This window comes from Gavia stellata, chromosome 5, assembly GCF_030936135.1.
Source record: "Gavia stellata isolate bGavSte3 chromosome 5, bGavSte3.hap2, whole genome shotgun sequence".
In the NCBI taxonomy this organism is placed as follows: domain Eukaryota; kingdom Metazoa; phylum Chordata; class Aves; order Gaviiformes; family Gaviidae; genus Gavia; species Gavia stellata.
In genome coordinates, this window is record NC_082598.1 from 59,704,985 (window position 1) to 59,807,157 (window position 102,173).

Below are 102,173 nucleotides of genomic sequence, written 5' to 3' on the forward strand. Positions count from 1 at the left end.
AAAAAAAAAATCAAAACTCTCTTCTCAGAGGGTCGTCAAGAAGAAGGGTCATAAATTAAGAAAGATCAGAGCGATTGAAGTAAGCAAAATTAAGGTTCTGTTTTGCAAACCTACTAATCCTAATAGGGTTAGAGGCAAATACTGATCATGCAAGCAGGCTGTGCAGAAAATCAGGCTTTTATCAAGGATGATAAATTAACCTAACCTAATAATAGAATGAAATAAAAAAGGGAAAATTTAGACTTGATAGCCAGTGGGGGAGCCTTTTGTCAGACTTTTCTATACTGTGAAATAATATCCAAGGGAAATGGCAGAATTCACTTGAGACATAAAAAAAAAAAAAAATTAGACTGGCGAATGCATTAGAAAAGGTACTGCAGAAAACCACCCTCCAATGCCCGGGAGTGCTCCAGGTGACCTTTTGTAATAGAACTTCTCCATTACCGGTTCGTTTCTCTCTTTCTGAGCCTGTATATATGAGCCCATGTATATTTTGCTTTGGCCCTTAAATGAGATTGCATGATATAGATCAACTATTGGAGAATAGGGATTGCTAATGGGGGCTGATCTTCAATGCCTTTTGTCATTATACACGGAAGAAAAAGGAACCAAATTAATTGTTTCATTCCATTTTTATTCAGTATACTCTAATATATTTTCATGTTTTGAATTCCAATTCCTCCCAGTTCACTTTGTATCCAGTGTTGGAAAAGCCATTTCTTTTATTTCTTAATATGCTTGAGGGATCTAAGGAAATGACAGAATTTAACAGCTTTACTTCAAAAATCCATGTAAGAGCTCCAATGACCGCCATAAGCTGCATGGTCATACTGGACAAATTGTCTGGGAGTTTAGAGAATTTACTTATATTAACATCTGAAATATAAAGTAGATAAAACCCATCAGAGGGTTTGCAATATTCCATTCATCAGTAAATCCATTATACTGTACAAAACCATATTGACCTCTTTCCAGTTATGACAAAAGTTTCCATTACCAGAGGTTTAAAGAACCTCTGGTTTTTTCCAAGCCTTTTAATATTTAGATGAACTCTGGAGTTGGGAAAGATTTGGGATTAAACTGTGCACTCAGCAATCTGAGTGAATCTCATACTGAAGTCAGTTACATCTGTTAGATGCATATAAAGCGAAAAAAAAGGTCGTCTTTTTTTTTTTCTGCAGTCCTTAACTACATACTTATTAGAGGAAGTTAGCTGAGTTGCCACTGATGGGAAACGGCAGGTAGGAAGCAGGTGAGAACTCAGCACGTCCGTTGTATCTTATCCCTGTCCTTTCTGCGTCCCCACAAGGGTAAGTTTTGCGTTGACAATAACCCCAAAGGCCCAACTTGGTCTGGAGAAGATGCAGGCACGCAGTCGTGTTTCTGTTGAATCGGCTAGTATAGGAGGCCCGATTTTAGGCTGGTGTTGGTGACAGCTTTCTGCACGCGCAGTACCTGCTTTGGCGTAAGACCTCTATACACAGTGCTAACCAACCAAAAATTGTTGACCTGTTTGAAGCAGCACGCTGTCTCTGTTTTACATGGCTTTGACCTTTTCAGTCCAGAATTAAATGGCCTAAAACTGCTTTTAGTGTATCATCAAACCACAGCCTGCACTCTGGCAGGCTTCGGCTTTGTGCCCTCAGGCCGGTAGCTGGGATGGGAAAGTCCTGCCTGTGGGCAGGAGCAGCTGACGTCCCTGGAGACAGGGCTCCATGCCCCAGCCATGGCAGCAGCCTAAGGAGGCACTAATGAATGCGAGGGACATGGGAAAAAAAAAAAAAAGTACAGGATGAAAGGGATACATTCCCTTGGGCAACAAAACCAATACAAGCACTCTGTATGACTTGGCCACATTTGAAACCCGTGGCAGCATGCCTCCCCTCGGCTGCCTTTGATGCCACCACTGAAATACTGCCCTTACTATCCAACTCGGCGCCTGGGCTCAGGTCTTTGAACCTCCAAAAGAATACTTTTGAGAAGTATTGCTGCGTCATCTGTTACTCTTTCCCCAGCACCTACTATTGGCCGCGGTTAGAGAGCAGATACCCATCTTGAGGCAGTTTTAGACTCGCTCAGTCCAGCTGTTTCTATGTTTTGCGATCTCGAGAGGGTTTCAGAAAGGCTCAGGCTGTCCTAGCTCTGAGCAAAGCTGCAGCATTCAGTCTTCCTCCTACTGCAAGCACCTGTTTGTCCAGAAAACCCTTTAATTACAGATTTTTATCATGAGATTCTGACTCTCCTTAGTGACCCCCAAATGACAGAGTCGTGTAAGAAGACCTCTCTTTCTCCCTTGGGAGATATTTTGTCTGTACATGCATCAGGAATTGACCACAAGTTGCCCTGTGCAAAACAAAGAATTCTTTTGCAGAAATCTGCCCTTTAACTTGCACCTCTGCAATTTCTTTTGGCACGTGGCTTTTTTGCCTATGACGAAGTCACGCTGGGATTTATCCTGGCCTTTTCTGAAATTATTGATACTGGGAGAAGGCAATATGGGCAGGTCAGCCATGTCCAGAGGGCTTGGAGTGTGGGAAATTTCACTCAGGCAGTGATCTTGAAAGTTGACACATTGCGGGGATGTCTTTTGGCGAGATAAATCCTTCAACTCATTCTTGCCATTAAATCCTTATGAAGCTACTACTGTCTCAGTGAAACAAAGGGGAAACACCCGTCACTCAGAGCAGTTTTGCAGCAGCTCAGCTACATTCACAGGCCCAGGCGCCAGCGCTCAGAGCACACGAAGCCTAGGAGAGTTGATTCTAAGACGAGCTGGAGGTTGTGATGTGATTGTGGCATTGCCTGTTGCTCAGGGTGTGAAGAGGCAGGCAAAGGCGGATGGCTGCAGTAGGGAGGAGCGTGGCTTTTTTTGAAATACGATTAGCTTTGCTTCGCTGCGGAAGCTATGGAAGAATCTTCCTCTATGAGGAGATTAATGTCAAACCAGTAGGACTGCAGATAGGTGAGGAGGAAAGCACAGCACCAAGCCAGCCAGCACACGTTATAGTACTCCTGGCACAATGGTTGCTGGTCCCCGAGAGGCAGCAGGGATCAGAGGCTGTGCTGTAAAGAGCAACAGTGACCTCAGCATCAACTTTGTCTAAGAAAAAGTCTAATACACGTTTTTGTGATCCACGAACCAGCAAAGGTTTATGGATTTAAGCGTAATAAAAATCTCACTGAAAAGGACACCTAATCAATGCTTTATTTAAGACCTTTTTTCCAGAGAGAGTTTACCGAATGTCAGCACTACGTGTGGCACTTCATTTCTTCACAAATCACCCGAAGAGCAGAGAGCCCCAGGGATGTTTTACAGAGCTGCTGCTGAGCAGTCGCATTGCGCGCAGAAATACATCCCCACGGCCCTCGGTGGTGAAATCCATAGAATTTTGCCTGGTGTCCAGTATCTCCCCATACCAGTAGGACTGGAATGGGTTTAGGTTTGCTACCACTACTGCTGTTCGTTGCCCAACAATAGCGACAGGAAAAGCACAAAGCAGGTAGAATTCCCTCTAAACAACAGTGGGACCCATGCCCAACCAGCAGAAAGCCATATAAAATTCATATGAATGTCCGATTTCTGTAGAATCCTACTGTCACACAACCTGTTAGCGCCTCTGATAATTGCCTGTGGAAACAAAAGCGAGCCGAGCCTTGCAGAAGCAGACTTGCCGCAATTAACGCATCAACTGGCTTCTGGATGAGGAGAAAAGACGCACGCAGGTGCTGCTCCCCTGTCCCACCACAGCTTGGGAATGCCAGGCACCAAAATCCAGCCACGCATTCAGGCCCGCTCCTCGCCGTGCTGTACCGGGGTGGCCAGCACCGGTAAGGTCCGCGGGGCTGGCCGAGGAGAGGTCCTTCTCCGCGGGGGTACGGCGGAGCTCCAGGACGAGGAGCGGGAGCCAGGCGCACCCCTGTGCGTGGCACGTCCTCGTTGACGCTTCAGTCACGTCCCCCCTGAGCTTTGCTGGACGCTAAGCCTTATCTTCTGGGTTTGCTGTTGCGTTTCCTCCTTCCAGGTGTGCATCAGCTGGTTTTAAAGATGAGAGGAGCGGATTCGGACAGTTTCGGAAGAGCGAGGCCGGTGTTTTCTCTTTCTCTGGGGAAGAACAGCGAATATCACATCTCACGCTGCCAAGAGGCTGCCAGGCAGGCGTTCCTCCCCAGAGACACACCAACAGGGAGCGGTGCTAAAAGTAACCCTTTATTAACACCCGGCGTTTCCTGGTCTTAAAAGCTTGGGCAAGCGGGTCGTTGGGTTTTTTTTTTTTTGCTTTAATCAGCAGCAAGCAGCTCTCCGGCCGCAGGCCCTCGGCGGCTCCCGCCTGAGGCGGGACCCAGCAGCAAGCGGCTCCCTCCCGCCGGCCCCCACACCCCCGCCGCGGGGCCGCCTTCCCGCTCCCCGCCCTCCCGCCGCTCCCCGGACCCCGTGACGGTCCCGCCCCGCCAAGGCGGTAGCGGCGGATTCGGCGCGGAGGAGCCATGGGCTCGGCGGCTGAGCTACTACCGCAGCCACCGCCGCCGCTCGGGGAATGCGAGCGGGAAGCGGGGGCGGCGTCCGCCCGGCACCGGCGGCGCCCGGAGGAGCAGGTGGGTGTCAGCGGCTGAGGGGTGGGGAATGGCGGGCTGCTCCCTCAGGGCTGAGCCGGAGGGCCCGGAGGAGCCGGCGGGTGTCAGCGGCTGAGGGGTGGGGAATGGCGGGCTGCTCCCTCAGGGCTGAGCCGGAGGGCCCGGAGGAGCCGGCGGGTGTCAGCGGCTGAGGGGTGGGGAATGGCGGGCTGCTCCCTCAGGGCTGAGCCGGGGGGCCCGGAGGAGCGGGAGGGTGTCACCGGCTGAGGGGTGGGGAATGGCGGGCTGCTCCCTCAGGGCTGAGCCGGGGGGCCCGGAGGAGCGGGAGGGTGTCACCGGCTGAGGGGTGGGGAATGGCGGGTTGTTCCCTCAGGGCTGAGCCGGGGCGCCCCGGAGGAGCCGGCGGGTGTCAGCGGCTGAGGGGTGGGGAATGGCGGGCTGCTCCCTCAGGGCTGACCCGGGGCCGGGGCGGGACGCCGTGGCGGGGGGGGGGGGGGACGCCCACGGCGTCCCGCCCCGGCCCCGGGGCTGCCCCCGCCGTCACTCAAGAGAAAACCGTAAACGCCTTTTGATTCATCTCCCGCGGCGTTGCCGTTAGAGCCCGCCGATGGTGCGAGCCTCTCCCGGGTAGCGCTCCATTGCAGCGGGGCTTATGCAACCCAGCCGAGCTGCTGGGGCTGCCCGTGCGTGATGCTGGAGTGTCCCCGTGTACCACCCCCCCCGGCCCTCGTTCTTCCCTCCGAGACGCTTATTCCCCGTGGAAAAGGATGGGAGCGGATGTACAAGGCTGGTCCCTGCCCAGCATCCACGTGGTGAACGTCTGGCTGGAAAGAACTGGGGTGCCGTTGCTACTTAGGCGTGTTCCCTGCAATATTTTAAGCTTTCAGTGTCTTTATTACTTATGAAATTGACTGTATTGCAATGGGAGAAAAAAAGAAAATCGACTCCTTTTTTAACTGGGCTGCTTTCTTTAGGGTATGTATTTTTATGGCATGGTGGATGGAAGTGGGCTTTTTGCTTGGGAAAGGAAAGGAGCCGGCTACATTTCCCTATTGTTAATTAGAAAATGGCTTTCCACGCACTCTTTGTTTTGCAGGCAGCGTTGTCCCCATGCTTAGACAAAGGCAGTGTTCTTCATGCACCTTTATTGATATTTCATTTAAAGAAAAAAAGAGCACAACCTTTTCCATATTCAATACTTCTGTAATGATCCCTTCAGCGGCTGGGAGAAATGCAGTAGCACTGATAATTGCACAGGGGCAAACAGAGCTGCTGGAGTGCATCCCAAAGTAATTTCCAGGCAGTTTTGTCTTTTAAATTTGTTAATTATTTCTGTTGAAAAGTCTTAGAAGTTGGTTGTGACTGTGCTCAACCATAAGTGAGCCCTTTCACAGCTAGAATAGCTTCGTATTTGAAAGTGTCTGGTTGTACTTGCCTGACGTTACAGCTAGAAGCAGGTCACTTCTGAAAGATGCTGGTACCTGAGAATTCACTCAGTGACCGTTTACGTAAGTCAGTGCATCTTCCTTGTCCCTTTCTCTAAAAAAAAAAAAGGGACAGAGAAGGGCACGTACCTAAATGTAGGGTGCGGCTGGATGCTCTAAGAGGCACAGCAGTTCCCCTCTCTGTGTCCACAAGCCCATCTGCAAGGATATTGCAGGAGGAGAGTCTGGCTGCTGTCTTCCTTCCCTGGAAAGAGAGGTGAAAAAGGGGAGTCAGATCATCTCGGATGTTACTGCTCTCAAACCGGTTGTAACTCCTGGCTGAGGAGTGAGCTGCCAGCAGGTTACCACTGCTTCTCTCCTAGTGACAAGTGTGTTGGTGTGGTTTCAGGGGATGGTGCGGACTGAAGAACTGCTTTCCAGTCTTGCCTATGCGCATTTTAAAATGAAGTTGGTAAAGGTACCGCTTGAGTGGCCGCAGGGACGCTTGGCAGAGAAACTCTCTTCCCACTCTTCTCAGGCACAGGTAGCGATCGTGGCCCTTTCGGACAAGTTGGGGCATAACGTTAGGGTAGCAAGGCAGAAATTTTAAATAGGCCATGAGGGAGAAAGAGAATATCCTTCCTGTTGACTGCAGATGTTTCACTGTCATGTGGAGTGTTTTTTCTGCATATTGAGGTGCCAGCAGCTGGACAAACAATAAACTAGATTTGGAAATAAGGAGTAATGGTTGTCTTTTATTTAATATACATCTAGAATGTGAATATTGTATATAATAACAGTAAAAATAATCATAATTTGATAAATAAATACGAGTATTTTATTTTTACGTATAGGGAAGACTAAAGCTAGGTAAGGATTTAGCGGTACATACACTAGCTGCAAACTTTGACAAAAAGTCCCACATTCTCTTGTTCAGGAGTAGCCCGGACATGTAGCGTGATTTGGAAGGGCTCCTGGGTCACCAAGCCTAGTCACATGCTGTCACTTTTTTGCTTTCACGAGCGTGTCCAGATTTCTCTCAAAATAACCAGTTCCCCCTGCCCTTTCTGCTCTCATGGAGGGGCTCTTGCTGAACCCTGCCGTTCCAGCGGGCAGGAATCTTGTTTCCAGGCCAAGCCCTTACCTGGAGTCCCCCATGGAGGCCTAGCGTTGTTGCTGTGTTTGCTGAAGGTGTTTGCACTGTTAACGGAACTGCTGGTCCTCAGCCTGCGTTCTCCTGTGTCGTGTTCGATTCTGAAGGGTAAATATGCGTGCCACCTTAGTGTTACATGCGATGCAAAAGAAGTGGGTCAAAATCTGCTTTCACGGTGTAAATTCTTACTTCTCTCAGCTGGTGAAAAGTAAAGCCTGCGTGACAGCAAAGCCTTTGGCCTTTTTGAGAGCTTTTTTTAGGTGAGGATGTGGGGCTGGCAACCTGGGTGTGATGTGTTGTTTTTTTTTCCCCATTTCCTCCAAACTCAGTTTGTGTAAGATCATACCTAGTAACGTAATGCTAAAAGAATACCTTCCTGACAAGCAGGACCTAAACAATAATGTATACACCCTTTAATATTTTTTTGAAAGAGAGTACTTTGTAGGAAATAAATCTATTTATTTAATGCGAAACCCTCTGGCTTTGATTTTCTATTGAAGCTTATTATTATGTCAGCAAGGACATGCTTAATGAAATTACTGACATGTACGTTTTTAAAAGAATAGAAGGATATGTTACTAAATGTTGTATATAGCCTTTCGAATTCATTATTGCAATAGACTGTAGAATTACCTGCTTCAGTGATTAGATTTAAAAGCAGAACTGGATGATAATGTGATTAATATCCTTTGTAGGTTTGCATGCGAAGATGAGAATAATTACCCTTACTTTAGTCTTCAAAGCAGTGCAGAAGCTGGGTAGTTTCTTCCACCTCTGCTATATTGTGTTGCTGGTGTTCACAAGTGGTATGTGAAGGCACCGACAGATTCAGCTGCGCCTGAAGCCATGGGAGTAGGTTGCTGCTTCGCCCTGCGAGTTCACAATTTTTTCCTAACTGTTAATAAGTTATTAGTCAGACACACAAGTTGTCCTGTATTTTCAACATTGCTAGAGTTAAGGACCTCAAATCTCTTTCCCTAACCCACTTTCTAAAATAGGTTAGCCTTTGTCATATTACTACAGTCTAAATCTCATCAACACCTATAAATTAAAGCACGAAATAAGAATAGAAAAGTGGAATGCGTGCGAGTGTGTCGTAACAAAAGGCGAGGCAAAAGTCCTGCATTACAGTAGGGCATGAGGTGGTGTTAGCAAGAGGCACAACAGCCGGGCCATCCTTAGGGACTTCGAAGCCAAGCTGTGTTACAGCAGACAGAGTTCCTGAAAGCCGTGGCACTGTGGCTCTCTTCTGTACTGAAAGTTGTCTGTCTGGGCTGTGATGGGTTTCAGTATCTTGTAATCTAAGTTGAAGGCAATGGCAAAATTCCCAGTTGCTTCAGTGAGGCCAGGATCTCCACCTCATGCTGGTTTAGGGTACAGAGCATCCAAAGTGCTGTCCGACAGCTAAGCTCAAACCAACGCTTCTCCTAGAAAACGTCTAAATGCAGAGTTACTATGTGATACGTGTATTTGCAAGTAGGTAAATTAGCTTAGACAATCACCTTTTCATTAACCTGAGTTTGTAGCCCTTTGGGATGTTTTATTATTATTTTGAACAGGGTTTTATCTGTATAAGTGGAGTATTTGATCTTAATGATAGATGGGTTCAGATTTAGAGAAGCTGTCACAAAAGGTTTTTGGTGTTTCCCATTGAGAGTTATGTTGAAGAGGTATGGGAGTCTTAGCTAAGTTCAAGTCCTGAACCTTTTGAGTAAGTTTCCAGTATCACTAGTATTTCTCCAGCATGGAAAGAATGAGCTGAAACAAAACTCGAGGATAATACCAACGGCCTTGTGGTAGCCCTCTTGTAAATGTTTCATTGGATCGTAGCATGGATGTGTGTCGTGTTGCCTGGAACAGTATCACTTCAGTCATAAGTCAGTAGAGGCCAAGAATGTTTTAAAATAAACTTGTATGTGTGGAAACTATGGTGCCTAAGGCTAGAAACCTATTTCTAATTTATTCCATACTGAGATAATCTGAAAATTGTAGGTTTCTCCTGCATGCAGTTGTTGGAATTTGTTTCCAAACCGAAAATAGTAATAGCTGACAGGGAAGGCTTAATCCCAAATTTGTTCTGGCACTACAAATGATTTAACTCTGCTGCAGAGGTTCATAGCTACATAACAATACGTGATAATAACTTTCTAAAAAGCATTAGTGGGTTTTCTGAGGCTTGACAGCATTTGAAGTAGAACAAAAAAAAACCCGTCAGGCATACCTGTAGCACCTACAATAGATAGGATAGCATGCTCTGCCTTAATAATGTGAAGATCCTATTTTCTCAAAGAAAAAAGTATTCTGGAGATAGAAGCGAATACAAATTTCCTCTCCTTAAAAGGTGAAATTAACGGCTGTTGCTTTTCAGCAAGCCACTGCGTCAATACCACGCTGAACGTACGGTGGATTGCAAGCCTTTTGCTGTGTCAAGCTGACCGATTTAGTGGGGGACCAATTTAGTGGGGGAACCTTGAAAAACAAAATCCTATGGAAATTAAGTGTTGCAGGTGTAAGGAAAAGATGGGTTACAAATTGCTTTTGATCTAGTCTCTATGTAAAATTGCAGCGTGGATGGGATCGAGTTATAGGGACAGTAGCAGGAGCATAAGGGAGAGTGCAGCCTAAAATGGGGGGGGGGGGAGAAGCATAAGAGAGAGTGCAGACAGCAGCCTAAAATGGGGGGGGATAAGCAGCAGATCTTAATGTGGAGGGGAGGCAGGTTTCCTCTCCCTTGGACCCTCCCATGCTGGGTTCTTGTCTGGGACAGTTTCTCATCTGGGGTCATATTCCTGGGGAAATTTACTCCTGAAATTGTGGGACTCCAAGACGGTTTATCGAGGGATGCCTCTGTTGAAGCCTTCTCTGCTCTGCACAGGCACAAATTCAGTATCTGGAAAAGCCTTTTCATCTCCTTACCACAAAACTGCTCCTGGTATTTCGAAGTTTGTTCCAGCAACTGTTGAGCCTAAACTTGAGTTGCCGTAAAAGCTGACTAAAGGGAATACAGTGCCGTTGCTTTTCTTATGTTGTTGCTTGTTTCTATAGAAACATCTTGTTTCTATTTTATAAATGGTGTCTAGATTCTTGATGTGAAATGAATGTTAACCTAATCTTTGTTTTACAATTTTTTTAAAAGTATGTCACTTTTATTGGTAGCTGTTATAAAGTACTTCTGGTATTAAGAATTTTTCTAGCTTTCTTGCATTTGCTTCTTTTTTCCCCAAAGGAACAAGTTAAACTTAGTTTTTCTCTGTCTTGTTTTTCATCTGGAAGTGTGAGGTATGATTTTTCTTTCTCATTTCCTAATCCATTCATCTTTTCATATTTAAATAACAGATTAAAATTAGCCTGGAGAAATGAACCTGGTTTTTGTTTTGGTTTTTTTTCCTCCAGACAGTTGAAATTAATTTTGTTGTCTTAATAGTCTGTTGGCTGAGTATCAAGGTCTTTTTACTGCTTACATTGACAAGGTCAAATACTAATCATTAGTTTCATGCTAGCAAAGGATGCGAAGGGATACCATTCTCTTCCCGCTATAGTAGAAGAGGCAGAAAATCAGAAACGTTTCCAATAAAATTAGTTGCCCTTCTTGGGGAAATTTCCACTTTCTTTTAATTAGACCTAAGAAATCTTTGTAAGTATGAGAAAGCAGGGTGATATCCTGGTCACATACCAGCTGCTACTAGTAACGAAACTGCCTGGTTTGCGTATGCGGCGGAGCAGGAGGCAACAAGCCTGCGCCCGGCCGACCCGTGTGTGGCAGGGTTTCGTGCCGGTGCCCTGCGACGGGGCAAGGCTGTGGTTCGGAGGAAGGGGAGGCCACGACCTGGGAACTTGCCGTTCGCTGCAAATCTCCAAAACCTGCCCATGGCAACACACTGGGCGGTCAGATGTCTGAGTACTGGCAAGACTGGATAATTCGTTCCTCCAGGACTTAGCTTACTATCGAATATCTTTAGCTGGGTGTTGGCTGGTACATGTCCCCATCTGCACCCAACAGAAGTTGGTCTCTTATTTTGGGGGGCGGGGGGGGGAACTTGTGGTTTCTTCCCTCCTGGTCTCTCTCATCTGCTCACTTTCTTCTCATATTTTTCTGTAAGACTGAGCATGAAGTATTTTCAGTTTTAGTTTGCATCCTCTAAAAAGAGATGACTTTGTGAGGTGCTCTCTTCTGAGCATTAATGTTCCAGCTTTCAAAAATACGGGAGTATTTTTCAGTAAGTAAGCATGTTCCTAAAGTCACACCTCAGTGGCTTTTTTGACATTTAAGTGTCTGTGGGCTTCAGCTATCGGACACACCACCTGTTCCCTGGAGTAAAAATAACCTTGGCTGGAGTAAAATAGACAGTGAGCAGTTAAATACTGCAGTGGAAACTTTTTACTTGAAAATAAGAAAAATGTGCGGGTGGGTATGTAAACATGATATCCCTGTGTTTCTTTATGACGCTTTTTTTAACATATCATTTAGATATCGTTAAACACGTGTTTGCTGCTAAACTCAAAAGGGGTTTCTTTTCTATCTAATGTGGAAATAATTCCCATAAATATGCCATGTCTTTTTCTTTCTTTTGTGACGATAAATGGGACTGGTTGTGTTGTGAGGCATGTTACAAACAATTAGGAAATGCTGCGGCTTTTCTGCGTTGGAGATGAACTTTATGGATGCCTGTTTCCTACTCCCCTCTCTCTTTGCCGCCGTTGCCCAGCAGCATTTCTTTGTAAAATCACAAGCTTTTACTTGGAGAGCAGTTATTTTCCCAATCCATTGGACTTTTCTCCTCCATTGCTGGAGTTCACATTTGTGTCACAGCCTTTTGGGCAGTTGATGTGAGAAAAGGGAAGCGGATAGACTTGTGCTCGGCCTGGTGCTGTTGTCAAGTTGAGTGCGGGGTGGGAATTTTTCAAGTTGTCTCAGCAACGGACAACTGTTGGGGTATCTTCAATTCATTAATCATGGAAAATAGGAAGAGGAATGTTATTTGGTTTGTTTTGAAGAATCCCATACCTTCAGAGTAGTTGAATGGATTTTTTTTTTATCCTGAATCTGAAGCCCCATAGCACCTCTCCCATCACGCTTGCCTTGCAGCAGCGAGGTATGTGATGAAGCAGGGCTGTCTTTCTTCCAGGAGGCACTGCCTGCAGCTGCCAGAGCAGCTTGGATCGCTCCTTTTGGACCACTTTCTTCTTTCCAGGGATGAGCCCTGGGAGGCCCAAGTTGTTCTGGCGAGGGTGGCAATCCTGAGCATGTAGAGATTCACCTGCACACAGATGTTGCAGTAGTTTGTCGTGTGTGATCTGCACATGGCCGGCAAATCCACAACGTCCAGCAAGTGCGGGGTGCTCTGAGCGTGGGTGCCGGGCTCCATCGCTTGCTGAGGAAGGTGCTGCAGCAGTGCCCTAGGAGAAGCTTGAGGGACCTCCAGGCAGAGCTTGTTGGAGATGCTGTGTAAGGACTTCTAGTCTTTGTAGAAGGACATCATTGATACTGTGTAGAAGGACATCATTGATGCTGTCCTTCAGTGATCTGGCGTTGCTGATAGCAGAAAGAAGAAATGGTAAATCTGTGTTTCCATGCTCTCTTCAATTAGCCACAAGAAAGTAACTTCCCAAGCGTGTTGGGTAAGTTCGTGTCTCCTTCGGATGCATTTGTGTTGTGCATCCTCCAAGGGCTTGGCAAAGTTACTTGATGTGATCTGTAAATGGTCGGGGGCAGGAACTGTGTGCTTCCAGCAGTTTGAGGGGAGAAGACCTTGAACTGGCTACATTATACTTAGGAGGTGCAGGCAGGGATCAGCCTTAAACGGCTGCGAAAAGTTCAGTGCTAACTTCATCCTCCTCTCCTAGCGAGTAGCATGTGAATCATTGCAAAGATGGTTTCTTCCCTTGATGGGAAGGGGGTAAGCAAGAAAAAGTTCCTGCTGGCAGACTGGTGTGGAGTGGCCTCCCATCGTGACTTACCATGTGCTTTCCTGAATTTAGGCAGCAGTGAGTTTGAGTGAACGCGGTGGAAGTTTGCCATAAGCAAGGGTAGTTAGTGGTCAGAACACACATAATTTTGTGTGTTATGTTGATGATGAACATTACAGCCAGATGTTTGTTGGTTTCAGTAGGCTGAGTTGACAACCTTCTCTGTTGTTATAAAGCTAGTCCGGGAAAACATTCAATTACATGGGAGATTTTTTTTTCGGAAGCACTTCAGGGATGTAGGAGCACCAGCTGTGCTGGAAGTGGACAGAACTTGCGCTTAGTGTCTCTTCTGTGACCTCCTCGGAAACTTTCATTCTGAAAAAAGGTCCTTTTATGGCATCCTGCTTCTGAGAGGGCACGTCACGGCTCTCCTTAAAGCATCCAAGCCCCTAAGCCATTTGGCCATAACAGCTGGGTAAATTCGGTTACAAAATTTCTGTAGTAAAGTTTTTCAGAGTTTGGATCTTCAAGTTCTGCCTTTCTGCCAGTAAACAGTGGGAGACAGCAGACAACAGCTTTGCTGATGAAAATGTGCCATTTTGAATAGGAAGGGAAATTTTGTAACACCAAACATCTGAAAAGACAAGAGAAAACGGGGTTCTTGATGGGAACCTTCGGGTACTGCAGTAGGCTTGTGAAGAAAGTTTGTGCATACGTGCTGAGCAACGGGACAGATCAGACAATTCCCCTTCTGTCCCATATGATAGCTCTATTTTTAGTTTTAAGTAATATAAAGTCAAAAATAGAAACCAAATATGAAATGGAGTATGGAGTACTGCGTCCAGCTCCGGAGTCCTCAGTGCAGGAAAGACATGGACCTGTTGGAGTGGGTCCAGAGGAGGCCACAAAAGTGATCCGAGGGCTGGAACACCTCTCCTATGAGCACAGGCTGAGAGGGTTGGGGTTGTTCAGCCTGGAGAAGGCAAGGCTCTGGGGAGACCTTACTGTGGCTTTTCACTACTTAAAGGGGGCTTATAAGAAAGATGGAGCCAGACTTTTTAGCAGGGCCTGTAGTGATAGGACAAGGGGTCATGGTTTTAAACTAAAAGAGGGTAGATTCAGACTAGATATAAGGAAGAAATGTTTTACAATGAGGGTGGTGAAACACTGGCACAGGTTGCCCAGAGAGGTGGTAGATGCCCCATCCCTGGAAACGTTCAAGGTCGGGTTGGATGGGGCTCTGAGCAACCTGATCTAGTTGAAGATGTCCCTGCTCATTGCAGGGGGTGTTGGACTAGATGACCTTTACAGGTCCCTTCCAACCCAAACCATTCTATGATGCTATGAAATATTTTTAAATGAAAAAAAAAATTATTACACTGTATGAAAGCATTTAAGGAATATAAAATGAAAGGAAAATTGAGGCAATGAAGTCATACACCGTGGTTCTACATTTGTATAAAGGAATCTGCTAGTGTAATTTGCTTTAAGGGCATTGATGATCCCAGTGTGTCTACAATAAGATCACTTAGATTTAAAATTAATTTAAATTGCAGTAAGGAGTAATTCATTCCAGCAATTTGATAAGAAACGTTAGGTTGGGAAACAAATGCTCCCCTGGCCCCTCTGAATTTCTTCACTGCTCCTGTCTTTCAAAGAGTGAGGAAAGGCAAACAAACTACTGCAGATGAAGCAGACCTCTCTCGTGTTCCCTCCTGCATTGTGGCAGGTGAAGTCTGGGGGTGCCCCCCGCACAGCATGTGTTAGCAATGAGAAGAGCTGCTGCAAAGGCCTTGAAAGCACGCTTTCCCTCGGGCTAGTGCAGGTAAAGAAGCTCCCTCTGCTCCCTCTTGATACACAAAAAAATTCTTCTAAGTTGTGAGGCCAAGGCTGGGTTGTTGATTTTTAAAGCGAGCAACTTTGAAACAGAAACTTCTTTTGCTTTTAAATGAGGAAGCTCTGTTTTGTTGTGAGATGGGGGGGTTGCTCAGAATGGGTACATTTCTCTGTCCGTGTTTTTCTGTTCTGGTAGTGTCTGTCTAGCTTCAGGCTGATTCAGAAAAAGATTTAGTATGAAAATAGTCCTATGGAAATCAAGAGTCAGCTGGGAACTGTGTGCTTGCTGAAGACAGCCAGTTTCTAAAAACATTTAGAAAAGTACTTTGGGGGGAAAAAAAAAAAAGAAGTATTTGGTTCTGAGGGTATGGTTTGGGAGCTACTGGCACATACGCGGGACTCTATGCTGTTTTACTATCGCCCTGAACGTTAGTGAGAGAGCTCCTAGCTGCAATGTTAAAGCTCATTTAATATTTTTTAGCAATTTTGAGTATTGTAACATTACTGGTGTTTGCCCTAATGGTTCTATTTTAGCTACACCTCTATAGAAACGTATTTGTCCAGCATGTGAAATATTATGCAATAGTAAAGAAAAATATGCCATCTGTCTTTTAAGGCCGATCATCTGTTTTCAGCTTCACTTGGTTTTTTGCTGAGTTGCCTGAAGCAAGACATACTCAGCCTGAATTAACTGAAGCAGACTTTGAAATCTTGAGAATTCCCATGATTGTTCTCAAAGGTTTTGTAAGCTCTTGAAAATATTTGGAAAAATAACATGACACTTGTTTTGTCATTAAACACACACTTGTCAGTCTCCCTGCCTAGAAGCTTGCTTTGCGTAATCACTTTAGAGATTCATGAATCTGCTTTTGTTTGAGAAGGAGAGGGTGAGATAGTCTTGCTTAAAAAAAAAAAACAAACCACAACAAACCATAAATAAAAAAAGACCTGGACAGCCTAAGTAGGGTGGAATTTACTCTGTACCCTGCTTGAGAGGCTGTGTGCAACTGCTTGCTGTGAGCTTATCAAGGCAGAACGGGGCTGCTAGGGAAATCCCGTGTCTTACAGCTGCCTCATACCAGGAGAGACGTCAGCATGGACACATACAGTTCGTTGTGCTTAGCTGGCCCGGTGAGAGGGAGCTCGTGGAAACGTGCCCGCTGGCGGCCTCCTTGCGAGTGCCGCACTCTGCTTGCTCCATGCGAAGGCTTCCAGCACGTTGCTGAGTACCATTAATTACCCAGAGGCAAGGAATTAATTTGTTTGGTTTTTCCTCCTGGTTGCACTGGCCGCTGGGTCAAAACCTAAGCTACTTTGCTAGAAAATGTGGCGATTTCTCCTGCACGCATTAACTGTTTCTCTCAGAAGTGGTCTCTGCGCTCTGCTCCCCTCTGCCATCACCCCGTAGGCACGTGATCCCTGTGATCTCTGCGTGCAGGAAGCAAATAAATATATTTTCCCTTCCCAGCACACCCTTTCTCTTCTCCCTAATTGCTGCAATCGATATACCACTTAGGCTAATAGTTTTGTTTGTCTCCCTGTGCTCTTTGGGAATAGAGGGATGAGAGTTCCTGTAATAACTGTGTTCCCCGGGGTGGCAAGCACCCTGCCCTGCCGAGTCCGCAGGGGCTCACAAAAGGCTCTGCCTTTCTTCAGGGAGTCTCATCATGAAACACTGGAATTAAAGAGGAGTCAACATTTATTTGAATTAAATAAAGCACACTTAAAGCCAAAATGTTGAAAACTGGGGTTTCCATATCCAGTGAGGGGGAGAAAACGACCTGGGCCAGAGAAGCGGGCTGAAAACGGATGAGGCGGTGGCTGTCAGTACATAACCTCCAGTACTGCAGTTCTTCACGTTCAGGCTCTTCTGTAGAACTGCAGAAAAACTGAATACAATATTCATTACTGTTTATGCTTCCTGCACCCCTCCCTTTCTGGGATTCAGTACTGCAGCTTAAACCAAATTCTTCATGAATAAGCGAATAAAACAATACCCAAGCAGACACAGCTGAGGGACTGTGGCGGTTTTGCTGGGTTTTTTTTCAGTAGCAGCTGTGGTGCTTCACCCAACCTTCATTCAGTCAGAAGGTTCTGCACAGTGGCCTAAAGTCTGACCTAGAAAAAAAATAAACTAGCTTCCTTTGCTCTTTGCTGGACGTTTTCTTGTGGGAATGGGAATTCACTTTATTACTTGCTATCTAATGGAGAGCCTGGCACTGCTGTGGGAGGGAATTTTTGTTTCTCCACCGAGACGGTGCCGTGTAACCAGGGATGCAGAATAGCTTTCATCCTTCAAGACAGAACTAAAGGTACACGTTTGCTTTGGATCCAGGAGTAGACTAATTGCACATAGAGTTTGCAGGCAATTTGTTGGACCTATTGATCAGTTGACTGAAATATTGATGAGTAGCTGCTGCATGTGTTTTCATTGCTGCCTAATGGAAGGATTAGAAAACACATGTTCATCTTAAAAGCGCGTTCGCCCTGTTATACCCAAACACATGGCAATAAGGTTTTGTGCAAAGGATCTCTGGACGCTGGGAAAGGAGAGATGGAATTTCCAAGCTATAATCTAGTTACAGTTTATATGTTGAAACAGTCGCATGTTTTCTGCAGTGATTAAAAAGAGTGTGGCAAGCAGGGTGAGGGAGGTTATCCTCCCCCTCTACTCTGCCCTGGTGAGGCCACATCTGGAGTACTGTGTCCAGTTCTGGTCTCCCCGGTTCAAGAAGGACAGGGAGCTGCTGGAGAGGGTACAGCAAAGGGCTATGAAGGGGGTTAGGGGACTGGGACATCTTTCTTATGAGGAAAGGCTGAGAGACTTGGGTCTTTTTAGTCTGGAGAAGAGAAGACTGAGGGGGGATCTTATCAATGCTTATAAATACTGAAGGGGTGGGTGCCAGGAGGATGGGTCCAGTCTTTTTTCAGTGCTGCCCAGTGAGAGGATGAGAGGTAACAGGCACAAACTTGGTCACAGGAAGTTCCACCTAAATGTGAGGAGCAACTTCTTTCTTTTGAGGGTGGCAGAGCACTGGAACAGGCTGCCCAGAGAGGTTGTGGAGTCTCCTTCTCTGGAGATACTCAAAACTCACCTGGACACATTCCTGTGCAACCTGCTCTGGGTGACCCTGCTCTGGCGAGGGGGTTGGACTAGATGATCTCCAGAGGTCCTTCCAACCCCCATCATTCTGTGATATTTAAGCATGGCATCTTCATCTAAAGATGTGCTTCTGCCTTCCTATGCGTTTGCCCCATCATTTCTCTTTTTGGGAAAAGTGCAGAACTTGTTTCCCCTCCCCTTTGCTTCTTTGTACCACCGCTTTGCATCGGTGCAGTCCTTGGTTTTGTCTTCCTTTGCCTGACTTTCACAGCTCTCTGTGCCAACATAGGGATGGACGTTTGCCGCTTTCTTGGTCGAATCCAGTGCCCCTCTTTCAGTGGTGACAGTAGCCCTTCAGTTCCCTGTGCTTTGGTGCAAAATGCTTTATAGTTGGTGCTTACTAGTTTTGTATTGTTCTTGTGGTTCTGAAGATATTCTGGAAATAATTTATAACAAATCTACTTCAGTCAAATCCCCTCCCTGAAATTACAGGCATCTAATTCCGTTTTGGTTGCCCTGAAATCCACGTTGCACAGACAGGTAAGATGTACAACCTACAGGAGAGCTTTACCCCTCTAGAGTGGCGTCTGGAGGAGAGACAGGCTGTCACGTGTTTGTAGCGTCACTTCAGATGTCCCAAGTTTGGACAAGTGACTGTAACCCTAAACATTGTACCGAAGTCACAAGCTACATAACCTTTTCAATTTCTCGACTTAAGGAGTAGCTTTATTGCGTGTATATCGTATTTTTACACATTCAAAGAGAAACAGCTGAGAGTTGTTCAGAATCAAAGTAATTAGAACTGATTGTACAACCTATTTCCTAATTTTGTCTTCTGTCCGCAGGTCCAGCAAGAACAAAGAAACCACACCGCAGAACCTGTGATAGATGACTATAAAAAGATGGGGACTCTCTTTGGCGAACTAAACAAAAGCCTTATCAGAATAGGCTTCACAAGGATGTACTTTGGAGAACGGATAGTAGAACCTGTAATAATTATATTCTTCTGGGTTATGCTCTGGTTTCTTGGCCTACAAGCTCTTGGACTGGTTGCTGTTCTGTGCCTTGTCATTATTTATGTACAACAGTAAAATTTTATAGATGCTCTTTGGATTATGTATTTCAACACTGCCAGTATGTCAGTGGATTTATGTGTTTAAGTAAATGGGCAGCATATCAAAAGCTGCAATGCTTCAAATTGTATTTTGCTGAATTTCCAACATTTGGGGTGAGGGGGGGCTAAAATTATGCATTTTAAGCAAAGTCAGCAGTGCCCTACTACATCTTTGAAGGGCGAAAAAGGAGATGTTTGTAACATAATTATGTCCAGTGTACTGTTTTCTGCCTTCTTGGGGCCTTAGTCCAAGGATTGGCTTTTTGTCCCTCCTGCAATGTTCTTGCTTTGTATAGTGAAAATTTCCTGTCTGGTTTTAAGAGGGCACTCGATGCGAGTGTCTTATTTCACCGTTGTGGGGGCTCGTATGCTGTTTCTTCCCTCAATCTGCATAATTTGCTAGTTTTTTTTAGAAAAGCTGAATCTGCACGAGGGAGGTTTGCTAACTAACCTACAATGACAAACGATCGTAAGGTGAATACGACTTCCCAACACAAAAGTATCTTTGGTTAGTATAGTTTATAGTAAGCTTTCCCCCAGGAAACAAGCTATGCCAGCAAAATGCTTTTATACTAATATTAACGACTTCACACAAGGCTTCAGCTGTTGTTTAGGACGAATCGCAGTCCTATAATGGCTGAATGGTCTAATGTAGCTCTGCCTTGTTTTTGGAAATGTACTTGGCTCCTGCTGCTATTTTTCTTTCTTTTTTTCTTTTTTATATTTGCTCTTTCCCCCAGCCCTCCTTCTGAAGATAAATATTTAGATCATTCATGGACTTTGTAGGTAGTTACAGCTGCAGTGTTGGAGAATTGCCATTCCAGATGGCAATGCTAGAATATTGTCTGCTTCCTCTGGGTCCTGTGTGAAGTGTCTGAACAACCAGACAGATAACAGACCAGCTCTCTTTAACGCTTCCCTGATTTGCTGCTGTATGGACCCAACATCAGCTAGCAGCTTTGCGTACATAAGCAAATCAGACCTGTTTCCTCACGCAAGGCAAGAATGTAGTTGAAATCAGGTGGTCATTTTAATTAGTAGGCTTAACTGATTCATTTCCACGCTAGGCAACAAAAATGCCTATCTATAGGTGCATGTCATGGACAACACAAATTGGAGAATAGGACATATACGTTCAAGAGTAGGTGTGAAATTCACTCTGGCTCCCTAGGAGCCACACCAGGGGTGTATTGAGTATTTCCAAGTGAATGTGCTCATTTAAAGAGAAATGGTAAAATGAGACAGAATCTTTACTAAATAGGCTACCAATTTAATATTTGCTGTATGTCACTCTTAGTAAGAAACTTAATTGCAAAATTGACTTCATCTGTGGTAGAGTGAAATTATACCTTTACTTAAAGAAATGTAATAGAAAATGTGAAATTTACAGAAAAACCTTTTGCAGTGACTTTTTTCCTAAACGTTTTTATACTAGCAGAGATCAGCGATAGACTGGTGGAAAATGCTGTCTTATTCAGAGACTTCTGAAGTTAAGGGGAGCTTCTCTATGGTCCCCATCCTGCAACTGGATTCTCAAGGCTGATTTTATGCCTACATGGATCACGTTGGTTGCTGGCCTCCATTTCCAGGACCCTTGGCCCCAGTCCTTACAGACATTAGTGAAATAATTGTTATTTAGGGCATCAAACGTGAAGGCCCAGCTCCTTTAAAGCCTTTATGTGCCTAAATGCCATCGGCAGATGTGTCTCTGTGCTTTTCTAATGAATGCGTAGTTACCTTCTGAGGAGCCGGGTCTCCTCTCCAGACCTTTGGATGACTGTGACTGTGGATCCGAGAGGCTCTGCTGGTGGTACTGCAGGGGAGCGGGACTGAGGCCCAGCTGTGTGTTTAGATGGCAACCTGTGCTGACTGGCATCTAGTTAAATAGTTACGCTGATGGCAGGGAAACGTTTGACAACAGGAGGTGTTCCTGGATACAGGGGTTTGTTATTCACAACTGGAAGTCCCAAAGCAAACAGCAAGTACAGGCTGAACTCAGAGGCGGGAGCTCTGTACTCACAAGTGCCTAGGGGTAAACTTTGGGTTTGTTTCAAGTCCCTTAGAAAGCAGAACATCTGTTTACACCTTTGCATATTTGTATAGATACAATGGTGGGTTTATGTGTATTCTTCTCCCGTATAAGGGCTGTACTACAAAAGCATCTAGTCATTAACAAAAAAAATCCTTCCTTTCTTCCCACAGTCAAGTTACTGTTCAGAGGATCTTATCCAATTCCTTTCATCCTGTAGGAAAAAGTGTTTCTATGATATCCTTGTTGCAGTAGTACTCTTGTGTAAAGACACTGTGCTGTGAGATGGCATGTAGTATTTCCTGGAGTGGTGATTTGGATCTGTACATAAGGAATGGAGAACAGTGAACCAAGGGTGTGACTGACAAGTTCAGTAAGGAAACTGTTCATATGCATGTACCCTTTTCTTATGTGCATAACTACGACTGTTTCACTCATGAAGTCGTTTCAGTTGTTCTTTTGACATTTGTATACGTGTACTCTAGGGGAAAGGTAGCTTTTGGACTAAGATTGTTTATGGTGAATGTTTTATATGGTTTCTCTTAAGGGTAACTTACTACGTCTTGCCCTTCATAGAAGTTTTTCATTTTAAAAAGATCTGTAAAAATATCCCTCCTAATGCAGTTAGGTTGGCTGAAAATGAAAAATAATGTATTGCTTGGAAGATACCCCTTGCCTGTTTGGTTTCATACATTCCATTGTCTGTAAGAATTTGCACTGAATCATCTGTCCTAATTCTGTGCTATTGCTATACTATCTCCCTGTCATTTGCAGGAAAGGAAAGAGGAGTTAAGGAAAAAAGGGGACTGGGATAGAATCAGACATAACAAGTGGAAAATGACATGGAATGCATGAAAATGATGCATTTATGTGTCAAAAGAAATTTGGTTTTAAACATGTGCCAAAAGTGAGGGGGGAATGGGTGAACGGTCCTTGAATTGTGTTCTTCCTTCCATCCAGATGTAGTTCCAAGGCGGAGGAAGCACCAAGCATTCAAAGGATGTCCCTAGCTCAAAAGCAGAAGGTTAATTAAAAAAAAAAAAGACAATTTCACACTCGTCTATATAGTAAAAATTCATAATGTTATTTATATTGGTATATATGATTATTATTCTTGATAGAACTGAAAGCAACTTTATGCATCTGTGTGTAGGACTGTATTGAAGGAATTACATCCCTTAAACCTGTGTTAAACAACAAATGATGTAATTCCTGTTGGTCAGTGTAACATATTGAAAACTTTTTACATAACCTCTGTTTTTTAAAGGATGGACTCCTCAGTACTGTTTCACACCTGCCAAATGCATAAATGTTTGAACTACTGTGTACAGAGAAGAAACTACATGTAGGAGAATCTTGGAGAACCCCGTTTGCACTGAAAAGTCATCACATCGAAACTGTCCGTACAAAAAGGAAAAATCATATTTCTTAAAAACTCTGTATTAAATGAATCCTATGGAAAGCACTTTGTTATTCTTTCTAATAAAAAGTATTGTCATCAATGAGAACTGTGAATTCTTTGTGGTGCTTTGTTCAAGGTTACTTGACTCCTTTCAAAATTTCACGGTAGGCCCAGATGAAATGGGACAGTGTTCAGCTATCCACTGAAATCAGTTAACTTGCAGCTTGTGGAGAAATAACTGCAGTACAAGAGCTGAATAAACTGCATCAGGTCTCTATGGTTGAGTGTGCAGCAAGTTACACTGAATTTAAAAAGTAGTAGAGCTAGATGTTAACAAATAATGGCAACATTATGGTTTAAAGTAGCTTTTATTTCATAGCATATCTGTTTTGCATCCAGAGCAGCCTCTGAAGGAACCAGATGTGGTCAGGGGTGTGAAAAATCCTTCGAACTGACAATTGCTGTGCTACAGAAAGGTTTGGGAGTTTTCATTTGTTTTAAATATGCGTAGAACAGCATATGGTTCAAAACAAATCCACTTCAAACTGTTCATTCTTTTTTTTTCTGCAGGTCAGAAGGGTGTTCGTTCTGCCAGATCCAACAGACACTTCAAACATACCTGCGTTGCTAAGGATGCGCAGTGAGTTAAGCAGTATAGGTTTTCTAAAAGTAGCAAAGTTGAATTTTGGTCCTTCAGACTCATATTGGTGGTTGTGCACAAAAGTAAGGCTCGCTGCTTGAATAAATTCAAGCCTTCAGGTTTTATTTCTGATAAAGTACCTTGGTCAGGCCTTTTATAGGGTGCGTGCAAATTCAAGAACAACCTGGCTTTGACTCTTTTTCCATCCTGGGCTTTACTGTAGGTTTTGGAAGTTTATTTCTTAGCCTCTCCCCTCCGCCACAACTGACAGCTTCAGCCCCTTTTTACTTTCCTCCTTTCACTCTGTAGTGTTGCCTTCTCTAGGGCTGTTCACTAAAACGGTCTCTCTCTCAGCCAAGGGTTCGGGCTTTTGCATCGTTTAGTCTTCTTAAAAGCTGCCTAGACAGAAAATCTACTTTCAGTTGGATATTTTGTTTGTTTTACTGTGTGCCTGCTTAACGCCAGAGAGAAGGAAATTTGAGAGAGGATTTTAAAAAATATGCATACGTTGGGTAGTCACTTCTTTTTTATAGTGCTTATCTGTTGTTTTAGATGATAGTTACCAAACTGCGATATGCAGTCACCAAAGGTCCAAGAGAATGTTGCAAATGTGTAGGGTAAAGAACTGTCGGTAGATTGTCACCAGGATTTTGAGACTAGATGGGTCAAGCAGCATGTGGCTTAGGGTTGTTTCAAGCTTATGCAGGCAGACTACTGACTTCCTTTAACTCCTGCCAACCCTTCAGTTTCTTCTGAGAATGTCTCCAAATGCATATAAAATCATCAGTATTCCTTCTGCGCTCACTCTGAAGCAACTGAGCTTTCATCAGCTCGGTTTTACACAGAGGAACCAAAAGGGGATGGGAAAGGGGAATTGGACTCCTGTACAAGAGTGTTTTAAACTTGTGTGCAAGCTTGTAGTCTTTTAAAATTTTAGTCTTGTACTAGCCAGATAATGTTCTTGTGTCTTGTTTGCAGTTGTCAGAAGTCTTTATATCAGCCCCAGCTTATATATATTTTCCAATTAATGTGGAAGTGAAGCAGCTGAGATAATATATCCTTTTTCCCAAAGAATTTATTGAAAACAACTCTCCCCCACCCCCAAGTGGACCAAGCCCTTCTGATGATGGGAGCTGCTCTTGGTAGGACAAGAGGAAATGGCCTCAAGTTGCGCCAGGGGAGGTTTAGGCTGGATATTAGGAAAAATTCCTTTGCTGAGAGAGCGGTGAAGCACTGGAACAGGCTGCCCAGGGAGGTGGTGGATGTGGCACTGCAGGACATGGTTTAGTGGGCATGGTGGGGTTGGTTGATGGTTGGACTTGATGATCTTACAGGTCTTTTCCAACCGTACTGATTCTGTAATGTTGCTTGCAGCAAAAATGTTTCTGCTTCTGGAACCTGTCTGTGTCTCTCTAGGCATATTTCAGATATACTATTTACTGTTAATTGCATTTTAAAGCATTACAAGGGAAAAGGGCTCATCTTCCAGTCCTCATTTGGATGAGGGTTTAATATATGTGAGAAGGGAGCCACCTTAGCCACTGGCAAACTGTCAAGGGCTTCCTCATAGAGGAGGAAGCTGCTAACCGATGTGTGGGTGCCGAAGGTACAAGAGACGTGGATTTGCATGCTGTCCAGAGTGGGTGGTGGAAAGTGACCATTTTTCTGTCCTAATTCACAAATAAATTCTCTGGTTTTTAATGTAGCGATCTTCCTCAAGCTAGCTGGAACATACTTCCCAGGTACAAGAAGTCTGTAGCAAGAAGATGAATTATTAGGTAAGGAAAATGCTTTGGCAACCAAAATCCTGTTCTGTAAAGTGTCAGACATTGAGAAGTCTCTTCTTGACTTGAATGAGATTTGAGTTCTGAAGTGCTTTGGCTTGTTAATTCCTTATCTTGAACATTTTACCTGCTTATCCTTTTAAATCGTTCTTTCATTCACCTTCTTTCTAAAAGCTTGTTAACACCAGTCCAAAATTCTTGAAAGCTGTTCCTCTGTCAATAGCTATTAGCAGCGGGGGTGAAGCTAGCCCGTGCACACGGGACGGCAGCTCACACGGAAAGACTGGTGCAGCTGTAATGCTACCTGGCTGGTGTCAGAAAGCCTTAAAGCAGGTCTCCAGCAGTTCCTTTGCTGTCACTTTCTGTATTCATGCATCGTTAGGTGCCTAGTGAGAGCTGACATTAGCCAAGTACCTAATTTCCTTGGACATTTCAGTCTCTTGAGCTCAGGACTTTCTGCTGCTGAACAGACTCTGCCTATCTCCACACAGCTCAGCACCTACGTAACTGTCCTTCGCTTCTTGTTAAAGAGTGGAAATATACTCGGGCATACTGCGGTCATGTCCTTCTCCTGGTAAGATTAGGAAAAGCATGATGATGCGGTTTTCCTGAGAGAACAAACATTTCTATGCCTTTAAGCTTACTTCAGTAAGTCTCTCTGTGAATCTTCCTGTTGCAGAGAGGAAAAAAGGTTTAAGAGTCTATTGCCCATTTTTGATGCTTAGTAGATAAGAGAACCAAAGGCATGCAAGTGTTTGAATAAAAATGTTTTTCATTTTGATTCCTAGTTTCGTCATTCCATCTGTGATTAGATAAGAAAGTATTTGGCTGAGCTCTGCTAGCAATGGGGTTAACTTGGCTCTTAGTTAACAAATTCTTATCCCGAGGTCTTCCACAGGTATAAACAAATTGCTGTATTTTTTAGCTTTCCTTCACAGTCTCTGTTTTTTCTTGTTCTAATGCATTAGCCTAGCTTTTTGGGGTTTTTTAAAACATATGTTTTGGGGAGAGTCTGTTCCTTGCCATGCATATACCTCAGTGGAGATGGGACTGTTGGACAATTTAGTGTTTCGACCCTGCACTTGGCATGGGTTTTGTCATTGTTGAGACCTGCCTGTCTTGTCAGCAGGGCTTTACCAGCTGGGGAGATTTCTGTGCTAAGCAGCAGGTAGGTTTTAAAGTATAGTTAAGGCTTGAGATTAATAGAATTTACTTGTGCAGTGGTGGCTACACTGGAGTTTCCCAGGAGACTAAGCCATGTGTTGTAATGACAGTGTTTTGCAAGGAACTCTAGGAAAAAAGCTGAAGAAACCGTAAAAAGAATTCAGGGCTTCATGAGTAACTGCTCTGCCATTAATGCTCTGTTCTTCCATTGTTACTAAAAAAAAAAAAAAAAAATAATTCAATGCATTTTTAAATCCTCCACTTAAATTTTGAGACTGGTAGCACAGCTCCTTTTTGTCGCTACCCTTCTCCCATCTTTTCTGAAAGCTTGCTGATTGCCACCTTTATTTTTTCCCCTCCAAATCCCTGTGTAATACAGACAGCAGAGGGAAAAAAGTGTAGTTATTCCCAGATAGAAGGCACTTGCTTCCAGTGCCATGACAGTGCAGGCTGCTTTTTCCTTCCTAAGTGCTTCAGAGATCTCCTGGGGAAACTCAGAAACCCCTTAACTCGGAGTCAGCTCTCCTTCTCTATCTAATAGATAGGAAACTCAGAAACCATTTAACTCTGAATCAGCTGGGCTTCTCAATTGTTATATATATATTGTTTCTTTTTGCTTGTTTTGATGAGTAAAATTTAAAAGCGGGTTTCAACGGAGCTTATTTGGGCCTGCTGCTGTGTCCTAAATAACCCCCACTTAGGAGTCTCTAAAGGAAGAATTTGTCCTGCATGCCCGATTGTACCGCTTTCAGACAAAGTCCCCAGGGCCAAACTCAAGTCGTAATGGAAGGAGCATATCTCACCTCCGGCACAGCTCTTGGTTCTGCTCTAACTGGTCTTGTCCCCTTATTCTCCTTTAAGAATCCATCCAGAAACCCCTCTCTGCAAAACCACTGTCAAGATTCAAAGGGGGTTTTCAGCCTGCGATAAGCTTCCCTGCAACACAAAGTCATGAAGAAGTGTGCCAGAATTAAGATGTTTCACTGATAAGAAGCAAAGGTTTTTTTGGAGTTTCCCGTAAAACACTGAAGTAGTGAAATCTTTCATTCCCCCTACTTTCAGCACTGTTAATAATTTATTTGCTACATCCCTGGTGGGTTTTTTTTGTGTTTGTATTCAATGAAGATTAGAGTTCATTTTTATCTCCTGAGTAGTGTTGAGCTATGACATTTTCCATCTTGACATTTTTGTGCTATGTTTTTATTCAATCCCATTGTCGGTCCTGCAGAAAACTCGTTCCATGCTGCTGTTGACAGAGACAGAGGGCAACGGTCCTGCCCTTCCTAGTCCTGCCCTGAAAAATGTCCTTGTGTCGCCTCTCTGTCAGCCTGGGATCCGAGGTGCATTTCCAGCGAGGCTTACACTGTGGCGGGTTTGAAGCAAACCTGCATCCCAGCTTTTCTGCACTCTAGGACAAAGCCTGTTGGGGCTGTTTCATGAGGGGGCTGTTTCGAAGGCTAATGTGTTTTGTCACCTGCATCTCCAGTGACCTTAAACAGGGGAGTCGCACACTGCCTCTCCTCTGTCTCTGTGCCGGTGGGCAAGGATAATTTTGGCTCTTTACGGGACTGTAAAGACTTTGCCTAGATTTCTGACGATGGTTTGGGAGGAATCCTTTGCCAAGCACGTAGTTGCATGGGCTAAAATAGAACAGACGCCGAACTTTAAAAACTAAGCGTAGGCTTCTGCCTTTCTCCTTTTGGGCTTTTTATAAGAAATACATAGAATAGTTTCTCTCTCAAATAAAGAATTAGCATTTGAACTATTCTTTTGTAAAATGAAAACACAGTGAGTCTTTAAACAACGCTCCTCCCGGGACATCCCAGGGTTTCCCCATGTCCGACCCTTGCCTGAAGAGCTGTGTTACAGCCTGTTTCTTAGCGGGGGCTGTGTTTCAGCAGCTAGCGCCTGATGCCAGCTGAACGCGTGTGGGTGTCTTCTGTGTGTTTCTGCATCAACGTTGTTTCATCGCTGAACTCTGAAAAGTGTTTAATCTTGAGGAGGAGAAATGGAGCTTGCTGTATCGAAGATGTACACAGGCACAAGAGTCCATGCCATTATTACTCTAAAAAGCACTGGAGCACTCCACTGAAAAATGTAACAGTTGATGGTGCCATACATTGGGATGATTATCTTTGTTCATCTCTTCCTGCTTCAGTGATTTTATTAACAGCGAAAATTTGCAAAACCATTCTAGCGTTGCAGTTCACAGATGTGTAATATCTGTTACCTTCCCGTCTGGACAATGAGCTGTCACAGGCAAAAAATTTATTAAACCTTGGATTTGTTTCTTTTGGGAGTGTCCTCTTCATATTCTCCTTGTAGTAATATACACAGGAATGGAAACTACTGTAGTATTTCGAAGGTCAGCACTACAAAACCCAGTTTGAAATGTCTTCACAAGGGACTTTTTAAAAGATCCGGCATGCAATTTCTTAATTTATGTAGGATCTTATTTCTTGAAACACAGGTCCTTCATCATACGCATCTGGGAAGGGGCCACCTCCTTCCTTGAGCTGTGCCTGGCATTTCCCTGGCTCCCGCTCTGGTCCCCGGCCCAGCTGTAAGTATGGGATTGTGCACCTCTCTCTTTATCATAGTCACATAGAACTGATCTTGAAAAGTGTCTTGCAGACGCAAAAGCTGACGGGAAGATGGGAAGGAATTATCGAATGACTTTAAGGATCACAAAGAGGGGTGTTCAGCACTGAAAAGCAGCAACATCAGAAAGCCATTAGGTACAACTCATGCAAGTGTGTTATTTGTCAGCTTAGAACAAAATCAGCTGTAGGTGACTTAAAATAGGGCTGGGACTGACTACTGAGTTCTGGGTGGCCTGAAGAGCTATTGGTTGCGTAACGAAATCGAGCTTTTATTTGGTTTGGGTATGTCAGGGGTGTTGTGTACGGTCTCTCAAAAGCTCTCCAGCTCGTCTCGGCAATGTACAGCCTGGACGTGTGCGAGCCAAACTGCAGATTGGTCCTGGTACTGAGAGGCGGCCTCTCTGCATCACTTCAATCACTATTTTCTCCAAAAATTAACTACTTCAGAGCATTTTTTGAATACTTTTGGACTTTTAACATGCTAAGGTATGTTCCTGCTTGGTCTCAGAAAAGCCATTTCTGTTCCTCAGAGGGGCTCCCTGTTTGCTCGTGGTAAGCGCGGAGCGGGAACCAAGCTCTGCAGTAGCGTTAACTTGTGCTGGACGCAGAGTGTCATACAAGGAATTTCAATTATTTATGATGTGCCTCGTGGCTTACTTTTGAGCTCATCTTCAGCAAGCTCAGCTTTCTGAGCCTAGTGCCTGGGGCCTTGACACTTTCATATGTGAGTCTTCTCCTTTAAGAAACAAAAATAACTTTAAGCCATTTCCTGTATTTGGCTTTTCCAGGAAGTTTAGCACACTTGTATCTTTTGCTTGCATTTCCTATTTTGCCTTTTGAACAGTGAAGCCGTTGAACTGATCGCCTGAAGCCCAGACTCCTTAGAGTTAGCTAGAAGCTGCTGTGCTTTCTAAAATTGCTTACTTGAGACTTCCCACGCGCATGCTCTATGTGTTATTTCTATAATAGAAAACTTATTCACAAAACTAGGTTAAATACGATGTGAGTTTATTTCTTAGAGCCATATATTTTTTGATAACCTATTTCATAGCCAGGAGAAATGTGGCAGATCTAGCCTACCTGTACATCAGTACAGTATTTATGCAATATGGGAAGAAGAAGGGTAGTCACTCAAACAGAGACAAGGGAAACGAAGAAAAGCTGTCAGACTGGAAGAAGTTTTATAGGAGAATTCTTCACAGTAGGGTCTGTACACTTACCTTGTTTAGATTTGCAGTAGTGATGGTAGCATGAGAATTAGGCATGTGATAAACTTAAAGAAGCAATAGGAAGGATTATGCAAGAATGCCTCGGAGTTAAGGCCGAGTTAAGTTAAAAAAAAAAAAAAGGGGTGGGAGTAAATTTCATAGTATGATGTGCAAGATGAGGTAGTTCTGAATTCCTAAGGCGACAGTCTAAGAGCTCATCTGCTGAAAGTGGCAAAGGAGGATAGCTGGAGTTTTAGCTGAACACGGGAGAAACGGGAGCCAAGAATAAGATGTGGCTGTCAGAAAATACAAACCTAGGATGTTTTGGGCAATGTATTTTTACTATAGACATGTAACAAGTCACAGCATTGCACCGAATTTTGTTCATCTTTTTTTTATATATATGGATAAAAATAACAAACTCAATCTGGTACAGAGGCGATTTCATGAAAAAGAAGATCTTACAGAAGCTGGTTTGTTTGTGAAGGTAAAATGAAGTTATAGGGCAAAGCATAGGGGGAAAACTAAGTGAAAAGGTGATGTTGGCTAAAGGGTCATTAGGTAAAAACTGTACGTTAGTAACTTTAGTCCAGATATTAGGAAAAATTTCAAACCCTCATTTGAGTAAGATTCTGAAGCAGTAGCATCAGTGATGCCAAGAACTGTAAACAGCTTTTAGGATAAAGCTTGATTATTCCCAAAAGAGATGCTATGGGGTGGTTGCCTGCAAGAGGGGAAGACCGGCCTCTGGCTCTGAAGCAGATTTCATCCAGTTTGCTGGTACAGCTACAACTAAAAGCTGAGCCGAGTTTCGCTTGCGCTCTTCCAGAGACATCAGTGCGGGGGGGGTGGGGCACGTTAAGTAGTCTGCAGAGATTGCCTTTTTGCTCGTTTCCCCTGTTCTGGTTGTTAACACGTTGCAGGGCTGTGTATCACGCAAAGAGATTATCTAACCTCATCTTTGCTCTGACTTTGGCTGGTTTAACTGAAAGATCCATTTCTGAGATAACACAGTTTATAATTTGTTTAATACTGTTTTCCAAATACCTGATTTCTCTGGCTTGGAGGCAGGAGTGATATTATTTCCTATTGAACAACCAAGCTGATACAATCTGCGTTAGCATCGTTGCAATGGAAGAAAGAAGGGAGTTCAATGATTAGGCTCTTAAGTTATTGCTCAATTCTGCTTGCTTGCTTTTGGTTTGCTCAATAAAGTGTATATTGTAGCAATGTGCCCCCAGCATCCTGGGCTGCACACGCGATTACTTGTGACCATAAAAGCTGATAATCTCGTGGCCAGTGATGTGAGCAACACTTCCCTTTTCAGTTTAACAGAAATTGCTCAAGAGTTACAGCACCTTCCTCCCCTTCCACGTGCAGTTCAGCAGCACGCAGATGCCTGGGCTGAAACAGCCTTTCGCCAGAGCCATGGCATAAGGGAAACCTTGTCAGCTCTCTCATATAATCCAAGCCACCAGGAAAACCACAACTGCTATCGCCTCAGGGCTTATTGTAGGGCTTCTGCAGTTGGACTAAATGACCCAAACCCTGTTCCTAGTCAGTAAATCCATAATCCACAAAGCAACTGTCACAGGTGGCATTATTTGATGTACTTCATCATCCAGTGAGCCAAAAAAGACAGGCTTCGGCAAACACGGAGTCCAAATTCCGCTTTAAAGGAGGGTGAGCCCAAAGACTAGAACTTTGGCTAAGCGTATCTCATAACTCTGATTAATTCCTCCTTACCTCTGTTGAAGGAGAAAGGCTTGTAAAGGTGGAAGGAAGAGGGGCCGATATAAAATAGGTCATTTAAGGGAATCTCAAAGCTGAGTGGGATGGCATGCTGCGACCGGCAAGTTCACGCTGCTTCAATCTGCATGTAGAAGTTTTCCATCTCTGTGATGGTCTCTTCAGAGCGCTGAGTTCTCTGGAAAACATAGACCAGCAATGCAGACCTGTACTCTGAGCTTGTTGGTAGGTGTGGTTAAGACATGCATGCACGCTGTCTTTAAAAACATGTGCGTACCTTCTTCATGGCTGAAGAAAACACACTGAAAAGATTTAATTTAAGAAATTCACTTCCAAATAACTTATCAGACATGTGATACTATGTCAACACCAGCAATGTTATTGCAGGGTGATCGGTGATCAGTTATCAGCAGAGTGGCAGAGTCCACAAAGGCTGTTCATGGAGGCAGCATATGTTATTATTTACTTTCCATTAGTATCTGCAAACCTCTATGCATCTGATGCTGTAAAATCCTGTCGAAACAGAAGTCGTGTCTGTTTCTAAAGGCTTGTATCTAAGGAAATAATGAAAAAAGGCAGGGGGTTGAAAACAGTATTTTTCTTGGGGAGATACGGAATGGTCATAGGCGGGAGATCTGAGATCAGAGGAGTCTACGGGAGAGCTGGGAAGTGAGCATCGCCGTCCAGAGTCCTAGTCTCAGTTCTGGTAAGAAGAGTGAGTGCTTCTACTGGCATGAATGTTCCCCAACTATCCCACTGGAAAACACCCGCTCAGCTGCTGAACCCGCCGGGCACGCACAGAGGCATGTTCAGAGCCTGAACCCCATCTGCCTGGGCAGCTGTTGGCAGGACGGCGTGAGCTCTGCAAAAAGGAGAAGGCTAGCATCCAACAGCAGTTACACCCTGGGCAGTTGCCTGTTTTGGATCTTCCAGTGATCTTTCCAGATCTTTCCATCCTAGAAATTATATTCAAGAGTTTTAGTGCACTAATGGAAAAATCATTACCTTGCGCATGGATGCCTCAGTCAAAGATATGGTTCTGGCTCAAAAACAAGCTTGAATATCAAGATCTGCTATTAGGTAAAGCGATAAACCCTCAGAGTATCAGCCAGTGGGATTTGACTGGAATAAATTAAAAAATGGTGCCAGAGGGTCTGATATGAAGCAAAAAAAAGTCTGCCAGAACAGACTGAAGAAACAGGTAATGTTTACTACCTGATGAAATAGAGCAGGGGTTCATTTGTCACAGCATAATGCTTTGTTAAAAAGGCATCCCAACTGCAGCTGCAGCGCTGGGAGCTGTGCGGTATTATCTTTTCAGGGGAGTCCCGATGCTGTGACGGAAGTAGGACAGATGATCGCTTTCCAGGCGCTCGAGGGCTTCACCCGATTGGACTGTATGTTTGCAGAAATGTGAAATTAATTGACACCATCTTTTTGAATCTAATCCCATCTGCTGCCACCGCTGTCTCTGAATGCTACAGGAGACACAACGAACTGAGTAGGGCTGGGAGGGTTTCTTTTCGTCTTCAAAGTGACTCAGGTATGACAGAATCAAACACGCTCTCGAATTTACGTTTCTATGGCTGTTTTGAAATGAGACGCATGTTGCCAAGCTGTTTCTAAGAGAATACTTATTTTCTTAGTGTTCGTGATTTACTAACTGGAGAAGGTGTTGATAACAAGTAATACTTGCTCCATTGGAAAATCTTTGTCATTTAAAGTTATTCATAAAAATCCTAGGCATAAAGAATAAGATATTTGTCCTAGCCCCAGTTTCATAAGGGTTGGGTTTTTTCCCAAAATACGCTTTTCCAAGGGGACTCTGTTGCTCAGTGATCTGTCCCCTGGTAAATCAGTGCTTCTAATTTGATTCTGAGGTGCTGGAGCACCAGAGTGTCCAGAGAAGGGCGACAAAGCTGGTGAGGGGTCTGGAGCACAAGTCTGATGAGGAGCGGCTGAGGGAGCTGGGGTTGTTCAGTCTGGAGAAGAGGAGGCTGAGGGGAGACCTTATCGCTCTCTACAACTGCCTGAAAGGGGGTTGTGGTGAGGTGAGTGTTGGTCTCTTCTCCCAAGTGACAGCGACAGGACAAGAGGAAATGGCCTCAAGTTGCCCCAGGGGAGGTTCAGGCTGGATATTAGGAAAAACTTCTTTACTGAGAGAGTGGTGAGACACTGGAACAGGCTGCCCAGGGAGGTGGTGGAGTCACCATCCCCGGAGGTGTTCAAGGAACGTGCGGACATGGCACTGCGGGACATGGTTTAGTGGGCATGGTGGGATTGGTGATGATCTTACAGGTCTTTTCCAACCTTAATGATTCTGTGATTCTGGCAGGGAGGCAACCCGTTGTTTAAAGCCACAGCCTTTCAGTGATGGAGCGCTTCCCGCAGTGACCAGCAGGTCGAGCATCAGCTCTTAACCACCCATCTTTATAATTCTGATCCACCCTGCAGGTGAAGGATCGAAAGAAAAAGCGAAGAGCCCCATGACCACATCAGTCTGACACTGATAGGCACAAGGATCCCACCCCACGCCTCCTAAACACCATAAGGATTCTTAGCAGCGCATGGGATTCCCCGAAGTACCACATCCCAGTAAATTGTCCAGCTAATTTCACCTATCAGTGGCTCTTGTTAACAGTTTATCCCTCTTGGATATTTTTGGGCTGTCAGGAAAACATTGCCTCCTGTCTTTTTCCTCTCCTGTCTATGTAATAGACATATATGAAACATTATCAGATGCACAGAAAATAAATATTTGTGCCAGGGGGACATGTCCCCTGGGGAAGACAGGGACCTGGCAGGGCTGGGGTCTCCCGGGGCAGGCGGTGACCCCTCCGGGCTCCCTCCTCCCAGCTGGTTTCTTCTCCCCAGCTCTTCCCCGGAGCGGCTGCCGGCAGGACAAACCCCTCGGGCCTGGCCCTGGCTCTGTTGGAGCCGGGGAGCGCTCAAACTGGTGCGTGCGGGAGCTGCTGCTGCTGGGGCAAACTGGTTTCCACTGGGGTTCAGCCCTTCAGCCCTCCCTGCGTCACCCTCGCAGGCAATGCCCGAGGGCCGGAGCCGGCAGCGTTGGGTGCCGCCATGACAGGGCCTCGGGGCGACTCTGGGCCCTGCGCGAAGCCCTGCTTTTACTGAAAACCACCTTTTTCAGCTCAAAACGTGCTGCGGTGGGAGCAGAGGTCGCTCCAGGGATCCGCACCGGCTCCTGCGGCGCCGGTGGTGACACGGTGAAGGCGGCCTCGATGGGGAGCGACGGCCATCTGTGGAAGCGCCTTTTCTCCCAGAGACTGACTATCATCTCGGGTGTTGAGTTCGGCCTCGTGCACACCGGTCTCCCCCGCTCTGGGGACCGACACGGACCCCCACCGAAGGTTGGCACCCTTCCCACCCCCCCAAAACCCCACCACCACCACCACCCCCCGCACCAGCGGCCCACCGGGCCCCTGGATGTGCCCCCCGGGCGGACGGCTCTGCCTCCCTTTCCGAGCCCAAACCCGCAGGACTCGGGCTCCGTTTTTCAAGCCTGGCACACGCCGGACTCGGTCCGCGCTGCGGAGCCCCACCAGCACCCGGCCGAGCCCCCGGGGCTGAGCCCCGGTCCCCCCCGCCCCGCCCGTGGTGGCGGGGACGGGCCCGGGAGCCCCGGGCGCTGCTCGGGCCCCCCGGGCTTTGCTCCCCGAGCCCCGCCGGCTGCTCCGCGGAGCCACCGGCAGCGCGGCCGCCCGAGCACCGGCGCTTCCGAGACCCCCCGCGGCCGCGGCCCCTTCCCCGCCCCCCGGTCCGGGGACCCCCCGGCCCGGCGCGGGGCCACGGGGGGAGAAGGGGCGGGGCCACGGCGCCGCCGGGGCTCGCAGCCGCCCGGCCCCGCCCCGCGCAGGCGCCCTGAGGCCCCGCCCCGCGCAGGCGCCCTGAGGCCCCGCCCTCAGCTCCCCTTCCGGCCCCGGCAAGGATGGCGGCGGCGCCGGTAGCGCGGCGCCGGGCGGCGCCATCGCTCGGGACGCGGGGCCGCAGCCCCGGAGCTTCTGCTGAGGCCGGGCCTGGGCCCTGCCGGGGCCGGCGTCCGTCTCTCCCCGCGCGGGCGGAGCCGGAGGACTCCTCTGCCCGGAGCAGCGGCGGGGCCGGCCTCCCCCGAGCGCCGGGAGCCCCGAGCCCGGCCTCGCCGTCTGCCTCCTGGTGCCGCGGGCAGGAGCAGCCGCGCCCCGGGGCCGGGCCCGGAGCCCCGCGTTGTCCCCCCCCTCCGTGCTGCCGGCGCGGGGCTGGAGGTGCCCCTGCGGCTCCGGGCGCGGTCCCGCCGGGGCCGGGTCACGGAACCGGGTCACGGAACCGGCTCTGGCGGCTCCGCGCAGACCCCGGCACCGTCTGCCCGGGTCCTGCTCCACGGCTCGGGTCCGGCGGTGCCCGAACCGGGGAAGGGGCGTCTCGGCTCTCAAAGCGCCTTTGGCCCCCGGGCCCTCCCCGGGACCGGCCGGGGGGCTCCAGGGCTGGGCCCGATCAGGCCCAGCGTGGGCCCGGTTCCGAGCCCCGAAGCGCAGGGCTGGCGCTCGGCTCCTGAGCCCACCGACGCAGGGCACGGTCCCTCTTTTCCAAGCCCCAAAATTGGCCAAATGAGCCCGGTTTTAAGCTCCAAAACTGCAATGTTTAGTCTCTGTTTCCTCATCCCCAAAACACAGAATTTAGTCTCAGTTTCTGGGCCCTAAACTTGGCCAAATGAGCTTAGTTCCAAGCCCCCCCCACACACCCCAAAACACATGACTTTTAGCGTCTGTTTCTGAGCCCAACGACGCAGGACTTAAGGCTCCATTTTCAAACCCTAAAACTGCCCAAAGGAGCCTGGGTCCAAGCCCCGACACAGGATTTTGGCTCTGTGTTTCAAGCGGTAAAACACAGGACTGAGTCTCTGTTTCCAAGACCTTAAACTGCCCAAATGAGCCTGGTTTCAAACTGCCAAGATACAGGACTGACTTGGTCTCTTGTTTTTCAAGCCCCCCCCCAAAATGCAGGACTGACTCTGCTTTTGAGCCCTAAACCTGGTTAATTTGGAAATTGGAGAAGCCTTACAAGTTGCGGTAAGAAGACTGAAGAGCAGATGAAAGGGAAAGGTAAATTCAATTAAAACCTCATCTAAGTAATTTTTAAGGCAGTGAAGAGAGGTGGATGATTTCCATCCTACTGCTGTGAGATACCACTTCTCTGCCACGGAGATTTCTGACACCATTAGGTCTGATTCTCTGAGCCTTTGCACGGTTGCTCAACCTATTACATAGAGACCATTAGTCTCACTGAACTCTGGGCCCGCTTTCCCTGAGGAAGGTTTACATACATAAACAGAGATGCTCAAAAGCTTCTCGGTTTAATAGTACATTATTGGGAAGCAGCTCCCTGAGTTGGGAGTCTTTTCATTCATTTTTGCAGGCTCAGCATAAGGCTTATGGCAAATAGAACTAGACCATGAGTACCTCTGTGATGCTGCCTCTAACACTGCCTCCAGCTTTGATGACCCCTCTTTGATACAGAGCTGGTAGCAGCAAACTCCAGACCGACATCTGCAGAAAGCGAGAGCCGGGCCAGTCTGGGTGTATAGGACTGCGCATCACATTATGCACGCTGGGGGAACAGAAAAGCTCATTTAAGGTTTGCTTTAGAAAGAAAGGAAGGCGGGGCGTTACAATAGAAGAGCTGAAGAGCAGAAGGTAAATGGCCCTTTCCACAAACCAGCGCTGCAGCCACTCGAGCGTGACAAGCCAGGAGGCCTGTTCACCACAGGAGGGGGGAGGCAGCATCTTGGAAGAGGCTGGGAAGTTCTGAGGTTCGCTTTCTCTGACCGCTTTAAGGTGCAGCCTCCACTTTTCACATTGCTTTCCAAGCCTCCCATGCCTTCACCCACCAGCAGGTTTACTTTTCCAACAGCATTTGAAGTGAGGAGAGAGTAGCTGCAATTGTAACAATGAACGCTTTCAGATGTGTATTTATTTTTAGTGAACACCGTTCCTCCCTCCTTTCCTTGCTTTCCCAGGTAATTGGGTACACATCTCCTACTAAATTACCTTTCATTCTTTGCCATTGTCTTCTGACGAACTTTTCCCTGTCACTCACACTTCCTTGGTAGCTTAGAAAGTCTGCCAGTACGCAATATGTTTTACTGTTTGTTTTATGATACTAATAATGAAACTGCCGTTGTTTTTTTCCAATTTTCCTGGACTACAAATTACATAGTATGCAAATATAGTCACTTAATTTTTTTACAAAGTCTGATTTTTCCTCTAGCCATTTAACTACTGGAAGCAACGTTCCTCTATTTGCCATGTAGTGTATTGCCATTTCCTCTCTTCGTTTGCTTTCTTATCTCCTCTATCTGCAGGTCCATGTAGCTGCTGATAGTAAAGAGAATACCACACCTGGATGTTTCAGCATGCCACCATTACAGATACTCCCCAAGGAGTGAATGAGGGCCCCCTTTCTCTCCTGTGGCTTTTTTGCCAGGGGAGGTTGGCTGTGGGTGAGAAGACAAATGCAGCCGGCTATCCCAGCGCAGCTGACCATGCATGACTGTACTGAGTGTAAGTCTTCACAAGCAGTGGAAAAGAGGAAAGCTGGATGGTTCCTAGTGCTTTTGACAGTGAGAACAAGCTGCTTTGGAAAGGAGGTTTGTTTTGTTCACTTTTAGGAAGTAAACGATTGTGGTCCTGATTCAAACATCTCTATTGCTAACCACAAATTACTGATGCTCTCCAAACAATCTTTCAGTTATTGCTCATATTGTTCTTTTTCCTTGACATTTTCCTATTCCGTTATCTCAGACATCTCCTTCAACACAGCTGTGATTACCCACTAACCACACGCTATTTGTCTTGCAGAGTTGCGCTCTTAACACAACTGCATTACCTTTTTTCATCAAAGGAAGCAGGCAGCACTGAGATGTGTTTGGCATCAGGCAACATCCAGGGAAATATTTGTTTGAGAGTGAAGTTCAAGGTCACCATAAGAGAAATTCAGCCTGGGTTTGGAAGGTAACTTTGTCTCAATAATTTTAAAGAATCTTTACCTGAATGTCAGCCAAGCAGCCTATTATTGTTATTCACGGTGCAGGGCTGTATTAAAATACTGAATGCTTGCTCTGCCTCAGTTTTTCCTGTTTCATTCAGCAAATACTGGGAAGTTCTAATTAAGATGGAGAAAAAAAGAAATCAATGGAAATTGTGCTGTGTTCGTCTCAGCTGCATCAAGCAAATGCTGAAAACCTAGAACAAGTGCCATTGCCAGAAGTAGCTCTGCACAGGGGAATATCTGCTGCTTAGCTCCACCAGAATTGAAAATGCAGTGGTAACTCGTAAGGGCTACATACAGATGAGGTAAAAGCAAACATACACCAGGCTAGTCTGAAAATTAGCTTTGTGTTGCTCTTGGTCTTACCATCCACTACACCTAGGGAAACAGCGGGTTTGTACAAGGTATGTGCTTGTATGCTCTGAGGCATATCGCCTAAGACTGTATTTGTAAAGGTTTTTTTTTTTTACTGAGTACGGGCACCTTAGCAGCTCTTGAAGTATGACCTTTCCCTTGTACGTGCTCAAGTTACCCGGATGTAAAAAAAGACAGTAAAACATTTCCTCTTAGTAACATAGGGATTGATACATTCAGGTTTCAGATACTGAGGTAGTTTGGTGATAGAAGGGTTGTAGGTCTCTGAGAAATCCACCACAAAGAATCTTCATGTCGCTAAATTAATTCTTTCATATCCCTGAGCCCAATCAGGCATTTCTGAGCCAAACTCATCAGCTCCAGCGTGGCTGGTAGTAAGGCAAGGAGGAGATGGAGGATCTCCTGGTGTCCCCATGTAGGCATACAGGTCTTTCACCAACCAGGAACTACCAGCAGGTCCCGGGTGACAGTGGCAGTTTCCTTTCTGGGCTGAAGCGAGCTGCATTGAAGTCAGCATCATCTGTCTGAACAAGTCACGCTGCTCATCAGTTCCTCAGAAGGGTCAAGAGCTGCTTTGTTCCATTACGTGGGATGTACACCACGCTGGATGGTAACTGGGGCCTTTGGCAGACTTCGAAAAGGTTAGGTTTTTATATGAGCCTGGTGCAAGAGCCTCAGAGCCTGTTGAATTAACAGACACATGCCCCTGCAGTTATGTGCCCAGTAACGCCAGACACAGAGCTCTTTCCCACCTGGTGTTATGGTGACATATCAATATTTGCCACTTGCTATTTACAGATAAAAAGGTGGCATTTCAGGGGGCAGTAGGTCTCCTGTATTTAATAGGCTTAAGCTAGAGGATCAGTTCTTTGCCAAATGCTTTCTTGCTGTACCACTTGATGGCACACTTGCATCAGCACACTGCAGGCTGAAGGCAGGACAAACCAACAAGCAAATCCCGTCCAAAGTTGTTCCACTTAATTTGTTTTGCATCGTGAATGTACCTGTTTAATTGATGAAAGGAATCTAACACTGTAGTATTGAGTAGGAATAAGCAGGGCATAATAAAATAATTACACCAAGAAAGCCCTGTATTTTGCAATTTTAATCCCAGATATTGTCTGGATAATTCATTACTTTTTCTTTCTTTCAGCAAGTTTGGCAAGAAACTTGCTGTTGCCTTACTGAGCCTTTTCTTCCAAGGGTAGCAAATGTTCCTTGCCCAGTATTTTCTTCTTTCTCTATCAGAAGGTTTGTGGCAGGTTTGTTAGTGCATCATTCAGGTTTTCTTTTGCCCTTTCAGTTCAAAAGCAGCAATGAGTTGTTGCTGAAACTAAACAATGATACCTTCTGTTTGGCTAGATGGTAAATGGAAATTAATTTGTGTCCTCCGAGTAATAAAATTGCAATTCAACTTCATATCAAAGGAACATTCTCCAGTGGGCTATATGGGGTTAATAAATGAGTATGAAGTGTTATCACATACACCACTTATCTCTAGATGGTTGTAAACACATCAGCACATGCTGCACCTGGTTACAGGCCACAGGTAGAAACAACTTGCTGGTCAGTTGGATTTTATGACTTCATGAGGAATGTATTAAAACCTTTATTAGCTCTTCATACGCAGAATCTTGATGGCAAATGTAAACATCCAGGATCTCAAGTTCAAATGTTTCAGGGACTGGGGTGACATCTTTGGAGGGTGGCTGGCTGTTATAGGAGCATCTTCTGTTTAAGGACGAGGATCCAAGCTCTGAATGAGAATCTCGAGGGGAAAACTGGAAGCATCTCAGCACAAATGACTGAGTACCCGATGACCCTTGGATTTACCAAGGCCTAAATCCCACCATCTTTTTAAAAAAACTTTATCTGCTCCACAATGCAGTTGCTAGCAATCTTTCCTGCCCATGACTTTAACTGTCTTTGACATTTACTTTGACACTTCATCAGCTTCCCTGAGGGCTAAATGAATGAGTGCAGACTCCTTGCCCTTGTTCTGGAATTAGCCTTGTTTAACTTTTTGAATGTGTTCCCCTCCTCCCCTAACACTCCTTCAAGTATACGGGTAAAAGATGGGCTGGGGGGTTAAACCGGGAGAGCTCCTGCTTTTTATTCTCCCTGGAACAATGGAGGAGCAGAGTGGGAGCCTCACAAGTAAGTGTCATGGGTAGGTAGCTCCTGAGAGGTTGTGAAGCATATACCGTCCTGACTTCCTCCATTACCCATGGCATTGGCAGCGATAATTGCAGCTTCAGGAAAAATAACTGCTAAACAATGATAGCACTAAAGCCCTACAGCCTTTCTCAATTATATTAAGTGGAAATTTAGTCCCTGAGTACTACTTCTGAAACTGGCTGAGCAGAATGAGAGCAAGCTCCCGGTGGGTTGGCAGATCACGCAGGGCAGGAGAAAGACTGCTCGCTTTGCTCTGAGCGCCCTCCCCGGGCCCCCATCCGAAAAGTCAGTGGCCACCTCTGCCCCATATCTAATGTGGGCACAAGAATAAAAGCAACAGATTGCAAGCTGAATCTACTCTAACAGAGGGCACATGAGCTGGTGAATTTAGGGGAGGGCCACTGTCACCTCTGCAGCCATCATTTCTCTTCTGGTTTTGCATCAGCAGCTTGTATTTCCACCATTATTCATCTGTCTCAGCCGCAACCTCTTGATCTTTGAAGGCTATTTTGGTATTGTCAGGATGTCCTTTCTACCTCATTTATTTCTACCCTTTCTGCTTATCCCAGTACTTGCAGTTTTTATCAACACCATCTGCAAACACCTTGCATTCCTTAACGGGTCTTACAAACTTTAGTCTTACAAAGTAGAACTTTTTGTCTCTATACGTTCCTGCATGAAGGGGAACTGGAGTAATTTTCTGTAACAAAGTGTCTTTACACTGATTTGATGTAAACAACCCAAAGTGAAAGAATGAAGCAAATGAGTAGGAAGCCTTTGTCATAATTCTCAGTGAATCCAGGAGATTTTCTTCAAATGATATCCAAGAGAGCATTTACTTCAGCCTTCATAAAGGCAGAGGAACTCTGCCTTAATGAACATTATTTGGGATAGAGATGGGATAGGAAGGACAGGTTTTTATGTAAGAGAACAGCCTGCAAATTGATACAGCCTTTTAACTTCTTCCTGCAGTGCTTAGAAACAATAACCCAACTAAGCATAAAGGTTGCCTAAAACCCTTTCTATAACACAGCTCTTGAAGTGCTGTCTCAAAGATTCTGGGCACAGATTTCTGTATCCAAATTGTTCACGGTGCTTAGAAAACTAAACTTTGGAAGGCAGATAGACACAGCACATAGCTGTGACCTGAGAAAACCGGGTGCATTCACCTTTGCCTACCATCCAAAGCTTGTCTGCTGAATTGAATTTGAGCAGTTCTCCCCATAAGGTGACCAAGCTCTTCACAGTGCTTGGGCCTAGCCTGAAGTTTCCTTTCTCCCGTTCATCATCATTTCTTGTGCCAGATCCCCATTGCTTTTGGTGTATTTTGAGCAGCACTTAACCCCAGCACTCTGTGACAGGCGCTTTATCAGTGTAACAAAGCATCTCTGGTCTGGTGGGAAACAGAAGTCGTCATCTGTCTGGGAGCGGCCAAGACTTACTACAGGTTGTCACGCAGAGTCAGAGGCTGAGAAGAGAGAACTTGTCAGCTTTACCTTGATAAGCCCATGAGTGTGAAAGACATGCCACATGCAATTTCCATTACAGAGATCATCAGGAATCCATGAGAAGCGTGAATGAATGGAAGGAGCCAGGCATGCAGAAAATTATTCCAACCAGAAGCCTTGGGCAGTTCCAGGTGTGCCTGCTTTCCCTAGGAATCAAGGGGATTCTCAAAATTGTCTTACAAGATCAAGAGAGGATCATCCATTACAAAGTGCATCCAGATAGCAAGATAAAATTTTCAGACTAACCTCCCTATATTTGTTCCCCCTCAAGCAAAAAAGGCGATAAAGTCTCTCACAGTTGGAAAGCAGTTTTAGCATCATCCAAAAATGTCTTAGTGCCTTTCCACTTGGTTAGGACCACCTTCCTGGTTCACTTAAGAGCAGCATACTACATCCTCCTTGTCTTTCCCTGACACTGACCACTTTAGCCGCAGGTACAAGCATCCCCTCCCTTTGTGCTGGAGGAGGGATATGGACTGTTGGTGGAGTTGGCTTTCCGAGGCTGAAAACCCCAGCTGTCCTTACAGTGAGAGATCAGAAACGAGGATCTCCAATTCTGCAGCTGCATGAGCAACTCGCAGCAAAGGAACTGGCATGCGCTGCACGGCTGTGCAGGAAGATCCCACCCAGGAGCTGACTGCAACTCAGCAATGAAGAGGACCGGCCATCGGCTGGACACCTACCGCTCCTTTTCCTCCCTCTGAGGAGGCACAGCAACGAATAAGGATCTACAGTAAATACCTGCACTGTGGCCCCATTGCCAAGCAGCAGCAGATGTCACATCCTTGAATTTGGGGTTTACCAGATGAGAAGTCACAATTTGAGGCTTATTTTCCTGAAGTTGGTTGTTTGGTGTCAGCTGGGGGATATGCAAGGAGCCATGCAACTCAAACATGTGTTTGTGCTTGGTTTCCAGGCACCAAATTAGTATTAAAAGCTGATTGCAGTTAAAGAAGGAAACAAGGTTTTGTTACTGGCATTACCCCCACAGAAAGCTTCTGCAGCTGGAAGCTGGTAACAGCACAGCATATTTGTACAAGTTAAAAATACTGTTTCACTTAGCAAAAACAATGCCCTTTTGAAAACTGCAATTAGTTGGAAAAGCAATGTAATGTGCATATAAGATCTTTCAGACCAAAGTTACCCCCAGACAAAGTGTCTGTTCATCAATACAGTGCTAAAATATCATCACTGTAAAAGTTCAGTAGCCTAGTTTCAAGAACTAAAGTCAGATAACAGTTACTTTTGCAAGACAAGTAGAAGCAAAGTCTGCTTGTGTCAATCAGTATGAAAATGTAATTTAATTCAGTGCAACAGAAATCAATTTTTCTCCTAGGATCTAAGATAACTAAATATCACACAGTCAGCTTAATTAGTTTCTGCTATTTGTACAACTTCACCTTTAAACTCTGGAAAAAGCACAGTTCACATGTTTGTTCTTTATAATTCCTTTCTGTTCTGCTGTACTGCTTAGAAGAAGGCTTACAAAGCTTCACAGTGGCAATAAAAATCTTACTCCAATTCAGACTTTCTTTTGGCAACCAGGAGATGGAATCAATGCTCCATCAGATCTATCAGGCCATCTCATGAGTGTCACTAAAGCAAGCTCAACAAAAGAAAGAACACAAAACCAGAGGTCCTTAAACATTTCAAACACCCTCTTTTTCTCATCAGTTGCCTTCCCTAGAGAAGTAGCAGCACATAAACTGCATGAGACCCTCATTCAAACAGTTATCTGTTCCCCCAAAAATGTATCTGCCCAAGGCTTTTTCAGTATCAGTGGCCTCTCTTAAAGTCCCTGCTCTGCCACCTTGCAGTCCAGGGGCACCCAGGTCCCCAGCTTTGGGCTAGGAGCTCTCGCAAAGCAACCCAGGGCTCTCTACTGCTAACAACCAAGGGTCCTGTGCCTTCATATTGCCCTGCCCTACACACCCCCCAGCCGCATTTTCTGGGCTCTCACACCACACATGGCCCTGCAAGGAGCATGAAGTTACCAACACCAGGACAAGCCTTAGTACCTGTGGCATAGGCAGACCCCTGCCCCAAGGGGTGCTCAGCCAGTCTGACCAGACACTACCAGTCACTAGGTAAGTTCACAGGACACTTACCTTGGAGGTCGGAGGCCAGCAGCGGGGCGCTGGAAGAACAGGGCCACTCCCTTGAGGAGGACAAACCAGGACGTGCAGGTTACCACGCCACAGCAACTTCAGCGGCATGGGGCACGCTACCAAGTAGGGCAAGCAGAGCAGGGTTGGCGGCAATAACGAGTCCCAGCAACAGCCTGGTAGCCGCCAGACAAACATGCAAGGATGAAGCAAGTCCCAGGGCAAGCTAGGAAATCTGGTAAGCAAACGGGGTGGAGGCTGGAGGCACCCGGAGAGGTTGGTGAGAGCAGTTAGGGTCTAGTAGTACCTTCACACCCTGCCAGCTGGCTCTCCTTCTCCGGCTGGTTTGAGTCAAAGATGTTACCAGCGGTCCATGAGCCACAGCAGACACTAGTTTCCAAAACTCAGACTGCATTTCCTCAGTTAAAAGAGTTTTCACTTGTAATAAATATTTGCATCAGGCTCATGTCTCTCTTACCTCCTGGCCTGTTTCTCACCCCCCACCTTCCCTGCAAGGTGAGCATCCAGCCCCCCCGCAGCCCGCGCACGCTCCTCCCCAGCAACGTCTGCCTGATGGCGAGCCTGAATTCAGTCCTCTGCCCTGCTCAGGGCTCGCCCCGACGGCCGTGAGCCGCGGCGGAAGACCTCTGCCATGGCACTGAGTTCAGGGGAGGGGGCAGCCCCGCGGGGTGCAAAGCATCCCATGCCTCTGTCGAGCTCCGTCAGCATCTGCTTGCTAAATGGGTCTTGGCTACACGAGGCGAGGCTCTCGGGTCCCACTGAGCACCCACGCTGCTGCAAAACTGCAAAAACCCCACCGTTTCTTGCTCTGAATATAGACCTGTACCTATTTTGATTGCTGCCCGAGTGAAGGACAGTGTAACCATGCCCGTTTTTGCAGGGCGTTTCACCAGCTGTGCTCCCCCTGCGGCGATTCTGCTTCCCTGGGGTGGCAAAGGACACCTCTGTGGCGTGGAGAAAGTCACTTCGGGTTTTCCATCTCCCTCCGCATTCAAGGTTATTGTGTTTGGGGCAGGGATATTTTGGAGATGCTTCCTTGCCGGCTATTTCCCTCGTAACTGTTTTATTTATAAATGTGTGTGTTGACAGATGCCCAGCTGCACGTGCTGGGGGATTATCACGTACCCCCCACCCCGGAGCCGGCACAGCGCTCCGCATGCTGCCGACGTCTGGCAGGGCTGCAGCTGGGTCCCTGCCCGTGGAGCACGAGAAGTCTGCTTTGTCTCTGTAGATAAACCAAGGTGGCAAGCTGCTGGGCCACTGGGCAGGCATTTGTTTATGCCAAGTGCTAAGATAAGGTGAGTCCTTCCACCCTTTTCCGCAGGTCCCAAATTATCTTCGTGCGTTTGCTGGTCGCTCAGCTGCGGCTCGTCGGTCCCAGCCGTTTGCCAGCGCTATGTATAGCACGGCTCTAGGGTTTCGGAAGGGTTGGAAAGCGAGCGCAACGGTGCCGCGGCGATGGGGATGCTCACAGAGCCCCAGAAAGAGGGTTAGGGGGGCAGTCGGAGCCAGCGAGTGCCCGGTGAACGCATCCGAAGGAGCCCCCGAGCTCCCAAACCTCGCCGGGGAGACGCCCGCGAGCCAAGCCCCGGGCAGAGCGAGGGTTGGGCGCTGGGGCTGCCGGGATGGTGGGAGAAGGGAGGTTTTGTCAGTGCCGCACAGAGCGCGGTTTCATCCCCGCCGACCCCGGCGGACAAAGAACCAAAGGCGGCGGATGCCAAGGAGTAGGTTTTAGCTGCTCGTGGAGCCTTCCCGTTACGGCTGGCACGGCTGAGTAACGCTCGAAAAACCCAAGAGGCAAAGAGTGATAGGGGCTGTTTATCTTTTTATTATAAATTTAGTATGAACGACCAATGGAAAAGTCACAATGGAGTACCAAGAATGTTTTATCAAAATTTTAGCAGCATTTAAACAGTAATAGCTTCCCAACCTCCTCCGGGCACCCCTTACCCTTTGCCTCCCACCCACGAAACAGTAACCTTCACCCAAATGTGCTTTCCAAAGCCGTGCAGAGGACGTAGCTAGCCATTTCCCCCTGAGCTGCCGTGAAAAAAATCTCATCCCAATCGCCGATTACCACGCAACCTCCATCCACGCAGGGCCAGGTTCCCGTCCCCTCCTCCTCGCGGTCGGCAGCACGGCGGGAGGCTGGCGGGCTGCGGCGTGGGATGGGACTCACCGGAATCTGCTCGCATCCTCACCGCGCTCCTCACGCCAGCCCCTGCCCGGGTCGGCACTCCCGCGGGCGCCCATACCTTCAAGCACAAAACCAGGGCTAAGCCCTTTTCCTACCCACTGCTGCCCTTCGCTTCTCTACAGGGTGGGGTGCTGTGCACCCCGCGGTCCCGCTCCTGTACCTGAGAGTGTGTGGTTGTGGTTGGATGGACAGAAAAAGGGGAGAGCGACGGTCCGTTCTCCCGCTGGAATCGATAGCAGGGCAGCCAGGAGCTGAGAGTTGAAGGGGAAAGGTAGAAGGCGAGCAATGAGATACTTCGAATTCAACCCACAAAATGAAGTCGGTCTACTATCAGCTAACGTGGAGAACCGTGGTCTGCCTACTAAGCAACAAGAACTAACTTTTTTGCGTGCTTTTTTTTTTTTTTAAAGTTACATTAAGACATGAACAGTACTATCCCAGCCTCGCTGGCGGGAGCTTGGTGAAGACAACGTTGAATTAGAGGTGGGGAAACACAACACACGCCCAACACGTGTAGACAAGAACATAATAGCGGCAAGCTATCCCCCTGCTTCTTTGGTACTTCCTGAACTTCCTTATCCAAAATATATACGGGAAATGCACCATTTAAAAGTTACCATTCGTAAGTATGTACACAGCCATAACCATCACGCTATGATACACAAAGATCAATAGGATATGAACAAAGTTATTTTATGAAACGCACTTCCGCACATTTTATTTTGTTCCAGTATCTTAATAGCTTTAAAAAAAGTCATGTGTTACGCAGTCCTGTACCTCGCTTCTTCTTATATCAAATGGACAAGAAACATTTCCTAATCCATACTCTTCTTCAAAAGATTAAAAAATTGCCACCAAAATGATACACTATGTACAAATTTTACTAAATATTAAATTCTAGGCAATTATTTTCACCCCACTGATAATATAACTTAGGTATTGTTACCTACTATATGCATATATATTTCTTTAATATATAAGAAATGGCACCACATCACCATGTCACCAATATGACACATTGTTATGTACAGTAGATAAGAAGTTAGATATGGAAGATGGATCCTCTCCGACTGGTGCTTTCACGGGAACGCTTCTCCCCTCGGTAGTAGCTTGGCCATTTCCCCTTTTCCCAGCGGCGGAGGCTCTTCAGACGTAAGGCAGGATCCCGTACATCAGCAGCGCCATCACCCCAGCGCTGAACAAGCCGGCCACCGGCACAGTCACAAACCACGCCAGGAAGATGTTGCGGAAAAGGCGCCAGTCGACGGCTTTCTTGGAGCGGATCCAGCCGACGGCCACCACGGAGCCGACCTTGGGAGCGCGGGGAAGAGAGAGGGAGACAAGATGTGAGGGGTGGGTCCGAGCGCCCGTAACATGCCCACGGCCACACCAATGCCAGTCAGCTGATACCAAGCGATGCTCTGAGATAAAGGAGCCCCTGATGATGACGATGGCTCTGTGCTGGTGGGGTGGCAGGAGGGAGACAATTCCAGGGTGCTTTAAACTTTATTTTTCACTGATCTCCTGTTGTTCATGGGTCTTGGGGTCAGACGAAGGAGAATAAATACGTTTGTGGGTTTTTCTCTGCCCTGCTACCTCCCGGACCAGCTATGAATGCAACCGAGGCAGCCCTCCACCCGCCCAGCGCCTGACTCGGTCTGCAGGGGAGAGGGCAAGCGTCCACCGAGACTGGCCAGACCGTGTCTAAATCATGGAAACACCGGGAAAGTTGGTTTTAAGGCTCTGCCGGAGAGCGTGGCATGGGGCAGGTCGGGATACCTAGCATGGTTCCCGTCCCACCTGCCTGTCCTCTTGCTGGTTTGGGATGTCCTGCCTGTTCACCCAGCAGCTGCTGAACCTCCGCAGCTTATAGCCTGGCGTACGGAGCTGACTCCAAACAGCACCTATATATTTCAACACTGCGGGCTATAAACAGGACAGCAGCGGCAATGTAAGCAGCTGAGCCCACCCTGTAACTTGGCAGGGGACAGACAGACAGCACGAGGTTAGACCCGGTACATCAGCCCCAACACTTCGAGGAAAACCGGATCAGCCGGCCAAGCAAAGCATCCAGAGCTAAAATCCTCTCTGCGGCCAAAGACAGACATCAGCCTGATGCTATGGGGCATGCAAACTGCATCAAGAGGTCTGGCTTCAGGTGGGGGGGTGGATAAACCACCAAAATATCCTTCGAAGGCACTGCTACCAGGGCAGCTGGGTAGGTCAGTGCTTTTGAAGACAAAACACACTGCGCCGCCGGCAAAGCTACAACCTTTTCTTCCTTCAGATGTATTTTCAGTTAATAAGCTCGGGTATAAACCCAGCGTATTATTTTTTTGAGAAAGAACTGGACTGAGGAAAACATTTGCGGTGAAAAATGATGCCAAAACTTCAGAAACGCCGCGTTTTTCTTTCTGCCCTGGAAGTGGCCCTCCGCGCCGTTAACAAAAAAATGTGTAAATCGGTGCAAGTCTATTCAAAGCACACGGTAAAGCAGCAAGAAATGTGGAAGGAATATCCTGTTTTGAAGGAAAGGAAACTTCCAAGACACAGCTGGGCTTGTGCTCCCTGAAATGCCATCCCTGCCTCCTCTTCCCTGCTTGTTTTCTTAACGGGAGTATCAGTCCCTGCCTATAGACTAGAAGATGGGCTGTTCCCCATGTGCGGAGCCAGGAAAATGAGAAATGCTGGGAGGACAGGGAAACAGGGAGAGATAGGACGGGGCTATCGAATCCGCACCTTTTGTTAACACCCGTTTAACTTTGAACTACTGCTTCACATTTCTTTTTGGAGGAAAGCGTTATTTGCGGAAGACCCTGTAACGCCGGGGAAATAATACTCGCAAAAGTGCCTTTGACAGAACAAGGGAAAACTAAACTTGATATTCTAGGACTGCAAAGGCCTCGGTCTAAAGCTTGATCCAATAAGGAAATCTGTTAGATAATATTTAATCTGAATACCCCTTGAGTGGACAATATCTTCTTCTATATTTAGGAGGTGTAAGTGTATGTAGGAGGTGCCCAGCTAAGAGGAACCCCACACTTCTGCCTATATCAAAGCGTTAACCCGAGGAAACAGCGTTTGGTTTTTCAGCAGCTCAGCTGTTAGGCTCTGCTTTACGTTTTGCACGTCCTTAGCATCCGTCTGTCATGCTTGCGACAAGAAGCATTGCTTATTGAGTGAGCCTGCAGCCTACGTACGATAATCTCCGAGTCCTTCCTGAAATTTAAAAGGTATCAGCAATGATGGCATTGGTAGTCTGTTTTAAACATTATTAAAGTTTAGTTTATTAATAGTGATTTTGATGGACTAGAGGTTAGGAGAGTAGCTAAAACTTGGGTGTAGGGACACTACACCGTCTGCAGAATTTCAGATGATATCTACTTTGAGATTGGTTTGAAACCAGTGCAGTTTGCCTTCAGTACGCTCTGCTTAAAGCATCACAGAAATGCTTTCGGCTCGCTTGTTCCCGTGCAATGGCATATCATAACACATGGAACATGATAATTTCATCACAGCAACACAGAGAATACTTCTCAAAACCCCAAAATCAGAATAGCAAAACGGAGCTGACAGTATGACCTCAGCAAAGTCGCTTTTCCACCGAAAAAGTATTTAACCCCTGCGCTCTAATTTTAGCCGTACGGGAACACGTTCAATCTGTTACAGCTGAGAAACGCCCGTTTATTTCTGTATCTCATATCTTAGAATAAATAAGAGGCACTATGTGTAAGATTTAATATGATCATCTGCCTACCTGGGCAGCAGAAAGGCAAGGTATGCATTCACACCACACCGGCTTTTCAGCGCTAAAGCCCGAGGGAGGCTGAACGGGTGCAGGCAGAGCAACGTGCCTACCGTGTTCAGCCTCACAAATTCCTTTGGAGGCTCAAAAGCTTAAGTCTTTCCCTTGGAACAGGCTGCCCAGGAAGGTGGTGGAGTCACCATCCCTGGAGGTGTTCAAGGAACGTGTGGACGTGGCACTGCGGGACATGGTTTAGTGGGCATGGTGGGGTTGGGTTGGTGGTTGGACTTGATGATCTTACAGGTCTTTTCCAACCTTAATGATCCCGTGGCAAGGACGAAGGTGCAATTCAGGCTCTCAGCAGGCACCGAGCGTGGAAAAGCTGTTGGGTGGTAGATTTAGAACAGGCGTATTGGGTGGTGGCTGCCTCATGTAGACCAAAGCCTCCGATTTAGGACCGAATGCAACTCCTGATGTGAGCGGGCTTGATGAATCTTTCTCAGAAGCTAATGCTTTTCCTCCTGCTACCAATCTCCAGTTTGCCACATCTGCTCTCAAAACTGCTGCTCAGAGCTTTCCTTCACACGTGGTCTCAATTTTTCATTGTAGTCTACTGTTTCACCTCAAAAAGGTCTCCCTCCACCTAAGGTGTATCACGCCGCTCCTTCTTTGCCACCGGTTTATCTAGCTGCTGCACGTTCAGTTGACTGACACCCCTTCAGTAGGGCTCCCACTTTAGCAAATGCTATTTTGCTGTGGAGCAAATGTTGGGGAAAAGAATAATTCCCACTCCCTGATGCTGGAGGCTTAGGACTACTCTCACCTTGAACCCGTTTTCTTTTTGATTTCTAGGGCGACATAATTTCTCTGCTGATTTTTAAGAAGAAGGTATTTCTGTCTCAATGGCTGGCAGCACTTTCAGAGAGATGTTTTCCCATGGAGTAAATGATATATAATAGTTCTTCTCTTCCCTCACCTAGTCCTCAAAGAAAACAAGGAATACATCTGCTACAAATGTTTGCTTTATCTTGTGTTGATCACTTAGGATCTTTCAACTCAGGATCTCATTTTGCTGAAATGCAGAGGCAGTTATAATAATGTGACATCCTGGAACAGTCTAATCCTATTGCAAAGTGGATCTTCCCATTAAGAATGATCCACCTAATGAGATACAGCGAACTACAGGGAGCAAACACAGACTAACCACATTAACTGCTTTTATGGAAGTATATTTTGCAAAGAGTTATTTTGCTCTGCAGTTAGAAACGTCCAAGCTTTTAACTGCGTGGAGTCAATGAATACCTCCTAATGCCACCCTCTCATTAGCTTATGGCTTCCAAGATATTTTCTTTCTACATTCAGTCTATTTGTCTGCACCAAAGCGTATTTTCTCTTTTACGACGGTTGGCTAGAAGCGCTTGAGGCACGCAACTGGGATAATCAAAGCTGTATTATTCTCCCTGGCAAATTTTTCATCACGCATTTGATATACCAGTCAGCTTAAAGGGAGGTGGTTTCAGGCTAGCGTTTTTAGAAGTGGATCACGTTGTTATTATTTTTCCCCTCCCTGCTTGATTCAGAGGAACCAGAGTTCGGCCAACGCCAAGAAATCTAAACAGCCTTTCAGAGCAGCTCAGTCTTGGCTGCTTCTCAAAGAGCTCTACAGCAGAAGAAAGAAATGATTTTGCAACAGAGGAAGGCTTTCTGAAGAAATGGTTTTCACTAGAAAAAGGCTGATTGAACCAACTTGAGGCATTTTGCAGGATGTGTGGATTTCATTGACTCTTTCACTGGAAACCAGGTCAATGTCACAGGCAAGGATGCCCGGCTTCTTGCCAGCCCGCCTGCTGTGCCGTGGAGCAGTTAGCCCCAAAAACCTGCCTGCCCCAGCCCCAGCCTGAGCTGGAAGGGCTCCGAGGTCCCCAGGGTGCAGTAGTGAATCCTACGGGATCTGGCTCTTGTAGGGCTTGGTGGTATGTCCAAGCAGAGGGTCTTTGCTGCTCTGGGGTCTCTGATTTCGGAGAGTGAGAGTGAGGGATACAGACAGCTCTGCGTGTCCAAAAGCTTGGGAGTCCATGGGGAAGCAAAGGAAAGAAAGACGGGATATTTGACTCAGGAATTTCCTGGGGAACAAAATTCCAAATTCCCACTGCGTTCTTCCAGCAGTGTAAATGTCCATGTGCTCCCTGATGCCTACGAGCAATATAAATGTCTTCTCACACAGCGTATCATATGACACAATTAAATTCTGCTCGTTACCCAGCCTATATCTATACTTCAAACTGGTCTTTTTTAAAAAAAAAAGCCAACAACCTCATTCATAGGACTAATTACAAGGGCCAGATTCTGTATTATAATGCACAAAAGTGAGGACAAGTTGGTTTAAAAGAAGAGAGACATTAAAATATTAGCTTAGTGACGTAGCAGTGTTTTTCATACAGGTGGCTCTAAAATAGGTGTCACCGGGATGACACAAACTACGAGTCTACATTATTTTAGTACGTCTATATTAGTTCAATGCGATCACGTAAGGGTGAAAGACGTTCCAGACTTTTGTGCAATTACTTATAACGCTGACTTTGCTTAGCCGTACCGGCTTTAAAAGCGGTCCTCGTTATTTTGCGATCGCTGTCTGCACGGCGCATCGCATAGTGAAGGCAATCTGCAACAATCAGTATCTCTCGTATTTTGTTATGGTTTGTCCTAGTGATGTGATTTACTGATGCGATCACTGCAAACTCCAATACCTTGCAATGGGTGGAGCTTATTGGAATACCCACATTTGAGGCTACAAGTACCGTTAGCGCACACATTACTTCAATGCAAAATCCACTGTGAAGAAATAAAAAAAAAAAAGACGACAGATGGAAAACCTGTAGTAAAAGAGTTATATGCAGGAAATCCCACGCCATGCACTTATCAAGAAAGTGAAGTATAAATGATGAATGGTGCGCAGCCTCTGAACAAGGGAGAAATGCTACCCGACCAGGTTCAAATGGCACCGTCGGAGGAAACCAGGTTCTTCCTCGCCAGCGTTTGCTTTAAACTCAAGGTCACGTTTTTGTAAGTGCTGTTTTTCTTTAACCCCAGCTCTGGAGTTCACGCCGTGCCCGACTGCAGCAACTTTACCGTGACAACTCCAATGCATTTTTTGGAAGCCTGATTACTTTCCAATGTCGCTGGCACAACCGAGATGCGCTGAAGCACCTCCGCCTAACCATGCCCCATGAGTGGCTGTTTTCCCCTCGCCGTGCCATTATCTGCCGGCTCGAGCGGCACAATTTTAAGACGAATAGTCCAGACTGCCTTGACCGCAGTCGCTGGGCAAAGGCATACCTTGCAGTGTGTAGTACTGACAGGAAGTCCAACATTGGAAGCTACCACAACTGTGAACGCCGAAGCCAACTCAATAGTGAATCCACTGCAGGAAGCATAAGAAAACACTTCACAATCACTCTTTGCATCAGCTCGAACTGATACCATGCAGTGTGCCAAAGTCTTACCCGTTTCTTCTTTCGACTGTTTTAGCTCCGACTGATTTTTGTCATAGGAATAAGTTAAGAGAACAAGGAAGGGCTGAATAATGGGAACAGCACAGGCTAGTCATCTGTAGTAACCCGGCTCCACGGCTCATTGCGTCAGGGACTTTTACTACTCTACGCTGCGGTGAATCATGCCTAATTAGTAATTCGGTTAAGCACCAGCAGAGGTCGAGTATGCATTAAGGACGAAAATTACTGTAATAAATACATATGGTTTTAATAGTCTGAGGCGCACTGGGAAAGCCACTGTAATCTTGCCGTTTCCAAATGCACCTTCTGCCACGTTAATTAGGTCATCAGCAGAAGACTCTGTTCACGTAGACCTCTACGCCTCAAAACGCACTCGGTATTAGTTTTATTAGTTTACAGGGTTATCTTTTTTTCCTTTCTCTCTTTCTTTTTCTCATTCTTTCTTTCTTTCTTTCCTTTTCCTCGTTTTTTTTTTTTCTTTCATTTTTTAGAAAGACGGTGACGTCGAAGCCAGGTTATCATCAAAACCAAAGCACAGCAAATCCAGCAAACTGCACTACAAACAAAATACCGGAGCGGCAATTTCTCGGATTGGTTCACGCACAAAGTCCACACAACCGTAATGACAAATGTTCACCTACCTTGACGGTGTGATTGGAGTGAGGTCTTTACCCATGGTCTGGATAACTCTTCTACCCCAGACCCAGAGACCCACACAGATTCCAACACCCCCATAAAACAGCAGCCAGACGGGAGTCGACGCCTCTTGCATTACACCACCTTGCTCGTAGATAAGCCAGAGCGCGACGAGGGGACCGATTGCATTGCTGGAGAAACAGAAAAAGAGCGCCCGAGTTATAAAAATGCAGATAATTGCCTTGAAAGAAGTCTCTTATTTTCTGCATGATTTTTCTTTATGGTGCGTGCAGCATTGCTCTGACTTGACCCTACAGGCAACACCCTTTCTCACTTGGAAAGGCTGCAGCTGGGGACACTTATCATGTTGCTTTTTCAGTTGTCACTTCATCACTGATAACTATAGCAAGTGCTGAAAGGAATTTCTCTTTTACATATCGTTTCCTGAAATGTCAGAGTCGGTAATACCTCACTGTGTTACTGTACCTGTACGATGTTCAGTTTTGGGCCCCTCACTCCAAGAAGGACATTGAGGTGCTGGAGCATGTCCAGAGAAGGGCGACGAAGCTGGTGAGGGGTCTGGAGCACAAGTCTGATGAGGAGCGGCTGAGGGAGCTGGGGTTGTTCAGTCTGGAGAAGAGGAGGCTGAGGGGAGACCTCATCGCTCTCTACAACTACCTGAAAGGGGGTTGTGGTGAGGTGGGTGTTGGTCTCTTCTCCCAAGTGACAAGTGATAGGACAAGAGGAAATGGCCTCAAGTTGCACCAGGGGAGGTTTAGGCTGGATATTAGGAAAAATGTCTTTACTGAGAGAGTGGTGAAGCTGCGGAACAGGCTGCCCAGGGAGGTGGTGGAGTCACCCTCCCTGGAGGTGTTCAAGGAACGTGTGGACATGGCACTGCGGGACATGGTTTAGTGGGCATGGTGGGGTTGGGTTGATGGTTGGACTTGATCTTACAGGTCTTTTCCAACCTTAGTGATTCTGTGATTCATTATGTCTGTTTTGGGGCCAAACCCAGTATTTTCAGTACTGTGCTGAAATTCTCTCAAAATTTACCGATTCAAGAGCTCTGCATCTTTAAAATTCAAGTATTAAATTAGCTCTTTTTGTCAAAGAGGGAAATTAATGAACAAAATTACCACCACAGACAAGAAGATACAAATATAATCTAGTCTGACAGCCTGTAACGTTTGGAGATATGATCAGAATGCAGCCGGGAAGGTGACTTAGTCCTCTTCAAATGCATTGTAGAGCTAGTTGGACTGGATCAGAGAGGACTCCTTGGTGACACAGAGCTGGCGTAAGCCCTTTTTGCTGCCCTGCTGCTGCTATCTAGAAAAACACTGAAAGTCAGCAACACTGAAGCCCCTGCTCCTAATGCAGGTCACCCGATATTGGTGGCTGGAGTTTCCAGTGCCTGCAGTGAGACTTCTGACTTTGTTTATTGCAAAAAAGCATCAAGTTACTAGACATGAGAGTTAGAAGAAAAACTTGAAAGCCTGTATCCAATTAGAGGCTTAAATACTAAAAAGCAGGTAAGGACTTTGACAGCCCCCTTTTTTTTTTTTTGTGCAGCTCCCTTGCTAAACTGAGTAGCTGCTGAGTAGCATTTATCCACAACCAAAAAAGCACAAGAAGCGAGGCAGCGCTGCACTTACGTCTAAAGAATCACGAGAAGCGCAGAGCAAACCTGTCCAATGTCATTCAAAAAGTCTGAAAGCCAACAGGAAGTTCCCCTCTTCGTCAGCCGATAAGGAGAGCGGGCTGCGGCGAGTGCCGCAGGCAGGACCGACAGCTATGCTCGCCCTGCAGCCAGGACCGGCTAAATTTAGTTCCTGGTCTCACTCCAAAGCACACAGATGGAGTAAGGGCCAGTTTTAACGTCAAACGTTGTGCAAACCAAGCCACCGTAACCGACAATTAATACTTTACTTGAATCCCATCTTGACCAGACACGAGGTGCTAGGGGCTGAGCGCTAACCGCCGAGAGACGAGGGTCCTCAGCGTTGCAAAGCTCAGCACGTCTAAGCAACCCTCCTTCTTTCTTCTGGTCCTTGAGAAATCGAGCTCTGAACCCTGAGAAGCTGTTCCGGAGCAAAGTTGACTAGGAAGGAATGTTCCCTTGTAGACACACACAACATTCAAGCTGCGAGGCAAACGAAAATACTTAAAAATGCTCTTTGATATGAAAAGGAATGAATAAGTCTTACGGATTTTGAGAAAGATGCTGGAAATAAATTAGTGAGCTAACACGGATAATAAAATCCAGCGGGTTTGAAGACACTGGGTAGTACCATGAAGAACTAAATACACTTTAAGTAAAGAGTGATTTCCACTAGCAAAAATACTTTAAAATTCTGGTCTGATACTGTGCCTGAGTATGCATTTGATTTGCTGAGTTTTTGCGTGAGTGAAAGGATGTTATGTGAAAAGTCCTTAGTGCTTAAATGCAAGAATTATTTTACCTTCAAGGAAGAAGAGACTCTTGATTGAAGCATTTCTAATATTTTTAAGTCGACCTGCAACTTCTTTGCCAGTGTTTTCAGGTGTGGATTAAATTACTTGCACATTTGAATGCCTTATTGTACATAGAAAAAGAAAGGTAATTCACCGTACCTTCAACTGATGGCTGCAGAAGGATGGATAAAGGCAACTAAAACATTGATCAGATGAATAAAGGGAAAACTGCTCATCCCTTCTCATAGTGCTGTATGACATGGGGACAACCTCCCTGTTGAAAATAACAGGTACGTTTGGAGCGAGCCCAGGCACTCATTCCTGACTGCTCTGAAGAGCTCACGGATGGATAACTGTCAGTCCTAATGTAAATGGGAAGACAGAAAAGGCTTCCAAAACTACAGCAGCAAACTATGCTCTTTTGTACCAAAATCCAGTTTTAATTATTCGCAAATGCTACACCTCTGTGAATCAACTAAGCTTAATCCTCGAAGAAAAGGTTATTTTCTTATCTGTGGCAACCGAAGGCAAGGCAAAACTCTGCTGACTTATGCTCAGCCTCGGAGGATCCGAGTGGCTGATGCTGCCCAACGGATCAGAAGAGATGACACTGATGCCCACAGAGGCAGCACTTCTGATACCTTCCCCGTAGGAAAAGAAAGCAGAGGAGCGCTGGATCCATACATGCTTGGAAAGGCAAAAAGGTAATTAACTGCATTTTCATTTGTGGGTATCATCTGCACCACTGGTTTTCTATATCAGAGAGACGTTTCTCCTCTCCCTCACGTTCAACGTGACTTCAACGTTCAGCTCCTGGGGACAACGGCATCTCCCAGCCTGAATACCTGCAAGTGGCTACCAACAGCCAGCAAACCGGCTGTGGTGCGCACCCGGTGCCTCCCATCTAAACACCGTCACGGCTCTTCAGAGGGCTCCTTCGGCTTCTGGATTTGTTCAGTAGGTCCAGTCCCAGGGGCTTGTGGTATCAATGCTTCCTGTGCCAATGGAGAACAGCTCCAGAAGAAGCCGTTAGGCCTGTCCCACCCCAAAACTGCCAAAAGCTCACAATGAATGCGTCTGACTCACAAACGGCAAAGATTAGGATCTCGGTACTGCATACATCAGCTTCGAGACATTACCATGAGCATGTGCAATCAACCATCCCTGGGACTAGGAAGGGTTCATCGGTAGAAGATAACCAGTCCCAACAGGAGAATAAGAGAGAAACAACACATAAAAAAAAAAAAAAAAAAAGGCATTGTTAGATAAGAGACTTTGCTTTGAGACCTTCTGCGGTTAACAGATGTCCCCTACAGCTGAGTGACTAAGCAGATGAACCACGAGGACGCTGGCTAGACTGGGATGTGGCTTTCACAGTATTTCCCACCGGTTCTATCACATTTGACTCAAGATATGACTAGCAGGAAAGCAGACCTCAAATCTTCCATGCGTTTGGCTAAGACTCATTTCACAAGTCTATTTTCAAGAAGTGATTTTTCTCTTACTCTCCCACGCAGCTCTTTTACTTGCCTTAACTAACTCTCCTTTGTGCTGGAGATCCAACTCTTATTCCTGGTAGTTTAGAGGGAGAAGAAAAAAGCCTGAGAAGGTCACCCAGGGGCTCTGAACCCCTACCCTATGTAGGGTACCTATCTACCTATATGTAAAACTGCCATTAGGTTCCTCTGTAACTGAAGTGCTTTCGAGGACGCTACTGTATTATTTGGCTGTTGGGTTTAAAAGCCAAGACAAGCTACTCCTGTTGTGGTATTACTTTAGTTTTGTACACCTAATATGCATTTTTCCACTGAGCACAAGAGGATGGCCATTACGAGTTAATTTTAGGATGAATTTATAAAACGTTATGGCATAAGAAGTCTAACTCCTGAGTCTACCTGTCGTGAAGCGTATTCTCCACGTCCAGTATTTTTCACCATCTCTGCCGGGCTCCGCCAGCCCCGGTTACTCGCAGGGCACAGGACTTTGCAGCAGGGGCAGCGCGTAGGGGCTGTTTGCCTTCCCCGGAGGCGCGATACAGGATTAAATGCCATCTACAGCAATGCTTGTACTTGCAGACGCGTGTCACGGCGGTTGAGCGAAGTGCTGCTGAGTGTTTCTGAAGTGCTGTCCGACCCTCATGATGATTTCGCTAGCTCTCCGGACTAACGTGAATTGGCATGACTTCTCCTTTTCTGCTCGCTTGTGCCAGTTGAGGATCTGTCCCGCACCATTTATAAAGTTGTTGTGAAAGACAGCATTTGACAGTGAATCTGAACTATAAATAGAGTTGGCTGCTCCTCTCCCCTGCGAGACAGATAGTATTACTGACAGAAAAACCCCACATTCAGCTATCATGAGACAGGCTTAGAAGTTACAGTTTCCCATGCACGCACACCAGCAGAGATTTTTAGGTACCTTTGGGTCACAAGTCCAGGCCCTTCTCCGGAGGAACTAGGACTACAACCTTTTTCTGGGTTTTTTTAAGTGAAAACTAAGGGGTTTTTTCAGTAGTGGAAAGATGCCATCAGCTGAATGCTCTATCACCAAATCCCATCAAACTTGTCGTAATATTTTACGAACTAGCAACATTGCTATTACCTCGTGACTTCTTATTTGAGGGGAGTAGCGAGTTGCTCAAAAAGAAAATCTAATTGTATTTGAATGCAACGCTCTGAATAAGCTTTGTGTTATAATCCACAATCCACAGACTACTTGATGACCGTGCTTTGATTCTCTGCTACCTGAAAAAGCAGATTGTGTTTTAGCCACTTTTTCTAGTTGAGTGGAAGAAGCTTGACACATACGTTATCACAGATTGAAACTGAATGATGAGCGAAATAGCCATCTGAGAAATCTGTATCAGGCTTCCAATATTATAAAGGTAATTACAAAACCCCCAGTCATTTGACTATTTCCCAAACCAGGATTTCACAAATGAACTTTCCGCTGGGAAAATAAGGGGGATGATATTTCTGAATATGCTGCAGTTATGCCTGGAAACACCACCCAGTTGAGTAAGGGTGCAAGGAAAACATGCCTGTATGTACCAACAGGAAAAAAAAATGCGTCCTAATCACCAGAAACCTCAGATTATCGGGAGAGTTTTATCCTAGTTCCAATAATCAGACAGTTTTGAAACAGCGCATATACCATAGCGCAATAAGAACGTGTCACAGCTGCGCCCTGTGAAGTGCAAGCTTTGGGTGCGTTAATGAGTCAGGAAGGCTACGTATTTCTTCCTGCAGCTCATCGCTGCGTACAGTAAATGCTGGCCCTGAAACCCCAACTCCCTGCACCCTGGAGGGTTGGGTCCATCCTGCCCAGCAGCATCAGCCTTCCCTGGGAAGCCCGGTCGCGGACCCTCTTGACAGCAGGATGGGGAGGGATTCCCGTGCCCACCGGAGCCCCATGTTTTCACAGAATCACAGAACCATTAAGGTTGGAAAAGACCTGTAAGACCATCAAGTCCAACCATCAACCCAACCCCACCATGCCCATTAAACCATGTCCTGCAGTGCCATGGTCACACGTTCCTTGAACACCTCCAGGGATGGTGACTCCACCACCTCCCTGGGCAGCTTATTCCAGTGTCTCACTACTCTCTCAGGAAAGAAATTTTTCCTAATATCCAGCCTGAACCTCCCCTGGCGCTTCTCTGGCTTGCCTGCGTGGCAGAACGAAGATGCCACGTACCTGCACAACTAAGGACACAAGTGAAGATTCCTATCTCCTCGGGACACGGGCTGCACTTTCAGGACAGACTGCTATTAAAAGGGAAGAAATCAGATTTCAGTCTGCTCTCAGTAATAGTAACGGACAGACAGGCTTCCTAAATATTCTAATTGATTCTGACTGCAGCTCTCAGGGAGGAAATAAGTAATACTCATTTTGTAATCCAGCCTTATTATAGCTCCTTTAGATTCCTTATTTAGCCAGAAGGCTGGATCCCACTAAGCTCTCTGTGCGCAGTGAGATACTGGCAATGTTCTGGCCCTTCCCTCCTTTAATCCCATTGCATTTACTTTAGGAAGAGGGGAAAAGGTAAGTACCACTGCTGTTTGTGTGCTCTGACCTAGAACTCCAGGGAAATCTGTAGGTACGTGAAAGGAGAAGTTTCCTCTCCGTGTATTTTGGGCAAGCAGGTATTTCTTAGTTTCACTTGCACTGCTTTGCCTAACAATGAATTCCCTATCTGGTAGCAGTTCAGTTTCCCTAAAATCACTGAGAGAATGTGTAGAAATATATAAAAAATACTAAACATTTTTACTATAGTTCTGAAATAGTTTTAAATCCTGTCTTCAGTAATGTAGCCTATATCATTTGGCTAATAAGAGAGCCATTCTTTGTAAAGCTTGTGCCATAAATCTAGACAGCATTACCTGCGGACTCTAACACGAATCACCCCTTTTTCCTGTAGTTTCTACGTATGAATACGCAAGGGTAGTCCTGAAGTCCTCCACATTACATTTAATTAGAGCAGCCGCATTCAAACAATTTATGCAGCTGAGATCCTCTGCACAACCGTGAAACGTCTGCAAGCGGGTTTCTCCTCCCTACAGCACGTCCCAGCCAAACCTCGGTCCTGCCGGCACCTTGGCATGCACAGACACGGGCGAGCGGCACGGTCTGCGGTCACCCTGTTCAGCGGGAGCGTCACAGCTCCTGCTGCTGTCACGATAACAAACCACCTTCCTCCATGGCTGGAATCCACGAGCCCAGGGTAGATGCCTGCTCACACGAGCCAGGGCACGCGGCTCCTTCTGTCATCCCCAGGGTTTCTCCTGGGACAGCAGGAATGATGGCCTGAGGCGGAGAGAGGGCGTAGGAAGGGATAGAAGAGGCTACCCATTTATAGGAATCACAGAATCACAGGATCATTAAGGTTGGAAAAGACCTGTAAGATCATCAAGTCCAACCATCACCCCAACCCCACCATGCCCACTAAACCATGTCCCGCAGTGCCACGTCCACACGTTCCTTGAACACCTCCAGGGATGGTGACTCCACCACCTCCCTGGGCAGCCTGTTCCAGTGCTTCACCACTCTCTCAGTAAAGACATTTTTCCTAATATCCAGCCTAAACCTCCCCTGGCGCAACCTGAGGAGAGGAATCTGTATGAGAAAAGACTAAACCCACGCAGAGACAGGTGTGTAGGAGCACGAGCCTCAGGCTTTTTTTACAGCATAAGCAGCAGATTTTAATCAGCAAACCTCACGTCAACCTACAGCATCTTTCCGTGGGTCATCCTGCTTCGACTGCAAGAATTCAAGGAATAACGATCTCCAGAGGTTGCCTGAGTCAACAAAAGCATCTTCCTGTTTGCTCGGATGGGCTGCGGGGCCAACGCACCGTTTGCTCATTCCCAACCCGGTTAGCAAAGCAGTCACAGCCACCGTTGTGCTGAGCGCAGGACATAGCTATGGGGTTAGCAGTCCTCTCTAGCCATTTCCAAAACAGCCTGCCTAACTGCCCTCGTTTTTGGGAACTAGTTAATTCAGACATGCTTCCAGACTTCGAAACGCAGCATAAACCCTACAACTTCAGCGACTCTCCCGCTGCCTGCATTTATAGAGGTAGGCTGCTGCGGCTGCAGCGCTGAGCTCCGGATCATCATGATTCCTGCCGAACCAACCTATATTTACAGAAAATAAGCTCAGTCTAACTCAACCATAGGTGCCTATAGTCCCCGCCGGCCAACAGAGCCCAGCCTCCCAGCCTCTCTGGAAAGCTGGCTCTGAACAAGCATTTAGGAAGCTGGCAGTTCTCCCTGTGTCACGCTCCTGGCCCAGGTCTTTTTTTCCATCCTGCCCTTTTTATTCTCCAGTTGCCCTTGCAATGACCTGACGTGCTCCCTTTGTGCGCGGGTGCTGAGCCAGTGGGACCTGCTCGCTTGGCGCCACTAATTAAGTTCAACAACATTTTTTTTTTCCAGCGGTTCTGTCCCAACACATTTAGTCGGGATTTTAAATTCTTTAGATTTCATTCAGCCCATGTGCGCGACGGTGTCACAAGGCTCTCGGCCCGGCTCAGTTAGTCCCAGCCCTGGAAGGGCTCCAGCATCCTTGACACAGCGCATATAAGCTCTGCGGCAGGGGGGCAGGAGGGGATGGTCTGAACAAAAGAGTCACCCAAATAAGGAGTTACCATGACTCCCCGTTTCTTTTAACGCACAGCTGCCCCGGCCAGGATCCCTGCTGATGTCAGCCTAAACAGGAGCCCTGACTGCTACGAACATCAGCTCCTACAGCAAAGACGGCTGGTATCGTTACCATGCTAAAAAGCATCACCTTGGAAGAAACTGGGGTCTAGCTGCCCTGATTACCAGTTAGTTCTGCAGTCGACGGCCAAATACTGACTTAACTCTTCCAGGTCCAGGGGAAAAGCCTGGACAAGGAAACAAGGGAGATCTCCATATGGTTTTTTTTTCCCACTAAAGTGCTATCCAAACTATACGGCGCACTTCTGCTCCATAAAGTGTTGCTGAGCTGCATCACGGTTCAGCCCGCACCGTGTGCCTCACCCTTAAATATGCTCTAAAACAGGTCAATCGCTTCACTACCTGCAGCTTTTAATTTTTATATTAGCTTTACATTTTTCTCTCTTTGTTCCTCTTACCTGCCTCTGTCCCTTCAAGGAATACAAGCAAACAGCCTGATGGAAAATAAACAGAAAACATGGGATGAAAGTGAGTTCCAGGATGGGGAAGGAAAATGTAGGAGACAAGTCCAAAGAAAAAGATGTGGACAATGGAGGTGCTGCCCTAAATATATGAGTGAGGAGCTTAAAATGAAATGGAGAGGAAAGTGGGTTTTTAACCACAGGATTCAAGGCTGAGAAAAAAAAAAAAAACAGAGAAGGAGCTTGACAGCAGCACCTAAAATGAACAGAAGGAAAGTGAATGAAGGCGGGAGATGAAAAGATAGCAGCCTTCGATGGAAGATGGATTGCCAAGGCTTGCTTTCTTACAGAAACGTGGACAGAAAGCCGTGCTACTAGCTAGGTTCTACTGCATTGTTTTTAAAATAACGCACTGCCTTTTGAGCTCTGCAGATCTTTATGCGACATGTGGAAGAGCCAAGAGCCCAGTAAGAGGTCTTCTGCTCTGCTAGACAGAGACCGGCAAAATGTCTGCTACGTACTCCATGGGATAGATATCTGCATTCCCAGAGTGTTTTATCTACTCAACCTTTTTGGCATCCAAAGGGGTCTTTAATTTTTACTGCTGAGCTGGAACTCAGTACAATTGCAAGGATGGGTTCCTATCCAGTCCTACACCCATGATCATCTTCTTGCATTCCTACCAGCTTTGACAAAACGAAGTTAACATGTTCTTTAGTTTTGCCATTACGTGAATTCAACTTAAGAAGAGATTTTGGAATAAATGGCATTTAATAAAAACGCATGTTTGCTGGCAAATTTGGTAGGCTCACTGACAGAAGTAGAGATCTACAAAACACTAAAAAATACGAATTTTCAGGAAAGGGTATTGCCACGGCAACGAGCCAGTCCAAATGCAGAATTCTGGGGGAATTAGGCTGTAAGATGCAACGAAGCATACTGCACAGAGTCTAAACCTTGTCTTTCATTCTGCCCAGCTCCTATCAACACCAAATTCGATTTCTGAACGGACTGCATCCTTACAGATCACTTCTACCAAACTCTGCTACCCTTGCCTCCTGCAGAAAAGGCAAGTGATGCTTGATGTGAGTCCTTGAGGAGTATGTATAGACATCACGTACAGGAAATAAAGGAGCAGGGGCATCTACTGTGGTAGGCTGTGAACCTTCTGCAATGGTATTTCCCAGGGTACATTACAAGAAATATCAGCGGTGTTTGTCCTTTTTCCTACGTTCCACTCAGCACTCGCTGCCGGCGACTTGCAGAGCATGGGTACCGGCTTCCATGGGTCTTTGCTCTTGCTCGGTGTGCCCAGAGCAGAGGTCCTGATCAACGGGCATCATCTGAGAGGAAAGAAAGTTGCGCCGCTGCCCTCCAATCCAGAGGATGAGGGGACCCTGGACTCCTTCCCACAGCCAGATCCCTGCGGATACGAAGGGAGTAATAACAACAGCAAGAACAAGAAGGCTCTTCAGAAAGCCCTATTCCGAATTCCCAGGACGCTGGATGGACAGGGAGGGAAGAGACATGTTTGCAAGTGTTTTCAAGATGACCCGCGAGTTAAATCGGGTGGCTGACAAGAGTGAGGAGCAATAACCGTTCCTCCTTGCTGAGTGGGACAGAGTTTGCCCAGACGCCTGAGGAGGGCTATGAAAGTTATGAACGCTGCAAAGCCCCGCTGCAAATACTGAAACCGACACCGGCAGGGCATGGCTAACACGGCGAGGGTTCAGCGGGAAGGGGACTCAGTACGGCCCCAGCTACAACCCAAATAAGGAACACTGCTTCGACAAGCAGCTTCTGAGTGGGTTCCTCAGGGGACCTTATCACGATACAGGAAAGAGCGCCTACTCAATACCAAGTGGATCGCTCCATGCCTAGGGAAGAGGCAGTCCAGCCAAATCCTAAAGGAAAAATATGCAATGTTCCCAGGGACAGAGCAAAACCACCCCAACCACCTTCAGCCACATGCCACCGAGATGGCGAGGTGCAATAGGGCCCTGCAGATGAAGCCATGTTATAAGCAGATGAGCAATGTAAGTGAAGATGAGGGAGGTCTAAAATGCTCCACCCTGAGCCTACATCCTAAATCCTTCAGTCAAAAGTCTTGTACTTTGTGGAATAAAACAGAGCCAAGCCTTCGAAGGGAAAGAAGTTGGCAAATGAGTGAGTGAAGAGGCACTATTTCGCACGGGTCTGACCAGACGATGGAGGGCAAAGAGGTGCAGATAAACATTTCTGAGACCAACTCTGAGATTTTGTCAGCTGTCTGAGTCAATATAAACATGAGATAAAGACTCCTGGAGGATGATCCTTTTCCTTTATTCCTGGGAAATGGTGTTAATGCCACGGGATTTAAGGACAGAGACACTTAAGCCAAATGACTGAAGGATGAACTCACCAGCTTCTTCCAAACTCAAGGAGCAACTCAACGGTGATAGCGGCTCTGGATAAAACTCCTGCCAGGGAGTACTGCGTACCAGAACTATGCCGGGAGATGGGAAGTTTCTTAAATGAGGGCTAGGAGACGAGCCATAGCCCATGTCCCCTCTCTGCATGGGGCGTGGGAACGTGCCCAGGGCTTCTCGGAGGTAGCTCCCTTTATTTTGGTAAGAAAGAGAACTGTGGCAGCTGGAGAAGTTGTATGAACTTCAGTAGGACTTTGAGGTTAAGGCTTGGTAGATTTTCTGGGCTATTTAGTGATACACTGCCTCACGCGGTCCTAGACCCCTGGAAAACTCCAAGCAAAAGATTCAGCAAAGGGAAGTCTACAAGGGCTGCAGCGATCAAAATGAAGACATTCTTCACATACCTTTTTTTGCAATGTGACAAGAGATGAAATTAATCTAATGACAAAAACAGTCTAAACCTCTCATTTGCTGATGGTCTCCAATCTTGCAGTTAAAATAGGCTGCGAACTCTGTGGGGCTGGGACTGTCCTGTTTGCTTTTACAGTGGTTGGCATGCCAGGGGGAGTCTCAGTGCCTCAAAGCTTGCCAAAATTAAACCTGAATTAAACTAAATACTGCACAATTATTTAGCAGTACATAAAAAGATGTTACCATTGAGAAGAAAATAAACCATAGACTGAGCAGCCCAACTCCTGGAAAGCACCGGGGTCATCAATGTCACAAGCTTTGCAAAACACAGCCCTGATGATCATCTGCCTGCAGAAATGCATATGCTTTCCGACCGGCCAAGCTGGCAAAGCTTGCTCCAAGCACTTAAACCGTAACATTGCTGGTTTGTGAGATGTCATCCTCTTACCTGACATCATTACCTCCATGGGCAAAGGATCCAAAGCAGGCTGTTAAGATCTGGAGGAAGTGGAAAAGTAGATGGACCTGAGACGTGTCTTTCTCTTCCTTATCCTCTTCCACGGGATCAACTGGGGGCCGGTTAGGATCTGCGAGTTCAGAGGCCAACTTCATCTCCACCCCGCCTTCCTCCGCCTCGATCTCTGCCTCGGCCACTGCGTTGCAATAGCTGGAGTAGCTGTCATAGCGAACTCGCTTCTTGGAGTAGGAAACAGTGTCACCCACCAACTTCTCACTGTCCTCTGGAGTTGATGTATCCGCTGCCTTAAAGGAGGAATGCACGGGCATGCCACAAATAGCAGCTGTGTAACAAGTGTAACTGTTGTTGCGTCGTAACAGTTTGTAGTTGTTTTCTTGAGCGGGCCTCTCATCGGTGGCCCTGTCCAGGTGTATTTTGTGGAGCAAGTCTTTGTATAAACCTGAGTCCTTGTGCACAGTGTGATAAACGTGGCCGTCGCTCCTCATCTGGCCGTCGAAGCTGAAGGTGCCGTTGGAAACAGGTGATTTCACCGAGGTGTGCGTCATCGAAAACGCCCTCCCTAAAAAGGCAGAGATTTAGAGTTTTTATTTCTACTAAACATAATGCAGAAGCCCCCTCCCTCCCGCTTCGTGAGACGATAAAACAGCAGCGATCCGAGAGTACAGGACAAAGTAGATCAATTTGCAATATATGCAGTGAATAAGCCAAGATTCAATTCACTGCAAAATAAACTCTCTCATCTTCTGTGCAAAAAGAGCTTTGTTCCAGCGTTGAGTCTCCCCCAGACACGCCGTATGACTTGCAGCAAGTCACTTGGGCTCGGCTATTCCAAGGTGATATTTGAAGGTTAAATCCTCAGGTTCTTTGAAAAAGTAATTTCTATAAAATTTCTTTCTTGTAAAATAAGGTCTATTTTTTCTGAGGTTTTGTCTATGTTGAATAGGCCTAATAAGAATTTCAGGAAAGGTGGTTTACTGTAATTAAGGTAATGTCATACTGAATATGAGGTCATCTTTCAAAAGTACCTATGTTTAACAGACTTTTACATAACTTTTAAAAATAATTAAAAAACCAGAAAGCAAAAAAGTTAATGTTCTGCAGAAATATTTCCTCAGCTACTCCAACATTTTGTATATTTTATTTTTATGAATGTGATGGTAGTTATTCCCACTGTATACATTTAACATTAGCGTACGCCGTAGGACACATATCACAATTAAGGCAATATTTCTGAAGAAACCATCTTTTTTCATTTCCTGACTTCCCAGATTTCCACTCTGCAACATTCAGAATTGGTTTTAGCTATTTTTAAACTGGAAGCACACACTCAAAGGGCTTCACGTCATGATTTATTTGATTTTGTAAGAATCGGTTGACTATGTTAGGCATTTATTAACCGAATTACAGGGCTGTGTAGATGTTAGCAAAGTGATATCAAAGTCAGCAGACCGCTAAGTGGGGGGGTGCGGTCCCACCACATGGGAGAATAAAAAGCGCTTTATGCACACAAGCCTACTTCTTACAAACATACGTTCAGAAAACAACGCATGAGATTTTTCTAGCGGACACGCTCCAAACGGTCACAGGTTCGTCAACTAAAGCCCAAATCTTTTCATCTCCTGTGGTAGTATGCTAATCATCTTTATGCTGAATTTAACCTTCATACATCAGCAATTTGTCTTCTCTGTATTTTTCCACTGCTTAAAAGGATGGAAACGCCATTAAGGATACAAAGTAAAGCAAAGAGGAAAGTGATTTTTGTTTTCAGCTGTTTCTAAAATACAGCCAAAGAAAATGTAATTGGTTTTAAGTCCTCTCTAGAAAATGTCACTTGTAAACGATCGTCTTTCCCAACAAGTGTTGAAGAGGGATTAGAGCTGGAAACCCCAAATGCTAACTTACCACTTACAAGAGACCTACTTGCAGTTAAGAAACCCTACTGAAAATAAACCCTCTGTGTTGTCTTAGTTTCTTACCATACGGTACGCGTGGATGGTTTCCATTTGCAATAGTATCTGATGCCCCAGCAGCTTCTGGTACTGAGCCAGTAAGGGGAATCGTGCTCTCGTCAGATGCTTTGGCACCAGGAAGCTCTTTAAAGACTGGTGTTTCTTCATCTTGAATTTTATCAAGACTTTCATCTGATATCCTTGACAGTGCAGCATCTTTCTTTAACCGGCCTAAGGAAATAACAGTACTGTAATTTTAAACCCAACCTATCCGTCTTGCTGCTTACGTTTCCACTGTGTGCATCAACGGCATAGATCAACGTGGATACAGTAACCTGGCTCCATTTCACACGCATTCTTTATTTATTTCTAACACTTACCTTTACTAATTCATCTGAGAAAATTCTAGAGCGTCTTTGTTTCGTCCTACAAAATTCGCCAAAGTAGGTAACTGAAGTAAAACACCGAACTGCTCATTTATTAATGAAATCTGAAACTCTTCTCTGCGTTTTAAACACCGCATTTGTTGAGAGTAGCAAAGCAAACAAGCAGAACGCTATAAAGCTAAAAGCTGTGATCAGCCCAACTTACTGTAAAGTTAAAGAAGTTACTTAAAGATAATCATTCTGCCAGATTTTTCCTCTTTAACGTTTCCTTTGTAAAATATAAAATGGATTATGTTCCAGGATTTATTTTCCTGTTTCTGCTAGACTCTAGAAGAAGTGAGCACTGCAATGGATTGCCTAACAAGGTTTTGAATTTCTAGCACTGCAGGTTTTTAAGAGCAGGTTACGCAAATACATGAGGAACAGTTTCAGCACATCCTCCCTGTGGGTGGGGACTGGACTAGGTGGCCTCTCCAGGGCACTTCCAGCTCCGAAATGAAATTTTCCGTGATTTTACATCAATCACATTTCACCAAGCAACTACTTACTTTCTATTTTTCTCTTCATCCAGGGACACACAAAAATCCAGACTAAGATGGCAAATACTAAGGATACGCCGACCGATATTAGAGCAATGGCCCACATTGGCAGTACCAGTCCCAGTACTGTGAAGACAAAGAAATAAAACCCAGGCAAACAGTAAATTAACATGACTTCATTATGTCAGGCAGTGGAAGAGCAGTCTGTTGCAGGAAAGCCTGTATTCACAATGTATTCAAAACCGACATGAACGAGCCGATCATTTTTAACAACTATATCAGGTAGTGCAGTATTTAAAGGTCTAGCTGACGTGCAAACGTTTGCAGGTTTAGTCTTCCAATTCCCTGTTACCCCACCGTGACCTTATTTCCAAAGAAGTCAGGGGCAAAACTCCCACATCAGGGCTGCTAAAACAAGTTTGCAGTGATTTTATACACTGATGCACATTAAACCGTGTTGCCCATTAGGGTATTTACCTGACCTTTGCTCTGGTCAATAAAGCCCGATGCTTAGCTTAACCTAAATCGTTATTGGTTACGATAATAGCTTAATGTAGCACTTGAGAGCTGAGGTTTCAGTCCTGCAATGCGCAATTGTGACAATAACTGCTGTTCCTGTAAATATCCCCCCAACAGAGCTCCTTGCGCTTGTTCAGTTAAATGATCAGACCCTTAATGAAGAAAGAACTTGGACTCTGATCTTTCAACCCATATACGTACGCCTGTCTTGAAACCTAATTCATCCTTGTGAGTAAATGTTGCCAGGACAGAAGCCTTGGAGAGTAAATATGTATTTCCTGAGCATCAAAAGCCGAGTCCCACCTTTTTATTCACGCACTTTCGAGACTGCTAAGCTGAAACAGTAGGGACATTAAGATTCTTATTTCATTTATTTGCATAATGAGTCACTGCAGAGTGCCTGACCTACTTCTACAGTACAACTAATGAGGAAATGTTGGTTATACATCTGATTTACTGTGAAACACCTTGGATGCATAGCCAATTAGACTTAAGAAAAGGAATAGTTGAGTTATGTTACCCTCAGAGTGGGAACTTCTCAGGCTTTTTATTAATTTCAGTAATGCTATGCTATGAAGTAGAGTCTACTGACTGCATTTATCTAGTACATCTAGTGCGTCAGGGTTTAGAGAAAACAAATTTCTATTCAACAAAGGTCACTTTCTAAGCCTGTTTTCTTAATTCAGGGGCTTGTTGAGGAGTCTCTTTTCAATTGCCTGTTTGTTCATGGCTCTGGGGCAATAATCTAATCTAAAGATAACATTTAATGACCAGAGTCTTCAATAAAGGAGTTGAGAGCATTGAACATCTTTTTTCTGAACTCTTTTGTTGCAAGTGCGTGTTTAAATGCTTAAACACTGTTTAAGCGTGTTTAAGTGCTTAAGCAAAGTTAACTATAAACATATAAATGCAAAGATATAAACATAAAATGTGTGAATATAAATATACAAACACAAACATACAAACATAAATGTTGAAATATAAACACAAGTCTAAATAAACACAAACATATCAATGCACATAAAACACACAAATATACAAAAATATAAATAAAGTCCTGAAAATTACATGTATCATTTCCTTCTACTGAGTTGCAATGAAAACACAGCGCCCAAGAAAGAAGATGCATTAAATGCAGAAACAGGCTCGGGGCTTCTTATCATAGAAGGGAAATAAAGAAGTAGATTTAATTAATCGGCTCCGTGCCAGATTTGCCAGAACAGTGACTCTGCTGATTTCAATGGAGCTGTAGCGTTAGATGGAGGGCAAACAGCCTACCTGCTCTGAACCTTCCCTCCTTGATGCACGTATCCGGAATACCTTTGAGAGCTCAACATGTGCTCAGATTGACGAAGCCGAAGCTGGCAGCTCAATATTTCCCCTTCCTCTAAAGCGGGATTTTTTTTTTTGTAGCTGCACTCTTCCCCACTAACCGGAGCCATCAGGAGGGAGTCACAAAAAACACGTGCATGAACAGAAGAATGTGGGGAGGTGTATGATTTACTCTTGCCTTCAGTAACTCTGGAGTACTGTGTCCAGTTCTGGGCTCCCCGGTTCAAGAAGGACAGGGAACTGCTGGAGAGGGTACAGCAAAGGGCTACGAAGAGGATTAGGGGACTGGAACATCTTTCTTATGAGGAAAGGCTGAGGGACTTGGGTCTTTTTAGTCTGGAGAAGAGAAGACTGAGGGGGGATCTTATTAATGCTTATAAAAAGTCTAATGAGGAGTGGCTGAGGAAGCTGGGGTTGTTCAGTCTGGAGAAGAGGAGGCTGAGGGGAGACCTCATCGCTCTCTACAACTACCTGAAAGGGGGTTGTGGGGAGGTGGGTGTTGGTCTCTTCTCCCAAGTGACTATTGACAGGACAAGAGGAAATGGCCTCAAGTTGTGCCAGGGGAGGTTTAGGCTGGATGTTAGGAAAAATGTCTTTACTGAGAGAGTGGTGAAGCAGCGGAACAGGCTGCCCAGGGAGGTGGTGGAGTCACCATCACTGGAGGTGTTCAAGGAACCTGTGGACGTGGCACTGTGGGACATGGCTTAGTGGGCATGGTGGGGTTGGGTTGATGGTTGGACTTGATGGTCTTACAGGTCTTTTCCAGCCTTAGTGATTCTGTGACTCTGTGTAATACTGAAGGGGTGGGTGCCAGGAGGATGGGTCCAGTCTTTTTTCAGTGGTACCCAGCGACAGGACGAGAAGTAACGGGCACAAACTTGGTCATAGGAAGTTCCACCTAAACGTGAGGAGGAACTTCTTCACTTTGAGGCTGGCAGAGCACTGGAACAGGCTGCCCAGAGAGGTTGTGGAGTCTCCTTCTCCGGAGATACTCAAAACTCGCCTGGACACATTCCTGTGCAACCTGCTCTGGGTGACCCTGCTCTGGCGGGGGGGTTGGACTAGATGATCTCCAGATCTTCCAACCCCGTCATTGTGTGATTCTGTAATTCCTAACGTAGGAGATAACCGTGCAGTGTTGACGGCTACCAGGCAGCACGCTGGTAGAACATCATTTTACGCTGTGGGAAGCCTCCCTCCCGTGCCACCCGCTGCGGACGGCTGACTCACCTGGTGCCCCCGTGTACATGATGGAAAACACGTTAATAGCTATGGTAGCAGCATAAAACACTGGAAGTGCGCGGAGACCGTTGGGCACAGGGTCTTCCTGCATAGGAATTGGAGGGAAAAAAGGAAACATTAGCTGGATTTTCCACCAGATTAATGTCAGCATGAACATCCATGAGGAAAACACGTGCTCCCGAGTCAGTGCCAGGCAGGTGGAGCTTTTGGGTGGGTGGTGAGGAAAGGACGGTGACCTGCCTGGTTACACCCAAATCCACAACGCTGGTCCTGCAAGCACCAGCATTCTGGGGAAGCTTGACACTGTTAATGGGAACCAGGGAGACAGGTTGTACTTTCAGGTTGGCTGCAGACCTGCTGGGTGATCTGGGGGCAGGTTTCTTTCTGCGATTGTTTTCTTACCCACCTTGTCTCCAAGCTGAGGAGTCCCTTTCACTCGGCATGACTGAAGGGTACCGAGAAGGACAGGGCTTTGATATTTTTGGGGCGGGTCTACAAGCATCAGCGCAACACATCCATCGCAAAACCTTATTCCTAACCTCCCAGTTTCGACTGGCACTTTCCACCAGCTAAGAGAAATCTCTGAAATATTAAGTGCCTGGCCACATTAAACAGGTAACATACATAAAGCGAGCGTGCAATGTTTAGCACGCCGCTGTGCCTGCTGCCCGCCGTGGTCTCATGCCCTCGGAGCTCAACGAGGAAAGGCTCAGCTGACGGCGCAGCGGAAACGCACTGTGCGAGCCGTTGAAAAAGCCTTTGTGAGGAGACCGCTTTGGTCTTTTGAGGGGCTCCACATGTTTGCCAAGAGCCTGGCAAAGCTAAGGGCTGGCTAGTGTGGTTTTGTTTCTTGCTGCCATCAGCTATAAAAGGGAGCTGAGAGAAGGCTGCGGCCGCCCTGCGCTATGCCCCGGTCCCAAAGCGTGAGGCAGCACGGGCTGTATCCGCAGGGCCAGCTGCTATTCACAGACACCCCCAAAAAGGGCTTGAACCCCTACATTGGGCCACCGACTCGCAAGCTAAAAAGCCGCTCTTTTTTTAGGGACGCACACAACGCAAGTCGCTACCTGCTTATGCCAGAAGCTCTACAGATCTTACTGCTTTGTGAATGGCACAGATGACAGTCAGAAGACAATTTTCTTAGCTTGAACTTTTTCTGCCTCTTGAATGCTTAAATATGTGGCTTTTATACCAGAGTTCATGTGATTCTGATGACTGATTTCTTAAGTTGTTAGGTTTTGAATGCAACAGAGGAACTTTTCCTTGTCCTTTACGCAACTTGAGTAATTTTAAAGTCAAAGCTGAGTCCGATCAAATCTATCATCTGGTTTTATCGCTGACATTTATTTACATCAGAAGTAAAGAATGATGAAGCTGAGGTTACAGGTGGTGTTATTTATAGCAAAAGAATTAATCCCTCATCTATTTAAGTTCCCTGTATAACTGCTAATACAGTGTGTCCCTTATTTTAGGTCATTGTCATGTGCTGCACTCCCCCATTTTAGCAAGTTGAATGGTGTGGGAGAAATGGAAAGAGCAGATAAAGGTCTTCAGGTTTCCAGTTCATGCTGGGTGGCAGGCAAATAGTCTTCTGCACTGGAAATATATGCACTGGTGTTACCTCAAAGCTGTCACTTTTGACTGAGGTTACTAAAACCCATCGATTTCAGGTTTCTTGAGAATCGAGGAAATACGCAGATACCCATCTTCTAATGTCTGATGTGCTAGAAAACCGAAGCTTAAAACTTCACAACTATGAAATACCAATTAGAGTATCTCCAAGGGAGGACTGTTCTGTTTAAATAACAGTCAGAATGGCTATCGTGAGGCTAAGTCAATGCCAACAAGTTTGTACTAATACAGAAGCAATCTCAATGTACCATCTTTAATCAAACAGAATATACCATATTAATTATCACGTAGCACCTTCTAAGCCTCAAATACTTGTCAGATTACTTACCCTGAGCTTTCAGAACTGCTAAGAGCAAGTACAGTTCCAATGGCTATAAAAAAAATGACTGGTCTCCTGTCCAAAAAGCAAGCCACAAACTTTCAACTCTGGAAATGCCAGCACTCAAATAAGGGACTAGAACACAGCCTTCAAACCGAGCACTCATTATAAGAGTGAGATTCCTTTACCTTGTTTAAAATGAAGAATCTGATTAGCACAAAGAGGACTCCAGACATCAAGCCAGATAACAGTGGGGAAATAAACCAAGAGGCAACTGTATTGAAGAAAAGAAAGAATGAAACATGAAATAAGCAGTGTTCTTACGTAACAGTTAGGTAAGCAGTTAATGAGCAATAAATTTAAAACAGTTCTTGTACAACTGGAATGAAAGTTCTGTACGTTTACTTACAACCGGTACAACTCAATGTCCACTGACACTCAGGAAAGTCAAAGTAATCCTAGGCACTATTAGAACATCAGCCAAAGCATTTCCCGATAATTTTGCAAATTTAGCAATCAAATTCATCAGGAAAGCTGCTTGTAGTTTGATGCAGAGTGGACCAAGAAAGCCCTGTAATTTCCTAATCAGCGTGACCATGAATGTTGCAAGCAAGTGGAAAGCAACTGCATCTAGCAGGATGCCATGCTGCTCGCAGGGTAAAAGTCTCCATTTCCAGAATGCCATAGAAGCATCAACTGTAATGAATAATGCACGTACATTTTTTGCAGGCCAGATTTGCAAGTGTCCGGGACTGATTTAACTGAAGTAGGTGGCAAAACTCCCACTGATTTCAATAAAACCGGATTAGGGCAGCGCTCTGGAAATCTCATCCAGAGTGATTTATTGTTTGCGGCATGGTTAACAGATTGATTCTGCTGTCATTGCAAACTCTCTTCTACTTTTGACAGGATTAAAAAAAATACGCATTGCTCCAGCTTCTCGAAAGCACAGTGCCTTCAGCATCAAATCCTTTTAATACAGGGTTTAGGCTGCGACTCGGGTTACGAGGCTTCGAAAACAATGATGAAAACTCCTTCACATCCCTGCTCGGCTGTCCTGATCTTGGCAGTGGGAGGCTGTGGGTTAAACATGAGCTGTATGCCCAGCTTTCGCCTCCCTGAAGCTGGTGGGTAGAGAAACATGACTGTGGGCATTCACGTGATGGCTAGTATTGTTGAGAGCAAGAACGAGGTGGTATGAGCTGCCACGAAAAGAACTAGAAGAGGAGGAATGTCACCTTGAAGCATGTTTGTGAGGGACAATGTCTCCTCAGCTTACCGCTGGGGAAGTGCAGCTTGTGCCTTACCCCTTTCTCCACGCAGCTCTTAATGAACAGGGTTCATCAGTGCATCTTCTCAATGACAGGACTGGGGTGGAAAATAATTTAAGGAGGGAGTGCTATCAGCACAAAGCAGGTTTCTGGGAATGTTTTTTGCAGGCAGCGCACGCTATTTCACACACCCTCACGCACAGAAGGAAACAGCGCTTACCAATCTTGACAAGCTGCATCCACTGGACTCCCTGCGTGCCAATTGCCACCAGAGAAAATCCAATCGTAGCACCTACGATGCAATGGGTCCCCGATATCGGGAGTTTCAAGAACGATGCAATCAGCTGCCAAACAGCAGAACCTAGAGAAAAAAAACCCCAACCGTATGGTGTAAACAACAACAGTAACAATAATGTCACGCAGAAAATTCTTCGCCACGTACCCACATTCTTTTACGAGCGCTGCCTACGCTCCACATGCACAAGAGAGATCTACTAAAGAGAGTTTTGTTCCTGTTCTGTCTCTAAAAGCGAATACTAAGACAGTTTAACAGCAGCTTTGAGTGCTGGATCTTACTTATGACTTTTTCTTACTAACCGCTCTTTACACTGCACAGCAGTTCTGTTTTGGGTTTTTTTTGGGGTTTTTTTTGAAGGCTTTCAGTATTTACAGCCTGTCTGATTAAATACACAAACTGCTCCCAGTCTGCATCAAGCTTAGAAAACCTCATTCTTGAGAGCTGGACCTGGAAGCCTCCAAGTGATCATTGTGATCCACCGTTTCACCAATGAACTACCCATGCTCCCGTTACTGAAAATCGATGTTCCATAACACTCCTACATTCAGACGCTACCAGAGGAAGGCTCAAATTGTGGGGCAGGGAGTTTTTATGCCTCTTCTCAGTGACATGCGGGCGTCTGGAGTCCACTATACGAAAAATGGACTGAGGAGGGAATAAGGACTCTCTCGCTGCCTTCATTTGCCGCTCATTGCAGCACTGGAGAAATTCAGAACTGCAGAAAAGGCTTATCTTAGTCATGGAGTAGCCAAAGATACCCTTGGCATAAGGAAGTAAGATCCCCTAATTAACTCAGGGACAGTGGCTAATGGTTTATAAAGTAAATGCGATGTCTGGTGTCCCAACAGATGGCCCAAGGAGGATATTTGCCAAGAGAGCAGAGAAAAAAAAAAAGACCCCAAGCACCAGAGAGGATGCCTTGTATTTGTTTTCAGTCCCAGCTTTGGGTAGTTAGATCAGACCATGGTTGGCCACCAAGCCCTCGAGCACGCAGCTCCACGCTCCAGCTCATTTTCACATTGCAAGGACCCAGGTTCCCTGCTCCTCTTGCAGTGGCACTAACCTCAGGACACCAAAATCATTTTGGCAGTGACACGAGCTTTCCGTGGATCTCGCCTAATATTAGAGAATTCGTAGAAAGATCTCTTCTTCATCTTAAGATTTCATGGCCTTAAGCCTAAGTCTTCATGTGTTAAGAGGCCCCAACGGCAGCAATCAAACTGCCATGAGAGATCCCATATTTTCTGGCTCGTGCCACCTCTCTTAACATATCTGCAGCAGACACGGTCGCTGAACAGCAAGGTCGCTGAACGTACGCCGCTGCTCAAAATCTCAGCCTCCATCCTCAACTGCCACAGGAGAGGATGGTTTGAAGGTCTTGAAACGGAGCCATCTGCAAATGGTGATTTGCTGGCACCATAGGCGGCTACATTTGGAAGTCAACCAGTTTGTAAAAGTGATCTCTCCTGGGGTACTATCCCAAAACAACTGGTACTCCTATTGCTCTTGGAAATTCTAGATCAAACAAGGAACACCTGCTCTTTTTTTTTGGCTTCTCTTCCCCTGTACTAAAATAAAAATAAATACACTCTGAAACCTTTGACACGAACTTAGAGACCAGCAAGTGGAAGTGAGGTGAAAGAGAAAATAGGTGGTAACATCTGTAAAGAGCCAAATAAACAGATAAGCCAGCCGTAGATATGTAATGACAAAACACTCAGGCTAAAAAAATAGGGAAAATGCAACCAAGCCACAGCTGCACTGCAAATGTGTCGCGAGGGCTGGGTTTTTTGCGGGAGGGAAACAGAGGGAGTACGGCACTATTTCTTATTTAATCCACTTCACCTTGAAAACAAACAGGAGAGCAAGAGAGAAAGTGGTGGAGGACTGACGGATGGTCTGAGAAGGACAATGCGTGGTCTAAAGAAGTTTAAGGAAGCACATTAAGGAACAGAAGGAACTACAAATCAAGCCAGAGCAGGACTTTCCTCTGGGGCTTGCAATGCCTTAACTACCTACATCAAAGCTTTGACTCCTCTTTAACACAAAACACATGTTCCCAATTTTTATCTTTGCAAAACTAACCTAGGAAGCAGGAGGCTCACTAGACCTGTCACAGACTCCCAAATTCAGACTCTTCCCGTCTGCTGACGCCGTGGCCGCGCACCCTTTCCTCCCGCTTGCTATCTCCTAAAGAAAGAGGGTTGGCTGCGGACTGCCCTGACCACGAGTCGCCAGCGCCGGCTTTCGGCTCAGGGTGCGTTTCACGCTCCCCCGCTGCCGAAAGCACCGCATCCGTTCTCCCGAGGCTGCGGCGCTGCGTGCCAGCCGCGAGCCTCCGGTGAGTACCACACCACCCGCAAGAGCGGGTTAGTGCTTTGCTTTGCTAATCCTGGCTGGGATGTCCTCCCTGTCGGTGGCATCTCCTCGGTCGCAGCAGCTGCTGGCTTCAGCTCCCACCAGGACTGCTAGAACGACACCCGGGCAATTCCTGACAATAACCTGACAATTAGTTAATGCTAGGGAAGTACTACAATTTCCTCCCAAGAGCAACGGTCCCTAGCTTCCCAACAAACATTTTAATACCCTACAAATTATTACAAAACGTTACATTTTAAAATTTTAATCCCATTGCTCCCTGCTTCCTTTTCTCTTTTATGAGAGAAGGTTGCCCTGAGAATCACCAGCTGCTATTTGCTGCAAGCATCAAAGGATCTTCCACCAACATGTGGAAAGAAGATACGGCGACTTTTGGTCTCTCCCAGACTGTTGAATCATTTAAGCCTCATCAAAATTCAGAAGCTAACTCCATTCGCAAAAACATGATCATGAGGCATGAGAAGACGGGCTGGGAGGGGGGAATGCAGAGCAAAAACAGAAAGAGGAAAAGAAAACATCCAGGAAGGCTCAGAGAAAACACAGAAAAAAATATCATACATCCAGAGAAAAGCTGGAGATGGATTTGAGGAGGGGGAAAAAAAAAATATGGAAATCTGCCGTTTGCAACTTGTGATTAATTCTGAGATTTAAAATGTGGAATTTCTTCTTAATGCCCTTACTGGAGGAAGGGAATGCAACTGGTCATGAAGTTCACACAGGCTTATGTAAATACGCATGCAAATAAGCTGTTTTCTTTGAGCTTCTGGCCAGTTGCCTCCGCAGGGGGCATCTGAGACTTAAAACTTTGCCCGGCCAGGATCAGGATGTCAGAAATAGATACAGAAATGGAAAAAGGCCCTTCCTTCAATGGGGACTGTGAGTATCAAGACCGTGAAGTTCAGAAGACGCAGGTCACTTACATTTCAGAGGGTGTACGCAGCTCCTGGGCACAGTGGGAAATGACGGCGCTATCTCAGGAAGCAGAAGGGTAAACGATGCAAGTGGAGTGGCACTAAGAAGCCACCCTACAACTTGAGGGAAAGACCAGAAATCTGCAGTTGACCTTGCAAGACATGGGGAAAGAGGAACCAACGCAGGGTGCCCAAGAGCATTTGATGTAGTTTAAGTTGGCAACCTCAAAGAGGGACCGTTTGGGGAAGCGGTTGTGATCCCAGCAGTGATTTCTCGCTACCCAACCCCTCTTCTCCTTGGGCGGGGGAAGGTGGCCAACCTTCAGGAGGCTCAGGGGCAGCAGAAGCCCAAGGGAACCACCTCCCCGCTCTCAAGCACACAAAGCCGCCTCAGACGAGTCCAGAAACTGGCACTCAATGTCCATCTTGAGCCATTAAAATGAAAAAAAAAAAAAAAAAGCAATGAGGAAGAGTTCTTCTTGTGGTTCACCAGTCGGTTTAGCACAGCATAGATTTCATCCCCATGCAGAATATACTGTTCCAGATCTTTTTCAATCCATTTGTACATGAGTCCTTTCACATGTACATCTCTAAGAGCATCAGATATATCCTTGTAAAGATGCACCTGGTCAAACTCAATGCCATGAGTTATGAAGTAATCAATGACTGAAGAAAGCAGTGTCATTTCAGGAAGAGAAAAAATGTCCATAAACTGCTTAAGTGACGGACCCTTGCCATAGAAGTCACTCATATCCCCAAAGAAACGGGAAAATAACCGCATGTAGTAGACCTCTGCACGGATCCGCCTATCTCACGCGCAGGTCCCGCCTGAAAACTGTGGGGAGGTTAGAGGGGGTAGGTAGAAATAATGTTTAGGTTAGGTTTAAGGAGGTTTAAGGAAAAAAATCATTGAGCGGAGCATCCCTTTCAAACAGAGGACGCTGCGACGCTCATCTAAATCAGGTCGCCCTGTCGTGGGATGCCACGGACCTGCCGGACTGAAGAAGTGGTGGTGGGATGGGCAGGCTGGCCCCTTGCCTGGGCTGCCTCTCCCACAGCGAAAGGGTTTCTTCCTTCCTGCTGCCTCCTGCCCTTTCAAAGCAGGTTTGCTATTGATCCTTCAGGGAGCTCTCCAAAAGCTCACAAAGCCTCTTGCATATAAACAAAGAGTAAATACCGCGGCTTAATGTTACTTACCTCAGAATACGCTGTTTGTTCTAAACTGAGATTAATTTGACTGCAAAGAGAGGCAGGCGGAGCAGACTCTAAGGTACGCCGAACCGCTGTCGCTTTGAGTCAGAAAAATTTAAAAGACCTTAAATGTGTGCCCATCTCTCTTTACTGCTCCTTTAGTTTTGCCGTGGGCAAGGGTGAAGTGTATGAATAATTCCAGTCCCTCAAACTGGAACTAGACAATCAGTTTAAGCAAATATGTTTGGATTTTCTGTAATTTTTTTAAACGATTTAGGTAATGCCTTCTCATACGCATTCACTGCAAACTGCTGTTTCTGTAGGATCTCCTATATAGTCACAAATGCTATGCTTACATATTTTCCATTTACCATCATCAAGATCTCCAAAATATTTTTTTCAGTACCCTAGGAATACATATACATGATCCATTATGTTAAACTTTTTTTTCTTCTGTTAAATGGCTGAACCATTGAAAAATGTAAATGATTAGCAGCATTTTAAAAACCATAGGAGACTAAAAAAGGAATACAGGCCCCTGCGTTCATACCAAACGAGACATGCAAGCCCAGATGGGAAGACTTAATTAACAATATTCACAACAAACAGGATGACAAATAGACAACGAACGTTACTCGGAGTAGGAAAGTATTACTTACCAACCATTGCACTCACTTCTCCTGCCATCAGCAGCGGGACAGTGTTGTTGTACAGGTTAACATCAATGATACCCTTCCGAATCGTTTCTCCTACTTTTGCTCCCAGTAATACTGAGCCAGTGGTTTCAAAAACTGAAGCCAAAATGCAAGCCTGGCGTAAAGTAACGACACCAGAGCCCACAGCCGTTCCGAAAGAATTGGCAACATCATTTGCACCAACCGAAAAGGCTAAAATAAAAGCAATGATAAAACCCACAATGACCATCCACAGGTACTCATCCATTGCCATCTTTCCCCAAACCGTAGATTAGCTTCCCCTTTGCAAATAGTTAATAGTCAAGGCTGGAGGGCACCGTAACGGATTTGGAAAGCAGATTTCTTGTAAACAATGAGTTCTCTCTGGAAAGTGCTCGGTAGTGTTAGAATGTGAAGAAACTGCTAACTGCTGATTTTCAAACTACTATAAATACTGTTCATTTGGCTGCCTTCGGTCAGCAGTGAAACACATTCCATATTTTGCTCCCAAAGCGGTACAACTGCGATGTTCTGTCCTGCAAAAGAAAAAAAAAAAAAAGAAAAAAAAAGAAAATTTAAAAAAAAAAAAAAAGGAATACTCAGCGGAGCCCGTAACAATGCGCGTTTTCAGAAGTAAACAGATGATTTAAATCCACTAATGGGGTCCTAGCTCGGCATGTGACTGTTCTAATCATAAAGCAATTCAGAAAAGGTTAAAATTAGGTCACCTCCAAAGCAATACGTTCCTTGCAATATCACTAACCGAGAAAATCTTTTGAGCAATTTAAAAGGATTTAGAAAGGTTGGGGGGTATGTTTGTTTTGAATTTACCGAGCAGGGCGATAAGCCCTCTTTCTAGAAGGAGGATCCTTCTTGGCTCTTTGCAGCCAGTGAATATAAGATATGTAGAATATATAGGCCATACCATACAGCCTGACTCCCAGCTGATGTATATCACCTAGCTCCACCGACCACAGCAGAGCTCTCACCTTTTATCAGCTAGAGCCAGCAATGCACTCCTTTGAAAAATGATTTTATCTATGTGCCTGTCTAGGAAACGCCACTGAAAATACTCTGAAGAGCATTAATATTCATCTGTTGCTGCTATCACATCCCATGCAGTAAGAATACAATTTTCTTACAGCTTCTCAGTCACTGAAACGGCACAATAATCGCAATATTCCCATGTATCCCTGCAGACTTCCCTAGGGAAGTCTGTAAAAAAAGTTTAACTAAAAAGTTGAGCTCTCCGCTCTTTCCTATAGATGGTTACCAATTACTAACCGGTTTATTATATTCAAACCGTTGTTACAGATATCTTTCGGTATTTCTTTTGATGGTTTCAGTTTTATGATCGCCTTTTGAATAACATCTTAATCAGTCCTTAATTAGTCTAATCTGAAAAAAGAGTGAGCTCTTTCAAATCCAAAAATGGACAGAGAGAAAGGGACTTTAAAAAATAAAACCTTCACCATCCAAAAGACTGCTAAGCAGAGCGATAAGGTCCACACTGATGTCAAGATGGTCAAAAGCTAGAAGCAAATTTGCCCAAACCATCTGTCTCTTCTGCTGGCTGTTCCTCTCCTGCTAGCAGCCACCACAAAGACGTCCCATGCCACCCTCTGCTTTCCTATCCATGCTGTTTGGCTCCAGAAAAGTGCCATTTTGGAGATGGCAAGGGGTTAAATGAACATTTAGCAGCAAATATCCAACTCCACCCGTTTTAAGAAGCATTTTGAGAGACCAGGGGTTATCCGATGAAAAGTCCCAAGCCCACCTCCTGCCCTCTCTCAGTTTCCCCACGGTCGCTTCAGTCTCATACAATATACCCACATCCTCAGTTTCAAGACCATGCTAAATTTCTTTCGATAAACCCAATGCAATATAGGTCCTGCGGTAGCAAGGAGGAAGGGTCTCTGGAACCTCTGAAATTATGGCAAAATTAAAAAATAAGAGATTTTGCATATTCCTGAGATGCTGGATCCTTGAGAACCACCAACAGGAAAATACCACATCTATAGATGTTTCCTTGATTTGACGTCATTTTCCTTAAGCTGATGTCAAGGATTGATGCTTTCTCTAAATATACATATTCCGCAGAAAAGATGTCCCTCTTTCTTTCGCCAGGCTCCAAACTGGCTCAACAACTGTTGCTCCAGTCTTTTCCAGACATGGAGCAGACATCAATCCTTGCATGCCTTACACTCTAAAATAACATCTCGGAAGGTCCTAACAGCTAAAAACATTTGTAGAAGGATTTTTATACTATGAGATAACATGAGAAAACAAAGCACCAATGCATTTTTGATGTTTGAAGACTTGTTGCCTTTTTATAATTCATGAGCACTCAGCCCGTTGAGTGGAAAAGGACTTGACAGAGACAGAAAAGGCTAATCAAATTTGGAAGAAACAATTAGAATTAGCACTTGTTTGCCTGGGAAGGAAGACAAGACTCCGTTAAATTCATTCGTTAAAAAATTTCTATTATGTATATCAGATTTTGGCTAGGAGATGAAGTGCTGGACTAGGGTCCTTCCTTGATCCTGGAGATTAATGATTAAACTCTTCATCCCGCATGGATTTACACAGTGCCTTTGCCAAGTTAGCCTCGGTGCCCCAGTTTTCTCTCCTGCAGATGGGCAAAGCTGACTGAGATCCATGCATGCATCCACAGATGCTGTGATTATATGAGACCCGTTTCCTTTGGACCCGCAAGACGAAAGCACACCCTTATTCCCAACAGAGATCTGTCTTTTCTCCACTTATCAACCAACCTACCAATTTACTGCGGTGACCCAGTTTCTGGGATGAGGAAGAGCAGGGGGATTGTGACATTCCCCCACCACAACGGAGTTCATGGGACAATGTTTGCCAAATCTGGCTCCTCCAGCCACAGCGAGTTCCTGCAGCTTCCAAAATAAACCACTAAGTCACAAGGTTGCCTTTATTAGCTTCCCGGGAAAGGGGGGGTGGGAGAAGAACTCCAGATGGTCCCAAAGAAATTAAGACTTCAAGTGCGTGTATGTGTGCTCCTAAAACTCTTCGTGAAGCCCAGTGAGTCTCCCCCAAAGTCTGTTGGCAGGGCTCTTGGCAAAGGGCTCGGAGAAGCAGCTACATAATCTCCCTCCCTGTGAAATGGGATATATGGCCTTGGGAGAAAAGGATGTCTTAAGTAAGAAGTCACCCCTCCTGTCATTTTATGCAAGGTGACGGTTCAAAATAGAGCTTCCTCCAAAACTTGGGAGGCTCAACTTGATGTCCACTGCATGTGCACAAGTGACAGAGCACAGCAACGGCCAAGCCTTGCCTTTAACAAGATGAAAATCAGAAGGAAAAGAGGAAAGGGAATAAACACACCTTTAAAAATGAACATGCAGGCAGCATCTGAACAGCTAGGTGTTACTACTTTCAACCTTAAATAACTGTAAGAGATGTTAAACGTTTAAAGAAAGAAACAGAAAGGAAAAAAAAAAAAAAAGGGCACATGTCTGCTGAGAAAGTTTTCAGAAATGCAAAATATCCTGCAAAGTAGGCCAGTGACTAAATACAGACTAAATCTTGTAGCGTGCTTCTTTCTAGAGCCCAAAATACATCTGGCATGCTCAGACACGCTGAGCTATGCCCCTCATCACCTAATCTAACCCAAGAGCCTCTGGTATTTCATGTTGTTACTGGGACGAAAAAGAAAGTGGAAAAAACGCCGTACAGTAGGGAACGGCACATCTTCTGCTCTCTGCGTGACAGCTGGAAGTCACTAACCTGCTTCTCTCCTGCGTTCATTTATATGTCATCAACGCGCCCCTCTGCATGCCAAACGCAATTCAACCTGACCTGCCAGATGCTAGGAAATCCTCCCGTTTACCTGCGGGACCGATACCGCCTCTCCGCCAAAGCCTCCGCAGTCGGGTGCGCTACGCTACTGTAGCAAACTCTGGGTGGAAAAGTTCATTTTCCTATTTAGGCTTTAGGTAACTCTTCTGGAACCATTCCGGTCCGCACTGCAGTGGCCGTGCTGCGAACTCACCCTTGGGCATTGGCAGGGCAGAGGAACCGTGTTAGCACCGGGGAGCTGCAGGACCTGAAGCTGGAGCGTGCATCTCCGGTGGCTGTTAGAGCGAAGGGAAATGCGTAGAGGTGACATTTCAAGTTGTAAGAAGCTAATTCTGCATTAAGGCAAGATTTTTAGCTACTCCAGTTTTCTTATGAACCAAAATCAGAGTATCGTACTTAGGAGGTCTGCGTTGAAGCTTTTAACTGTTTAAGTGGACTTAGAAACTTACAGAACTTGCACCTCAGTGAGAAAAATCTGATTTTTGGAAATGCTAAGCACGTCCCTCTGCCTCGCTGGCAGATGATCCAGACACCCCCCTCGGACTTTATTTTGTTGCTAGCATCTTGGTACAAGTCTGTCAACACAAAGTGCTGTTTCTTCCCTAAGGAAGAGATGAAAAAAAAAAAACCAGCCTAGGTAAGGAAGCACCTTGATTCATACAGAATGACAAGTGAATCCTCAGGAAAAAGTCAGGATCTCCTGGTAACCACGAGATCATTTTAGGACATGTTTATATACAGACATTTACTAAGACAGCTCTTCTGGAAACTATTCACAGTACACTTCTAAGCCTAGACAAGTTTTTAGTGAAAAAATAATAGGAAATTTGAAAAACAAATTTTGTCAGTTGTTATTTTTTTTGCCAAACAGACTGTTGCTAAAGAGAACACAGAAACATCTAACAACAGGGACAAACGGTTAACTAAGAGCTCAGGACGAAGTTCAAAGTCTAGGGAAGCAATCGGTGTGCGTTACCCACCAGCAATCCAACTGCGTGACATAAAGGAAACAGAGACCCCATACATGTCCTTTAATCTTCTCTTCGCAGAAAATTAGGGAAGAACCTACTGCACTCGTGAAACATGGAAAAGTATATAAATCATCCCGTATGCAGCTCATACCATATATAAATCATCCCGTATACAGCTCATACCATATATAAATCACGCTGTATGCAGTTCTTCTGCTCTCAGAAGTTGCCCCATGCTGCAGTTGAAAACTTTCCCCTGCTCCGGACAGGACAAAGTTTCCACGAGGAATTAATGCCACGAGTTTTTAACTGCTTTGTTGTTGCCCGAGTACGAGCAAAAATCAAAAGACAGCAGCTAGTGTAGCACTTCTCAAGATAACTCTTACAACTACTCCACTTTGCATTCTGACAAGACAGAGAGGGGAGGACGATTTCTTTTCCCCTGCAGTGATGAAAACAGCAGACGTTTCGTGATAGACAGAGGCACTGAATTTGTACTGACAGGCAGGTTCGCTTCTCGTTCCCACCGGCTGAAAAGTCTGTCGAAAATGCTTACCAGACAGCAGCTTCTAGGAGGTTTTTCCATACCTCTCTAATCTCTGTATGTTGTTCTTTATATAAAACCTGTCAGGCTTCCCACCTATGTATATAAATTCATACCAGATCTGGCATTCCAGCTTATTGGTACTAAACACAGCACTGCCTAGAAACCAAGCCTGATTTATAACCAAAGCCACTAACATCGTTCACATCAATAGCCCTTATCGTATCCAGTTCGTGCTCGGGCCACAAGGCTCGCAAATTATCTACTTTAAATTACTAATACTCCACTGATGATATGAAAGGTTGTATAACTTCAAGTGGTTCAAGACTAAGAACATCCCTATATGGCTCTAAATTACATGCCCAGGACTTGTCACAAGGCCAAGCATGATGAAAGTTTAATACTCCAGTATGCAAAAAGCACCCTCGACTTGCTTTAAAAAAAAAACAAACCTCAATTACCGCATCTGCAGAAGCAGTTTTTGTATCAATCAGTTCCTATTTTAACACGTTCGCAATGTGTTTAAGCATACTTCACGCTACTACTTGATATGGAAACAAGACTGAAGTTGATAGCTTTCCAAGGACTCCCATCCAGTTTAACACTGCAGAGAGGGACTGTCACTGCCAGCTCCCAAAACTTCCAGAGGATGCTTCCTTTTCTTAGTCCCTATCAACCTCTGTTGCCATCACTGAAAGGTCAAAAATGCATATAAAATACTTAGCATGAGATTCTGTCACTGAAAACATTCACTAAAAACACAGACAGCAGTCACGTTTAAACAGCAGTTCTACAAAGAAGTAAGATAGGTGAAGTGTCAACAAGTCCTTGTTGTGCATTTGCTGATAAATCTCTTTTTCTCTAACTAAAGGACAATTCAATCCTTCAGTGACCGAACAAAGTCTTTCTAACAAGCAAGCGGTTCTCATGATTCAACGCTGCCGATTTTTAAGATCCATTCAGAGAAAACAAGTGTTCATGGTTATGGAAAAGATGTTTTATGAAAGAAAACCAGGCAGAAAAATTTTTTAAACTCACCCAGTATTTAAAAGTTGTTTCAAAAGAAAAAGGAGCTAAGTTCTTCCAGCGACTTGCCCTCCTGATTGTAAATACAGGCTGAAGTCTAAAATAGACAGCCTATCATTCAGCACAGTCACATCTCAACATGCAAGCTTCCAGAGGGTAGAAAGAGGGCTGTAACTTACACCAGGCAGTCCGGGGATAAAATTCACTCCGGCACGGGAGAGCACGCAAGACAACACCGAGAAGCATCAATGCGAGTCCAGAGTCTTATTCAGTAGGTGAAAATCTGCCTCCTCTTAAGCAAAGAATTCTGCTGGGGGTGGGCACTGATAAAACACAACACTGCGTCACGACTGCACTATGAGACAAACCAATCCAATGAAGCTCATATTAAAAGCAACAAAACGTTCCTTTTTTTTTTTTTTTTCCCTTCCCCCAAGCATAGGCATAGACGAGAAAGGAAATCTCATTTTTGACCGCCAGCTGGGCATTTTGGTGGGATCAGGTAACCTCGGAGCAGCCCCAGGTCTTCTATTTGCGAGCGCACTTAAACGCACGCTTAATTCGAGTGCACGTGACGGTAGGGTACGGACATCCAATTCGGGAAAGACGTTGCACGCTCGTTACTTTACCCGTGTCAGCAGAGGTCTCACAGGCTACGCAGGCTGCAGAAAGTTAAAGATGTGCCCGAGTTTTGACTGGATCGATGCCTAAGCAAGCAACTTCGCTTTCCACAGTTCAACCGAAATTACCCAATCTAAATTCCTTCAACCGCTTTCCTTTAAGTGGGAAACATTTTTGCATGTATGTCAAGGCAAAAATAATGTTTGCCTAAAAGCACCCGGCTTAGCTTTATAGAAAATATTTGCTTTAATACTATATAATGCAATTAAGCCATTTTTTTCCGCAAAAAGGAACGTAAAGCAAAACTGCATTGTCACAGTTCAAAAATCTGACAGATGCAAATTTATTTGGACACGTTTCTGGTTTATAACTAAACGATGTTTTAAATTCAGCTGTTAGGTTTTACTCCATTCTGAGTCACTCGAAGCCGTGGCATCGTAATTCCAACATAATAAACTTAAATTGGTAAATTTTCTGCATCCTGAACATTTGACAAAAACCAAATCATTGATTTAGACTTGTAAACACAGACTTGGAAACATAATTCTTACCTCACCTATTTTTTCAAGTTTGAATAAAGGATATTTCTTAACAAGAAGGCAAAAGTTTTCTGACTTGGTTAAATTCAGCTGCAGATGATATTTGGGGATAATTTGGTAAATCTGAAAAGTGGTTTACATTTCTTAAGAAAACTCACATGGATTAGTAAGCCGACATCATCTTCTAAAAAGAATTAGGGCAAAACTCCAGCTAGAAATCTGCAATGCAGAAATGACATTAAAAATCCCCAATAAAAAAAGAATTATAAGTATCAGGCCACGATTCTTTGTAAGAAATGCTGACTCTTTATTTAAGGTCAATACCCAACTACTCCTAAGCTTGCAATATAGCTGCTAACTTTGTGAAAAGCTTCATCTCTTAAGCCTGGTTGCAAAGTCTTTCCTTTTACTTCTGTAATAGCGGGCAAACAGGCTTCCCAGTTTTAGGAAAGTGAGAGAGGTTGATACTTTCGCACTGCTTATGTACAAAAGCAACATATTTTAACAAGAAGAATATTAATCTTTTCCTGCGGAGCCAAACACATCTTAATACACTTTTTTTTTTTTAAAGTAGCATCAATCAATTCAAGTGAGAGCGATCATAATTGTAAACATGAACTCATGTATTTATAGGTCTGGATTCCAAGGTTTTAAGGAAATGAATAAACAAAGACAGAAACTTTCCTGGAGCACTTATTTAACTTTAGAAAGTCAAAAAAAAAAAAAAAAGAACGCAAAATATTATTTCATGTTCCCTTTATAGCTGACAAGTTGTTGATGTCTGTCTTGGAAAAGCTCAAACCCGACCGCTCCGAGGAAGCGCTAAACCCACCCTAGTTCTCCTTAAAGAACCATTCGCCCAGCCGGGAGTAACCCCCACCAGCGTGCAGATGCAGGTAAAAAGACTGTCGAAAGGACACGTTATTTGGGGGGTTTCTACATCGATTTCAAAAGCCCGAAGTTGCCGGCCCGACCTGTGGGAATCATCTCGGAGCCAGGAGAACAAACTGGAACCATTTGAGCGCCGCTTCCCACGAGCCAGCCTGATCACAACGGTGGTTTCTTGTTGACCTAAGCTTCAGAGCTCGGTCTACACGCGAAGCGAAGGATATAATAAACAGCACAGAGAAAAGGAAATAATCTTCAAAGTTTTTGTTCTGCTAAATCAGCATTGCGGACCTCAGGCATGGGAAAATTCAAGCCGAGATAGGTTGACCTTTAAAAAGAGTTACAATTTGGGATACCACTAAAGAAGTAGGCAAAGGAAAATTTATACGACCACAAAATAAATGATGAGGATCGGCTTTTGGCAATGGCAGCACCAGTTTGGTTCCCATCAAATCAAGCATTTGTAGAAATGATAAATATTATATTACAATCTCGATCAGATATCATAGGTTTTTTTAATTGTAATTTATTCTGGTAAATCCACAACTGAGCGATCCCTGTTTGATTCAACAAACCCACGCTAGGCAGATTTATATTCTGGTTTAAATAATGTAATAGGACATGCCAATTTAAATAATTAATTTTAAAGCCCCTTTGTTTTGCATTTCCGCATCAGCTACTTTCTGAAAGATGCCCAGGTTCTCATTTACCAGTAACCACTAAAACAACATTAATTTGCAACTTAATGTAACTTTTCTATCACATGTAATTGGCCTTTTTGCCATTCAGATCGCATATTTAAGCGATTATTCTTATTTTTAAATACATGCATTTTGAGTAGAAAATAACAGGGGATGATTATCATTTTCTAATATAAAAACGTGTAAGAATTGGAACCTGAATACCTGTAAACTGCATTTGCTCAGAAACAGAAATACAATAAAAACATCCGAAAGCTGCAGGATGTTGTTCCAGTTACGTTGTGCCAACTTAAATAAGGTTACTGACCAGCAACGGGAGCTTTCGGGCTTTCGCGTACCTGCTGGTGCTCTAAAATTAGGAGCCATAAGCAGCTAGAACCGGGGACTTCTTGTTTCCCTTATCAGTATTTGTGCCCCTGACCCTGCCTGGGAACCCTTATTACCCCTCAATCTACAAACAAAGAAAATAAAAGTACTGAGGAGGAATGAAAATGGGTGGCAGATGACTGCACAGGTATCACGTAGTAGCTCAAAGAAATTCAGCTCTTGCACTACCTTTATTTCTGGTTTGGAAGTCCCCCGTGACCATCTACACCATGGGGGACTTGAAGCAGGATACCACACGTCGATCATTACCTGGAAATCAGCCCTGAGGTCCTTGAGGCTAACGGGGATTTAACACGGCTCTACCAAACACAGCACCATTTCTGGGTGCTTCGGTAACTCCGTTGTGCCTAACCAGTACCAATAAAACTCCGAATATCTGCTCTGCGGATAGCCATAAACACAGGTCAAGCTGGAAAGAGCCGGCTCCAACCAACAAAAGCACAATATGCTTTTGCATATTGGGTAGCAAGCTCCAACCCATTCTGTTATCTATCAGGATAATCTCCAAATGGAAAGAGATGCATCCGTGTTTCACTGCAAGAAAAACCATCTCAGGGGCTCTCTGGAAAGTCTAATGTGGTAGACATACAAATTAAAAAGTCACTTGGCATTCAGGGATGGAGCTACTCTTCTGCTCCGAGGAAGCAAACCATTTGGATGGGCTTTCTTGATGTCTCTGAACTCTGTCACACTGTTGTCCAAGCCTCTTTTTCCAGCAAGCCCCCGGGCTCTCAAAGAAGACATCCCAACCCAGCTAGGAGACTTCCACTCCTGACGGTTGAGGTCAGTTGGCTGTGCTTGCATAGGCCCGCAGGGAGAGCTGCCATGTTACAGAGCGTGACTCTGCTTGAGATGACACTTGTCTATTGAGCGAGCGAGCCCTGGGAAAATGAAAAGGAGGAACCCACAACTGGAATTGCCGGAGGCAATGACACAGGCTCCGGGTGTTGTGTGGCCCGGGAGAGCCAGGCTGGCTCCAACCCCTGCCACAGCACAAGCCCAGGCCGAGCCAGGAGGAGTTCAAAGGCAGCAAACCCATGCTGAAGGAGCAAGGCTTCGGCCAGCACCGATTCAAGCACTGCCCCAGTTCATGCTGGGAACCGGACTCGTATCGCCCGCGACTCTGGCTGATTCACTGGAGACTGAGCGTACTACGTCCAGACTAAGCCCAAGGAAAGGGGTGAACTGCTGCTCTGAGCTTCCCTGAGCTTAAGCCATCATTTCCCCTCCCCAGTCCCATATCCGAAGGAAGCAATCAGCACGGGCAAAGTATTTCTAAAAGCCCTGGCTACTACTGACAACTCAAGAAGCATTATCCTGAATTACTAAAGGACCTATACTGACTTTACACAGAACATAGAAACTGCATATGAAACGCTCCTGTGGCAACCCAAAAATATGCATTTTGCAAATTCAGAGGCTTATGCAAAGATCCCCTCGGTAAAAAGCCAGAGTGCGTTTGCCAAAAGTCAACAATGTGAGGTTTTCAGATAAAGGAAACCTGACGCCTCAAGCCCCAGACTGCCTGCCATTTCCATTTCGGTTTGGGTTTCAGAGAATAACCGCTGTGGAGTCTTTTCCCGTTGAGCCAGAAGAGATGGCTGGGGCTCCCCCGAGTCCAGCAACCCTCTCTCTTCAAAGGGAGCTGGAGTGAGTGAGTAGCTATCAACGTGCCAAACCACACTGGCTGGCTCTCACTGACAACCTCCAAAATTGGTGTGGACAGCAGGACAGAAGACCAAGCGCTGCTGAGATGAGCTAGCTGAATGTCAAGAGGAAAGGACCAGGGATACAACCAAAGAGAGGAGGGACGATGACACTCAGAGGTGCCAACCGGGGTTATGGGAGTAAGTGGCAGTAGATGAGGCCAATACATTGTGACAATGGAAATTCTGCTTTTTTTTTTTTCTAGGAGCTTTGCACTAATAAAGATATAAAGGTGGAAACAGCAACGAAAGCTGTAACCTTGGCTTCATTTCATAAAAATAGGAGTCAAATATTACACCAGGAGGCTGGTGACCATGCCTAATACTGTCTGGAGACCATCCAAAGAATGGCACCAGCCAACTAATAGGCCTGTCTCCCCTTCAAAGTCCAATAGCTGCTGATCTCTGTTCTTCAGAGCCCATGTAATGGCCCACATTTATCTCCTGTGGCCTTTGCTGCTAGAGACATGAGGAGCATGATGGCGCAGCAAAAACCTTGAGTTCCACCTACAAGGCAGAGTTAACGTGCCGGCTGCTTCACCGTAGGTTGACGGTGCTGCTGGAGCAAACAGGTGGCCAACAGACTTGTCACATTGGCTAGGAATTAAATCATCGCCAATGCAACATGCCAAAGAATGTCCCATAGTTGGGTACTTAGCTCAACGAACACCTCCAAGAGGACTTATTAAGGGTATACAGTCCTGTGAAGCAGGCCAAGAAAAGCTAGGTGTTATCCCCTAGAAAGGAAAATGTTGCTCTCCACTTCAATGCTTCTCCTGTGCCAGAATTAGCGCTGCAAATCATAGGAAAAGTGGACCTACAAACCAGCTTAATATGGTGGCTTGGTCAGGGATCTTGTTATCAAGAAGTCTCTCCCTCAGATGAGTTACTGCTCAGGGAGAGATGGCTCCATGTGTTATTTGGGCTTTTCCCAGCCTGGTGGAGCAAACCCTGGTAACATTAGAGTTTGTGCTTCAGAAGTCCAATGCCTACATCCTGGTGGAGCACAAAGAGTCTTCCTAAAGGTACGGGCAGGATAACGGGACACACGTTGCCTCCAGTGAACCGACGAGCGTATTCATCTGCAGCAAGAGCTCAAACAGCTACAATTTCTCTGCTTGCTGACAGAGGCTATAAAGAGAAAAGAAGGTCATTAAGGTAGCAGAAGGTATGTCTTTGAGTACATGGCACCAGCAAACAGCGCCAGTGGTCAGCGTGCCTCATCCTCTGAAAAAGGTGTTTATGGCTAAGCTGTGCTGATGATAGTAATGTATTACAGCACCCCGATGGTTGCCCAGAGGAAGAAAGATAGCATGGATGCTGCTGAGAGGTCAGAAATAGCAAAGGGGATTCCATGAGGAACCCTCCCGCTTCCCTGTCTTTCTGGAGAAGGGTGAGAATCAGAGCTAGCCGTGCCAGGATCCTGCTACACCCACCACGGCTTGAACGGGGACTTCTCTAGACCTATGCATTTCCCTTGCAGAAAATAACCTACCCAACGAGGGGAATGGCACAGCACTGACACAGACCTCTCCGCTCCATCCAAGCACTGAGAGAAGAGCCACACCACGCCAAGGCAGGGAGCAAATTCCCAGAGAGCTGAAGTATCGGAAAAAAATCAAGCAAAAAAGGAGAAAAGAACCTAAAAGAATAAATAAAATGAAGTCTACAGCAGCCAGGTATGACAACGAGGCCGCGTGAAGAGAGTCCTCCGGAGTGTGGAAGCACGCATGGAGCACATTTCTTGCAAGACCTGGAAGGGACCACACCACAGTCTACCTCTGTCATACTGATAAGGAAAAATCACTCACTGTTACCCATAAAACAAATGAGCACATGGATCATCATGTAAAGAACACTGAATACTCAGAAAAAAATTATAGAAAATATTTTTTCTTTTAAAGAAGTAAACAAGGAATCTATAATTAATAAAAAACTGATTGTTTCTGGTCACCAAGACCTTCAGAAGTCATAGAAGTCGTTTCCTCTTCCATCTCTTCTACATATAAATTAAAAAGGGAAAATTAATTATGCCATTTTTTCAACTGTCAGTCAGTTCCTCAGCCTTGAATTAACCAGATACTGAATTAAATCGAATGAATAAAATTATGTGAAGAAAACACTTGCTCTGAAACGGTGGAATACATTACTCCCAAAATGGGCTTAATATTTCAATCAACACTGTCTCCAAGCGTTTAACAAATTACCTCCCGCAATTTGATTTTCTTTAAAACTTCAGCAGACATGAACACCTTTGAATCACTTCATTTAATACAAATAACTAAACAGATTACAATAAATTTGGGCTATTATTACAAGCTTGTTTCTTTCAAATCCAAAGTACCAGGGTTTTAAAATAAACATAATCCTTTCCAGTTTTAAAAATTTCTCAACAAAGCAAAAAGCATTTTCCATTCTCCAAAGTAATCCAGAACATAGACCATATTGTTCACTAATGTAGATTCAATCTGGGATACACTGATGTCACTAATCTAACGTGAAATTCAGGTCTGCAGAAGACCATTCTGTGTCTACTTTAAAACACAATCATCAGTTACTGACAAATATATTTAAAATATATAAAAAATTATGAACTGACCCACTGGCTACTCTACTAATCCTGGGGTTTTATTTTGCCTGGGATTTTATTTTGCCTGGGATTCTCTAGGGTTTATTCAGAAAACATAAAGTAATTGCATACAGTCAGAGGCACAGTTCTCCATCAAGAAAGTCTTCCACAAGAACATGCAAAAACCCACAGCAAGAGTGCCTCACGGGTCGATCTAAAGAAGGCAAATACCATGAAAGGAATAATGCTGGAAGAAACACTAGGTGAACGTAGAGGCAGAGGTAATATGAAGAAAACAGAAATGTGCAGAATTACTTGTTCCAGTCAACAACAGTAACTGAAGTTTATTGATTTCAGTTTCAGCAGCTAAAAATCCATGAAAACATTTTTATATGATACAGACAATACTCTCCCATATTCAAATTTCTATCAAAGTAATAATATAGGCTAGGTTTTTCTCACAGTCATTGCAATTTACTTATCAATTAGTACAATAAAACCTATTTTAAAATATAAATATTACTAAGTGCGAATAGTTTTTGTATCCAGTTGTAATTTAGCTGTTCAATTATATGGAAATAGATTCTAAGTAAAGAGACTGAAAAAATGTAACTGTTAGCTACAAAAATAGCTGGACATTCTCAGCCACTGTCTCTCAACTGTACCCTTTATATCCACTATAAAACTCTTTCCAACACACTAATCACATCTATTCAGAAGAAACTAAAATCATATGATTTCAAACTATTTTCATTAGAAAAACAGTCCTTTAACAACTGCTTTTACTCTTCCATCTAATTATATACTCTTAGAGGCCAAATATTCAGTTGGTACGCAAAAATAACCATAGCCTTTTATTAAGGATAAAACACCAGATAAAAGTTCATAAGAAAAATAAAGATGCTCTTTGCCTCTACCAGCAACACTGTCCAATATAGGAAATTACATTTAATTTTAAAATTTTAAATACATGTATGTCAACATCTTAGCAACTCCGTATCAGAGACTTACTACAATTAAGTCTGTTCACAGCATCGTAACTTGCTGGACTGCGTGCCTACTATTTCCTTCGAGATACTTCACATAATAGCCAAGATGTTAAAAAAACTACCTTTCTAAAAAGCTCTCCCCTAACTCAATACTAAATAATCTGCACTTAAAACCCCACAGCCCTGCCAAGAAATCTTACCTATCCGGAATATTTTTGTGACCAACAGTCAAACAAAAAAGATTGAACTGATTAATATTTGATTCTGACATCCGTCTAAGGACGGCATAAGAACAATACGTTGTAAGGCTACTCAAATTAGAGGGCTAGCACTATCTTTTTTTTCTTTTACCTATGCACCTGTCACACTTTTTATGCAAAGGCTGTTTATTAAATGCAAGCAAAACCGCTGATTTCCTATTTCATAACAGTAACGATCTGATCTTCTCCATATTCAATGTACGTTTCTACAAAAAAACAAAATTGATTTTGAGGACAAAGCAGCAGCTATCTAATCCACAAATAAAAACTACAGCAATGTTCTGCTCTTCCTAAAACAAGCTTGAAGCCATGATTATATTAAAGACACAGATGTGAGAGGGTTTTTCAACTTCCAAACAGATATGCAAACAAAGCATTACAATCCAGGGGCGCAGGTAAATGAATAAGCAAGCAAACTACGTGACGTTTGTGCAGCGTCCTCTCAAATCCTGCAATCCCTTCTAGAAAGTCTGGGTCTACATCTCCCTCTTCTTTACTCATGTTCTTCTCGCATGGCTTGGTCTCAGAAACTTTCCATGCCTGTAACGGAAACTTGAGCCAACTTCTTAAATGTATGATTTCTTCATCTCCACTCATCATCCACTTCTGTTTCTGAGAAGCTCCTCATCATGACACCTGTATCTCAAGAAGCAAAACAGGAAACATCACAGGGATGAAGCAAGGAAAGATGAATAATAATATGCCTCTGTGTCTTTAATAAAATCCCAACTTTCATTCAAGTTCCTTTTAGGAAATAAGAGTTCCTTTCACAAAACCAAAGGTTTGCCAAACTAGGTATGTAAACATCGCGTGCCAAAATTGGGGTAACCAATGAAATCTCCCAATCTGCACCTCCGTTCCTGACACGACGAGCTGGAGAAATCCTGTACCGGCTAGCCTTGCGTACTGTGGAAAACATCATCGGGTGCCAAGCTTGCAGAACTAGTCTGCGGCAGCCAGCTCAACTAAAAGAAACCGCTGACCCATCTACTAGCTTATCCGCTACTGAAAGCAACGCGAGTTATCTTTACCCAGGACCCGTTTGTCCAAGCAAGTAGAGCTCTAGCCCAGAACTGAGACGAAAAACAAAGTAGTAAGCCTCTCCTCTACTTTCCCCACTGCTCCTTAATCTACGCAACTCCCACAGCACGTTTGCATTTTTACATACTTATCAGGTACCGGAGGAGACGCTTCCTCTGCATTACAGCAGTTTAACTACAAGGTGACAAAGGCCTAAGGTATTTTCAACGTGTCTTTGTCCTCAAAATCACGTCATAAAATTCGGGGTTGGGGTGGAGGGGAATTGCCTGTCTGTTTCTGCCATCCAAAACCTGGGATCAAGCAGGCCCAAAGCCAACAGCAGCACTGTTCAGAGTCTTAACAACAAAAAGGCAGAGGGATGACTCACCCACAAAACGGAGACACAGCCATCTTGTGTCCAAACAAGCAGCCCAAACCATTTGTCTGCCTCACCATTTTGCCCAAACGCTGAACGAGGGGGTGCAGGAGAAATGATCTCTGCAGCCTCCCCAGCCATGAAGCCTTCAGGGCAGATAAGCAGGCACCAAAACCATTCTGCCAGCCAGCTCTCAGTGAGACGGAAGCATGAAAGCAATTTTATCTCTCCCTTTTAGGGTTAAGGCCATCTTTAAATAAACATTAGCACCAAAATCTCTTCCTAGCAGAGGCAGAGCAGATCCTACCTCTTATCAGCTACCATCTCAAATTCTCAGAATTCCACCTCCCATCTGAAATCCTCCTTTCTTCTGCAAAAGCACTTGACAGCAGCATGCTCCATACACGGGGCACACTTCACTCAGAAAGCCAGCACAGCCCTTCGCTAACTCCTCCCAGCAAAACGAGGGGTCCTTTCAGCTCTCCTACACTAGAAACAAGGGACAGCTGTAGGGACAGAGTCCCATCCGAGCACAAAAAGTCTTGGCTTTGGTTCTTGCACATTGCAGTAGAGAAGATAACTGAGCCTTGGACAGTCAAAGCAAGAAACCCTCTGATAACACTTCTGGGTAATGCAGAAACAATAGCTGTTAAGTAACCGGACAGAAATTTATTTGCTGTGCAGGGATTATACGTCAAAGAAAAATACATATTCCCTCAACTCTGAACGCGTGAAAAAGTCCTTACCCTCAAAGTGCTTAGGAGGCACACAGACCTGCAAGCCTGTGCCTCAGTGATCATGCCTGCTGTTGAGAAACATGCTATTGCCTACTCAGGAAAGACAGCTATCACAGATTTCAAGAGCTTACCGAGCACAAAAGCCGAGGCAGCCACACACGTCCCGTCAGCAAGACATCCAGAACATCTCCAGAAACCATCCAATTATTTTACACCACAGTGATCCTTAATCTTTTATCATGATGATCACCGTATACAAGAAACAGAAACCCCAATTTCACTGTTGCATAATCATTGTAACTCCATATTCTCTCTGAGCACCAGAAATCAACTGCGGACAAGTAATTCAACTTATTATTGACATCCTCACTCATTAATCATATGTCTACACTCAGCATACGCAGCATACAGATTACAAGACATCCAGGCTGCTCACTGTTGCATGCAGAAAGAGAACTGCAGAAAAAGATTATTAATTGTCAGAAAGATCTGAAGCTGGCTGTCACCTGAAACAACCGAGGAATTTTCAGTTTTCTTTTGAAGAGACAATATACTGCCAGGCTGGTACTTCTAACTTTGATCTTCATAGCAGCCAACACCAGCAGAAGAATTTTGTAGCTCAGTAACAAAACACAGAAACCTCCCGGACTGTTAACTCAATTACAGTATTTTGGCAAGGAAGCCTTCCCCTTATACCTTGGGGAAAGTCTTAAGATTAAACAGTGCATGTTTTAAAGGCACACGTGCCTCAATTGTTTGGTGTAACTGTTCATGCACCTAATTGCTTTGAGAGAAAAAGTATTCCATGGCAACTTGCTTGGAAGACTGGTATTTTTCCCTGTTTCCCAAGGAAATAATGGTTACATAATGGTTACACCGACTGTCCCATGCACAGAAACTTAAATTATAAGGCCAATTTCCACCTGATCTGATAGAAAAGGGTAAAGTTTTCCCAGGTGCTCAATTCCTACAACAGGCTTGCAGAATAAATAACCGAGGCAGCCCCCCTGAGCAATGTGCCTGGTTCACAAACTTCAGGGAGACGTCATGTTTTGATTAAATATACCCAAGAACTACGAGGCGGTAAGAGGCCGCTCAGGCACTGTGCAGCTGGGAAAATCCGGGATGCTAACGGTACTCCTGTGTAATGGAAAAAAAGAAGGGAAGATGTTTAAGGTGCCACCAAAACTGAGAAAGCTGCAGGAAACTCTCATCTTCACTAGTTCAGCTGCTCACAGAGCTACTTTTTAAGCAACAGAGCAATACAGCAATGCCTTATGTGCCCATCACAGCTTCCATCTTTACGTGGGCTGCTGCTGCTGTATTAGCAGGCACTTCTCAGGATTCGTTAAAGGCACTTGGTCAACAGTTGTCCTCTTTCACCAATGAGAAACTGGAAAAGTAGACATACAGGTGGCCTCAGAAAACCCTAAAAAAAACCCCAAATGCTTCTCAAACCCTTTCAACAAGATCCTACCCAGGCAGGGTAAGCTAAGCACTGCCACGACAGGTCAGTTGACGGTCCATCTGTTTGAGAATCCTGCCGCCTGTGATCGGGACCAGATGCTTCAGAAGGTGGAACTGCTCAAGTAGTGAACAATGATGTAATTCACCCAAAGGGGAAATTCCTTCCTGACCTCATCAGTTAGCATGAAGGTTTATATGCTTAAATTATTTTTAATCCTATTTACTGCAACTCTGGACATTGTCATTATATATATAAATGTCCAGGTCTGCTTGGAATCCGACTAAACTTTTGGCCTCGGTAATATCATGTGGTATAATTATGCCAGGTTTCAAATGTGCTGATTTTCAATTTCATTTAAACATCCCTTTGTTGTTGCACTATGGGAACTAGCACAGCTATTAACCACCTCTCTTCCCCAGCTTGCACAGTAAGCTCCCATGCCATACTGTGTGCTCTGTTACAGAGCGGGAACATAACCTGAGGCAACAACTTAGCAACTTCTATCAGTAATCCAGCAACATTTCTATATACTAAATTTCTGGGGTCTGCTGGAAGCTGGCAGCTCCACCAGAATTTCACCAGGCCCTAGCCTCTTCCAGATCTTGCTGGAAGGTCATTTTTCTGATGTTTTCCACTCCAGAGCTGCCACCCTGACAAGCGAAGTAGTTTGCCCTGTGTTGTGCTCTTTGAACCCCCCTGAGATTCTGATAAATTTAGTTCTAGAAGAACAGACAAGAAGCATACCATGCTGGGCTTTTCAAGGAAACACGGGAATCTTTCCCTCTGAGCAAAGATTTCCCCCTCCCATCTCCATGCCTGAAGAAAGAACAAGTGTTTAACCAAGCAAAACCAATCCCACTTTGCTCTTGGCTGAGGTTCCTGTGGGCTGCAGGTTCCTCTGTGCAATAACTTTAGCCCATGTTGTTACTTACGGATGAGCTTATGATGTATTCATCATGATTATTATGCCAAGTACTTACTAAAGCTCCAGTGTGATTAGTCACTGCTGTTTCTGCTCACACAATGCTTGCAAGAGGCATTGAGGTATAAAGCCACACCTCCATTCAACAAAAGTTTGGTGAAAAAAAATATAATGATGTACGCAAGCAGCAGACAAGAAAGGGAGACTCTTAAAGCAAACTTGAGGTTCTGGATCCTCTCGTCTCCCTAAAACATAGTCCTGCTTTCGGTAACTATTTGGGCTGCATTTTGTTCTCACAGCCTCTAGAGCTAAAACTTTGGACCCAAGGCCACAGGTTCTTAATCCCAACATCTTTAGGAGAGAAAGAGTAGGTCTGGCTGATACCTCATGGGAAGATGGCCCCCCAAGGAGATGACAGAGTTTTACAGCATCTGTGAGAAACACTGCATAGCCATCACTGTTTTACCGCAAGTGTTTTGATTACGGGCTTGGAACTGGTGAATTATGGCAAGATAATACTTCTTTGCCTCAACCAAAAAGAAAATTACACCATTTCATCCCTCTTTAGAAGGATTTTCAGGCAAGCAACTGGCC

General features: G+C 45.3%; 2 protein-coding genes across 3 annotated transcripts; one reads left to right on the forward strand and one right to left on the reverse strand.

Annotated features, from left to right (window-relative positions):
- Positions 1 to 4,485: 4,485 nt before the first annotated feature.
- Positions 4,486 to 19,086, forward strand: FAM241A (family with sequence similarity 241 member A). The gene is made up of 3 exons (XM_059818221.1): positions 4,486 to 4,593; positions 15,106 to 15,126; positions 18,847 to 19,086. Exons 1-3 carry the CDS (start codon positions 4,486 to 4,488, stop codon positions 19,084 to 19,086), a joined length of 369 nt encoding a protein of 122 aa, XP_059674204.1.
- A 28,707-nt stretch (positions 19,087 to 47,793) lies between these two features.
- On the reverse strand, positions 47,794 to 88,658 carry SLC20A2 (solute carrier family 20 member 2). Of its 2 annotated transcripts, none has more exons than XM_059817505.1 (11): positions 88,576 to 88,658; positions 82,010 to 82,560; positions 76,792 to 76,932; positions 75,489 to 75,574; positions 73,338 to 73,434; positions 70,266 to 70,382; positions 69,359 to 69,562; positions 67,353 to 67,941; positions 55,015 to 55,200; positions 53,609 to 53,693; positions 47,794 to 48,427 (listed from the first exon to the last, which is right to left on the reverse strand). In XM_059817505.1, exons 2-11 carry the CDS (start codon positions 82,296 to 82,298, stop codon positions 48,263 to 48,265), a joined length of 1,959 nt encoding a protein of 652 aa, XP_059673488.1. In that variant the 5' UTR covers positions 82,299 to 82,560; positions 88,576 to 88,658; the 3' UTR covers positions 47,794 to 48,262. The 2 variants fall into 2 exon arrangements, with proteins under 2 accessions (XP_059673488.1, XP_059673486.1); XM_059817503.1 differs by lacking the exon at positions 53,609 to 53,693 and adding an exon at positions 54,198 to 54,282.
- Between the last annotated feature and the right edge of the window lie 13,515 nt (positions 88,659 to 102,173).

What these genes read in the sequence shown, in the direction of transcription:
- FAM241A (XM_059818221.1), top strand. Translation starts at nt 4,486, where the DNA reads ATGGGCTCGGCGGCTGAGCTACTACCGCAGCCACCGCCGCCGCTCGGG. An exon ending in GGCGGCGCCCGGAGGAGCAG is followed by an intron (nt 4,594 to 15,105) that starts GTGGGTGTCAGC and finishes GTCTAGCTTCAG; the next exon opens with GCTGATTCAGAAAAAGATTT. An exon ending in CTGATTCAGAAAAAGATTTA is followed by an intron (nt 15,127 to 18,846) that starts GTATGAAAATAG and finishes CCGCAGGTCCAG; the next exon opens with CAAGAACAAAGAAACCACAC.
- SLC20A2 (XM_059817505.1), bottom strand. Translation starts at nt 82,298, where the DNA reads ATGGCAATGGATGAGTACCTGTGGATGGTCATTGTGGGTTTTATCATT. An exon ending in GATGCAGCTTGTCAAGATTG is followed by an intron (nt 75,575 to 76,791) that starts GTAAGCGCTGTT and finishes TCTTCAATACAG; the next exon opens with TTGCCTCTTGGTTTATTTCC. An exon ending in GATGAAGAGAAAAATAGAAA is followed by an intron (nt 69,563 to 70,265) that starts GTAAGTAGTTGC and finishes TTATTTCCTTAG; the next exon opens with GCCGGTTAAAGAAAGATGCT.